Here is a 144179-nt window from a genome sequence, read left to right as displayed (position 1 = left end):
TCTACTTGCCCCCAGTATTTGTCAGTGGGCTGCGGGTTATGAGGAAATTTAATTTCATCTGCATTTCTTTCACCTTTGTTCTCTACATCAATAACAGCTGCCCTGATGAGACCTCCAGCTGGTCCAGACCAGTTCAAGCTCAACCCCCAACTCACCTGTGCAGATGGACCATGGAGTAACCCATGAAGTGATGACAGTTTCCTTTATCTCATTTTCATGTCAAAATCTCTGCTCATGGAGGAGCATAAGCCTCATCAACATAACATACAATGTAAGTATAAGCCTGTTTCCTTAAGGCACATGTTCAACCTTATGCCCACGTCTACATGCAAGGATCCCTGTGATCTGCTTATTTGTTGCAAATCAAGTTTACTATATGAGACAACTCCACCTGGTATAGTTTCTATCTGTGATTCACCAAAGGAGCGAATTCATGTTTGTTCAGTTATAAGATGTCTTATTTTGCTTGGAAAAAATGAGAGACACAATTAGACTTTTTCCTAGCCTGGAAGAAAAGAGGTAACCACCTCTCCCCTTAGCAGTGACCTGGGAGATACAGCTGAGGGTGCCATCCTTTTGGGCCAGTGCCAGAAAAGGACAGGAGAAGGAGAAAGGGTTTTCCGCTTAAACTGTGATCTCTTGATCCTGTGTCTTAGATGCAAGCAGTCTATACCTTGTTGTCAGCTACTTGTCTTCCTGGTCAATTTGATTTAGAGATCTCTAGCATCTCTTCATTTTGTAGCAGCAGGAGAGGTCAGGAGCACTTGGTAAAGTCCTTTTGATGGCATGAGGGCTATTTTCCTCTGATGATGTTTTAGAACACCAAACTATGAAGTTCTAGACTGTGATAGACAGGTTTCTTTGAATTAGGATCCAGGAAGCCTTCTTAACCTGTTGATGACACTCTTGAGCATAAAAACATTAGAGACTTATACTAGCTGGTCATACTAGCATAAAACAACAGTGATCAGTAGAAGGTTGTATACTGATAGAATTTCTAGAATTTTGTAAAGTTTTGTTAAGGCTTCTATGATTTGTTCAGTAAAGTGGGTGTCTTGATTCCTGGAGATAGTGGAAAGTACACCTCAAGTGGGAAAGATTTTTCTTTAACAATATCATTTTGTTTTGTTTTGTTTTGTTTTGTTTTGTTTTGTTGCATTGCTATGAGAGCATCAGCCTTGTAGCAAGGAAAGGCTTTAACCCATCCAGGAAACACATATATCACAACAAGTACATATTGATAATTCTTACCAAGTGGCAGCTTAATAAAATCCAGTTGCTAGCATTAAAGTTTTGTTTTTGCTTTTTAAAATTTTTATTTATTTTTGAGAGAGAGACAGAGACAGAGCAGGGGAGGGGCAGAAAGAGACAGAGACACAGAATCCGAAGGGGGCTCCAGACTCTGAGTTGTCAGCACAGAGCCTGACGCAGGGCTCAGACTCACAAACCATGAGATCATGACCTGAGCCAAAGTAGAACGCTTAACCAACTGAGCCACCCAGGTGCCCTAACAGATGTTAAAGTTTTATAGAAGTCTCTATACTAATGTCTATTTATAATCTGAATCATCTTAAATATATTATGGTGGGTGAACAAATGCAAAAACCAAAACATGAGGTTTGTCAAGGAGCTAGGAAGAAGCAGTCAGCTGTTTTGGGCTTCTGATAGTCTTGTTTGTTGAATTTATAACATTATGTGTCTACATTAATAGTAATTTTTTTCAGACACAGACTGCTGCCTTGTCACAAGGACATTAAGATGGCAAAAGTGTGGCATTGACGGGCCATTCTTGCAGCAGCATGGACTTTATCTACATGTGCCACAATCTTACAAATATAATTTAAAAACATTTTTTAGTGATTATTTATTTTTGAAAGAGAGAGAGTAAACAGGGGAAAGGCAGAAAGAGAGGGAGACACAGAATCCAAAGCAGGCTCCAGGCTCTGAGCTGTCAGCACAGAGCCCAGCCTGGGGCTCGAACCCAGAAACTGCAAGATCATGACCTGAGCCCCAGTGGGACGCTCAACCAACTGAGCCACCCTGGTGTCCCCCTTACAAATATAATTCAAAGAAGGCTTAGGATTATTTATCTGACAATACTTTCTATGTCATTACAGAGTAAATAAGCCTAATTAGTTTTACAACTCTTGGAATAATTCAGGTCAAAAAGACTTTTTTAAAGAATTTGGTTTTGGGAAGTTTGTCAAACATTTTTTTAAAAAAGAGTTTTAAAGCACTTATCTAAATAAGATCACAGATCATTATGAAACTTGATAATTAAAAAGTAAGGAAACTTATACAACCTTATCAAAAGCAGACTAAAAGTTCAAGAAAACTTTGTTCTTTTAGCAGAGAGAAGACCAAATTTTAACTTTGCATCAGCTTAATTTTGATATTAAAACTTATTATTTTTAATAAATTTATTTTAATCATAGCTAGGTTGACCACACATTAAAATTTATTGAAGACTTTTTTTTATAAACCTCTAATTTTTTCCTATATTCTAATTTTGTCCTATTGTTACCCAAACCCAAGTTCAGCTGCTTAAAGCTCAAAAGCCAATACCTGAGAGACAACTGTTCGTTGGAAATGAAAAGTTTGCTTTATTCAGGAGGCTAGAAACATAGGAAGATGGGAGACTAAGGTCCAAAGACAATCTCCAAAGTCCTGGACCAAGTGGGTTTTAAAAAATTATTTATGTACTTATTTAAAAATTTTTAAATGTTTAATATTTATTTTTGAGAGACACAGTGCATGAGTAGGGGAGGGTCAGAGAGAGAGGGAGACAGAATGGAAGCAGGCTCTAGGCTCCAGGCTCCAGGCTCTGAGCTGTCACCACACAGCCTGATGTGGAGCTCAAAGCCATGAACTGTGAGCATGACCTGAGATGGAGTCACAATGGACTGAGCCACCCAGGTGCCCCAAAGCAAGGGTTCTATATAAAGGGAAGGTATGGGAAGTGGTGAGGGTTGACATGTAGGGGAATCATTCTCAATATGATGTCAAGCAGACTTGCTGGCATTACATTATGTTTGCATTTTAAACCAATCTCATTTTAGGATAAAATAGCAATAATTATTATTTTAATTAATAATTAACAATTACTAAAATTGTTATTATTACTGAATACATATCTCATTTTCCTGGGATAGGGAAATGTTTCTCTTGTTATTAGTAGCAGTTTTAATTACATATTAGAATTTTTAGCCCTTGGAAACTTGGTTTCTAGTTGTGGGGCCAAGGGCAGGTTGCCTTTACATGGGCCACTTGGGCATGAACATTATTTTGAGTTAAAAGCAATTAAAATGCAAAAGATTCAGGAAGAGCTATTTATATCCCCCTCAACTGCCTGCATGTACTACAAAGAGAGCTATTAACAGATTCTTCTTTAACTGATCAGCTCTAACTGATTCCTCTAACTGATCTTCATAATAGGGCAACCATTGTTTCCCAAACATCTCTTCTCACCTTCTCCCTAAAGGTCTTTCTCCCTTCATATCCTCAGATTCCTATTCTTCCCCTTAGCTCATATAAGCAGCATGTTGCCTCACTATCTTTGGAATTTCCCTGTCTGTGTAAATTCCCTGTACATACACTATTAAATTTTATTTTCTCCTATTTATCTGTCACATGTCAATATGATTCTTTTTATTTTTTTAATGTTTATTTTTGAGAGAGAGAGAAAGAGAGAGTGTGTGGACACGAGAAACAGCAGAGGGCCAGAAAGAGGGAGACACAGAATCTGAAGCAGGCTCCAAGCTCTGAGCTGTCAGCACAGAGCTCAATGTGGGGCTTGAACTCACAAACCGTGAGATCATGACCTGAGCCAAAGTCAGATGCTTAAGTGACTGAGCCACCCAGGCACCACCCCCACACCATGTCAATTTGATTCTAAGTCCAGCTAGAAGGACCTTGAAGGTTAAAGGAAATTCTTCCTCCATGACATAGTGAAAACTAAGTCAGCATTTGTAATCTGTCATGTCATTTTTTACATTTGCAAATTATGAATATCTTAAATTTTTAGAAGTAAATGTCTTTTAAATTTATTAATTTATTTAATGTAACATTAACATATCCAAATAATTTTAGTTTCTCTTTAATAAGAAGCCAAAAGAAGATAAACCTATGTTTAGTAATTAGTGTCTAGTATTTTGTCTTACTTGGAAATAATCTAGATGTTTCACAAATTTAACTTAAATCATTATTTAACTTAATCAAAACTTTTAAGATTTTAACTTACAAAAAAAAATGGGGGAAACGATTGTTGGAGAGGGCTCTTGGCTCCTTACCTAAAACATTTTTAACTACTTGTTTTTAACAATTATATTTAGATTACTTACTTACAAAACCTTTTTGAAACATCAGTCAGTCATTATTTTAAGCCATTACTTTTTTGTTGATAGATCTTATAAGAGATAACAAAATTACTTGGCTAGTAAACTCTTAAAAAAAAGTTTTATATTGGGGGCGCCTGGGTGGCTTAGTCGGTTAAGCGTCCAACTTTCGCTTAGGTCATGATCTCGCAGTTCGTGGGTTCGAGCCCCACGTCGGGCTCTGTGCTGACTGCCAGCTCAGAGCCTGGAGCCTGTTTCAGTCTGTGACTCCCTCTCTCTCTGACCCTCCCCTGCTCACGCTGTCTCTCTCTCTCTCCTAGAAATAAATAAAAACATTAAAAAATAAGTTTTATATTTAATCTTGATAACTCTAAGGACATGCTTATTTTAATTAAACCAATGTTTATATCAAAAAAAATTTTAGATCACAGACCTGAAAAGTATTTAGGTTAGTTTTTATCTTTTCTAATTTTAATTTTTGAATGCCCTATCCTTATAAGCATGTGTCTTTAAACCAACTAAATATAGCCCATTTATAAATTAATTTTAGCAATACCATCTGGAGGTAGAAACTCAGTTATAATGCATACATGGAGACGTGTGAACATATAATATAGACATAGACTTTGACCTTACATCTTCTGTTTGAAAATTCTGTCATGAGATAGGTACAAAATTTACTAGTGATAACAGTTGGATCTGAATTTTTTTTTTTTTTTTGGTTTTGTTTATTTGGTTTGTTGGTGGATGAAATAAGTTAAGGTTATTGGTCTGGATGGCTAAAGCTTTTTAAAAGTTTATTTATGGCCTTTTGTGGGTGGTGACAAGAGTGGAGAGTGTGCCATGAAGGCCTCAGGCATACTGTGAGGGTTCAAGGTGGTGGTGGGGCACTGCCTGCCCACCCCCAGAGCAGCACTCCATACCCTCTATCACATGCAAATCTTTGCACCTAATCATGTTGTCACCAAGCTGGTGGTTACATGCTTAGTGCTCAAGGGAGAGGGGACATGCAAGAAGTATTAGATCATCGATGTCTTCGAATTTCTGCTTGTAAAATGACTTTTATATGAATTCTCTGGTGCTTATCATTCAGTTTGATATTAACTATTGACGAGATATATAGACAGTCATGAGACCCTTAACAATGTAGCAACCAGGGGTACCTGGGTGGCTCAGTCAGTTAAGCATCCGACTTTGGCTCCCGTCATGATCTCCTGTTCATGGGTTTGAGCCCCACATCAGGCTTCGTGCTGACGACTCAGAGCCTGCTTCAGATTTTGTGTCTCCCTCACTCTGCCCTTCCCCTACTCATACTCTGTCTCTTTCGTCTCTTTCTGTCTCTCAAAAATAAATAAACATTTAAAAAAAAAAAGAAAAAACAAGAAGAATGTAGCAATAAGCACTTATTTTATCCTTGTCAAAACTATGCATGCTGTAGGTCAGCCTTCTGGGCTGATTTTTCTGCTTTTATCCATCATCACTTTGTATCTTAGCTGAAGATGAACAAGCCTCAGGGTGTTTGAGAAACCTCCCTTGCAGGTAAAGAACTTTGGCATCTGGCTGCACTATGACTCCTACAGTGGCACCCACAACATGTACTGGAAGTAGCGGGATCTGACCCCTGTCAGCACTATCACCCAGTGCTACCAAGACATAGGTGCCTGGCACCGCTCCTGGGCCCACTGATCCAGATCATAAAGATAGAAGAGATTGCTGCCTTCATGTGCTGCTGACTGGCAGTCAAGCAGTTTCATGACTCTAAGATCAAATTCCTGCTACCCCACCAGGTCCTACATTGTCAGCACAAGTCACCCTTCATCACCAAGAGACCCAACACCTTCTTTTAGATGCAGAGCCTCCCTGTCCCTGGGTCTGCCCAAATAAACTCTTTGGATGGGGCACCTGGATGGCTCAGTCAGTTAAGCATCCAACTTTGGCTCAGATCATGATCTCACTGTTTGTGGGTCCAGCCTCAAATTGGGCTCTATGCTGACAACTCAGAGCCTGGAATCTGCTTCCAATTCTGTGTGTGTCTCTCTCTCTGCCTCTCCCCCACTCACACTCTATCTCTCTGTCTCTCAAAAATGAGTAAATTTTAAAAAATTAAAACAAACAAGTAAACTTGGAAAATTTGCATTTTAAGCAATGGGGTAGAGTATGAATTCCTAGAAAGATTAGGCAGAACACTGTGTTTATAGTGTGAAGGCACAGGGGAAAATGCAAGCACTTTCTAGAAGGACTTTCCTTCCCTTAAGGCCAGAATTTTTACAATACTTTATAAGCCTTTTGGGATAAATAAGGGAAGTTTGGGGATTGGTAGAAAGGATTGCTTTTGAATAGTTTTTGGAACCACACTTCTGGTCCTGTAAAGACTAGATGTGCAAACCACAGTCAGCCATTTTTAGTTTCTCAAAGAACTGGATTATTGCCTAAATAATATCAAAGGATTGATACATTCATCTACCTATGAGAAAGCCTTCTTTTCCTCTGGGCACATTTAGCTTAGGGGAGAAGGCCTTATAATTTTTTTTATCAAGCTCTGCATATCAGCTTTTAAGTTGGCCAAATTTCTGATTAATGAATCTTTTAAACTATCTTGTTAGGTTTTAGCTGGGACAAACAATAAAGATTTCTGGCAGTATTAAACAACCTCATGAACCCAAGAGGAGTCCTCAAAGAGAGGATAAAAGATATTATTTTTACAGGATTTAGAGCCACTCCCAAAGTTAGCCAAAGAAAGAACTGACAACCTGTAGGTCCCAGAGAGGCAGCAAGTCAAACCACATTCTTAAGATGCAAAATGAGATGAGCAAGGACACAGTTATTCCCAAAAGAAAAATGATTACCAGCCAATGGCATCTGGATTTGGAAAGAAAGGGATAATTTGAATTTTTATTACCTTCTCTCAATTGGGCTCAGGAAGTAAAGTATTAAAAAAAAAAAAACTTTTGAGGATTCTCTCTACCTTTGTTTCTTGTTTTTTGTTGTTTTTGGTTTTTTTACCATGACCCTTAGTCTTTGACTAAGGATGGACTGAAGGATATCTGAGGAGGACCACCTGTAACCTCAGGCAATTTTATTTGAAAAGGTAACTGTCCCTTCATAATGAAAAGGTAGCTCAGACAGAAAATTTGTAGAGTGAGTACTCAGGTAAAGAAAAATAGACGGGAGCAGTAGAAGTTACATTTGCCTTATGGTCTTTTTGTCATAGGTACCTCTTATGTTTTTAATATTTTTATTAGCCTTTTGTAACAAATCTTTCTTTTTTACTTAATCATTTTTTAAATATTTTAATGTTTATTTATTTTTGAGAGAGACAGACAGACAAAAACAGTGCTAGCAAGGGAAGTTCAGAGAGAGAGAGAGACACAGAATCTGAAGTAGGCTCCAGGCTCTGAGCTTTCAGCACAGAGCCCAACACAGGGCTCAAACCCATGAACCATGAGATCATGACCTGAGCTGAAGTCAGACGCTCAACTGACTGAGCCACTCAGGTACCCCTGTAACAAATCTTTCAAGGAGATTGTTTTGGAATCTTGAAGGCTTTTGAAAGCTTCTACATACCAATTAAAATGGGCATCCCATTCTGTTTAATTTGGGAACCCTTGCTTTCAAATGTACTTCTTTATAAATTTTTATAAATTTTTTGTTTAAATGTTTGTTTTTTTTTTTAAATTTTTGAGAGAGAGAGAGAGAGACAGAGCCTAAGCAGGAGAGGAGCAGAGAGAGAGGGACACACAGAATCTGAAGCAGGCTCCAGGTCAGCACAGGGCTGGAACTCAGGAACCTCGAGATCATGACCTGAGCTGAAGTCAGACACTTAACCAACTGAGCCATCCAGGCGCCCTCAAATGCACTTCTTAAATGAACAAGCTTGTCTAACAACATTCCCCATAGTGGCCACTATAATTCTAGGTTATTTTTAATAATGTTTTCTCATCTTCCTAGATATCTGCAACTTCTAAGACTAGAGTTCTTAGACATAAAATAAGCAGGTGTGTTCAAAGGTAGTACTCTTGACTCTTTAAAGTTTAAAGATTTTGTTAAGGTAAACCTTTGGGTTTCTCGGAGCTACACTAATACCTAAAAGGGATATGCCACAGGGTTGTGGACTGTACAGTTTTACAGCGCACTTCATTGTACGGAAGTTTTCTTGAGATCAGTGGGTGACCTATTATCACTCTGACCCGTTCTGTGACAACTTACCCTATCACAGGAGTCTACTTCAGGTGGCAAGTTCTCTAACAGCTTTAAATGCTCAACACATGGCCACCAATTTTTGCAGCATTTTGGCCTCCGAGATCCTGCTAGCAATAGCCTTTATTTGCACAAAAACAGACAAACATTCACCTTAATATGTTAGTAGAACAGTATCCTGGCCATAAGATGGTCCTCAGCACACCACCACCAATTTTCATGGAATCTTGCTGAGGTTTGGGTATTATGCTCTGGTTTGGGAACTCTAAGTGACACCATTTGGGGCATGCAATTTTCTTTTTCTTTCTTCTTTTCTTTTCTTTTCTTTTCTTTCTTTTCTTTTCTTCCTTTTCTTTTCTCCCTCCCTCCCTCCCTCCCTCCCTCCCTCCTTTCTTTCTTTCTTTTCTTTTCTTTTCTTTTCTTTTCTTTTCTTTTCTTTTCTTTTCTTTTCTTTCACAGACCCATTCCTCACCTTTCCCTTCTCTGCTTTGTCTCATAGTGGTCTGTGTTCCTTGATCCCTGTGTATGTCATGTGGCTTCCAGCTGGGTTTGGCCAGTGTGAAGCACTGGTAGGGACTAGAGGCTGGGAGATTGGAAGGGGAGAATAAAAGAGAAATTAGGGTCTTTGTCCCTCCTTCCTCTCTGCCTCAGGAAGCAACTTGAATAGAGACTGGCTCCCTTAGCTGGCCCTAGCTTCCCACTGGAGAGTCCTACCATGATTTCAGCTTTATCAGGTAATGTCAGTAGGGTCCAGTCACAGGAGAGAGAACATACAGAGTAATGTGAATGGGGGAAGTTTAGTGTGAAGAATTATTCACTACAGCAGACATTGGCATAATACAGGATTGGCCAGTAAGAAATAAAGGGAAGTCTAAAGAATTTAAAAATAGCAGAGATAAGGAACAGTCACAAACTTGGGGCTGAGACAGAGAATCCAAGGACAATCCTTCCCAACCTCACAAAAACAAAGATCTAGATCTTACTGAAGACAGAATCATCATGGCTCAATGGATCATGAAGTTTGCTAAGGCGCCATGGCAACAGAACTTACCAAGGTCCCGAGGGAAGCCAGCTATAGGCAGATGCCTCACCTTGTAACTCACTACAAAGCCACTCTAGAGAATGCTGGAAGAAACTGCCTGCAGGAGAGGTCGGGGTGCCATGTGCTACTGACTGGTGGGGGGGGGGGGGTTGATACTGCAGAAGCTGGGCACTGCAGGTACCATGCATGTTGCAGAAGGCACTGCAGAGGCAAAACGTGGGAGCACTGGTAAGAGAAGCACCTGGGAATCAGGAAAAGGGAGGGGGGAACCCAAAACTCCTCCTGAAATGTCTCTCCAGTGCCTCCTACTGATAAAGCTTAATATTATGCCAACTGACAAAGGAGAAATACTTAGATGGAGTAACAGTTATACTGCTGCATAATGTATTACCACAAAGTCAGTAACGTACACAATACGAATTTATCATCTCACTCCTTCTGTGAATTAGGAGTCTGCCACATTTTGTCTGGGTCCTCTGCTTAGGATCTCACAAGCTGAATCAAGGTTTCAGCTGCTGCTGCTTCTTTTGGAGGTTCAGTGAAGGAATGGTCCACTTCCAAGTTCATTGATGTTTCTAGAAGAATCCAGTTCCTAGCAGATGTAGGACCCAAGTCTCTGTTTTCTTGTTGGCTGTTGACTGGGTACCACTCTCAACAACTAGAGGCCACTGTTGCCAAGTGGCTCCCTTCATAGGTCTTCTTAAACTTTGAATCTCTTGTTTTAGAAAGAGTCCCTTTTTAGGAATCACCTTGGTGTCATGCCCACCCAGGAAAATCACCCTTTGATTAACTCAGTCACCTGATTTGAGACATAACCACAATTCGCAAAAGTAGTTTACCTTTGTTGCCTGGTGTAATCCAGTCTTGAGTGTGAAATCCATCACAATCACAGTCCTACCAACACTTAAGAGGAAAGGATTATACGGTATTTATACCAGCGAGGTAGAGATCTTGGGTGCCATCTTAGAAAAATAGGCAATGAAGGGTAGATCTAGAGTGGAATAACCCTAACTCCTGGGTTCCAGAAACATCACCTCCTCTCCAGCCAAGAAGAAAGCAACTGTCAGCCATTGCTAATCTCTGGGTTGTCCTACAGCCTCCTGTTGATTTTTTGTTTGCTTCCTCATCCATATGTTATGACTCCCTGTACTAAATTCTTTGTTTCAAATACTCAGAATAGGGTTTTTGTATTTTTTTTCTCTAGTTAGACTTTTATTAAGACAAGGTTTTTCTGGTGTCTTTTCATTCAGGCAACTTTGGGTAAAACCATAAAAGTAGCAAAGTTTATAAATGGAACTGGGGTCTGGATTAACTGCTTATGCAGTTAATTTGTGCCTTCTAACCCCTCTTATACCCAGTTCAGATATACGACTCCCAAATTACAATAGCTGGTTATTAGTTTCATTTGGCTTTATGACTTGGTGGGTCTTACAGAACCCAGCTCGTAGGAGTTCTGGCCACATTGATACATGATGTTGCATAAGCAGATACTTCATTTCTATCAAGGCTCAGTAGCATAATGGGAGCCAGTTTTCAAAACTGTTTTAGGTTTTGTGCAGATTGTGGGCCTTGTTCCAGACCCTAGTGTCTACACGGTGATATTTCTATTGAGATTTGCCATAAACTGCACAAGGCAGCCTTTCCCACCATCAATACCTCCAACACTGGGATGCCTGGATGGTTCAGTCAGTTGAGAGTCTGACTCTTTGTTTCAGCTCAGGTCATGATCTCACTGTTTCATGAGTTCAAGCCCCACATCAGGCTCTGCACCAGCAGTGTGGAGCCGGCTTGAGATTCTCTCTCTCTCTCTCTCTCTCTCTCTCTCTCTCTCTCTGCATCTCCCTTGCTCACACACTCTCTCAAAATAAATAAATGAACTTTAAAAAAAAATTAGTGTGCCTGGGTGGCTCAGTCGGTTAAACATCTGACTTTGGCTCAGGTGATGATCTCACAGTTCTAGGGTTCAAACCCCACATCAAGTGAGTTTGAGTCCCACATCAGGTGAGCTTGTACCCTGCTTCGGATGAACACAAGCCCTGCTTCTGGTGAGGCCTGTTTCTCTCTCTCCCTCTCTGTCTCTCTTTCTCTCTCTCTCTGACCTTGCTCACTTGTGCCCCACTCTCAATATAAATACATACCTATATATACACATACACACATACATACATACATACATACCTCCAACATCATAAGGTCCTCTAGAATTTAAGTTCCAGACAACAATGCTGCTTATTCCATCAGCTCCAGGAAGCCTTCCAATGTTACTCAGTAAGTGGGGTGGAATGTGGAATATGCTGTCTCCAGAACCCAAGGAAATCTATGAGGTGATGTGCTTCCTTTTTAGCAGCGGGAGATACAATTGTCAGGGGTGAGAGTGTGTCTGCATTGTGCAAGCGGAGGTCTCAGTCCCCATGAGAAATCTTCCCCAAGAGAAGATTCCCCATGAGAAATCTTCCCCATGAGATTTTCATGGGGATCCATGCTCAGAATAAAGATAGTCAGAAGGAAAGTAGCAAGCAGATGCAGTTTATTAAAGTGAAAGTACACTCTCAAGGTGGGAGAGTAGACAGACCCTAGGTTGCTTTGGAATTGGATACTATTGGGTGTCTCTGGGCTGGGAGGAGCTGTGAGGTACAGTGGCATGGTCTCTAAAGGAGTCTGCTTCCAATCATTTGAGACACTCCTCTCACAGGTTGGGAGGGAGAGTTTTTGACCCTATAAGGTTTGTACCAGAACTATAATGGCAGTCTAAAAGGGTGGGGCTCAATGAGGTGGGGAGCCTGTGCCCACAATGCAAATGCATTATATTGAACGTAAGAGTTACCCTAGGGCAAAGGTGGAAGAGAAGAGAGCATGTTCTGCACCTGTGCCTCTTTATCTGTGAGGACCAATGTCTTGGAAGCCACAAGGTCAGGATGTTGACAAGGTCCCAGGCTTATAATGTGTAATTTCTTTTTAATCACCTTCCTCGCCTCCAGCTCGTGTCTCTATCATTCCCCTTCATTGCTCTAGTCTAACTTCTACCTAATACAATTACAGTAAGTTGACCTTTACTTTAGAGGAGAATGTCCTGACCTACCCAGACCACTGGATCTCTAAAACCTTCACTGATGTTTTAAACGGCCACCATTAAATCTTCATAGGGCTTATCTCCCACCGACTGGAACACCGGTGTCTAGCCAACATCTAACTCATCTAGTCCAATGAAATCATCCATAAATATAATAGACCAATGTGATATTCTGCATTTCCAGGTGGTCCATTTTGTACTATATTATGTCTGAGGATGAAAAGTTGGCATGGCCCTAGGACGACAACATAAATGTGTAGTGCTATGTTGATCCCACAGGAACACAAACTGCCTCTTATTTTTTTTTCTTACCAGGATGGCAAAGAATACATTTATCACATCAGAAGTCTGTATCTGAGACCATATTAATCTCCTCTGGCAAGGAGTTTAGCAGACTTGACCCACTCAGCTCTGGATCTGAAAGCTGACTCTAACTTGGAAACTGGGCAAGGAATCATGACTGTTTTGGGGGTGGCTTCTCTCAGCCTCCTGATCATCCATTCTTGATTTCTTATTTTACAGATTGAGCAATACTCAAAACTCCTATTGGTTGTCCATTCATCCTAATCCTAGATACACATCTCTTTCGGGGGAAAGGTTTGTTTGTTTGTTTGTTTGTTTGTTTGTTTGTTTGTTTGTTTTTAATTACTTCAGTATTCTCTCCACCCATTGTGGGGCTCAAACTCATGACCCCAAAATCAAGAGTCACATACTCTTCTGACTCAGCCAGCCTGTCACCCCTAGACACACATCTCCTAACCATCTTCATACCTGCATGCTTTTTTCTTATGGTAATTGTCCCCACTTTGCTCCTGATGGTTTTAGTCCTAACACTCAGCCTCTGTTACTTTAGGATCCTATCATCCCCATGGCGCTCATGTAGCTTAGTCTTATAAAGACAGAGCTTACTGCTGAAGCCCTGGCCTGCAGAAGGTAGTCACCATGGAGTTTCTCAATGATTCTGGTGCCCATTTACCAGCACATTTCTTATCACTTTAGTAAATGGGATATCATCTGGAGTCTTCTGCAGAACATAGTCAGCAAGTGGGTTTTTCAGATTTATATAATATATCCACTTTGGAATACACATTTTTCTGAGGCTTTTAATCCTCCGCTGTCTTCCAAAGCAGTCTGAATTTTTTATTTCACTTTTTTTAATGATTTTTATTTATTTCTAGAGAGAGAGAGACAGCATGAGCAGGGGAGGGTCAGAGAGAGAGGGAGACACAGACTGAAACAGGCTCCAGGCTCTGAGCTGGCAGTCAGCACAGAGCCCAACGCGGGGCTCGAACCCATGAACCGCGAGATAATGACCTAAGCGAAAGTCGGACGCTTAACCAACTAAGCCACCCAGGTGCCCCTATTTCACTTTTTTCAACACTTCCTCAAAATCCATTCCTGCAGCAAATTAACACTATTCCCCAAAGTGTTAAATCCTGCTATAGAGAATGCTCTCGTAACCATAAATTCTTCTTTATCCAATATTATACCTTACCTCCATTAACCTAACATCCTTAGGATCCAGTCCTACCAGCTTACACTCTCCCAGCTCCTGCCAATATATGTTGGCTAGACCCTGCAGCTCCTTTAGCTATAGTCCATTTCCTCCCTGAGCAGCTATGGAATGTGCTAGGTTATATTGTTACTTGACCCTAGTCATTAGTCTGTTGGCCAGGAGGTGAGATGGTGGTTGATGATGAAGAGCAAGTACATGCTGTCTAACAAGCTGAAGGCCTCTACCTCCTCTTCAAGTAAAGGAGGGTAAGTGGCTTTTAACTAGAAGGAATGGGTTACTTCTTCAGGCCCAGAGGGGCCAGGGGAATCCAAGGATTCTAGATATTCAAGTTCATCAACCCAAGTAACATATCCCCATTTCAAATTTCAGGGTCCCACTCCTTCCCATTCAAGACCCTAACCTTAATGTAACAGACTTGGCATGGCTGAGAATTCACTCTTCTATGGAGTTGTGCTACTATTTATAATGTCTTGAACCCAGTCTTCAACTTTTGCTTCCATCTGGCTGCAGGATTTGAGAGTCTGCTTCTATGTTGCCAAGAAGGTCCTCTGGCTTTCATACTTCATCTTGAATTGGAAGTTAATTGCCCTCAATATTTTGTTTTATTTTCTCCAATGCTTTAGTTGCAAACAGCAAGAGCCATTAAATTCCATAGTCCTTATATTTACCACTTCTCCCAAATATCTCAAAGAACTGAGTTATTATACCTTGTACCCCTTCTCCTAGAGCCCTGTCCCAGGTCGCCACCAGTGAAAGTTTTAAGTAATTTTTAAAAATTTTTATTTATTATTTTTGAGAGACAGAGAGAGAGCACAAGTGGGGAAGGGCAGAGAAAGAGGGAGACACAAAATCTGAAGCAGGTTGCAGGCTCCAGGCTCCGAGCTGTCAGCACAGAGCTCGAGGCAGGGCTCGAACCCAGAAACCATGAGATGATGACACTTAATTGACAGGGCCACCCGGGCACCCCTACCACCAGTGAAAGTTTTAGTAACTACACAGCTGCAGCATGCCAGGCACTATTAGAACTTCACCTACTGCCAATGATGGATTCTCATTGCTGAAGTGGGCTTCATTGCTAGGGCAGCTTGGCCACCAACTTTCCTACATGAGACTGCCTAGGAAATAGATTCTGATTAAAGATCTGTATACAGGAGGCTTATTGTAGGGTACTTTCAGGAACAATACCTGTCAGGAAGTGAGGGAAGAGGGATTGGCTAGAAAGAGATGAGTTGAACTGCCTTAAGAGTTGCATCAGAGGCTTCTATTGATCTTGTGAGTTGTCTCAAGTAGAGGCATGGGCTGGACCTTTTACATCTGTGTCAGTTAATCATTCCCCTGGGAAGAAGTATATAACTGGGCAAGTCAGTGCCCTTCAGCAAGGACCTCAGCTGTGTGTACCACCAGCAGTTAACATACCCAGCAGGTGGGAAAATTAACACCTCTGTCCTGAAGGAGGGATGGAGAAACACACCACAACATCTACTATAGTTAGTTTCTGCTCACAAGATTCACAAGCTAAGTGAAAGAAGAGATGTATTGAAGTAGTCTAAAAGAGATTCGACAACTATTGTATTCTTAAAAGGATTTGCTTCTGAGATAGGAATGCTAGGGAATGCATTAATGACGAAAGAGTAATTTTGACATTCCAAGGAAGTAAACTGAGGTCATTTATGAATTCCTTGACATTTCTGATGACAACCTTCCCTGAGTTTCTATCTGAGCACTCCCCAGTTGCCTTCATGAACTCCTTTTCTAACATCTCCCCCACTCCTCTAAAGATGTGGCCTATGTGTCTTCCTTAGCCCTTTGCTTTGCACTTCCTTCCTTGGCCATTTCACTTGTTAGCCTTGGTGCAAAGGACACCCAGATCTACGTCTCCAGCTCTCACCTCACTTCTGAGCTCCAGACTTTGTATTTCTGCTACCTGCTGGCCATCCCTTCTATCTTACCTTAAATCCAACACATTGAAAACAAAATTCCTTTTTTTTTTTAAATTTTTTTTAATGTTTTATTTATTTTTAGGAGAGAGAGAGAGACAGCATGAGCAGGGGAGGGTCAGAGAGAGAGGGGTCACAGGCTGAAACAGGCTCCAGGCTCCGAGCTGGCAGTCAGCACAGAGCCCGACGCGGGGCTCAAACCCACGAACTGCAAGATCATGACCTAAGCAAAAGTCGGACGCTCAACCGACTAAGCCACCCAGGCACCCCAAAAATTCCTTTTTTTTTAAAGGTTTTTATTTATTCATTTATTTAAGTGATCTCTACACCTAAAATGGGGCTCAAACTCACAACCCTGAGATCAAGAGTCACATACTCTTCTGACTGACCCAGCCAGGCACCCCAAAACAAAATTCTTTAATAGAACATTCCAGGGCCATCACAATCTGGTCCTTATCTAATTGGGCTATCGCCCCTCTACATTCACTGACATTCTGCCTTTCCTGCTGGTTAGTTTTTGGATATACATACAGTTCGTTCTGACTGGATACTCTGCTTAGCCTTCTCCATTAATCAGAATTCAGTTTACTGTCCAAATCCCAAACTGCACATCACTTGGTTTACAAAATCTTTCCTAACACTACCGTCAGAATTATTCTCTTCCATGAAGTTTCACTTATACCTCCAATAAAAGGGCTTCTGTGTGCCTCAGCCGGTTGAGCACTCAACTCTTGATTTCGGCTCAGGTCATGATCCTGGGGTCATGGGATCGAGCCTCACATTGGGCTCTTCACTGAGCATGGAGCCTGCTCAAGATGCTCTCTCTTTCCAAAAAGAAAAAACAAAAGATTCTATCCCTCCTTCTACCCCTCCCCCACTTGCGCGCGCGCGCGCGCGCGCGCACACACACACACACACACTCTCTCTCTCTCTCTCTCTCCCCCCACCTTTAAAGTAAAAAAAAAAAAATTAATGGGGCACCTGGGTGGCTTAGTCGGTTAAGCATCCGACTTTTGCTTGGGTCCTGATCTCGCGGTTGGTGGGTTCGAGCCCCGCGTCAGGCCCTGTGCTGACTGCCAGCTCAGAGCCTGGAGCCTGTTTCAGAGTCTGTGACTCCCTCTCTCTCTGACCCTCCCCTGCTCATGCTGTCTCTCTCTCTCCTAGAAATAAATAAAACATTTAAAAAAATTTTTTTTAAAAATAAAGGAAAAAGAAATTAAAAATATATATACCTTCAATAAAGTAGTTACCATTGTCTACCTTATATTAATTGAATTTGTATCTTTCTTTCTCCATAAATTGTGAACTCTCTTCAGGACTTGCACTGTCAAGTAGTTTCACTCATCATTAGACATTTATTGCCTAGCTCAGTCTTTTGCCTATTGTAGGGTTTATAATGGCTAGGGTACACATTCAGTTGCTGTAACAAAGACCAAGGTAATAGTGGCTCAAGCAAGATAGAAAAAAGTATCTCTATCTCTCTCACACAGGGACATATGTTCCTTGTAGCTTGTAGCTCTGGCACCCCTTGAGTGTTGGCCTCATCTGTATGTCTAAGAAAGCCCCACCATATCCACACGTCAGGTAATAGGATGGAGAAGGAGGGCTGGAGAGAAAGGACACACCTCCCATGGCCTGACCTGGAATTGTGCATACACTTTCATTCAAATCCCATTGGACAGAGCTCAGCCACACTTAGCTATGGAAGAGGTTGGGAGATGTAGTCTTTTACAGAACAGTCATGTACTCAGGTAGAACATTGGGAGGAAGGAGAGAATGGATGTTGGAAAGAAACTAGCAGTCTTGCCACAGAATCAATGGATGCTTACTTTAAAAATAACATTAAAATACATTCAGTTCACTCACAGAAGTGGGCTAGCAGACTGGGAAAGAGGAAAGGTAAACAAGAAAAAAAAATAGGTGCGACTGCTGATTGGGAAAGAGAAGAAAGAGAATGAGAGAGGAGGTAGAGAATCAGAGACTCCTCAGCTGACATTATCACTAGATGCCCCCAGCTGACTGAGTCCAATTCTCTCTCAAAAAGATGGCCTTTCCTCCCTCAGCAAAGACTTTATCAAAGCCACTTTGGCCGTACAGTGGATTCACATGTCTGATTTGTGTCAGAAATAAACAACTCAGGACTGTCATAGCCAATAATAATTCTAAATAACTAGATACTTCATTTATTAAGAGTTTTCTCTCTTTCTGGGGCGCCTGGGTGGCTCAGCCGGTTAAGCGTCCAACTTCAGCTCAGGTCATGATCTCACAGTGTGTGGGTTTGAGCCCCGCGTCGGGCTCTGTGCTGACTGCCAGCTCAGAGCCTGGAGCCTGTTTCAGATTCTGTGTTTCCCTCTCTCTCTGACCCTCCCCTGCTCATGCTGTCTCTCTCTCAGAAATAAATAAAAAACATTTAAAAAAGAAAAAGTTTTCTCTCTTTCAAATTATTATTTGCCTAAAACCTTCTAGAGTAGCTGTGTTTCCCCCTCTATTTAAGGGAAAAAGAGGACAAAGACTAGGAAGATGGACTCACAGCAAAGACTTTTCGGAAAAACTATTGTCCTTGCAGTTTATACTATATTCTCTGTATTAACCAAATTTAAAGCCTAGATTTATTAGTGGGACTAGAGGATGTCCAATGTCCCTCCATAATACATTCATTTCTCCTTCCTTATTTCTCTTCCACCATCCCCCTCTCCTGTGCTATTAATTAAAAATCAGGTGCCCACTTGTGGAGATGAGCACTGGGTGTTATATGTGAACCAACTTGACAATAAACTATTTAAAAAAACTAGGTGCCCTAATTGTTATAAAAGTTATACATATTTCTTAAAATCAGGCATACCCCAAAACTGGAAACAACGCAAATATCCAGCAGAAAAAAAGCAAATAAACAAACCAGAATGTATTCACACAGTGGAATCCTAGGCAACAGCAAAAGGGTCAAGTCATTGGTACACACAACATGGAAAAATCTCAGAATCATTGTGCCGAACAAAAGCAGACAGACACAGAAGAGTAAGTACATTTTGTATGATCCTGTTTGCAATATGCTATAGAACTGGCAAGACTAATCCATAGTTGTAGAAAGCAGAAAAGTGGTCATATGGGCCTGAGGGGAAGGGGGTTCACTAATCAGAGGCACAAAGAAACTTTTTGACTTTTATTTTTTTTATTGTGGTTAAATGCATATAACATAAAATTTACCATTTAAACCAGTTTTAAGTGTAGAGTTCTGTGGCTTAAGTACATCCACATTGTTGTGCAGCCTTCACTACCTTCATCTTCCCCAGCTGAAACTCCATACCCGTTAAATACTGTCTCCCCATTCACCTCCCAGTCCCTGAAAACGACTATTCTGTTTTTTAAATATATTTTTCAATATTTATTTTTGAGAGACAGAGAAAGAGAGATGGGGAGACTGCCGGGAGCCGCACTGGCCTCTCTGGATGGCAGTCACAGCAAGGAAATGGCAATGTTTGCACAGCTTCTGCCATGAGAAATGAAGACTAGTATCTCCTTCTGCTACTACTGGCTCATGCTGGAAATGAGCCTGCTGGTATTGACCAGGCCTCACAATATTCCATATCAGACCCATATTCTGAATACAGATACCTCATAAGGAAAAGCATATTCCTGCCTTTACAAAAGAGACTTTAGATGAAAGCTCTATGGGCGATTGTCAAAAGGCTCTTCCTATGGGCCTTGCAGATCCAAGACTTAAGGGGTTAAGAACACAAGAGTTACAATTGAGCCTGGCCCTGAGACAAAGAGCCTATTTCAGGGCAGAACATAAGTTACTACATATATCTTTGCTAATTGGTAAGCATAGCAGTCCCTTCCTCAAGGCCTACATTCCACAAACACCCTCCCTTACACTGGCAACTGGGATGAGGATAGATAAGAGTAGCTAAAACATAAACCCAGGTGCAAAGACTGACAATTTAGGGCCCCCCATGTTAGTTTCCACAAATAAACCAATCCAGAAACATTTATCTTCTTGAGGGCCAGACAGAATAACTCTTAGCTTATCTATATACAATTTAACTTGTATGTTATGCTGTTTTTCACTATGAACATTCTGTTAATTGATATCACAAAAGGCCTCCCATTGTAAGAAATTCCTTTCTATGACTTCATCTTGTTGCTGAACCTTAAAATAAAGATACCAAAACTGACAGGACAGAGATGCCTGCCTGGTGATCAGAAAGAATCTTGGGGCTCTCTCACTCTCTTTCGCCGACACCGCCCATCCTTCAGGGACTCCTGGACCTGTCGGAGCCGGCACGGCCTCCGGCAGGAGACAGTGAGAGCTGGGGAGGGACAGAGAGGGAGACACAGAATCTAAAGCAGGCTACAGGCTCTGACCTGTCAGCACAGAGTCTGATGCAGGGCTGGAACTCAGGAATTGCGAGATGACCTAAGCTGAAGTCAAACACTTAACTGGCTGAGCCACTCAGGCGCCCTGCTACTTTTTGTCTCTATGAATTTGACTATTCCAGGTACCCCATACAAGTAGAATCATATGATATTCATCTATTTGTGATTAGCTAATTTCACTTAGCAAATGTTTTTAAAGTCCATCTGTGATGTAACATGTGTCAGAATTTCCTTCACTTTTTAAAAAATTTAAAAAAATTTTTTAATGTTTATTTTTGAGAGAGAGGAGAGAGAGAGAGAGAGTGTGTGTGTGTATGAGAGAGAGAGAGAGAGAGAGAGAGAGCAGAGAAGGGATGGAGAGAGAGAAGTAGACACAGAATCAGAAGCAGGCTCCAGGCTCTAAGCTAGCTGTCAGCACAGAGCCTGATGTGGGGCTTGAATTCACGAGCCATGAGATCATGATCTGAGCCGAAGTTGCTTAACTGACTGAGCCACCCAGGTGCCCTACAATTTCCTTTAATTTTTAAGGCTAAATAATATTCCATAGCATGTATATTTCACATTTTGTTTATCCACTCATCTGTCAATGGGCACTTAGCTTGCTTCCACCCAGGTGGAATTATTTCAGCTACTTGAATAATGCTACTATGAACATAGGTGTACAAATATCTGTTGAAGTCCCTGCTTTCACTTCTTTGGGTGCATGCTCAGAAGTGGAATAGCTGGATCATGTGATAATTTTAATTTTTTGAGGAAGTGCACAAGGGTTCCAATTTCTCCACATCCTCACCAACACTTGTTTTGTGTTTTTTAATAATAGCCATCTTAATGGATGTGAAGTGGTATTTTATTGTGTTTTTTATTTGATTTTCCATAATGATCAATGATGTTGAGTTTCTTGTTATTTGCTTACTAGTTATTTATAGGTCTTATTCAGAGAAATGTTTATTCAAGTCCTTCATCCAATTTTTAATCAGTTTTTTGGTTTTTGTTGTTGTTCTTGGATTGCTAGAGTTCTTTATATATTCTGGATACCAACCTCTTATCAGATGTAATTTGTAAATATTTTCTCCCATTCCATGTGTTGCATTTTCATTGTTGCTAGTGTGCTTTAATCCACAAAAGTTTTAAATTTGGAGGAAGTAGAACTTACCTATTTTTTCTTTAGTGTCATATCCAAGGAATCATTGCCAAATCCAGTATCATGAAGTTTTTCCCCTATGTTTTTATCTATGAGTTTTATAGTTTCATCTCTTATATTTAGGTCTTTGAACCATATCGACTTGATTTCTGTATATGATGTAAAATAAAGGTCCAATTTTATTTTATTTTTCATTTGGATATCCAGTTTTCCCAATACCACTTGTTAAAAGGACTGAACTTTCCCCACTGAATGATCTTGATGCCCTTGAAAATCATTTGACCATTTATGTGAGGGCTCATTTAAGGGCTCTCTATTTTAATCCATTAATTCATATGTCTGTGTTTATGCAGAATCATAATTTAGATTACGTGCCTTTGTAGAAATTTTGCAACTGGGACCTCCAACTTTGCTCTTCTTTTTCAAGACTGTTTTAGCCTAACCAGTGTCTTTGAGGTTCCATATACATTTTAGGATGGATTTTTCTGTATCTGCAAAAAAATGTTGAAATTTTGATAGCGATCTCATTGAATCTGTGCATTACTTTGGGTTGTACTAACATACGAAACAAGGAAAATTTTGATGATAAAAAAGTTCTATATCTTGGTTGTGATGATACATGAGTGTATCATTTTTGAAAATTCACTGAACTGGGCACCTGGGTGGATCAGTCAGTTGAGGGTCTGACTTTGGCTCAGATCGTGATCTCATGGTTCATGAGTCCAAGCTTCACACTGGGCTTCCTGCTGTCAGTGCAGAGCCCACTTCAGAAACTCTGTTCCTCTCTCTCTGCCCCTCCCCTGCTTGCGCTCCCTCTCAATAACAAACATTGAAAAGAAATTCACAGAACTGTATGCTTAAAATGAGTATACCACATTGCATGTCAATTATACCTGAATAAATTGATTAAAATTTTTTATTTTTTAAAATTTAAAAAAATTTTTATTTATTTTAAATCTTTATTAATTTTGAGAGAGAGAGTGAGCAAGGGAGGGGCAGAGAGAGAGGGAGAATCCCAAGCAGGTTCTTCCCTGTCAGCACAGAACTGGACGGGGGGCTCCATCCCAGGAACCACGAGATCATGACCTGACCTGGACACAAGATGCCTAACGAACTGAGCCACCCCGGTGCCCCTTGATTAAAAACTTTTCAAAGGTACTATAGACTAGGTGCTGGAGAAATCTGTGCCCATGGACACAGAAAAGAAAAGAAAAAAAAAAAAAAGGCCTATTCTCTCTCTAGCCAAAGGATCTGGAAAGGAGTGGTCCAAACATAGAAAGCTGAATTAGAAATGGTTGAATTGAGAGGACTGAAGGGCAGATGTAGGACAATGAGAAGCAGTGACCGTACCTGTGGGCAATCTTGGCCTTTTGAATAGGCAGTGGCTTTCATTCCATCCCTGCCCAACCTCACATCACACACACTTAGCTATTTTTATTTTATTATTGTTTTATTTCTTTGGTTCTTGAACATTTCTTCATAACATGAAAATAGCCCTGGGAAGCATCCAGTTTCCATCAGTTAACATTTTAGTTACCAATTAAACCAGTGAGTAAAAGCAATGGGGTGTGGTGGTTAGATTTATATGTCAATTTGAATAGACTGTAGTTCCCCAGTTACTCAATCAAACACTGATTTAGGTGTTACAGTGAAAGTATTTCGTAAATATGAATTAAACTCATAATCGGAAGATTTTATAAAATATTTTGTTTATTAAAAAATTTTTTTTACATTTATTTATTTTTGACAGAGACAGAGCACAAATGGGGGAGAGGCAGAGAGAGAAGGAGACACGGAATCCGACGCAGGCCCCAGGGTCTGAGCAAGCCGTCAGCATAGAGCCTGATGCGGGGCTCGAACCCATGAACCACCGTGAGATCATGACCTGAGCCCAAGTCGGATGCTCAACCAACTGAGCCACCCAGGCACCCCTCATTTATTTATTTTGAGAGAGAGAGAGAGAATGCGAGAGGGCGCATGCACAAGCAGGGGAGGGGCAAATAGAAGGAGAAGCAGAATCCCAAGCAGGCTCCACCTCATCAGCTCAGGACCCAGTGTGGGACTTGAACTCATGACCTGAGCCAAGATCATGGCCTTAGCCAAGATGCAGAGTTGGATGTTTACCTGACTGCACCACCCAGGTGCCCCTATAATTAGTAGATGTTAAATAATAGAGATGATCGTAGATAATCTAGGTGAGACTTACTCAGTTAAAGGGTTTTAAGAGAAAAACAGGCTCCTTTAAAGAACAAGAAATTCCTCTGTGCATAACAGCTTCAGCTGCTGCCCAGGCATCTCAGTGTGCCCTTCTTGATGGCGTACCCTACCAGTGCACTTGCCAGCCACCACAGTCCTGTAAGCTAATTCTGTGCATTAATGTCTTAGTATATATCAACTATTAGTTCTTTCTCTGGTTGAACCCTGACTGGGGGTAGGGGGATAGGCAGGGAGAGCCTTGCAGAAGGAATAAAGGTAGACGAGCAGCAAAAGGAGTGCTGACAGGGTAGATGATTTGACAATTCTACCCAAGCCAGGGTGTATTCAGGGAAGATAAAAGGCCAAAAAAGACAGGAACTGAGAGTTCAAAGTAAAGGAAGTAAGAAAGGTGGGGACACTGCATTAAAAACTCACTCTTCTTCAGCAGCTTTAATTATTGGCAGCAGTGGAGGTGGAGAGGGAGTATTGACTTTCTGACGGAACCTAGAATCTGCAGATTGTACGAAAGTCATTCCTTGGAACAGCACAAACTCATCTTGTGCATTTCTATTCTTTTGTGTAACCAGAGAGGTAAATGTATACCTTTGCAACTAATGCTTCCAAATCATCTGCAAAGTCAAAGGCATCTGAGAAAATAAAAAAGAAAGAAAAGAAAAAAGATCAGAGGGGATGGAGTTTCTTTTATATCTAGAGCGTTTCCCCAAATACCATGAGTAATTCTGGCAAAATTTCAGAAACTAGTAGGTATTCTAAACCAAGTGCATATTTGAATAACTCATTACCAAGAATATAATATCAGATAGGATATTTGGATAAATACATAAATAAGCAGGTTAGTAAAAAGATGGCAATGTATATGAACTTTGAAATAAAGAAGAAAATAGCCGTTGACTATAGCACAGTTTGTGGGGGACTTTAGCAAGGCAACTACATGCGAATGACAAAAATTAGGAATAAGAGAAAAGTCAGAGATCCAAAACTGGACAGACTTAAAATTGTACCAAATATTAAAGAAATTAGAAATTGGATGAGAATTATAAAAAAATCACCTGTAGGCTAGAATTTTTCACATAAAAATTACATGAAAAAGAAGTAAAAGAAATTAGAAAATCTTTGCAGCAAAAAATGTTTTCTAAAAGGAACAAACTATGTAATTTTTTTACAAATAGTTTATTGTCAACGTTAGTTTCCATATAACACCCAGTGCTCATCCCCACAAGTGCCCTCCTCCATGCCCATCACTCTCCCCCTCCCCCCCACTCCTCAGTTTGTTCTCAGCATTCAAGAGTCTCTCATGGTTTGCCTCTCTCCCTCTCCCCCACTATTTCCCCCTTTCTTCTCCCCCATGATCCTCTGTTAAGTTCCTCCTAATCCTCCTATACGTGCAAACATATGGTATTTGTCCTTCTCTGCTTGACTTATTTTGCTCAGCATAACACCCTCAAGGTCCATCCATGTTGCTACACAGATTTCATTCTTTCTCATTGCCATGTAGTAGTCCATCATATAGATAAACCACATCTTCTTGATCCATATGTCCGTTGATGGACACTTAGGCGCTTTCCATATTTTGGCTATTGTTGAGAGTGCTGCTATGAACATTCAGGTACATGTGCTCCTATGCATCAGCACTCCTGTATCCCTTGGGTAAATTCCTAGCAGTGCTATTCCTGGGTCATAGGGAGTTCTATTGTTAATTTTTTGAGGAACCTCCACACTGTTTTCCAGATTGGCTGCTCCAGTTTGCATTCCCACCAACAGTGTAGGAGGGTGCCCATTTCTCCACAATCTCGCCAGCATCTAGAGTCCTCCAATTTTCTCATTTTAGCCACACTGACTGGCTTGAGGTGGTATCTCAGTGTGGTTTTGATTTGTATTTCCCTGATGAGGAGGGATGCTGAGCATCATTTCATGTGTCTGTTGGCCATCTGGATGTCCTCTTTGGAGAAGTGTCTGTTCATATCTTCTGCCCATTTCTTCACTGGGTTGTTTGTTTTTCGGGGTGTGGAGTTTGGTGAATTCCTTACAGATTTTGGATATTAACCCTTTATCTGTTATTTGCAACTATCTTTTCCCATTAAAAGGAACAAACTATTGATACAAACGATAGCATGGATGAATTTAAAAACATTTTGTTTAATGAAAGATGCCTATACTAATGTATACTGTGTTTACATAAAGTTCTAGAACAGGAAAGACTGATTTATGATATAAACTAATCAAAACAATGGCTAATTATGGGGGATAAGGTAAGGGATCTACTGGAATGAACAAGAAGAAACTTTTCAAGGCAATTATTAGTCATCAGGAAAATATATGAAGTGCAAATTAGAACTACAATGAATTACTCCAATGAAAACTAAGCAAAAGGAGAGACATATAAATCAATGGAATAGAACTGAGAATCCAGAAATAAGCCCACTACATTCGTGGTCAATATTTTTTCCACAAAATGGCCAAGACAATTCAATGAACAGAATAGCCTTTCAACAAATGATGCTAGGACATCTGGATATCCACATGCAATAGATGGAATTTGGACTCTTCCTTCACACCATCCACAAAAATTAACTCAAAGTGGATTATATTTTTTAAATGCTTATTTATTTATTTTGAGAGAGGGATGGGGAAAACATGAGTGGGGGAAGGGCAGAGAGAGAGAGAGAGAGAGAGAGAATTAGCACAGAGCCCCAATTCAGGGCTTGAACCCACAACTGTGAGATCATGACCAGAGGTGAAATCAAAAGTTGGATGCTTAACCAACTGAGCCACCCAGGCACCTTAGATTATAGATTTATATGTAAAAGATAAAGCTATAAAACTCCTAAGAGGAAAAATAGATGTAAATATTTGTGACTTCTAACTAGACAATGATTTCTTAGCTCTGACACCAAAAACACAAGCAAAACAAGAAAAATAGGTAAATCAGAATTCACCAAAATTAAATGAAAAAAAAAAAAACCTGATAATACCCCATGTTGGTGAGGATCAGCAGTAACCTCTCATACTTTCCTAATGGAGGTGTAAAATGGTATAAGCTCTTTGGAAAGCTGGTGGTTTCTTATCAAGTTATACATGTAGCTATCCCATAACCCAGAAATTCTACTGTTAGGCATTTACCTAAAAGAAATTATGGATATCTATGAATACTATAAAATTCTTTTTGTGGAGAATATTGTTGACTCAGTAGCCCCAAATTTAAGGAAAGCCCTCAAGAAGATGACAGCAAGAGATGTGCTGGTGCTGCTTATTTGGGGGCAGTATTAAAGCTAAGTGTCCCTCTGGGAATCTTTGTCTTTAACTACTCAGCTATCAAGATTGGTTAGTAAGCTTTTTAAAAAAAATGGTATTTATTGAGCACTTAGTAGATGACAGGCACTGTGTTATGTGGTTAATCTCATGTGGGTGCTGCCAGAATCCTAGAAGTGAATATAACAGTAATATTGCCTTCATTTTACAAACAGAATATATGAAGAGAGTTTGCCCCAGGTCACCCAGGTAAATTCATGATTATACAGATCATGGCTAAAAGAAATCAGTCTGTCTCTTTCCTCTTTGGGTCACCAATGTCTAGCACAAGCTGATTATATAAATGAATAAATGAATGAATGAATGAATGAACTAATGAATGGTAGAAGCACTTGAGTATGTGACTTCAGAGAATACAGACTAGTATCTCTATTCTATAGTAACTTGAACAGCCCTATTTTTAAGACACAATTTTTAATTTAAGGCTTTTTGTTTGTTTTGCATATAGATACCATAGAGCTATAGTTTTGACAAGCCAAGGAAATTCTCCTTTCAAAATTCTAAATGCTAGCAGGACCCCTGAAATTAACTTACTGAAAATAAAACAAACAAAATGTAGTAATTACTTGAAAGAGTCAGTAGTAATTACTGTCATACTCTATCAGTGGGTTAATGCACATGATGATAGCAGAAGCTTTTAAAATACCCATATTAGTTAAGGTAAATAATGCCAGCTGCTGTAACAGACGCACCCTAGAATCTCCAAGTATTAACCAAATGAAAGTCTATTTCTCTTTCACCATACATCCTTTGGAGGTCAGCAGGCTGTGGGCGCTCTGCTCCTTCCACTGAATGGCCATGCCTTCCTCTATCATTTGAACCTTTTATGAGGCAGGCTGGAAGGACACATATCCCTTTGTTTACATTTTACTGGCCAAATTCAGGGAAAGACCTCACCTAAGTGCAAGCTGTATGCCCCAGCCAAGAAAAGAGGACAAAAATAATGACACGGATACTAACAAGAAATGAGCAATCTGTGTGAAAATACCCCAACCCCAGCGGTAGGGACCTCTCAAAACCCAAGAAAAAAGGGATGTTAAGCCTACTATGACATCTGGAATATGCTATAGCTATTTAAAACAGACCAGTAACTATTGTTAATGAAAATATCAGGCAAAAGTATAAAGGAGAAGAAAATAATAAGCATAAAGATATCACAGCTAGGTAAAAATATATGTATGTTTACAGTTAATCAAAAGGATCAGAATGTTTTTATGTGTAAAGTTCTGTCCAAAGGAAAAAAGAGAAGTAAAGGAACATAAATTACTCCATAATGGGGCTTAATTTGCCCAAAAGCTGAGCTAAAATGGGGACAACAGGGGTCAGTTGTTCCTGTTCTGGCTAACAAATGCTGTGTAACAAACTACTGCAAAACAAATTTATGGGTCGTGGGACGCCTGGGTGGCTCAGTCAGTTAAGTGTCTGACTTCGGCTCAGGTCATGGTCTCATGGTTCTTGGGTTTGAGCCCCGCATTGGATTCTGTGCTGGCAGCTCAGAGCCTGGAGCCTGTTTCAGATTCTGTGTCTCCCTCTCTCTCTGCCCCTCCCTCGCTCATGCTCTGTCTCTCTCTGTCTCAAAAATAAATAAAAACTATTAAAAAATTTAAGAAAAAAAACAAATTTATGGGTCATGAATTTAAGCATGACTCAGCTGGAGAAATTTGTTCCATGAAGCATCGTGGAGGACAAGTTGGCATTCATCTGGCAGATGGAGTGGTCTGGGGCATCCAATATGGCTTCATACACATGTCTAGTATTTTGGCTAGAAAACCAGGCAAAGTGGGAACCGTTAACTAGAGCATTTACACTTGGCTTCTCTAACATAGTGGTCCCAGGGTAATTGGATTTCTTACCCAACAGCAGGATTCCTGGGGAATGAGAGTGGCTATACTTACATCAGACAAAATAGAATTTAAATTAAAAATTGTCATATTAGACAACAGAGGGCATTATACAGTGAGGAAAGGGTCAATATACCAGGAAGATAAAACAATTTTAAATACATATGCACTCAACATCAAGGCACCCAAATATATCAAGCAAACTGACAAAACTGAAGGGAGAAATAGACAGGAATACAATCAAAGTAGAAGGCTTTAATGCCCCATTTTCAATAATGAACAGAACATCCAGATAGAAGATCACTGTAAGTGAATAACACTATAGACCAAACGGACCTAACAGATACCTACAGAACATTCCACCCAACGACAGAAAAAAAGCAGTCTCTTAAGGGCATGTGGGTCTCTCTCCAGCTGGATCAGATGTCAGGTCACAAAACAAGTCTTAACAAATTAAGAAGACTGAAATCATACCAAGTATCTTTTCTAATCACAAGAGAATAAAACTGGAAATCATCAGCAAAATTGGAAAATTAACAAATATGTGGAAGTTAAACACACTCTTGAACAACCACTGTTTCAAAGAATAAGTCAAAAAGGATATTAGAAATTACCTTAAGACAAACAAAAATAAAAACCCAACCTATCAAAACTTAAGGGATGCAGCAAAAGGAGGACTGAGAGGGAAGATGATGGCAATAAATGCCTATATTAAAAAAAAGAAGAAAGATCTCAAATAAATAACCTAATTCATACCTCAAAGAGCAGGGAAAAGAAAAAAACAAACTAAGCCCAAATTTAGCAAAAGTCTGGAAACAGCAAAAATTAAAGCAGAAATAAACACAAAAAATAGGAATGGAAAAAAAATCAACAAAGTCAAGAGTAGCTATTTTGAAAAGATAAACAAAATTTACAAACCCTTCAACTAAGGAAGGTAAAAAAGAGAAGATTTAGAAATAAAATCAGAAATAAGAGAAGAAGTAACAATGAAATAGAAGAGATTATGAGACTATTATGAAAAAATATATGCAAAAAAATTGGACAACTTAGGTATAATGAATAAATTATTTGATCAAACATTTAAAGAAGAGTTAATACCTATTCTTCTCAAACTATTCCAAAAAACAGAAGACAAAGAAAAGCTTCTAAATTCATTCTATGTGAGCAGCATTACCCTGATACCAAAAGACATTACAAAAAGAAAACTACAGGCCAATATCTCTCATGAACATAGATGCAAAAATCCTCAAAAAAAAATATTAGCAAACTGAATCCAACAGTACTTCTTTGGAAGTGCGGAATACCGCACTTCTTTCTTTAAGTTTATTAATTTAGAGGGAGAGAGAGGAGTATGTGTACACAGCGGGTGAAGAGATGTCAGGAGGGGGTCGGGACAGAAAGAGAGGGAGGCTCTGTGCTGTGAGTGCAGAGTCCTACGAAATCAAGAGTCGGATGCTCAACCAACTGAGCCCCCCAGGCGCCCCTGAATCCAACAGGACTTAAAAAAAATCATTCACCACCATCAAATGGGATTCGTTCCAGGGATGTAAGGGTGGTTCAATACTTGCAAATCAATCAATGTGACAAATCACATTAACAAGAGAAAGGATAAAAACCATATGATTACGTCAGTAGACACAGGAAAAGCATTTGTTTAAAAAAGCAAAGTACAACATCCACTCATGATAAAAACTCTTGACAAAGTAGGGCTAGAGGGAGCATACATCAACATAATAAAGACCATAGGTGAAAAACTCACAGCTAACATCATACTCAATGGTGGAAAACTGAGAGCTTTTCCTCCAAGATAAGGATATCCACTCTCACCACTTTGATTCAACCTAGTACTGGAAGTTCTAGGCACAGCAATCAGCTGTAACTAAGCCGGGCATTCCTCGTCATGCTGCTCACTCTCACCCAGGACAGTATGTGAATGTCACAATAAAAATTATTGGTGAAGGCTTCAAGGTGCCATGAAAAGGTGGGGATTTGAAGGCCAGTCTGCTACTTATCATTAAATGAAAATCCACAGGAGACTTGGAGCTTTCAAACAGGAATGCTGCCATTCTGGTCTGGAACTAAAATAAATGGCCTAGAGCAAAGGGAAACATAGATGGACAGCATATGGACCCTAAGTGTGGACACAAGGCGCAATATAATCTATGTAAATGACTCTGTCCCAGGACATAAAAAACAGCTCAGTAATGATCAGAGATTCTAGACTCTCTTCATCTAAGTATTTCTGTAAAAATCTACCATTCCATATGCATTTTTGTGTTGGAGATAAAGAAGACCAACCAGAAGATTTGTATGATGAAAGCATGCATCGACTCACATTTCTCCTTTCATAGCCACAATACCACACTTGCTATTTCTATCAAAAGCATAGATATATCAGCAGTCCTCCAACTGAGTTTCGTTAGAAATATTACCACTCAAATTAGTTAAATACATTGGATATGCCAAAATTTACAGTTTGCTGGCAGTTTGCATTTTTAGCAAAACCTCTGTAATTCATGGGATTCATTATTTTTTACTACACATTTCCAAGTTACCTTGGAGTGTTTATAAATTTAACTTCTTTTATTAAAAAGAAAGATGATGAAGCACCTGGGTGGCTCAGTCAGTTGAACATGTGACTCTTCTGATTTTGGCTTGAGTCATGATCCCAGGGTTGAGAGATCAAGCCCCATGTCATGCTTTGTGCTAACAGGGAGCCTGCTTGGCATTGTCTGTCTCCTTCTCTTTCTGCCCCTCCTCTGCTCACACTCTTTTTCTCTCTCTAAGTAAATAAATAAATGAACATTTAAAAATGAGTAATTTCTAGAGAATACTGTACAACACTGTACCTATAGTCAACAATAGTATATCAACACTTAAAAATTCGTTAGGCAGGTAGGGGCGCCTGGGTGGCTCAGTTGGTTAAGTGCTGACTTTGGCTCAGGCCATGATCTCACCATTTGGGAGTTCAAGCCTCGTGTTAGGGTCTGTGCTGACAGCTCAGAGCCTGGAGCCTGCTTCAGATTCTGTGTCTCCCTCTCTCTCTGCCCCTCCCCTGCTCATGCTCTCTGTGTGTATGTGTGTGTCTCTCTCTCAAAAATAAACATTAAAAAATTGCAAAAAAAAGTTTGTTAGGAGGATAAATCTTACGTTAACTGTTCTTTCCACAATAAAATGAAATACAAAAAAATTGAATCATCAAAAGGATTCTTTGTGTGTGTCCAAAACTATTGTATTTACAAAAATTACAGACAAGTGAATCCAACAGTAGATGCACATGCGTATTTTATTCATCTCTTCAACAAAAGATATTCTAACACTATAGAACGGAATAAGAACAGCAGCTGTTAAGCACTAGAGTCATATAAGTTACACCAGAAGAGGCAAATATTGCCCAAGTAAAATTCTATTGTTAGAGCTGAAACAGGTTTAAGGCCAGTCAAGTTCAAGCACAGAGATACAAATCTTTCAGAGCCTCATCTATTTTTGTTTGTAGATGTGACCTTTCTTCCAACTTGTGGCCTTAAACTTGTTTTACAAAATCCAAAAGGAAAATGCAAAAGAAATTAATACAATAGAGGTTATTTTATTTTTTTAATGTTTATATTTTGAGAGAGAGAGAGAGAATGAGTGGGGGAAGGGCAGAGAGAGAGAGAGAGACACAGAATCTGAAGCAGGCTCCAGGCTCTGAGCTATCGGCACAGAGCCTGACATGGGGCACCAACTCAGGAGCTGTGAGTTCATAAACTTGAGCTGAAGTCAGAGGCTTAACCTGCTGAGCCAGACAGGTGCCCTTGTGGTTATTTTAAATAAGAATAACATACAAAGCTAAATTAAGATGAGTTAAAGACAGCCAAAACATTACAATTATAAAACTTGCTTGTTACTTACTGAACCAGTTCAACACTAGGAGTTAGGTAATATACACAATTATTTTCAAGCAGATTACTTTATGTTGCTCAAACATGTTCTCTTTATCAGTGCACTGTTAAACTAATCAAAACTCTACACATGTATATTCCCTTACAATAGCAGCACAGACTACCGCTACCTGCAAAGCTGTCATTCTCAAATGACTTAGTGAATGAAAAGATATAAAAAGCGGGGACGTAACAAGGAGAAATAATGAGAATTAGAAGATTCATGCAGCTCAGCTCTTTTAATCAGCCAGCCAGCTTGCTGGCAACAAGGGATGGTTTCCGTTGAGGAAGGTTCTGTGGAGTGGGAATGTGGTCACCGCTGACTTGTCTCAGGCAGAGCTGCAGTAGGAAGCTGCTTGCTCTTCAGTTTTGCTTCCGCCAGGTTGTAATCCCTGGCCATCAGAATATTTTTGCCAGTTCTGCAATCGTTTCCTTGAGAAATCAGAACCTCCAGGCTTTTGTCCCAGATGAGGATACTTTGTTTTTAATTTTGCTTCCTCAGCTTTCTCTGGACTAGTCACTTTATCTTCCATTGCCTTCTACTCCTCCGTGGAGGCTGTACGGGGACCTTGACAGACATACTGCTTCTCTTTACACCGCTTCTCCTCACCAGAAGGATTCTATCAAGTATCAGGGTTACAGGCTCCAAATCCAGGACTCCAAAGTGTAGGATGGATACCTTGTTACAGTCATGAGATACTGGATTTGGGGATTTAAATCCCCCCCCCCGCACCCCCCTGCCCCTGGTGAAAAACAAGCAAGCAAGGAAATCTAACAATACAAAAAGAAACATGAATCAGACTTGGTCAGCTCTGTGGTGGTATTAAGGCATGAGAGTGGAACAGTGTAATTCACAAACTTCCCTTTTCTAACAACATTAAGGAACAATATTAAGGAATAGTGAATTTCTTCACTACAAGTCAAGTGTTAAGATCCTGACACTTACACGTAACATAGTGCAATCGCATTTGGCTGTTCTGTGGCAAAAGGAAAAGAGGGAATACTCAGAATCGCAGTAGCTTTGAACCTGCAAAACATTCCACATATGTTCATATCCCTCGAAAAAAAAATGCCCCTAGAAAAAAATCAAGCCGTATATAGAAGTGAATGAAGTTAATCATCAAAATCTTTCTCTCCTCTTCACTCCTCATCCCTACAGTTTGGTATCACTTTGATATATATCCTTCCTGTCTGTATCCACATACACCTACATGCAATTAAGTATACATTGTTAGGTATTATTCTAACCACATCATTCTTGATTTGCCTTCCCTACCTAAAATGTGTACAGATGTACTTCATTTTTTCTATTGTCTATGTAGCATTACACATGATAATTTCAGCAATTGCTCCTTGAGAGGATACTTTTCATTGTATTTCACTTCTTTTTTCTATTTTTAAACTATTATTTTTTTATTTATAGAAGTAAAACTTGCCCATCTTTTTAAAAATTCACTGTATAGATGTGTGTAAAATGAGAACCGAAAACATCTCCTACCTCCCATCCCCACCCAGCCACATCACTGCCACACCCATTACTCAGAGGTTTTATCAATAGTTTCTGGTTTTGTTTTTAATTTTTTTAATGTTTATTTATTTTTGAGAGAAAGAGACACAGAATCTGAAGGAGGCTCCAGAATCTGAGTTGTCGCACAGAGCCCTAGGCAGGGCTCGAATCCACGAACTGTGAGATTATGACCTGAGCTAAGTCAGATGCTTAACCGACTGAGCCACCCAGGTGCCCCAGTAGTTTCTGTTTTAAGTTCTACTGCTGATGACCACTGAAACTATATGTAATATATCTACACCCTTTTTCTCAATTTATTAACTCTAGACATTAGTTACTGACTCCTCATAATGAAAAATTAGGACTGTTTTAAATTAGTAAATTCAGGGGCACCTAGGTGGCTCAGTCGGTTAAGCATCTGACTCTTGATTTCAGCTCAGGCCATGATCTCACAATTGGTCCTGGGATCAAACCGCAAGTCGGGCTCTCTGCTGAGCGTGGAGCCTGCTTGGGATTCTCCCTCTCCTTCTCTCTCTGCTCCTCCTCTGCTCACTCTCTCTCTCTCTCTCTCTCAAAATAAATAAACAAACCTTTTAAAAAATTAGTAAATTCAACCCATGGATGAAAATGAAATATGGCATTTGGCTATGGAACAATTCCAGCCTGCTGTTAATAATGAGTCATCTTTTGTGGTAATACAACCTGGTTGCTACAAATACTAGTTTAATTAGAGAAAAATAGTAGTTTAGTAATAACTTGGATTGAGATACTGATAAACTCTATCAGGGGACAGGTATACCTCAGTTCACATCCTGGTCCTGCCATGGATTGACTTTGTGCCTGTAAACACATTGCTTAACCTCACAATGCCCTAGTTTCTTATCTCTTCAAGGAGGAATGATAGCTATATCTCACAGATCTGAATAAGCGTCGAATGAAATAAATCGTGCCTTTAAAAATGATTTATTTGTAAACCACAGAGCTCAGTGTCTTTCCCCTCAGCCATCCGTGTCATTCCCGGAGCTGGTGCCTGACAAACGAGGCAGAGCCCAGGCAGGTAGATCAGGCTGCACGGACAGGAATCCTACCTGCACGCCATGCCTTGCTGCTTCTCAGGTTTCAAGCCCCTAAGATATAGGATGGAATGGGGGTGCCAGCAGGAGCGGAAACTGAACCTGCGTTTGAGTTATCAGTGTCTCTCACATACCCCAAGAATGCAAAGTCCTAACTCAAAACTAGAAGCTGGAAGCAAGAGAGATAGACGCCTGTTGCCAGCGGTGGCAGCAAGAGGAACCAACCCCCTCGGCCTGGAGCAGGATTTAAGTACCTGACAGGGGACAGGGAGCATGATGGGAGCAGCCCGTGGGTGCAGGAATCAGGTTTCTAAGTCTCTGAGAGAGTCTCAGGAATTAGGTCCTAGGACATTAGAGCAGAAGAGGAGAGAGGAGCACCCGGTTGCAGACAGGAATATGTCAATGTCCTCGGCGACCCAACAGTCTTACATCGAATTAGCTTTCCACGTTGTATTCCTGATCAACACAACTTGCACAACAAGTAACTTGACTATTTTTTATTTTTTTCTGTAAATTATTGTCATTTCTTTTATATTTAAAATTTTTATGTTAAGAAAAATTTCAAACACACAGAAGTAGGGAAATAATATGAGTATATAACATATAAAATGCACAAAGAGTATAAAATACCCATTAACCAGATTCAATCATCAAGATTTTCCCATACCTGCTTCACTTTCCTGCACTTAAAAAATTTGTTTTCAATGTTTATTTATTTATTTTTTTAATATTTTTATTTATTTCTAGGACAGAGAGAGACAGCATGAACAGGGGAGGGTCAGAGAGAGAGGGAGATACAGACTCTGAAACAGGCTCCAGGCTCTGAGCTGGCAGTCAGCACAGAGCCCGACGCGGGGCTCGAACCCAGGAACCGCGAGATCATGACCTAAGCGAAAGTCGGATGCTTAACCGACTAAGCCACCCAGGCGCCCCTCAATGTTTACTTTTGAGAGAGAGAGAGAGAGAGAAAGAATGGGAATCTTAAGCAGGGTCTACACTCAGCAGAGCCCGACACAGAGCTTGATCCTACAACCCTGGGATCATGACCTGCGCTGAAATCAAAAGCTGGATGCTCAACTGATTGAGCCACCCAGGTGCCCCAAAATTAATATAGTTTACTTTATTAAAATTTTTTAATGTTTATTTATTTTTGAGAGAGAGAGACAGAGATAGAGAGAGAGTGGGGGAGGGGCAGAGAGAGAGGGAGTCACAGAATCCAAAGCAGGCTCCAGGCTCTGAGCTGTCAGCACAGAACCTGATGTGCAGCTGGGACCCATGAACCCTGAGATCATGACCTCAGACACTTAACTGACTGAGTCACCCAGGTGCCCCAAAACTAAAATATTTTAAAGTAAATGACAGATCCAACTCACTTCATCTCTATTCATTTCAGTATGGGTCTCTAATTCATACGTATACTTTCCTACATACCCTCAATATTCTGCTTTGTATTTATTAGTTTCTGTGAGCCAAGTTAATGAGAGATGAATATATTCTCAGGGTACCAACAAAATCACGTTTCTGACTCTGATTCTCAGTGAATGCACTGAGATGGGTGTGCCTGTGAGCACTCTTCCAGTTACAAGGATCCCTCTGTGTGACCATGACTCTGTGGACTGAATCACAACAATCCAGGCGCTCTCACTTCTTATGTGTGTACACACGCACATACTGTGCAAACACAAACACACACACATGAAACTAAAGGGGAAATGAAGTAAGCCCCTTCTACACAGCAAAACAGGCCATCACTGCGGCAATTCTGGTAGGCTGTCAAGATAAACAGGGATGCTACCTCTACAGAGAACACCAGTGCAAAGGGATCATTCTCTGCTGGCTTGGGAAAGAGAAAACAATGTCAGAGAGCTAGGAAAGTACTGGCTGTTGGAGAGGGAACTGAAAACCATAGGCACACCAGCAGAGGCAGTATGTCATCCCAGAGCACAGTTCTGCTGGTTCCACCTTGTCACTTCTATCTTGGTGTGTAAGAATCTCATTAATCTTCCCTTGCCTTCCTCACCATACCCAATGGCCTCTTCCTGACCCATGGGCCCCCAAGGCAGTGATTTCATAGGAAATTCTTCTCTTCCCCATCCTTTCTCTCCATCTTCCCTACCTCCACGCCCTCCTCTCCAAATGCCTCTTCTATTAACTACTCAATGTCTTAATTTCATTTATTTATTTATTACTTATTTATTTGAGAGAGAGAGAGTATGTGTGCATGTGCAAGCAAGTGGGAGAGGGGCAGAGAGAGGAAAAGAGAATCCCAAGCAGGCACATTGTCAGCGCAGAGCCCGACACAGGGCTCAACTTTACAAACTGTGAGATCATGACTTGAGCCAAAATCAAGAGTCAGATGCTTAAACAACTGAGCCACCCAGGTGCACCCCACCACCCCCAATGTCTTAATTTTAAACTAATTTTAAACACTAGTGACCCATTTCTTTGGCCTAAGACACATTAGTGCAGTGTCTGGTATACAACCTCTGCTATGATCTGAATATTTGCGTACCCCCAGAGTCACCAGTTGGAATCCTAATGCTAATGGGATGGTGTTAGAAGGTGGAGACTTTGGGAGGTGATTAGGTCATGAGGGTGGAGCCCTCATGAATGGGATTCATGCTCTTACAAAGGAGGTCCCACAGAGTCATATAAGATTGGAATGTTTTGTGAGGCCATAAGGAACTGGCTGACTCAGAAGCAAATACGATGGGTGGAGCCTGTTGACTACAGCCAGGGGAGGGACCCAGAGGGCTCAAGTAAGAGGTCCTGGAAAGGCAGCAGATGTATGAAGGGTACAGTCATCATATTTCTAATTCTGGTTTTCTCAGAGGAAACAGTGCAGTTCTCATCAGGAAGGTAGAGTCCTGTGCACTTGCGATATCTGAGCAAGGGGTAGTTAGATGTCAGACAACCATGGAGTTGACAGCAATGAGAGGAAGTGGGGAAGGGGTCTGACGTATATCTAACAGTGACTGGAACAAGCCTTGTGCGGTCACATTATCTCATTTAAGTCCACAACTCACTGATCGTAACTATTCTCTCCTTTTGATAGAGAAGGAAACTGAAGCTCAAAGAGATCTTGAATTGAAGTTCTTTCTGCTAGTAAGGGGAGGAGGCTATTATAGACAAAGCCCAGCCAATAAGCTGAGGTCTGCTGTGGATCTGGTTCCTCTGTTCAACAAATGCTTGTTGAGCACCTACTATGTGCTAGGCAAGGGTCAGGAGCAGGAGATATGAGCAAAGATCGACAGCCCCCAGTCTCATGGAGCATAAAGCCTAACAAGGGAGTGAGAAGCAGCCACAAGTCAAATAATGCCACTAATGAAGATACAATTACAAAGTGAAGCATGAGCACATGTAATAAATGGACTTGTTTACACTTGGGGTGGGATGGGTGCCATGGGGGAGAGTGGCTCTAGACTTTATTTAGAATTGACTACGTAAAGGAGTGGTGAAAAAAACATGCCATATAAGGCAACTGCAATTACAATGGCTGTGACCAGAGCCCCCCCAAAAATTCAAATTCAGTGTGGCTACAGTTCAGACTGGCTGCACTGATGGTATAGGGAAGAGTGGACACACAATCAGATTTCCATTCTGAAAAGTCCAAGGTGCTTACACAAGTCACTGGTGGGCGTGGGCAGCCATAAGCAGAGCAGTCTAGTGGCTTCTGGGACCCCAGCTACATCCCACCTGTGTGAGGATGCCTAAACGTGGCTCCCTGGCAAGTAGAGCTTGATGGACCCAAGTAAAGAGCCTGAATCCTCAAGCATCTTTGCATGGAAGGAGCTCCCTAAGATACATATAAGTGATCAGGAGGAGGGAGTGAGCAGTGAAATCTCTAACAACACTTCTAACTAAGTGATGAGTCTAGATCACGGTCAGCAAACTACAGCCCACAAACCTAATTCAGCCCACGCCAACTTTTGTGCAGCCCTTGAGCTAAGAATGGTTTCTCCGTTTTTAAATGGTTGAAAAAAATCAAAAGAAGACTAATATTTTGTGACAGGTGAAAAGTATATGAAATTCACGTCTCAGTTTCCATAAATAAAGTTTTATGGGAACATAGCCATACTCGTTTGCTTATTATCATCTATGGCTGCTTTCATAAGAGCAGAAATGAGCAAATGCAACCAGCACCAAGGTGTTGCTGCAAAACTGAAATTATTTATTATCTGGCCCTTTATGGAAAAAGTTTGCCAATCCTCGGGCTAGTCAGAAGAGCCTATAAATCTGACCATGTGGTCAGACAACTGACAAATGAGCTTTAGTGGGAACAAGTGCAAAGTATGCACTTTGGGACAAAAATATCCCGACTATTTATAAAATGAAGACAGGGCTCTGAGCTGTGAGGTCACAACTCAAAACTAAGCACAACTGGGAGAACTAAAGGGAGCAACAGTAATAATAAGTGATAAAAATCCACACGTCGTGGGTGGAGGTGGTTATCTGAAGACTTCACCAGATGGGGGCCTAGGGAATGATTTCAGAGAGACTAAACTAAAATTGAACCGAGAAGAAAGGCTATATTATTTTCACTTTCACTTGAAAGTTATATAGAGATATTAACAGTCTGCATGGAATCTGGGGTGAAAATTAGTAATAAAGAATTGGAATTTAGGCTGTGTATACAGGACTAATCAGGGATGGTTATCATCTAGACTTTGTCTTATCCAATTCTATAGCTCCAGTGCCTACTTTAGTGACTGGCATATGATAAACACTCAAATAACATTTGTGGAAGGAAGAGAGGAGGAAAGAAAGAAGAAAAGAAGAAAGGGAGGGAAGGGGCACGTGGGTAGCTCAGCTGGTTGAGTGTCCAACTTTGGCTCAGGTCATGATCTCGCCATTTGCCAGTTCGAACCCCACATCTGGCTCTCTGCTGTCAGTGAAGCCTGCTTTGGGTCCTCTCTGCACCCCCCTCTCTCTGCCCCTCCCCCACTCGTGCACACGTGTGTGTGCTCTCGCTCTCTCTCAAAAATAAACATTTTTTTAAAGTTTAAAAAAAGGGGAGGGAAGAAAGAGGGGAAGGAGAGGAGGAAAGAGGGAAAGTAGGAGAGAAATTGGGCAGAATCTACTGGGTTTGAAAGATGAATGGCAGCAGCCAGACACTGAGAATGAGGAAGAACACGCCGGCAGGGAAAAAGGAACACAAGAGGCCAGGAGAGGCCATGAGGCGTGTAAATGATGTCATTGAAAACCCCCAGCCACCTTTGTTCTAGCTGTAAGGGAAGTTGGTGTCTCATATTCACTGGTCCTGCGAAGAGGGCATCTAGAGCAATAAGAGAACTGCACCCCAGGATAAATAAGTAGTCAAGTACTTTACTTTATTCAGTCTCTTGGGGTGGCCTGGCATACACTGATTTCCCCAGCCTCATCCCCAGGCATAGTTTCCACACCTGCAAACTTATAGAACTGACTTGGGGCCTCGGTGGCTCTAACAGGGTCATTGTGCCTTGGGGGTCCTATCTGAGTGGGGCTGGCCTCCCTCTTGGACACCTTTGACCTCTTCCATTTCACTGTAACAGGAGTCACGTCCTGAGAATTCCCGGTGAACACCCAGCCCAGTGTGCTGCAGGGCCCAACGGGAACAAGGTGCCTTTCCCAGCTAAGATACTCTCCCTGCCCGGCAATATCACGGCTACAGAATCTATTCTTGCTACAAGGTAAACTCACCCAGTAAACTGAAGGGCTCAGATCTTGGAAATACCCTCCATCCCAAGTAAATCAGGACAGTTGTCAGCCAGATGGGTTCCTCATGGACAATGGGCTTCTTACCCTACTGTTCCCCAGACTCCACCTGGGCCTGCTCCAGAGTTTCTGCTTCCTCAAGTCCACGGCAGAGGCTGCCTTTAGGCAACGTGCTTGAGCAATGGAAACCTGAGTAAAGTAAAAGGGCCCACAGTGACCACCAGGCTGAATGCAAACAGGCCCATTAGGTGACCAGCCTCAAGAGTCTTAAGCCTAAGTTGACCAGTGAGCTATTTACAATGGACCACAGGTACCAAAAAAGGAAAATTCCACACATTCTCATACCTCCCCACCTTCCCCCCCTTAACTACAGCCCCCCACCACAGCCCCCTATTGGACAGTTTATCCTTTGCTGTCCTGCCCACAGATCTCTTGCAGTGTATTTAATAAACTTCTATCTCCTTTGTTCTGCCAAGGATGAATTCTGTCACCGCCCACATCTCAGGCTTCCACCCACCTGGGTTGCCCCACACCCTTCAATCAGAATATTCAGAGTAGCTCCTTCTGGGTGGGGGGTGCTTACGGTGTGGGCTGGGTGGGGGGTGCTTATGGCATGGGCTGGGTGGGTCACTGGGAAAGGATGAACATCAGAGACTAGGAAACTGAGAGGGGGTTCCCAAGGAACTTAAGGTGCTGGAGAGCGGGTTGTTGACATACCTGTCTTTCATCTGAGTCTATGTGTTTCTGCGTGTACAACAAGGACTAGACGGTACCTAGTATCAGGAAAAACTCTCATTGTTTCTAGTATTTGGAGGCGAGGAAGGCCTACTATGGGAAGGCAGCCGTAAAGCCTATTTGTAAGTGACCAGAATGTCAGTTAGTAAAGTATAAATAACAAAGAGGAGAGTAAAACTTGATCAGTACAAAATAGCTATAATAATACAGTAATTTATACTTAATTACCATATGGCATAGTGATTATGAGGCATTACTGTGTCATGTAAACCATACACCAAGATCTTTGTGATTAGTGTACTAAATTCTGCTCATTCAAGTGTGCTCCTACAGTCATTTTAAAACCATTAGAGGTCATTTAGGTCAGCTTAGTCTTGGGTTTTCTGCTTCAGGGAATACAGCTAGTTAAATAGCAGGTGAATTTGTTACATTTGATTCTAGGAGGACCCATATAAGGATACTTCTTTAAAAAAAATAATTAACGCCATCTTTATTTATAAAGGAATTCTGGGAAAAACTCAAAGCACTTTGCAGATTTTAATCTAATTAATCCTCACAATAACCCTAGGAGGGAGTTCTTATACAATGGCCTTCATTGTTTAAAGCCACCAGTTGTAAGAGGCCACAAAAGAGTCACTTTGTCCAGAGTTGCTTCTCTTAGTTTAATTCATAAACGTTATAATGTTCTTTGAAATAAGTCTAGTATAAGTATAAACTGAGTATTAGTGTCTTAATCATCTCTAATCAGTATGAGACGGATTAATCTCACCACTAAAAATTTCTTAGAAATTAAACCCCAGCTTCAAGAAATAAAAATGTTTGTTAGAGGGGAATTTAAAGTTATGAACTATGATTAAAATATTTTCTTTTTCCTTTCTTCTTTTTTCAATGTTTATTTATTTTTGAGAGAGAGCACAAGCTAGGGAGAGAATCCCAAGGGAGAAAGAGAATTCCCAAGCAGGTTGGATGCTGTGAGCATCGAGCCCAGTGGAGGGCTCCATCCCATGAACTGCGAGATCATGACCTGAGCCAAAATCCAGAGCAGATGCTTAACCGACTGAGCCACCCTGGTGCCCCAGATGGCATGGTTTTTAATAGCTCTCTCTAGTAAAGTAGGTAAGGGAATGTTTTCTCATGCAAAATCTCATTGGATTCTTACAGTGTTCCTGTGAAAGAGGTAGGACAAATACTATTTTCCACTTTTACAGCCAAGAAAATGAGTTCACCAACAGTATGATGTTGGGCATCACAATGAAAGGATGGCACAATTAGAAGCTGAAACAGCTTCTCTAGTCTGTGATGGAGGATCCCGAAAGCACGTCCAAAATCAGCCTTCTACCCTCACCTTCAAGTTCTCTCACCCCAGCTGTTACCTCTAGACTCCTGGGCTAGTGTGCTTATGTCTTAAACTCATCCCAGCTCCTATTCCCTCTAATTTTAGCCAGACATGGTTAAAGAAATTCATAGGTACATTTACTTTAAAAAGTAAGGGAAGACAAAAACAAAGGTATGAAAACAACGAACTTGACTGAGTGTTGGTTTTGGCTCACAGGTTGGTTTTCCTGACAGATACATGGGCATGGCTCAGAGATCCTCTCCTTTTCCTCCTCACTGTCCAAGAAGGCAACTTGCCTGTCCTTGGGCATTCTCTTACCTACTTCACATCCTTCTCCCCTGGAGGAGGGGTTAAACTGACTCTCCAGGCACTCTGTTAGCAGAGCACTCCATAAAAAGAAGAAATTATTATACCACCCATAGTTGTGTATCACATCACTAGCCCTTGTCCATATGTATCTGACAGCTTTCAACTCCTCCTGAAAAAGATAAGTGGTCACATTCCAGACTCATCCTTCGGGAATCACCTAATAATCACCTATTCCAGTGGAGAAAGGAATTCTCAGGTTGGGAATATGCAACATGGGAGCCTGTCAATTAAGTGGCACCTTTTCCCATATCTCAATTTTTAAAAACTTTTCCACTTTTTTCCCTTCCTTTCCAAGAAGGATTTCACAGGGTGATGTTGAAGTCTCAAGCTGCTGGCAAATCTTTGACATATGGAACAGGGATTTCTCCTAACACACCTAAAGGAGCCTAGGTGCTTTTCTGCACATCATTCCAGTTGTGGGTGGAAACTGAGAGGACAGTGCAGGCTACTGGTTGAAAGCTGGAGCTCTGAAACCAAAGCAATTTGGAACTGAATTCCTGCTCTGTTTGCTAGCTGCACAACTCCACTCAGGTTACTTCACTTCCCTGAGACTCCATGCCTTCATCTCTTTAAAAAATACGAATAGCTGTCATTGATGGAGCACTTAGCAAGCACTATACATATGCTACATGTTACATGTGTCTCTCATTGAATCTGTACCACAGCCCTGTGAAGCGGGTCCTTTTATCGTCCCCATTTTATTTTTATTTATTTAAAAAAATTTTTAATGCTTTTTTTTTTTTTTGAGAGAGACAGAGACAGAGCTTGAGTGGAGGAGGGAACAGAGAGAGAGGGAGACATAGAATCCTAAGCAGGCTGCAGGCTCTGAGCTGTCAGCACAGAGCCCGACGCGGAGCTCGAACCCATTAACCATTGAGATCATGACCTGAGCCGATGTCAGACACCCAGCTGACTGGGCCACCCAAGCGCCCCTTATCATCCCCATTTTATATGTAAGAAATGGAAGCACAGATTGGTTAAATAGTTTTCCAGAGATGATAGGACTAAATGGTGAAGCCAGGATACAAATACAGTCGGACTTTAAGACCCATGCTTTGAATCCTTAACTTCCTCATAGTGATGCTATAAGGATTAAACGAACTGATGGAAATCAGGTCCCCTGCAGAGGTGCGTGGTGCATAAACAAGTCTCAGGTAAATGTTAGCTGTGGTATTATTTTCAGCATTGTCATTTGTTCTGAGAGATATCTGGGCCGGAAAACAGGTTTTGACATAGGACATTTGAAGGCTATTCTTTTTGACTGCTGGAGGTGTGCATCCTGCAAATGTCAGACTTCTGCTATTACCTAAACAATTTGTGTATTAGGAGTTACCTAGGTAAGAGGTAGGACAAATGGTTGGCAACTTTTTCTATTTGCCCATGCAAAAGAGTTCTTCAACTGGAAAGAAGTATGAAGTCTCTTATCAAAGAATGGCATGGTGAGCAATAGCTAGCTGAATTGCAGGCAGTACCCAGATTATAAATGGATTATGTTTCAAAAGTTCATTTGTCTATTGTTATAAATTCTGAATACACAGAAATAAGGTCGCAAATCCCAAGACTATTCACAGAAGTCTATTTATCTAGCCATTTTAAAGTTCAACGATAGAAATCATGCCACTAGCCGAAGGACAGGCCTAGGAACAAGGGCTCATGTGATAAAAGAAAAAGAAAAGTGTCCTTCGTGGCACAGAGGGAAGTTGAGATTGAGTGTACTCATTGTCTATTGCTGTGTAACAAATTATCCCCAAACTTACCCTACTAAAACAGTGAACATTATTATCTCAGTCTCTGTGGGTCATCTGGGAGTGGCTCAGATGGCAGGTGCTGCTCAGGCTCTCTCATGGGGTTTCAGGGAACATCTCCCAGGCTACAAACATCTGAAAGTTTAACTGGGGCTGGAGGATCTACTTCCAATAGGCCTCATTCACATGGCTGCTGGCAGGCTGTCTCCGTTCTCATCACATGGGCCTTTCCTTGCGGCTGCTTGAGTTCCTCGTGACATGGCAACTCTGGCTTCTCCCAGCGCAAGACATCCAAGAAAGAACAAGCGGGCAGCTTCAGTGCCTTTTATGATGTAGTCTTTTAAGGCATATACTGTCACTTATGTCATATCCTATGCATTGTAGGCCTTATGCTATTCAATAAGAGCAGCTCACATTCGCTGGGAGGGAGATTCAGCTCTATCTCTGGATAGAACAAGTGTCACAATTTGTAAACACACATTAAAATCACTCTGTTGTTTTTGTTACCCACCCGTCACTCTGTGCAGACACCCCGTGACACCAAATAGTAAAAATAAATGAAGATGCAGAACTGCAGCCCTTCCCAACAAAGCTTACTGTAAGTACCCCATGTTCTTGCCTCAATTTTCTTTGAAAACATCTATCCCCTTTCCTTGCATGGAATCGTATTTGAAGAATTTATACTAAGGAGAACACTCCTGACATAGTTGCTTTATTCATTTGTCTTTCTCATTAGTAGAATTTCAGGCAGTATAACAAACAAATGAAAAACAACAACTAACCTACTCCCAAATTGGGTGGATATTTGGGGCTGGAAAGCACCGTTCAGTAAGCACTCTCCCTTCAGCTGATAATGACCTAAGGCCCCTGATTTCTGAATGTCTTGGGAGCCATGGGATCTGTGATGCGGTTTCCTCACCTGACTCCCATGGCTGCAGCTGTGTAGGGATACGGCGGGCATTCGAAAGTGAAAGGATTGCTGGGGAGTTGAAAAGCAGTTGGTGCTCTTGCACTTGAGGCATGGAAGATTAGAAAGTGCCATGTGAATCTTCAGAGGAAAATGATGTTCCATGTGACTTTTTACTACAGATTTTGTAATTTGAAATTGGGCAATCCACGTAGACTACTATCAAAATACAACGTCCATTAACACAGGATAAATAGAGGAGTTTGCGCTACAAGTCAACTCCAAGTAGAAGCTAGGGGGTTGATCTATGAGTTCCCCTGACAGTGTTGCTGTTTTAAATCTTACTTGAGTCTTAAACCCATTTGAGAACATGATGAAAGCTAGCAGACTTAACTCAAGAAAACACATATAAGCCACAATGTTTTGCACATGAATTTAAGGCCTCCAGAAGACCCTAAAACACATCCAAGCCCTCTGGATTAAGAATCTCTTAGACTTTCAAGGGAGAAAGGGAATGAGGACGCTTATTGCCATTCCATTCTACTATTATTTTTTAATGTTTATTTATTTGAGAGAGAGAGAGAGAGTGAGCGTGAGAGAGCAAGCAGGAGAGGGGCAGAAACACAGAATCTGAAGCAGCTCCAGTCTCAGCTGTCAGCACAGAGCCCAACATGGTCTGAAATTCACAAATTTCAAGATCATGATCTGAGCTGAAGCCAGGCTTAACCCACCGGGCCACTCAGGCACCCTTCCATTTTACTATTAAAACTTAAATATTTTTTAAGGTTTTTTTTTAATGTTTTATTTACTTTTGAGAGAGAGAGAGAGAGAAGGCATGAGCAGAGGAGGAACAGAGAGAGAGGGAGACACAGAATCCGAAGACAGACTCCTGGCTCTGAGCTAGTATCAGCAGAGTCCGACGCGGCGCTCGAACCCACAAACTGCAATATCATGACCTGAGCTGAAGTCGGACGCTTAACCGACTGAGCCACCCAGGTGCCCCGAAGTATTTTTTAAGTTTTTAAAAATATTTACTTATTTTTGAGAGAGAGACAAAGTGTGAGCGAGAGAGGGAGAGAGTGAGAGAGAGGGGGAGAGAGAAAGAGAGAGAGAGAGAGAGAGAGAGAGAGAGAATCTGAAGCAGGCTCCAGGCTCAGCAGTCAGCACACAGCCCTATGCAAGGCTGGAACCCACGAACCCACGAGATCATGCGCAGCATTGACCCGAGCTAAAAATCAGACGCTTCACTCACTGAGCCACTCCGGCGCCCCGAAACTTAAGTCTAAATCAGAAACTGCTTCTCAGAACTTCTTTTAAATTTGTGGTTGTTAACAGAACCAAAGGCCAAAACGGACACCGTTTACTAGATTTTCTGCTTGGGTTTAGTCTATGTTGTAAATGGAAGCAAAAGGAACACTCACCGAACACACAGGGTAACACATACTTGCTGAAAAGCAATAGTGAATACAAAGCGGGACATAGAGCTGCGGACCACCAGAAGCCTTGCTTGCCCTCTCAAGGTTGACCCGACCGTGCAGCAAATTTTGTCAACTTGGGAGAGAAGCAGCAACTCGAGGAAAGAAAGCTGTTTAGTTTCTCACTTAGCAAGAAAGCACTAATTTGGTGTTCTGCCCTGGACCCGCGGCCGAGATCCTGGCCCGAGACTCCTGAGGCCTTCCTAGGGTGGAGCGACCTCCCGCGGCAACGCCCAGGCCTGGCGGGCGGGACCATTCGAATCTACCCACTTGGACCACAGGCCGCGGCTCCATCCGCTAGCGCCTCTTCGCCTGGGGAGGCGACAGTGCGGCACCGGAGGCTGGGGCTTCCCTGTGAGTGCCCTCTAGTAGAGCGGGGGGCGCGGGGCTCCCCACGCGGGACTGGGGCGAGGGGAGGTGCGGGGGGGGATGCGGCGCGCGCCCCTGCCCCGCCCCTTTGCGGGCGCCGCAGCCCTGCGCGGCGGGCCTGCGTGGGCTCGTGCGGACCCCTCCTTCGCGCTCCTTGCCTGCGGCCGCTCCGGCGCACGCGCGCGGCCTCGCGCAGGGCGGGGAGAGGCGGCGGCCCCCGGCGGCCAGCCCTGAACCTGTCAGACCCGGGAAGCCGGCCTGGAGCTGCGGGCGCGGCAGGCGCCGGGACGGCCCCGCTCCCCGCCCGGCGCCGGGTCTTGCTGCGCGAGTCAGCCCCGCCGAGCCGGCCGGCCGGGAGCGGGGAGATGAGCGGCGGCGCCGCGGCAGCGCCCCAGGTAGATGCGCCGCCCCCTCGCGGAGCCCCGGAGCCTCCGGGCCGGCCTGCGACCCCCTCCGCCCCGGGCTTCGGAACTTGTGGGCAGTATGGGGACACCTTTAATTTATAGCGTGTTTCGTTTTCCACAGGATGGGGAGGGACGCGCGGCAGTGCCCCCGGGAACTGGCGCTCCGGTGAAGTAGGAGCCGCCGGCCGGCCGCCCGCACCGAGCCGTTCCGCGCCGCGGCCGCTCAGCCTCTGCCATGGCCGGATCCGGCGCGTGGAAGCGCCTCAAATCTCTGCTACGGAAAGATGACGCGCCGCTGTTTTTAAATGACACCAGCGCCTTTGACTTCTCGGAGGAGGCGGAGGACGAGGGGCTCTCTCGGTTTAACAAACTTCGCGTTGTGGTGGCCGATGATGGTTCTGAAATCCCAGAAAGGCCTGTTAACGGGGCGCACCCGGCCCTCCAGGCCGACGACGATTCCTTACTGGACCAGGACTTGCCTTTGACCAACAGTCAGCTGAGTCTGAAGGTGGACCCCTGTGACAACTGCAGCAGACAGCGAGAGTTACTGAAGCAGAGAAAGGTGAAAACCAGATTGACCATTGCGGCCGTTCTTTACTTGCTTTTCATGATTGGAGAACTTGTAGGTGAGTTGTGTGGCCAACTCACTTTCCATTTACCTTGTCCGGAGGGTTGTTGTCAGGCTTTAGATACACATAATTTGAGGTTTACACTTTCTTTTCAGGAAGTTTGTTATCTGTCCATATGCTGACCTGGTGATAGGAAAAGGCCACACGGTTCCAAAGTGCAGATGAGCCTAAGTACAACATAAACTTTCAGCGATAACTGACTTTGTCTTCTAGTTCTCCAAACACCGTGACATCCCACTGTAAAGCTAAGGACATTAGCTTCATCGTATACCATTTAACTTCCTCTTTAAAAACAATTCTGATAAACATCAGGTTAATTTTTGCAACCTTTAAAAATAGTAAATGACCTAGAATAACTTAGAATCATAAAATTTTACAGTATGAAGTGACCTTACTGAACACCTGCTTTACTTTCCTTTTCACACTTAAGGAATCTGAGGGCCCAAAAGAGGTTAAGTAAGTTGTGAGGACACTTAGCTGGTTAGTGGAAGAACCACATCTACAGTCCCGATCTCTTTTTTTTTTTTCTCTGCATTTGACTTAAGTGGTCTCTTCATACTATTTCCTTTTGTATTTGTAGCCAAGAGATTTGCAGAATTAAATACTACTAACCTTTAAAGTTTCTCATTATAGTGAGGATCTGAAACGAAACAGATGGCTCCCTCAGGGTTTATGAACTTGGTTTTTTCACTTTGTAACTACTCAAATAATACATTCTCACTGTAAAATACAGCTTAGAGAGTACTTTTGCAGTCACATTAGTGTAATTTGCTAACTTCTCTTAGTGACAGTTTACAAAGTGACATAAAAGCAAGGATGTTATTAGGCCATGTTTCTTAACGAGGAACCATGATGAGAATAGAGGTGGCAGTCCAGATTAAGATGCTGGTTAGAAGTTATATGTAGGAAAATTATATACATTTCCTACCTCATTTTATACCTCCTCCCCAGTCCTCACTTCAGTCATGCTGGCTTTTTTGCCCCTATGACTCACAAAGCTCTTAACTGTCCCCAAGGCCTTCAGACTAGCTGGTCCCTCTACCTCAGTGGCTCTCAAACTTTTTTGATCTCAGTATAGTAAGAAATACACTTAGGGGCGCCTGGGTGGCTTAGTCGGTTAAGCGTCCGACTTTCGCTTAGGTCATGATCTTGCGGTTCGTGGGTTCGAGCCCCGCGTCGGGCTCTGTGCTGACTGCCAGCTTGGAGCCTGGAGCCTGTTTCGGATTCTGTGTCTCCCTCTCTTTCTGACCCTCCCCTGCTCACGCTGTCTCTCTCTCTCTCTCCTAGAAACAAATAAAAAACGTTTAAAAAAAAAAAAAGAAAAAAGAAATACACTTAACACTGTGCCTGGGTAGGCATGTATGCATACATATGTATGTATGTACAAACACACACACACACACGTATAATATATATATTTCAATGATATATATATATATTCATTATTCAATATGTATTATGTGTACATCATTGAAACAAAACGTTATTTCTTATTATGCATTCTAATTTTTTTTCAATTATGCCCCTGGCCCACTTAATTGATTTCATGTTCCACAAAATAGATCAGGGCCCACAGTTTGAAAAGCACTGCTTAACCTGGAGTTGCTTTTCCCAAATCTTCTCTTGACTGGTTTCTTGACATTCATATCTTTTCCCAGAAGATACCTCTGAGAGACCTTTTCTGACTAAAGTAAATATCTCTTCTCTCCTGTCCCCAACTTTAAAAGCCCAAATCATGAGATTATCTTGTTTGTATGCTCACTTGTTTAATATCTGTCTTCTGCTGAAATATAAGCAGCATTCCCAGCACCTAAGGCAATGACTGGCACAGAGTTGACAATAAATTTTTGTTTAATTAATTTTTATTGTGTTAGAGAATTATAAATCCTTCAGCTGTAAGGAAATTTAAAGGAGTGAAGCTGTAGCCAGATAAGGTATGGCCTCAGCAGACTAAGATTCAGTGACTTGCCCAAATTCACACAGCTAGAAAACTGAGTCAGTCTGACTTTGTGATTCTTGAAGTTAATATTTAATATTTGAAGTTAAAATCCTATTAATCACAATTTCCCCCTTAATATTAATTTAGTTTATTTTACGTAAGTAAAAATTAAGATAAAATTGTCCTGACATACGATTTTGAAACCTCTTATTTGGTAAATGTGGTTTTGTAAAAGCCAGAGTAAGTATTTTCTTTCACATATTTATTTTCAAATATAAAAAACTTTTGTTAATACAGAAATGCCAGTACTTAGGACAAGCATTAACAGATATTCAGAATATTACATAGAATTAAGTTATAGATAGTAGAGCATTTATTAAAGTGTCTCAAAAGCACTTAGAAATAAAACATCTTCGGGGCACCTGGGTAGCTCAGTTGGTTAAGCATCCGACTTTGGCCCACATCATGATCTCGCAATCTGGTAAGTTCAAGCCCTGCATCGGGCTCTGCTGACAGCTCGGAACCTGGAGCCTGCTTCAGATTCTGTGGTTCTCTCTTTCTCTGCCCCTCTCCCTCTTGCTCTCTGTCTTTCTCTCTCAAAAATAAACATTATTTTAAAAAAGCACCTTATATAGGAAGTATGGAATAATTTAAAAAATGAGGTAATTTAAAGATCTGAAAGGGAAGACTTGGTTTTGAATCTTGGTGTTGCCACTAACTTGCTCTGAGACTTTAGACAGGTCTATTCTTCTTTCATTCAGCAACTATTTTTTGAGTACTTACTCTATGTCAGGCACTGTATTGTTTTCTAGATATACAGTTCAGACAAAACTATCATAAGCCCTACTATCTGAAGGACTTAGTCTAATGGAAGGCACAGATGTTAAACAACACACAAACACATTTAAAATTCATACGGACTTAAGTGTTATGAAGAAAAAGAATAAGGCAGTATAAGACATAGTAACCAGTGGAACATAGTTTACGTATGAGCCAGGTATAGTTAAACCAAAAAAAAAAAAAGGTAGGAGTTATCCAAGCAAAGGGAGTAGAGGAGGAGTTTTCCAAGTGAAGAGATCAGCATGTACAGAAACCTTCAATTCTTTAAAAGGACCAAAAAAGAAGGCAAATTTGGCTCAAATATAGTAAGCAAGAAGGAAAAGAGACAGGAAGACCAGATCAGGCTGGTTCTGATAGACCATATTGTAAGCGTAGTTTTTAATTCTAAGTACAATGAAAAGCCAGGGAAGGCTTTTTAAGGGAGAATGGCGTGATGGGATTTACCTTTTTAAAAGATTATTGTGGCTCTTACTTGGAGATGGATTGGAGGGTGCAAGGATGGAAGCAAGGAAACTATTGCAGGGGTCCAGGCAAGAGATGGTTATGGCTTGGACTAGTGTCCTGCTTCATTTATGAAGCAGGGAGAAAATACAGAGCAGGATTACAGGCATGGGCTCAAGGATTGTCTTAGACATGCTAGTTATTGGATTTATGTAAAAAAGTCAAGTAAAGATGCCAAGTGAGCTGTTACATATGAGTCAGTAGTCCAGAAGAGAGATGAAGTTAGGAGATACAGTGTGTAATGCCATCAGAATGGAAAAAACACCTAGAGAACCCAAGTTTTGAGGAACTACAACTTTGGGACTCAGGCAGAAGACAAACAGATATTCCAGAGTCTCAGAAAATAGAATATTTCCAAGTGGAAATAAGTAAGTTGAAGCTGCTGAAACGTCTAATAATATGAGAACTAAAACATCCTTTCGATTTAGTAACAGTTATTTTTACTGGGAGTGAAAAAGCTTGAAGAATGAGTGAATGCAAACAGACTTCCAGGTAAAGATAGCAAATGAACTCATGTATCTAAATGTACTTTCTCCTGAAGCCTCTCTTAAACTACAATAAAGGGAATTATATATATATATATATATAATATTAATATATAATATATTAATACAGCCAAAATTAGCAACCTAATTCATCAGAAACACCTAGAGAATTTATTTGTAAGTTTATTTCCTTATGTATTTAGAGGGAGAGAGAGCATGAGCGGGGGAGAGGCAAAGAGAGAAGGAGAAAGAGAATCCCAAACAGGTTCTGTGCTGACAGTGTGGAACCTGACACAGAGCCCATAAGATCATGACATGAGCTGAAATCAAGAGTTGGATGCTTACCCAACTGAGCCACCTAGGTGCCCCATACCTAGAGAATTTATTAAATAAAACACAAATTGCTGGGGGAGAGTTTCTAATTATGTAGGTCTTGGATAGGGACTGAGAATTTGCTTTTCTAACAAGTTCCCAGGAGATGCTGATATTGCTGATCTAGGGATCATACTGAGAAGTACTACACTTCAGAATCCTCAGTAGGCCCAGAAGTGGGTGAACCAGGTTGTTCCCCCTAGAAGTGTGGATAAAGAGGAAGACTAAGGAAGCTAGTTAAAACCTGTCTAAGAGACAGATATAATAGTATAATTCATATCCACAGAAATAGGAGATTATGTATCAACAAGAGTAGGCTGGGGTGCCTGAGTGGCTCTGTCAGTTGAGCATCTGACTTCTGCTCAGGTCATGATCTCACGACTCATGGGTTCAAGCCCCACATTGGGCTGTCTGCTGTCAGCACAGAGCCCACTTGGGAGCCTCTGTTCCCCTTGCTCTCGGCCCCTCCCCCACTTGCACTTTAAAAAAAAATCAGTTTGGGGCGCCTGGGTGGCTTAGTCGGTTAAGCGACCGACTTTCGCTTAGGTCATGATCTCGCAGTTCGTGGGTTCGAGCCCCGCATCGGGCTCTGTGCTGACTGCCAGCTCAGAGCCTGGAGCCTGTTTCATTCTGTGATTCCCTCTCTGACCCTCCCCTGCTCATGCTGTCTGTCTCTCTCTCTCTCCTAAAAATAAATAAAACATTTAAAAAAAAATCAATTTAAAAAAAGAATAGGCTGTTGTAAAAAAGAAAATCAAGGTAAAGAGCTTTTCAACAATAAAAACAAAAAAATTTTTAACTTCATAAAAGTTAGAAGATGAATTAAGGAAGGGGCACCTGGGTGGCTCAGTCGGTTAAGATGATGAATTAAGGTAATCTTATTATAGAGAAGAGCAAAAAGATATAAATAATAGGAGAAAAAAAAACCCAGAAGAAAATTTGTGTATCAATCCAAACTCCGGAGTTTGAGGAATAAAGAAAGCAGAGAAAAGAAATTATCAACAAAATAGTGTAAGAAATTTACCCAGAACTGAAGGGTGTACATTTCCAGATGAAAAAAGTCTACAGAAGCCCAGCAAATTGGGTGAAAATAAACCGACACGAAAGAATATCATTGTGAAATTTCAGAATACAGGGAACACTTTGTTATCTATTGCCTCAGGCAGCTGCAGTGTTAAACAATTCCCTCTGATTGTTTTTGACAAACATTCCTTAGGGTTTGCATAGGGCAGATCCCCAATTCCAGTCCAGTAAAAACAGCCATGCTAGTATGGCAAAATATCCCTTCCAGGGAACTATGGGACAGATCCAATAATGATAGTTCTTTGGGAACAGGGCTTTTAAGGAGCTCTAACCCCATTTTATCCCTTACAGTGGCTGCCAGATTGAAAATGTCACTGTGCTTATTGGTTTTCAAGGCTACCATAGAGCTAGAGAGGAGATGGGTCCATGGCGAATTAAAATGCCACAGAGCTCACTGTTCTTGTAAAGATTCAATTTCCTTGAATTACTATTTCCTATATCAGCTTTTGATTAATTTCCAGGGTTCTTGAAAAGCTGACTTGGACCATTTTTGCCCATATTCTCATTGCTTTTGTGTAGGAGATGATTTTCTGAGGTCCTTACTCTGCTAATGATTATTAACACATGGCTCTTTAAATTTAGGTTAAATAAAATTAAATAAAATAAATTCAGTTTCTCAGTTACACTAGCCATATTTCAGATGCTCAAAAGCTACATGTGACTAGTGTATACTCTACCAGACAGCATAGATGGAATATTTCCATCATCTCAGAAAGTTAATGGACAGTACAACTGTGAGGTATTATCTTTATAGATAATGAAACTGAGGCTCAAAAGTATTAAGTAACTGGCTAAGAGAGTTTAAGAGAGTCCAAAACCTCATGTTAATTAACTACTAAGTTGTATTTTCTCTTAGTGATTTTAGCTTTTTAATGTCAAGGGAATACGTAAAAATGGTATTTGTATACAGCACACTGGAGTAAATGGATGTGACTTCAAGATCGCCAGCTTGGTCTCCTGCTGCTCTTGGCTGTGCACACTTACCCCGGATAGTGAGGGGACAATGGCTTAGCACACTTATGTGTCATAATACCCTAACCATGAAGTTCACTGTAACAGTGATTCTCAAGACTAGAAGCATCAACATCACCTTGGGAGCATGTTAAAAATATAAATTCTCAGGTCTCATCCACATCTATTGAATTAGAAATTCTGGGAGTAGGGCAAGCAATCTGCAGCTTAACAAATCTTCCAGGTGATGCTGATACATATAAAAGTTTGAATGCTCTGCATTATAAAAAGCTTATTCAATGAATGGTGCTAGGAAAATTGGTTCACCATAATAGAACACACACACACATATATATGTATATATACATATATATACACAGAAACACACACACATACACATGTATGAAATGAATTTTACATGTTACACATACATATAATGCCTGGAAAATCAATGTCAAAAGTTGTACTCTAAATACCACCTTTAACCCCACTGAGACACTGCTATCTATAACCAAGGGAATCAGCTAAGGTACTAATTAGTTAATGTACTAACATATATTTAAAATTTTCTTCCATTTAATTTTGTGTTCATACCTTCACAACAAGTGAGTATCTACCTTTAGCTTTTTTGTAATATTTAGATATTGGAGTTATTTCAGTGTCTAATAGGATCAGTAGATTGAGTAAAAGTTGCAGTGCTAAAACAAAAATTTCTGTGTGTTAGCCTCCAATTTAATGGTACTTAATTTTTTAAGGTCATTCACTCCTCACAGAACCTGTTCATAGAAATGAATGTTTTCTTTTTTAAATTGTTTTTAGGGGCACCTGGGTGGCTCAGTCGGTTAAGCGTCTGACTTAGGCTCATGTCATGATCTCACGGTTCGTGGGTTCGAGCCCCACATCGGGCTCTGTGCTGACAGCCTGGAGCCTGTTTCAGATTCTGTGTCTCCCTCTCTCTCTGACCCTCCCCTGTTCATGCTGTCTCTCTCTCTCTCTTAGAAAAAAATAAAACACAAAAAATTTTTTTAAAAACTGTTTTTAATGTTTATTTATTTTTGAGAGAGACAGACAGCGCAAGCAGGAGACAGGCAGAAAAAGAAGGAGACACAATCCAAAGCAGGCTCCAGGCTCTGAGCTGTCAGCACATAGTCGGATGGGGGCTGGAACTCACAAACTGTGAAATCATGACTTGAGCTGAACTCAGACTTAACCAACTGAGCCAGCCAGGCACCCCATGAAACAGACATTTTCATCACAAAAATAAATACATATTTAATGTTTTACATAAAATTTCAGGTTACCTTGATTCAATTATGATGGGATAAGTATTTAGTTGAAAGTTGATGTTTTGTAGGATGTTACATATTTTTGGTTTGATTGCTTATGTTTATTATTTTAACTAATTTATTCCTTCTTTCTCACCCTTACTCCAAGGTGGATACATTGCAAATAGCCTAGCAATCATGACAGATGCACTTCATATGTTAACTGACCTAAGTGCTATCATACTGACCCTGCTTGCTTTGTGGCTGTCCTCAAAATCTCCAACCAAAAGATTCACCTTTGGATTTCATCGCTTAGGTAAGTAATTGGAGTTTAATTGAAATCTTTCTGATGATAACCTATTTAAACAAAGCAAATGACAATAGATGAGCAAGATATTCAGATACATTTTTCCCAGGGTACATTCAGCCTAGTCTGTTAAACAGCTTACACATATAAAATTATATGATAATCATTAATCTTTTAAGTGTTGTTCCCTATTTCCTGAAGATGTCATCAGAAAGAAGTTTACCTTCATTTCACTCAACCAGGCAAAACTACATGGGTTTAATTTATCAATGTGTATTAACTTTTCTTTCACTTCAGATGTTCCAACCAAAGCTACTGTAGCTCACATCTTAAGCAGTACTATCATATGTATAATGTATACTGTGTGGCTGACCTTCACTGCTGCCACTGTGTCAGTGTAATTATATAAATACTGACAAAGATTCTTTGCTTGATCAAAGTTTAGTCAGTCTCCTGAACCTTCTCCTAACCCCATCTGTGCACTTCCTTATAAAATCTTATTTTAGCAAAAACGCTTCTAAGCCAATTTAACAGAACCCCCACTCTTAATTAATATCTGATGGCTTATCCCCAAGGTGATGTCTCATTGCACTGGCTTGTCTCTAGTGAGAATTCTATTAGGTCAGTTTAGCCAGAATACCCTATATTCCTGATGTTTCCTGGTAGTAATTTTCCATCCTCTGACTCCCACTTTTGCTGGTTGGCTATAAATTCCCACTTGCTCATTCAGTATTCAGAAATGAGCCTAATCTCTCCCCCACTGCAGAGTTCTATTGCAGTGGTGCTGTAACCTATCTCAGTAGCTTCCTTCCCCTTAATAAAGTCGTCTTTACCATGTGCTGACAAGTGTCATTCAATTTTTTTTTTATTTAACAGTGTACGCATTTTTATTTTACTATTTTGAACAAATAAGAACTGAGACTTAAAATCATACATTGTTATCCATACAACTCTTTCTATGTTACTGTTTTTAGAGTTTTAAAAATATGTATAAAACAGTTGTTTGAGCTAATATGTGAAATGCCATATATCCAGATGTCATTTGCTTAGAACCCAAAAATTGACATTTAGGTAGCTTCGGCAAAACCTCTCTTAAAGAACCAGAATTAACAACTTGTTGTTTAATTTTGTAGAGATACTGACACTCTTGGGTAATATATCAATCGGTTCCTCCCCTTCTTGGTTACTTTTTAGGCTAATCTTAACTCACCGTCTAGGTCTTCTAAAATTTAGCCACTGGGCCTTCTATGTAAACTTGACAGTATGCCTTAAAGGCTATATATTTCAAGTAGCTGTCCAGATCATCAGATTGGGAAATTATTTGGTATCCCTACCCCTCAGCATCCTCAGCTGCTTGCTGTGTAAGAGAGCTAATGTCCTGAGTGAGGTGTTTGTTTTATTTGTCAAGCCACTGCATAGACTACATTGGGATATGTTCCTAAAGCACAGCCCACTGCTTACCAACATATTATACGATCATTTACCTGATTGCCTTGGGCCTTGTAAACAACTTCAAGATTATTTTCAAACTTTAATTTCTTGTGATTTAAATGCCTTCAATTTAAGACTGAACATTCAAACACAGCATCATGGAATGGGGGTTTTTACCTTCTACCACTATTTGAAAGAGTACATTTCACTTTGTCCTGCCGTTCGTAACCTTTTAGGTTATAGAGCACTTGGAATGCTAATGAAAATAGTGGAATTCTCCCCCAGAAGCATGCAATAACAAAACATAGAAAGACCTACATATAATAAGATCTCATAATCATGAGAATTCTGTTAGATATCAAAGAAGTACTTCGTGTTTATCTAGATAGTCACTTTGTTTCATCATAGATAACAAGCACTATGAAAACTTGAGAGAAAACAACTGATGTTCTATTTATCTCTGCAAGTTTCTATGGAAAGTCAAATCTTCCTTTTTCCTTAAAAGTATGAAGTTCACAATTGTGGCATAGATACCAGCATTTGACTCATGTCTCTCCTGAGAGTTCCTTGAAATAAAAACAACAAAGAGAAGCAAGTGATTGGGTCACCAATAAACAAGAAATTTATGGAAGCTGGAAGATAGCTGGGAGTGGTTTGGAGGAAGAAACAAGGAAGTACACTGAGCCAGGAGCTGGATCAGCCTAGCAGATCTCCAGAGAAGACTCAGGGACAGAGAGAAGTAGGAGGGAGAATCGGAGCTGAAAATAAGGACAAGTAATTGAATGCCTATTGATGGGAACTGCTCCCACTTGTCCACTATTATCCCTACCTTCCTTCCCACCACCACCTCCACTCAGGCAGCCTGCATTTTCCCCCATGCAGAACACCACATAGTTCTAGAAGGAAACTGAACAAAATGTCTGGGGACAGAAGGCTTCTAGTGTGGAAGCCAGTGCTCCAAAATAAGTCTTTTTGGTGCTAGAATTCAGGGTTCTGAATCCGTATTGTGTAGTTCCCTTCCTGATCACCCCAAAGTCATACATTCGTTCTAGTCTGCCCTGCCTTACACCCCTTATTAGTAACCATTTTAATTATTTTATGGTGAACCCTTCCAGCACTTCCTTTCTGTAAAAGGACTGTTTCCCTGTCCCGCCCTAAATGTGAGTGGACAACCAAAGACCTTTCAGCAAATGAGAAAAACAGAAAAATGAGTCCTATAGGAAAGAAAGGTGATGTAAGAAGAAGAAAATGTTTTAAATTATCTTATTAATATGCTCAGAATAATAAAACAGTAAACTATTTTTTTAAAAAAACATAAAAGAAAAAACTCTTTGAAATGTCACTGAAATTAAAACATTCAATACATGGACTAGAAAATATAACCAAAAAGCCTCAGGATATAGAACAAAAAGATACAAAGAGGAGGAAAAAGTTAAAAAACTTTAGGAGGCCTAAATTTGTACTAGTAAGAACCTCAGAAAAAAAATAGACATGGGGCTTCTTTTGGGAGTAATGAGCATGTTCTGGAATTAGAGAAGATTGTTGCACAACCTTGTGCCTATACTAAAAGCCACTGACTGGGCACGTTAAATTGCTGAAATGCTGAATTTTATGTTATGTGAATTTTATCTTGATTTTTTTAAAAGTCATCCCAAAAAGTGTTGTTAAAATCTAGGTAGATGAGTATTTCCCAAGGTACAGAGGGACTCAAACCTTCACTAGAGGGGCCTTTTGGGATCTTCACTTTCTTCTTTGATTCCAAAATTTTATGAGCAATGTTCATAGCAGCACTCTCAACAATAGCCAAAATATGGAAAGAACCTAAGTGTCCATCAACTGATGAATGGATCAAGAAGATGTAGTTTATTTATACAATGGAATACTACATGGCAATGAGAAAGAATGAAATCTGGCCATGTGTAGCAACATGGATGGAACTTAAGGGTGTTATGCTGAGCAAAATAAGTCCGGCAGAGAAGGACAGGTACCATATGTTTGCACGTATAGGAGGATTAGGAGGAACTTAACGGAGGATCGTGGGAGAGAAGAAGGGGGAAAAATAGTGGGGGAGAGGGATGGAGGCAAACCATGAGAGACTCTTGAATGCTGAGAACAAACTGAGGGCTGATGGGGGTGGTGGAGAGGGGAAGGGGAGTGATGGGCATGGAGGAGGGCACTTGTGGGGATGAGCACTGGGTGGTATATGGAAACCAATTTGACAATAAACTAAGAAAAAAAAAGAGGCTTTATCTAGATAATATACAACTTATCTTACTTATTCTGCTCTTTGGGGGAGGATTAAAAAGACTACAAGGATATGTAGAGTTGAATAAAGCAGTGGCTGTCCTGTGTTCCACAAATTATAACTGCTGGATGAGTAATCTCTTCACATTCTGTGGGAGAAGGTATGTTTATATTGGACACTTTTAAGTAGTGTGCCTCCTGTGTCTTGCGGATTCAGGTCCTAGAAAACACTGCAGAAGGAATCCCCTTCTGGTGTGTTAGTGTTGTTGAATTTTGTTTTCATGAAACGGAGAGGGAGGGGGTAGGACAGGAGTTGGTTGTTTTCTTTGTTGATCTTTTTTGTAAATATGTAAAGTTTATATGTTGCAAAAATCAAAAATTAATTTCTCAGAGAAAGGATTTCCTCAGAGAAGCCTTTTCATTCTGTCGCCTACATCCCTTCCTCTGATCCCACTCCTTATTCGTAATGATTTTAAATTCATTTCTGACTTATCCGTCCAGCATTCCCTTTTGAAAGTATAAGAGAATATATACATACACCTCACCACGTTACTTTATGTGTTTTTCATACATGTTCACATCCTGCTACCTGTCATCCTTTCTTATGCAAAAGGGAGCATACTGTGTACCCAGTTCTAGACCTAGAGGTGGGTGCCTGTGAATGATAGTCAGATATTAGTAGTGCCATTCCTTAAATTTATTTCCTTTCTATAACACTTTCTGCATGCCTAGTAGCATTTATCACATTTTCATAGCAATTTTTTTTAAGCCATGTCTTCTTCTAGACCATGAATGAGGTAGGAATGGAAACAGATAATATTAAACTCTGGAAGTGCAGTATAAGAGATTAATTGTTGTATATCCAGGCTGAGCAAATAAGGACATGAAAAGTGTGAAACAGATTATTAAATACAGCTCATGAACCTTAAATAATTTGTGTTTGGGGTACATTAAACCCGTTTCCAAACTAGGAATAGGGATATTTTTGAAATTTGGGGACTAATATATTTGGGACTTGAAAACATTTATCTGTAATTCTTGTGGTCATGTTCACAAAGTACACTAGAAAAATTTATATGATCCATAACATAACTGGGTGCGTTCCAGGTCCCTTTGAATTAGTCAAAGGAGTGTTTCTTCTTGATGTCCGTCAGGAGCAGCCCTATTTGTTTTTTACCACTTTTAGAGTTTTGTGAATAAATTGTCTTTGGTTCAGATCAGAGATCTGCAGTTTTACTAGCTAGTAAGACTTTTTGGAGAGTGATTTAATCTAAGTACAAATTTTTGTATTTTTTTCCCTGTAAAATAAGAATGATAATACTTCCATTGCAGGGGGAAATAGGGAGAGGGAGAGAGGCAAACCATGAAAGACTCTTGAATACTGAGAACAAACTGAGGACTGATGGGTGTGGGGAGGGAGGGGGGAGATGTGCATGGAGGAGGGCATTTGTTGGGATGAGCACTGGGTGTTATATGGAAACCAAGTTGACAATAAACTATTTGTAAAAAAATAAAAAATAAATACTTCCATTGCAGAATTGTAAAAAATATATAAGGTGGTAAGGTATAAGTACCTACCTAGCCCAGTACCTGGCACAGAGTAAATTCCCAATAAAAGTTAGTTCCAATCTTCTTTTCCTTCTCTCTTCTCCCTGCCTACACTTACCCACACTTTTCATATCTTTCAAAATGGTCCACGCCCCCAAATTGCCTGTCTTCCCTTCTTGCTAATTGAAATTCTTGTCTTTGTGTAACTGTCTCAGCTAGGTAGGAGAAAAGAAAGGTGATTCATCCTGATGATTAAGCAACAGTTTAAATTTTTTTAAATCTTTTATTTATTTTTGAGAGAGAGACAGTGCAAGAGGAGGAGGAATAGAGAGGGAGATACAGAATCTCAATCAGGCTCCAGGCTCTGAGCTGTCAGCACAGAGCCTGGCATGGGGCTCGAACCCACGAACCACAAGATCATGACCTGAGCCGAAGTCTGATGTTTAACCAACTGAGCCACTCAAGGACCCCTAAACAACAGTTTTTAAAGATACACTATTTAACTCAGGTCTTTCATTGCATTTTTGTCAATAAAATCTATTTTCGCAAAAATCATTTAGTGAAGGTGAGAGTGAAGGTAGTTTTAGATTTGAGGGAAAGAGCAAGTGGCTGTCCCAGGAGTCAGTTCCATTCTGGTGATACATTCCCTTACTTCTTGTGAATTCACAGATTGTGTAAAATCATTCAGGTTTTTCTTCTTTTCTTCTATTATATTACAGTGGCAGTTCTGTGGGAAAAGGGAGAGCTGGCTAGGAACCGTTATATGAGCTATTTTTAAGTGCTTAGACTTATTTGACTGTGGGTATATCCTCTTATTCTGTAAGTTAAAAACCTCAGAACTTAATGAAACATACTGTAGGAGAAATCCCACAAATCCTTAGGAGGAATAGCAAGCACTGTCTCCCAGACAAAGGACAAGGCCTGTTCTAAAGAAAACAAAGCTTTCTCCTTGCTTGCTTTCTACTTTTATCCTTCTCTGTGGATTATGAGCATAACTGACTCATGGCTTTTCTTTCACGTCTTGGGCTGAAAAAGCTGCATGGCTTAGATAAAGATAGAGATAATATGAAAGGACTATAGTAAGCAGAGTTGTCTGTATTTGAAATTTTTTTTAAAAAGCACGATTTACATTTTGGCAATGCGCATCTTCAGCCTAGGTTAATGGCAAAGTGACAGTGCAGGAGTCGTTTGTAGCAGTGTGTGGTTCCACTCAGCAAAGACCTTGGCAGACCTGGCTAGATGATAGTTGTCCTAAGGTAGGTATATAGTTAATTCTGTGTAGTTCTTTATTTTATTCCCTGATGCTAAAGGAGCAGAAAGTATTCAGCTAAAAAATCTCTTCCCCCATACATGCTGCAAAAACCATAATCTTTTCTCTCTGGTTAGTGATTCATTTTAACAGCTTCCTCCCACCCCTGACAAGAATAATGCCTGTTAATTAATCACATCTTAGAATTAATTCACATCACCTGAACATCTGGAAAAGACTAGGTATGTCCTAGAAATGGGAGTTTATACTAAGGCAGAAGGGTAGCCTTGAGCGAGGTGGTCAATGTTGGATACCCAAATATCAGTTTGAGAGTGCTGGGTCCCTTGGGTGTGGGGTAGAGGGTGCAGTGAGAAGGCAGCAAATAGAAGAGAACTGAGAACAGCAGCTGAAAAGATCCAAAGATGAACTTTGCAGTTTAGCTTGGTGTTCTGGTGGCAACAGTGGGCCACTGAAAAATGCCTTAGCCTGAATGCAGTAGGGCTGTCGGTGACTAAGTTGAAATTCAAATATGAGTTTGGAAATTCTAGCCAAATCCAGCACAGCCCACTGATTTTCCTTTTGTTTCCTTCCTATCTTTTATTGGAAGAAGGTAGAAAAGAGAAATAGCATAAAAGGAAATATAAGAGAGAATGGGTCTCCATTCTCTTTCCCTGTTCATTTTTATAGATCTCTGAAACCTGTCTTTAAATGTTTGCTCTAATTTTTTGAGGCAGTAGGAAGACAAACATTATATAATTTGGAGGAAATCTATTCATTGTTGGCATCATAGCATTACAAAATTTAGCAGTTAATGATAGGCCAGTACATCTGGCAGCACTCGTGGAAAGCAAAGTATGCTTGGGTTGAGTGTGGTTTACAAATTGAAGCAAATTGTTAATTATTCACTGAGTCAGTGCTCAATAGGTTGATTGAATGAACAGTAGTATAGGCTGGGGAGACCAGCAGTAAATATGTACACAGATACAACATAATTACAAATTGCATTAAATGCTATGAAGCAAAAGAATACGGTACTGTGATGGAGAATACCAGAGGACGGAGAAGGAAGGACTCAGTGGTGTTCATATGAACCTTGAAAACCTCTAGGTTTGGCAATTTATAGATGTTTAAAATATGCATTTTTCATATTTTATAGTACTATCAAAACTTGATAGTACTTGATAATCATCGCTGTTTTCTCCCATTTGATTTTTTTTTCTTACCATTAGCCATTCAAACCAAAATTGTTTATTCTCTGTATGTGAAATTCAGGGTATATTTTAAAAGACCTAAGTGATGTTATAATAACATATATTCATTCATCTTCCTCTTCCAGTGCTACATTTCAGTCTGATGGAGAGAGTTATTTGTGTGTAAAGTAGCAAAATATGTTAGAACTACTATAATAATAGATTTTCTAGAATTTCCATAAAAATCTTTCAAGAGTTTTCAATTTATGATACATTTCCATTTAGTCAGATTTACCTAAAGCTACTGTAGTAGTAACTTTCACAGAAATCTAGGGTTTCAATTGTGAAAGTCCCTGGGTCTCCTTTCAAAGATGAAGAATCCGTATGTTATGTACTCCTTTTTTGTTGAAAACCTTTATTGTATGTTATGTGACCGGAGACTAACCCAGAGCAATAATGAGAGGAGTGGAGCTAGTCATAATGTGGTTGTTGATGGAAAGCTTCCCTCTCTCTTAAATGTTGGGGGGCAAAAATCTTGCCTATGTTTATCTGCATTCCATCATGTTAAAAATATTATGAAAAGAATTTTAAACGCTAATTCCTCCCATTCATGATGTTTCACCAGAGTTTCATCTGTTCATAGTCAAAGAGCTTTTATCAAAAGAAATGATCATAGTACTACTATTAGGATTTTTAGCTATATACTATCATCTGTGCCTTATACTTCTCAGTTATAAATCTCAACCCTAAAAATCTATTTCAGGTTTTCTTTTTCCCTTTTTGCATTTATCGGTATCCTGTCTAGAAGACATTTTGACAGGTGATTAGATGAAAAATAACAGATGAATGTCTTTGCTTTTCATCAAGGGAACTAGACATGAGGCCATTCCTTACTGATTACTGGAAAAGAGATATTGATATTAGGATCCTAATATGTTATTTTGGAAAGTTCTAAGAAACAGCTGAATTCCATTACTCTTAACTGTGGGCAAATATTGGGATCCCTTTTATGCTACTCACATGGGTGAAAACTGGTGTGGAGAACTGTGTTCAGCGGCAGGAACCCTAGTGGGCCTTCTAAGTATGGGAGTCCTCCCTACCAAAATCTAGTCATGCTTTAGTTTGACTTTCACTTTTTTTTTTTAATGTTTACTTATTTTTGAGGGGGGGGGGGCAGAGAGAGAGAGACACACACACAGAATCCAAAGCAGCCTCCAGGCTCCGAGCTGTCAACCCAGACCCTGAAGCAGGGTTCAAACTCACAAACTGTGAGATCATGACCTGAGCCAAAGTGGATGCTTAACTGACTGAGCCACCCAGGTGCCCCTCACTTTATTTTTTTTAAGTTTATTTATTTATTTTGAGAGAGAAAGAGTGCAAGTGTGAGCAGGGGAGGGGCAAGGAGGAGGGAGAGAGAACCCCAAGCAGGCTCCATGCTATCAGTGCAGAGCCGGACATGGGGCTCAATCTCACCAACTGTGAGATCATGACCTGAGCCGAAATCAAGAGTTGGATGCTCAGCTGACTGAGCCACTCTGGTGCCTTCATTTTACTTTATTTTGAATGTTTTTGCCTTATCTGAAAGTTCACAGTAAGGTAATTTTAAGTGTTTAGGAAAATTATCACTGGGAGGCAGAGTTGCCAGATTTAGCATGTGTTGTTTACGTACATACATTCTTGCAGACACTCAGTATGTCTGAAATATTGCATGGGACATACGTATACTAAAAAATTATTTGTTGTTTTTCTGAAATGCAAATTTAACTAGACATCCAGTATTTTTCATCTGGCATACCTACTACTGTAACTGTATCATTTATCATCCAAACCAGGACACTTTTAAGAGTAAAGTGGAGGACTTTTAATAATTTTGCCAAGACAACAGACATATTGGGACTATCCCAAGAAAAGTAAAGAATTGTCAACCTAATTATAGGAGGTTCTGAAAGGAGTTTTAATTACTGGTTTTAGATTTTTGTAAGCAGTCACAGCTTTATGTCATTAACTTGTATTGCTATGAATCTATATAAGTATAAAGTATTGCTTTATAATCTTATATTAAAAAATTTGATTAAGGCATCCTGACACATGATTGAAGTTCTATTTTTGGGGAAGATGTGGGGGAGGGGGGAGAGTTTGAGAAGAATTGGTTTTATTTTATTGAGTGAGCAAGTGAATGACTGAGTAGGATCAGGAAGGAGAGAATCACAAGCAGGCTCAGAGCTGTCAGTGTAGAGCGGGATGTGGGGCTCAGATTCACAAAACTGTGAGACCATGACCTGAGCCAAAATCAAGAATTGGATGCTTAACCGACTGAGTCACCCAGGTGCCCTGGTATTATTTTTTTAAGTAAACTCTAAACCTAACATGGGGCTTGAACTCACAACCCCAAGATCAAGAGTTGGCATGCTCCACTGTCTGAGCCAGCCAGGAACACCAGAATTGGTATTAAATATGAATTTTATAGAGAAAATTCTCTTACTCTGTGAGTTACATGAAATTACGGTTTAAGGATGTTTTAATTATTTCTTTTTATTATATATATGTGTACTTTACCATTAGCAGTTACAACTTAAATTCTGTATGTTTTCTGTCTTGTATTTGACTTAATTCTTGTTTTAGGGGATATAGTAAATAACCTATTACTCCAATTTAGCTCACCCATCTTCATTTTATAGCCTTTCACCATTTCCCCTTGCTCATAAGGGGAACTTGTGAGCTCAGCCTAACTAACTTCATTCTGCAGATCCACCCATAGATACTTGCTATGCAACGACCACTCTGTTGAGTACTACAGTAAATGTGACCAGGATGGACCTGGTCCTGTCCTCAAGCTGCTGAAAGTGTGCACTCGATATGCTAGTCGCTCCACAGCTTTGTGTATTTCACATTGTCTCTCTCTTCCTAACCCCCTGTTTCTTTTGAAGTGTGATGATTAGTATGTCAGAAGTAGGCGTAGCATGGTTTTGAATAGGAACTGTATGTTGTCTTATTCCAACATTTGTTCAGCTGATGCACAGGATTTTATTGGAGTTTTGGCTACATTAACAAGATGTGTTCAGGAAACAGCTTATAACTGCTAGATAATTTTTCTGTGCTGTAACTTATGCATCAGGATAAAAATGTATCAAAGTTCAGTATATTTGAACTGCCTGGAACCTTTGAGCAATTAGTTAACTCAGATAACAGTTTCACAGATTGTTTTATCTTTGACAAGATTAATGTCTGGTTTCTCTAAAGGAAAATTTTTCTTTACAATATTGTCTTGCTTTTATTGTTTTGATTGGAAAATTTTTCTTTACAATATTGTCTTTTATTGTTTTGATTGTCAACAGTTGTTTTATATTGTAATGTTGGTTAAATATTTAAAAATTTAAGTACTTCCCACTGCCCTATTTGTGTTATCTTGAAAAGATATAAAATTCTTTCTACTGTATACTCAATGGTAAAAGTTTATATGATACAAAAGCATATATAGTGCAGTCATCCCTGTCTCCCACCCACCCATTCTTTTCATAACCGTTTTTTTGTCAGTATTTTACATATCCATTAAGAGATTACATGTACAGATATTATTTATATATTATTTTTTCTTTTCACAAATAATGACATACCACACACACTCTTGTGTACTTTGTTTTTTTTATGTAACACTGTATCTTAGAGATTATTCCTTATCAGAACATAGAGCTAGAGTCCTTTTTTTAACAGCTGCATATTATTCCATGTTACAAGGCCCCTACTAATCACTTTTTTATTGTTTTCAGTTGCTTGCTCTTATATATACAGTGCCTGATGAACAGCTTCATAACAGCTCATTTTGCACATGTGCATCTCAGTTAGCATGAATGTGTATGTATATCATTGCAAGAAGAACTTCTGTGTCAAATTGTATTCATGAATACTTGAATGTCTTATAGTTTTCTTTTAGTTTAAAGGTAATATCTATCTGTGGTAAAATTTAAAACCTTACTGAAAAGAATAAATTGAAAAATAAGTTCCCCAAGCTTCTAGTCCCACTTCCTGGATATAACACTTTCTTGTCTTTCTTGTGGTTATCAACTTGCCTGATATTTATTTTTCTTTTTCCTTGTTTTTTAAAACATAACTGCTTTAGGATACTCCATTATATGGACATACCATACTTCATCCAGTAGGTTCCTCACTGGTGGACATTTAAGATGTCTCCAGATATTTTTTGATACTCCTGAGGTCACAGTGGAAAACCACGTAGATATATGTATGCAACATATCATGTGTTTGTTCTATTGAATAGATTCCTTGAATCAGGGAATACATGCATTTTAAATTTTGATTCGTTTTACTAACTGCTCTCCAAAAGATAATTCCACTTGATACTTCCACCAGTATATCCTTGCTAACTGGTTGTTATCAAAACTTTTTAATCTGTATCAGTTTAGTAAAAGACAAAAAGCAATCATATTCTTCTTTGAACTTCTTGTATTGTGATTGATAAATTGGTCAATTCTGTTAATTTTCTGTGTATTAGTATTTGTGTCCTTTACACATTTTTGGTTATGGGTTGCTCACTTTGTTACTGATTTGTAAGTGTGGTCTTCTGTTAGGAAGTAGTCTGTGGTCATGTATGTTACAAGTAATTTTTTTTCAGCTTTTCATTTTTTACCATGTGTGTGGTTTGTTAAATATACACAGTTTGACCCTAAAGAGATGAGGGAAAGGTGGAGAGTGCTGAGAATGAGTCATCAGAGGATCTAGAACAAACTACTAAACACATTTTAAATAAGGAAAATAACATGACAGAAATGATAGTGTTTTTGTCTCTCTAGAGGAAAGATATAAATAAAAGATTGCGAAGTGTTCAGTTTGTATGAAGTGTAATAACCATGCTACAGATATATTTATTTTTTTATATTTTTCCCTCCAGAGGTTTTATCAGCTATGATCAGTGTGCTGTTGGTATATATACTTATGGGATTCCTCCTATATGAAGCTGTCCAAAGAACCATCCATATGAAATATGAAATAAATGGGGATATAATGCTCATCACTGCAGCTGTTGGAGTTGCTGTCAATGTAATGTAAGCTCTACTTTTTTAATGTAATGGCATTATTTTTAGACTAGTTTTAAGTGCACAACAAAAGTTGAGCAGAAGGCACAGAGATTTCCCACATATCCCCTGCCTTCACACATGCATAGCTTCCCCATTATCAGCATCCCTTCGCAGAGTGATGAACCGACGTGAACACACCACCACACAGTGTCCCCAGTTTACATTTGGGTTCATTCACTCTTGGTGTTGTATATATATTCTGTGGGTTTGGACACTGTGGTGTCATATACTCTATTGTTTTCACATCAGTATTTTTAAGTACTGTGAACTTAGAGACTTTTATATATGCATTCAGTAATGGGCAGTGGTATTTTTATGTATTTTAGAATTATATATTTTAAATATGTAATTTTTCTTATATTAATAAAACGCTTGGAATTATAAATTCCTCATTAGTTTGCTCTGTTATGCTTAAGTTTGACTAACCATGAGGAATTTAAGTGGGACAAAGGGTTTTTTAAAAATTTTATTTTATAATACTTTATATTAATAAGATATTTTTAAACTACAAACTTTTTTCCCTGAAAACTATGAAATTTTTAGGTTATATACTTAATCATTTGGACCAGCAGTCAGCATACTTTCTTGTAAAGGGCCAGATAGTAAATATTTTGGGCTTTGAGAGCCATGCAGTCTCTTTTGCCGCTACTCTGCTGTTACAGAACAAAAGCAGCCACATTTAACATGTAAACACATGAGCACGGCTGTGTTCCAGTAAAACTTTGTTTACAAAACCAGGTAGCGGGCCACATATGGTTTAGAGACCATGGTTTGCCAATCCCTGGCTTCCATTCCTACCTAAAATAAAATCAAAGGCCTTACCATTGCCTTTTTAATAAGATCCTGTGTACCTCTCAAACTCATACCCTAGCCTTCTTGCTCACTTCAGCCTAGCCACAATGGCTGTCTTGCTTTTTTGAAACACATAGAGCACATTTTCATCTAAAGGCTTTTGCCCTGGTATTCCTTCTGCCTAGAACACCCTTTCACCACCACATGCTTCCTGACTTGATTAGAGTCTCTGCTGAGATTGGAATCTCAGAGAAGCCCTGTGTGACTGACCACCACCACCACCCCCTCGGCACTCCCCGTCCCTCACAGTGCTTTACTTTTCTTCAAAATAGTTGCATTGCCTGGCAGTTATTTTATGTATTGATTTGTTGACTTCTATGCCTTCTCTACTACAACAGAAACTAGTAGAGTTATTATAGTGTTGTTATTATACCTGCTACACAGCAGGTGCTCAGATACATATTAATGAATGAGGTCCGTGTTGTCTCATTATTGTCTGATTAGTAATATGTATTTTTTATCAATACTACTAGGAAGAATAATGATGTTTTCTTTTATTTTTGACAGAATGGGGTTTCTGTTGAACCAGTCTGGTCACCACGCCCATTCCCACTCTCTGCCCTCAAATTCTCCTGCCGTAGGTTCTGGGTGCAGACACAACCATGGGCAGGATAGCCTGGCGGTGAGAGCCGCGTTTGTACATGCCTTGGGGGATTTGGTACAGAGTGTTGGTGTGCTAATAGCTGCATACATCATAAGATTCAAGGTAATAAATTGCTAGAGTTTCTGTTTTCAAATATCTTTAATTTCAATATTAAAACTAAAGGTAATTGTCTTTTATCAGTACATTGGACACCAAAGCCAGTCTTACTCTTTTTGCATTTAGTTAGGTAGGCTTAATTGAGCCATCAGTATAGCTCTTTCGCTAGCACTAAACGCAGTAGTATCATTTTACAGAGTAACTTACCTATAGCTGGCTTCAGTACCACCTTCACTCAATTTTAAGCCTTGTCCCTGAACTGCTATATACTGGAATGTGTGCTGGACTAGAAATCTGGAGATTTGGGTTCTAGCTGTGGCTCTGCCATTTAATACTTTGACATTGAGCAAGTCCCTCAACTCTAAAATCTTATTTATTAGGTTTAATTATTTTGGGAGTGCACACAGGCACGCACAAGTAGGGGAGGGGCAATGAGAGAGAGAGAGAGAGAGAGAGAGAGCACGTGCGAACAGCATCTCAGGCTCCACGCTCAGTGCAGAGCCTGACGCAGGGCTCGGTCCCATGACCATGAGATCATGACCTGAGCTAAGGCCAAGAGTCAGACACTTAACCAATTGAGCCACCCAGGAGCCCCTCTAGATCAGATAAGTGGCTGCTAAAACTCATTCCAGCTCTGATATCCTCTGGTTCTGAGTGGAAGATTTAGGGAAGGCACAGAGGAAAGCAGTAGAATAAATGATTAAACCTCTGGAAATAGGTCTTACAAGGAAAGGCATTTAAACAATCTAGGAAAGAGTCTTGGTATCTAAATTGTAAAGGTATTCTTCAGTCCTGGCGAAGGCAACTAAAGAATGGGGGACAGTATGGCTGGCTTTGCTTTACAGTCTGTTATGTCAGTCCATACTTAATCATACGATTTTGCTCTGTCACCTTTCAGCCAGAATACAAGATTGCTGATCCCATCTGTACATATGTATTTTCATTACTTGTGGCTTTTACAACATTTCGCATCATATGGGACACAATAGTTATAATACTAGAAGGTAAGATCTCACTAATATCCCCCATTGTGGGTTTATTATTTCCCTAAATCGGATTGGAGGTAGGGGGGCCACTCTAGGGTACATAGGAGTCATGTCTTTTTACAGATGCTTACTATAGGCTATAGTAACACCACTTTATGTGTATATAAAATATAAGAATTGATGTGCTCTCCCATCTGTTACCTATTTGATCCTTATATAGCTAAGGTAGGTAAGGTAGACATTATTATCCCTATTTACCAATAAGGAAATTGAGGTTCAGAGGGGCAGTTAAGGTAATGCTGCTAATAAACTGTGGAGCTAGGACAAAAATATAACTCTTTTGACCCTTAATACAATTATGTCTACTTGTCTGTTATTCCTTGATTCCCATTTACCTTGCTACTTTGTTATATGTCCAACATCCCTACTTACTGATATTATGTATATGCATGCAAGTTTTCAACAGTACTTCCATTATCATTGAATGTTCTTTTTCATTGCTTTTTATGTTGATCCCAGCTTTTTTTTTAATGCTTATATTTGAAAGAGAGAGAAAGAGTGAGAGTGCAAGCTGGGGAGGGGCAGAGAGAGAGGGAGACACAGAATCCCAAGCAAGCTCCGTGCTGTCAGCAGGGCTCGAACCCATGAACCATGAGACCTGACCCAAAATCAAGAGTCAGACACTTAACTGACTAAACCACCCAGGTGCCACTATCCTAGCTTATTTGTTAAATGAAGTATTCAAGTTTGATTTTTTTTTTAAGTTTATTTATTTTGAGAGAGTGTGCATGCACACGTGTGCCAAGCACAGGTGGGGAAGGGGCAGAGAGAGCTAGAGAGCAAGAGCGCGAGAGCACCCAGCCCATGCCGGGGCTCTGTCCTGCATGGGGTCATAAGCTGAGCCAAAAGCCACGAGTTGGCTGCTTAGCCAGCTGAGCCGCCCAGGTACCCCTTATCTTAAAGTATTAGTATATTTTAAAGTATTCATTTAAACTGAATTTGGTAAAGCCATTTGATTTCTTTGGAGAAAAAAAATTCTATCAGTTATGTATAACTTTTTCCCCAAAATAAACTTTACTTATGATATATTCTAAACTAATAGGTGTACCAAGCCATTTGAATGTAGACTATATCAAAGAAGCCTTGCTGAAAATAGACGATGTATACTCAGTGGAAGACTTAAACATCTGGTCTCTCACTTCGGGAAAGCCTACTGCTATAGTACACATCCAGCTAAGTATGTTGCTGACAGTAAATCCTGGGGTTGGTGGACTTTACCTTTGGAATTGAATTAAACATTTGTGCTTTTAAGTAAATATGAAAATGTTTCTGCTGGAAAGATTTGCTTTAAGGGAGGGTTCACACTTTTCAAAAGGTGAGTTGCAGATCAGTAATGACAGCAGAGCAGTAATTTTCAGTCTCTTTAAGATGAGACATTACAAATTGATCTTTGCCTTCAGATTAAAGCATGAAGTGTATTTACTATGCTTTATTTCTACATAAGAAAAACTGGATCTGTTTCTGTATCTTTAGGTCATTTCATAGATTGATGCTTTTTATTTATCAAAATAATACATGTATATGGCTTGTTGTTTTTTTTTTAAGTAGAAAAGACTTGTAATTGACATCTAGTATTCTTTCCCTACCTGATAGTGGACTAGGGAGATTGGAATAATAAGCCACCTTGGCTTTCGAAGCTGGTGTGCTTCTCTGAGAGAGTAGCTTCAAGAGGAGAGAAAATCTAATAAAAATAGGTTCACTGTATATTAAGTATATTATTTCTCGGTGTCATTGGAACTGTTTACAATGAATACTAACGATATTTTCTTGACATTGCAGTTCCTGGAAGTTCATCTAAATGGGAGGAAGTGCAGGCCAAAGCAAAGCACGTATTATTGAACACATTTGGCATGTATAAATGTGCTGTTCAGCTTCAAAGTTACAGGCAAGAAGTGGACAGAACTTGTGCACATTGCCAGAGTTCCAGTTCCTGATTTCCTAAGGGACCACTGCCTTATTTATCCTGCAGTCACAGACCTGAGAGCAATAAATGTGCACACCTGCAAGAGAAAATGGAGTCCTGACAGCTGTGTCAGTATCAAGAATCCATCTTTCAAAACAATCGCTCCAGCCTGACAGTGCTAGTTTCTGTCTAAAGGTAAAATGAGACTTCACCATGATTTTCAGATGAAGATGTTTCCAAAACACTATTTATAGAATGAGACGTGATTCTACAGATACCTCAGAGAAGACAATCCAAGACCACACTTCGTTAATTATGACTGAGTACGTGTCTTGAAGGAAGCATCAAGAATTCAGTATTTGCATTTAAAAATCCTTTCTAAAGACCATTTTTTATCAAGCTAGTGCTGGAAAACTGAATTTTTTTATTATGTAATCTTGACAACCAGCTTCTGGAATTCGACACCCAGCTATGTTTTTACAGAAATTATTTCTCAACAGATTTCAGAGAATATTAGAAATTATCAAGATAGTGGAATAAGCATGTATTCCTAAGTGTTTCAGAAATGTTTTATTTCACAATGTTATTGTTATAGTTATACTTTATAAACAGCTTTTTCCAGATGTTACAGGGTTTTGAAGCTCTGAGTTATCATTTTGGTTATCTGTAATCTTAATCAGAACCAAATCTTTACATGTTGTGGTTGTCACTGTCATTAGGAATATTTAGGAAATATTTTCAATACTATTCTAAATGGCAGAAGTTAATCTTAAATTACTCTCTGGTAATTTAAAATATAGGAGTGAGGATAGAGTGTGGGATGTCAGATTTAAGTCTTCCTGCAGTCACTTTTATTATTCATGGAATTATCTTAAGAATAGCAGGAGACTTGCAAAATATAATCAGTGATCCTCTGTCCTTGTCAGAACGGAAAGTGTGCTTGGTACCTAGCTTCCGCCTCCGTACCAGTTAGTGTGTGCCCTTTCAGGGTAAAACCCTGGAGGGTAGGGTTCAGTTTGTAATGCCTCTCTCTCAGATGTAGATTAACCACATTCCTCCAGAGAGAATTTGTTTGATGATATCAGGGATTCTCCATGGACTCCAGAAACCCTAAGATAGAATTTTGAGGTTTTCCAATAATACTATAGCAGAGATGCCCAAAGAGATAGAGAGAAGACATTAAAAAAGAAAGAAAACGTCAAGGGTTTTTGACCTTGTGTTTGTGTTTTTTGAAACACAGGAATAGGGATGGACATTCAATCTGTTTCGTAAGGAGGCTAAACCTGAAACTTTCCAGATGGAATGCAACCTAATTGGTACCAGTTGTGTTAAAGAGGTAGCTGTGAAAAATCAGGTTTCATTTTGCAGCTGTTGGTTTTGAGATTATCTTTATGCACTTTAGAAGTCCATTTTCACAGGGACAGTTTCTTAACCAAGAATGGATATGGTTCTTGAGGTCCTCAGAGAATTAGAGTACAATTACTAGACAAGATGTGAATTAGAAGCCTAGATAAACATGCAGATGATTTATAATATCAAAGAAGGAGAGGAAACAGATTTCATCTTTCTACCAAGTACCTCACTGTAAGTAAACCTAAGATAAAACCTGAAGTTACCTAAAAGATTATTAAGAGTTGATGGTATCCCCCAAAAAAGGATTGATGAGGGTTAATGGTATCTAGCAAAACCCAGTTTATTGAATTGAAAATTAACTTTCTTGTTGTGAATCCATTTAAAATAATGATTTGGATTTTTCAAAAATGTGAGTAGTGCATACGCTGTTTAAGTGAAAATTCTCTAAAATATGGAAAGCAAATAAGAATAAATAACCATTTCAGTGGACATCTGGGCACTTACGGACTTTGGGTACCTAGCAAGAGAAAAGAACATGCATCGTATGCTAATGGCTTTCCCCATATTTGCAAGTGTTTCCCATGAGCTTGTTTCCTGCAAATTTTCCCTTATCTTAAATAGGTGGATCTTACTTTTCCTATCAACCTGTTCCTTGAAAAAGTTATTTGATAAAACAGTCTGAAATTCATTTGAGGATTGAAAAGGATCTTTTGTAAAATGCAGAAACATTGAAAACTTTTGTAAATTTTAATGAGTGTGCTTTGTTTAAGTGAGGTGCACATGAAGTTCTCTGTGCTTTGTCTTTTGTAGCGAGGACTACAGATTTTGTACTTGTGCTTTCCCCGGGGCTGAGATTGAAAGCTGATAGATTTCACTTTTTGTAACTTGACAAAACCCACAGAGGACAATGTGAATTTAGCAGATGTGACCAGGGACTGCACGGCAGAAGCCAAGAGCCTTGGGTCTGTCCCTGCCCTGCTGAGCTGCAGCCCTGCGTCACACCCTCAGGCAGCCCTCACAGGAAGAGTTCTCCACCGTCCTGTCACAGGCGCTGAGTAATTTTGGATAAATACCTTGCATTGTTAATTTTGCACTGAGAAAACAGATCACATGTAAAAACTGGGCAGTTTTTCGGTGTGATGTATTTTTTTAAGTAGGCTCCATACAGTGTGGAGCCCAGTGCAGGGCTTGAACTCCCAACCCTGCAATCAAGACCTAAGCTGAAATCAAGAGTTGGACAGTTAATCAACTGATGCACCCAGGTGCCCCCAGTTAGATGTATTTTAATTAACATTTGCAAATAATCAGAGTTACTTGTGTATATAAACCTGGCTGTCACAACTCTGGCCAGAGGCAGCATTTTGATTTATTTTAGGAAAAGACCTCTTTCATTAACGACCATGCTGCCTTACAAATCTAATGTTAGGAATATAGTTGCATAAGGCATCTATCGGAGGGCTTTGAAATATAGAACCAGAAGCAAATAGAATTCCCATATGCACTTCCCGTAAGCTGTGCCTTGTGTAATGTGAGCCCAGAGTTTTGCAGCTTGCAGCTCCGTCAGTATTGTTCACCAAATCACAGGATCTCTTATTTTACTTTCATTTCAAATTTGGGTACTTTTTTCCCATTTTCTAAAACTAAGTTTCCTGCTCTTAAAAGTCTCAGTGTTCTGGGTCTGTGTCTTGAACCCAGTTGTCCTCACTGAGAGTGTTTGTTTTTAGTAGAATTTTCCCAGAATAGACACGGGCAGGATCAGATACATGAGCTTCCCTTTCGTTTTAATGTGAGGAAGACCATCTTTCTGAAACAAAGCTCCACTTATAAAGTGTTTCTAGGTGAGGAAGAGCCCTTTTTTTTTTTTTGAAACAGCTGATTGTTCCTGATCCAGATTTCTCTTGCACACTGAACTTTACAGAATAAGTATGATAGAAAGAGACTACACTATACAACCATAAGTGAAGAGTCTAATGAGACTGAGTTGTGTCTTAAACAACTGCTCTCATCACTTTAGAAGAGATAGTCATTCACTACTGAAACAAGCACAATTAGGTAAATTTATTTTCTCTTTATGAATCTATGTGAATTGGTTCACCATAATGAATAAGGTGTGTTCTTACAGAATTTGAGCCCCTTAAGGTTTTAGGCAATTTTGCTGTTGACTCTGCCTTACGTATAGTAAATTTAAAGTTACAGAATGTGTTAATAGATGTAAGATTAGTTCATTTGGCTCGGTTTCTTTTTAAACCAAGCTTAGCTCATGAGCCAGGAGGGTATTGGTCACAAATGAAGAGTGACGCCTTGCTATATGCTGTGTTGAGGGGAGGCGAGTCTGATTTCCGATTTAAGTTTTATGTCTCTAACCAAAACATGATTTGCAGACTCTTGACTACAGATCTGTCACGAGAATCTTGCTGGAGAGGGTGTCAGATTTGTCTTATAGCTCACCAATCAGGGATATTTTTTGTGATGTTTGTCAGAGCCCGCAAATTAGGAGGAATTGTCATGGGGGTTCCTCCTTGAGTCGCGTGTGTGCGTTCAGGCCATCTGATCCTTGAATTCTTGCTTACAGAGGGTTTACGCTGTGATCTTACTCTTCTGATCATATTGTAAGGACCAACAAACATTTTCTGGTTTTTGGTAAGACTGGAAAACATTGACGGAGACTTTCCAAATTACATCTATGATGGCGTCAGTTTAGATATTGCAGTTAAGTATATTCTGAAAAATCGAAATGGCCGGTATGTCACCTTTGCACCTGGAAGATTCTGTATATTTGGAAAGCTTATGCTTCTCTAAAACTATGTGTTATTAAGCCATATCACAGTTTAAGAAATTGTATATACTTTTCCATTTGCCCTTTCAGAAACCAGGTATTTTGCATACGATTGATTTTAGGAAGATTTTGAAGCTGGTGTTTGTCCATATAAGATCAAGGTATAGTATATGTATATGTACTGTATTTGCAATTTTCAAATTGTAATTTCCTATACATTTATTAAATAAAGTATTGTTTTGCCGTGTGGTTTATTAAAAAATGAAAATATATAATCCTGAAATTCCTGGGCTGCTTTATTGAGCAATAGTAGTAGACCTTAAAACATAGTAATAATCTTAAAAAACATTGGAAAATAGATTATAACCTAGTTTTATAAACTCAGACTGTAATGCCCTCTTTAAGGTGTTTAAGAAATAAACCTGGGGCGGGGCGCCTGGGTGGGTCAGTCGGTTAAGCAGCAGACTTCAGCTCAAGTCATGATCCCAGGGTTCGAGAGTTTGAGCCCCGTGTAGGGCTCTGTGCTGACAGCTCAGAGCCTGGAGCCTGCTTCACATTCTGTGTCTCCCTCTCTCTACCCCTCCCCTGCTCATGCTGTGTATCTTTCAAAAATAAATGTTTAAAAAAAATGCTTAAAAAAAGAAACCTGGGAAAAAGCTTCTGGATAAAGAAAAAAGATATTTTAAAAATCTGTAACTTTTTCTAAGAGTCACTTTTAATATCCCTGCAGCCCCCACAACAATGGCAGGAAGGAAAGAGACACTCCTGCGAAAGGAAGATTGGTGAGGGCCTTCGTAAAGGCTGAGAGGAATGACCTGGGGGCCCGCCCACAGTACAGACGGGGTCAGCACACTGTGCCTCATGGGCCAAGTCTGGCCTGCAGCCCATTTTGCATGGCCCATGGAGCCGAAACTGGTTTTCGTATTTTTTAATGGTTAAAAAAATAATCAGAAGACTAACACGTGAAAATTATGTTGAACTTTAAACTTCAGTGTAATGTATTCCTCGAACACAGCCACACTCATGTGATCGCGTATGGTTACCTGTGGCTGCTTTCGTGCTGCGGTGGCAGGGCTGAGTAGTTGGGACAAAATATTTACTGTCTGACCATTTATAGGCAAAGCTTGCCCGCCCTTGGTGTTCACTGTTGTATCGTGTCAAGGCCCTAAGAGCATAGATGGGTGCGGCAAGCTCTTCTGGAGCCTGCTTGGAAGTTTCTGACTGGCCGGTCTGAAGGCCACCTGAGCCACCAAAGCTGCTCGCCTCCCCTTCCCAGTCTCGTCTGTCTTCCTTGGAGTTTGAGGCAGAGAGAGAGGAAAAGAGGAGCAATATTTCAAACACCATCTATGTGCCATACTCTCTAATGTTTCCTAGCAAAGCAGTTTTCTGCCCCCAAACACCAGGATCATTTCCAAAGACTTTTCAATATGCAGATTTTTTAATTTTCACTTGAGTTGTGACAAAAAATAAAGAAAACGTATGTATGTTGAGTACCTTACCCAGTTTGTGCCAACTGGGAGCTCACAAATGAAAAACACCATTTTATTTGCTAGGATGAAACCTGGTTACTGGGCTTTAAAAATAATATGTTCCTTCAAGTTTTCCAGTCACCTAGAGAAAAACTCATCTATTTTTGAAAATAGTAATAAAATAGAGTTTTAGGTAAGTTATACTAGTGAGATGTTAACATAATTACTTAATTACTTACCTAGCTATGTATCTATTTTGATGTGTCATTTTTTTCCGTCCTTGTCAGATGCTAAAATATATTTGAATTTATTTTACAATAAATTATAAATTAGCCTTACAAACTCATTCATGCCAAACTTTCAATTTTATTTAATATATTCGTTGGATAATATTTTTGGTTATAATCCAATTCCAACTATGATATATTTTCTTTAAGCTATCATTCAGCCTAAGCATAAATAGAAGTATATTTATGACTAAATATCATCTTTACATAAATCATATGTATAAGATTAGGAGGTTTAAATATCTAGACTCAGTGAAATATCACCAAAGATCTCATCATTTTCAAGCAGCATTCTGGTTTAAGGCTCTCATGTGACTTTTACAGAACATGAACTATCAAGTTTGGCCTCTGGGTATTACCCAATAAACATGAAGATGATACTTTGTAAATTACCAGATTCCTTCTGTGAACTTTTCAAAAATTTGTTCTGGTTTGACTTTTCAAATTCCTATTGTCTATTTTACTTGCCAGCTTCGACATACTGGTTTGTGGGGTTTTGGTGTGTTTGGTTTTTTTTTTGTTTGTTTGTTTTTTTAAACACTTGTTTGCTTTAACAAAATGCTGGCACCATGGGAAAAATGTGTGTTGGTTTTTCTACCAAATACAAAGAGCTATTTCTTGGGAAGAAAGTAGGATTTTTTAATGGAAATTTTCAGAGACCCCATGAATATAAAGCCAACCCTAAAATAAGACAGACCACCTCTGTTTCCCTGACTTCCCTAGGATTTCCATTCTTCTCCTTCCTCCCCAGGGGAGTCCTGCTAACAACATAAGTGGTTGCAGGGATACTTGCCTCAGGACAGTGACTAGTGGATATCTGGCCTAGTCAAGGAATGAAGAAGATGGAGTGAAGATGGGAGTTTCCTGGACTTCCATTCATTAAATCATAGTGCCCTGTGAAGGCTACTGGCAAATGCTAGTTCCAAAAGGCTCCTAATCACTTTACGGTTTGAATGGAGTTTCAGCATTATCCGAACACAAGCCTATTCCATCCTCTCTTTGCTTTTTTGTGTAAGGATATTTTCCTAAGTCCAGCATATTTGTTAAAGTTCCAAGACAAAGTATTAAATAATTCACAGTGTTTTAGCCATTGAGATATACATACTTGGTTTGAGAAGTGTCCTCATCTTTAAGATACCATAATACTGGAATTGGGACATCTCAAAGAATTGGTTGGGATTTTTTATAATAAGGCATATTGAAACTACTTCCAGATGTCAATTCATTTTACAGTCATTCAACTAAGAATTGATGTTTGAAGACCATCTCCCTCCCACTGAACATGTCATGGACTAGAACAAAAAATTCCTGTTTAAAATTTTTAAATTTAAATTTTTTAAAAATTTAAATTTTTAAAATTCCTGTTTTAATTTTTAAATATTAAGCAGGAAATGAAACAATTTTGTTTTTGGAGAGCACCTTGGGTCATACCCTCAACCCCTATGGACAGAAGATCACACTCCCATTATGGATGGTTTGAGAAACTGGCCTGTAGGATAAAATCCATCCTCTTGGTAATGACATATAAAATCCTTCTGGTTTGGTGACTGCTCACTTCTCTACCCACAGTTCCTTTCCACAACTACTATCCTATCTCCCATGCTTCAGCCATACCAAACCACAGTCCAATTTTGGTTAACGGGGGAAATCATTGCTAACATTTATTGAACCTTTACTGCATTTCAGACACTGGTATGTACTTTATTGTGTAATTCTCATGATGGTATTTTGGTGAATATTATAATCTTCACTTTACAAATGAAGAAACTGAGACCAGGAGAAGTTAAGTCCTTGCTGAAAGTCACGTAGGTAGTCTTGTCTACAGCAAGAGAAGGTCACAGACATCTCTTAAATATAGTTATAACTAGTAAACAATACAAAAGGGATCCAGTATAGACTAATGTAGTCCAAATCACAACCATGTTTTAGATAATAGATGTGTACAGGTAAAGGAAGTATAATCATTTAGAACACACAACTTTCTATAATTTATTACATGCTTGGCCAAAAAGTAGCCAAAAGTTTACTCCATTTCTTAATTGAGTTCTTGTTTTTTGAGGCACTAGAACAGTGCTAAATCAGGTCTTAGCATGTTGTTCTCACTAGCCTTTCCTCTCTTCATTCCTCAGTCCTCACAGCCATGACTGGGAAGGGTTTGGACCTAAGCCATGGGCCAGGCTCCTTCTGGCATTCCTGCTATAGCCAGCCACTGCTCTGTTCTTGGGACAATGCACTTCCATGTCCACAACTGGTCTTGTTCGTGAAGGGGAGGGGCTCTTCCATTGTTACAGTCAATATACCAGGGGACCCACTAGGCACAGCAATCCTCCAAATCTTAAGTCAATGCTTACATCACTTTCGGGGGAGGGAAATGTAGCTAAATCAAGCAGAAAGGGTTGTGCCTACCACTGAGCCATCACCAAGGCAGGATCAAGACAAAGAAACAGCTCAGAAACATTACATAGAGACTGTGAATCCATGGGAAACAACAAAAACACAAGCCTCCAGTAATTCGTAGATATTTCCAGGAAGTCAATGAACTTCCCACAAGCCATGGAATTATGGGTTAAAGCTGATGTCATCTTGGTTGGGAGGGGGTAAGATGTAGTAGATATCTGGTTAGTTACTAGGTAGCTCCAAACCAAATAGATGCTTTCACTGTGAGCTCACACAGAGGTATGGATTCAGAGCGGGCTGCCTAGGTTTCCATCCTGGCCCTCCTCCTCTCTTCCTAACACTGAGATTCTGGGAAACCTTTTCAACTTCTCTGTACCTCAGTTTCCTTGTCCACAAAATAAAAATATTAACTGTCCCTACCTCGTGACTTTTATGAGGATTAAATGAGCTACATAAAGAATGCTAAGAACACATCATTATTACAAGCTAGTTTCTTCACAAAGACACTGCCTATTATTTTTGTACTTGACTAACTGAGCAGTGCCAGTCTTACAGCTACCAGAACAAGGCAAAGTTTCTTATCCTCTGCTCCTTTGCCCCCTTCTTTATCTGGAAAATCATTTCCCCAGCTTCTTTACCTCACAAAAGACAACTCGTCCTTAAAGACTCTTCCTCAGGCATCATCTCATCTAAAAAGCCTTCCTCTGCCTCCCTATGTGAATTAGGAGCCCTTCCTCTGTGCCTCCCTCCCTCCTTCATTTGGTCACCGTGGGAGCCACCAGCGTCTGATTACCCACAAGCCCTTGGGGGAGGGACCTAGGTGTTTTCTTTGAATTTCCAGTGTTGGAGACACAAAAGGGTTACGTGAATATTCCCACAGTTGGAAACTATACATACACTAAATATCTTTTTTTAATGTTTTTTTATTTTTGAGAGAGAGAGACAGAGTATGAGCAGGGGAGGGAAAGAGAGGAGACACAGAATGTGAAGCAGGCTCCAGGCTCTGAGCTGTCAGCACAGAGCCCAGTGTGGGACTCAAACTCACAAACGCTGAGATCATGACCTGAGCCAAAGTCAGCTGCTTACCTGACTGGGCCACCCAGGTGCCCCACTAAGTATCTATTTTTGCATGGAAATTTTTTAAGGAGCTCTCAGAATCCCCACTGTCAATGCTATAATCTCTTTTCCATAATGTAACTGAAACCCTATCATAAAACTGCTTCTCTGAAAAAATGTTCCAGATTGGCTATCTCCCAATAACAAAGAATTGTGGTTTTTTGGGGTACGTATAATTACAGTTATACAGAATACAGCTATTCAAGAATTTCTGGTTATTTTCTGTATCTCTTTAAAAAGATTACAACAGAAATTAGACCCATTTCTGAAACACCCCAGACAAGTACACAATTAATTGCAACTAAATTAGTGTTAACGGCCAGCAGCTATTATCATTTACAGAACCTGATAATCTCTCCTGGAGCCCGGGTGGTAGCACCAAGCTAGGTCCTGTCAATCCCAGTCTTGATGACAGCTTGTTTGTTTTACAAAAGACACTTTATTTTTAGATGATGAACATTTAGAAGATGAACTATTTTCAGCTTGAAACTGGGGGACAGCTCACACTACTTTAAAAGTACTGATGGAGTTTAAATCACTCATTTTTAAAAATTAATTTTTTAATTCACATCCAAGTGAGTTAGCAGAAGTGGATTCCAGGGATTCATCCCCTACATATTCATCCCCCTGCTCTTCCCACCCTGTGTCTTCCTTAATGTCCCTTGCCCATTAGGCCCTCCCCCCCAGCCACAACCCCTTCAGAAACCTAATCACTCTAGTCTCACGGCTAAAACATAATACCAAATATACAGAAGTACACTGGAGTAAGAGGCAGAAGAACTGATTCTGGTCTCAGCTTTGCTATGTGTGTCTCGTGACTGGACAAGTTACTCTGTTTTGCTGGCATCAGTCTGGCTGTCAGCATAGTTAATAAAACACTGATTGAATGCTTAGCACTGTACATGCCGGGCACTCTTCTAAAAGCTTTGGGGGTGGGGGGGCACCTGGGTGGCTCAGTGGGTTAAGCATCTGACTCTTGATCTCAGCTCAGGTTATGATCTCATAGTTTGTGAGATCAAGCCCCATGTTGGGTTCTACAATGACAGTGTGGAGCCTGCTTGGGATTCTCTCTCTCTGCCCATACCCAACTTGTGTGCAAGCATGCACATTCTCTCTCCCCCCCACCCCCCATCTCATTCTCTCTGAAAATAAATAAACATTAAAACAAAATAAGTGCCCAACTAGATGGACAGGTTACGTTAACTCTGACTTTATCTCTCCTAGAATTGCCTGAGGCTTACTAACATTTTTTCGTCAATAAAGACCCTGAGGGGCTATGCTCTTAGAGCCTCTTCTCCTATGTCCTTTGTTGTTGAGACGAAAGGAGAGGCAGCATGGTGTGATAAGAAAGTTCACATCGAGCCTGTGAGGGCTCAAATTCAGCTCTATGAACTTAATAGCTGGGTGATCATAGCCAGCACCTAGACCTCTCAGCTGTACAAGATAACACCCTGGATGTCACAGGTTTGCTTTAGGGGTAAACTACCATGATGTCCATAAACTGTCTAGCGTGGTGTTTGCTGTTCAACACATTATCATTTCCTCCCGCTCTCCACTCTGTGACTGAGAAATCGCCAAGTGTCCCCACTGGACACATGTACTTAGTATAATTCAGGAAGACTCTCACACCAGGGATTGATCGAAGGATGGAAAGAAACTAACATCTGAGATTTTATCTCAGGTCATTTCAGACCTATCCGTTTCCTCTCACCGGGGCAGAAGTGACCCCTGAGTGTACGTTCAGGTTCTGTCAGTATGAACTTAGGTAAATTACGTGACCTCTTTGGGATCAGTCCTTTCACTGGTAAAATGGGGGTCAGGACTGTTGGGAGGATTCCGTGAGGTGATGCCTGCCAAGTGCCCGGCACATGCCAGGCGCTGCTGAACGTTGGCTGCAGCTGCCGTTATTCCCATTTCAGTTTCCTGAGCTTCCCTGGACTCACTAGACACTTTCCTGACACCCTGCAAAAAACGTCAAAGTCATACCTTAACTACACAGTTGAGGTGCAGGACCCGCTCCCCAGGTGACTCACTCGTAACCACCCCAGCACAGGTCATGCCATCAGTTCAACGCTGACATCTTACTGTGCTTGCACGTCCTTGCACCAATGTCCTGGGCTTGGGGCTGCTTCTGGCAAAGTGTCCACAGGCAGAATCTATATGAGTCATGAGCAGAAGGACCTACAAATTCTTAGGAAGATTCTTGATTCAATACACCCACAGCCACTGACTCAGGGCCTAAATTAGTTTTTCTCCCGAGGGAAACATGAGTAGAGATTTGTCTATACCATGTCACAGTGATGGAGTGAGGGCTTACAGTATGGGGAGTACCGATGAGCACGGTGACCCCACCATGTCCCTGGGACAGGCACAACTAGTCTTAACACAGCATGTGTCTCCCTCTCCCTCCCCTTCACAGCAAGTGTCCCCTGCTACCCGAAACACCAAATTCACCAGCTGTACCTCTATTCTCTAAACACCACCATCTCTGTACCTGGTTGTTATTTCCACAGGTTATATCGGTAGGAGAGGGAGAGGTTTCATTCCCCACCCCAACCCCACACCCCTCCTGGGGCCATCCCAGCATCTACACAGGCTTGAACTACTCTACTTTATAATCACACTGGATCCTTCCTCTCATTCCCCCAGTGGACTTAATACACCCATAACCCAACCAAACTAAGCCCACTACAGTGTAAGCACCTTAAGGGCGGAGTCCATATCCCTTTTGCCCCATCCCATCCTTAGTGTCTAGCAAAATGAGCAGCACAAAGTGAGTCTCATTAGATCTTCACTGAATGAATGAGGAATGAATGTCTTCTGATATTAGAGCAGGAGTGAAGGTCTCTCCCTGGTACAAAATCACTGGAGTAATAAATACATTCTAGAAGTGTGCTGCCCAATATAGTAGACACTATGTACATTCGGCCATATAAATTTTAATTATTTTTTAATGTTTATTTTGTGAGAGAGAGAGAGCACACCATGTGTACAACCGTGAGTGGGGGAGGGACAGAGAGAGAGGGAGAGACAGAATCCCAAGCAGGCTCCACACTGTCAGCTCAGAGTCCGATGCAAGGCTCCATCTCACAACCCTAGGATCATAACCTGAGCCAAAATCAAGAGTCAGACACTTAACCAACTGAGCCATCCGGGTGCCCCTAAATTTTAATTAATGTTAATTAAAATTAAATAACACTCACAAAAATAAACTGAAAATGGATGAAAGACCTAAATGTGAGATAGGAAGCCATCAAAACCCTAGAGGAGAAAGCAGGCAACAACCTCTTTGACCTCAGCTACAGCAATTTCTTGCTCAACATATCTCCCAAAGCAAGGGAATTAAAAGCAAAAATGAACTATTGGGATCTCATCAGGATAAAAAGCTTCTACACTGCAAAGGAAACAATCAACAAAACTAAAAGGCAACTGACAGAATGGGAAGAGATATTTGCCAATGACATATCAGATAAAGGGTTAGTATCCAAAATCTATAAAGAACTTACCAAACTCAACACCCAAAAAAACAAATAATCCAGTGAAGAAATGGGCAGAAGACATGAATGGACACTTTTCCAAAGAGGACATCCAGATGGCTAACAGACACATGAAAAGATGCTCAATGTCACTCATCATCAGAGAAATACAAATAAAGCCACACTGAGATACTACCTCACACGGGTCAGAGTGGCTAAAATGAACAACTCAGGCAACAACAGATGCTGGCGACGATGTGGATAAACACGCACCCTCCTACGCTGTTGGTGGGAATGCAAACTGGTGCAGCCCCTCTGGAAAACAGTGTGGAGGTTCCTCAAAAGATTAAAGATAGAACTACCCTACGACCCAGCAATATAGCACTACTAGGAATTTATCCAAGGGATACAGGGGCGCTGATGCACAGGGGCGCATGTACCCCAAAGGTTATAACAACACTCCAACAATAGTCAAATTATGGAAAGAGCCTCAATGTCCATCAATGGATCAAGAAGATGTGGTTTGTATATACAATGGAATACTACTTGGCAATGAGAAAGAATGAAATCATGCCATTTGCAACAACGGGGATGGCACTGGAGGGTATTAGGCTGAGTGAAATAAGTCAGTCAGAGAAAGACAGATGCCATATGTTTTTACTCATATGTGGATCTTGAGAAACTTAACAGAAGACCATGGGGGAAGGGAAGGGGGAAATAGTTACAAACAGAGAGGGGAGGGAGACAAACCATAAGAGACTTTAGGGGCGTCTGGGTGGCTCAGTCGGTTGAGCGTCCCACTTCGGCTCAGGTCACGATCTCATGGTTTGTGGGTTTGAGCCCCGCATCGGGCTCTGTGCTGACAGCTCAGAGCCTGGAGCATGCTTCAGATTCTGTGTCTCCCTCCCTCTCTGACCCTCCCCTGCTCACGCTCTCTCTCTCTCTCTCTCTCTCGTTCTCTCTCTCATAAATAAATAAAACATCAAAAAAATTTAAATACAAATTATTTAAAAAAGAGAGAGACTTTTAAATACAAAGAACAAACAGGGGGAAATGGTTGATGAGCACTGTGGAGGGCACTTGTTGGGATGAGCCCTGGGTGTTGTATATAAGCCAATTTGACAATAAATTACATTTAAAAAATTAAATAACACTGTAATGCCTACCATATGCTACAGCCATTGCATTCCTAGATATATACCTAAGAAAAATGAAAGCATATATCCACATAGAGACTTGTATAATGATCTTCACAGCAACTTTATGTGTATTGGCTAAAAACTGGAGAAAAGAAGCAAATGTTTGTCCGCAGATGAAGGGATAAAAACAAATGTGGTATATCCATACAACGGAATACTACTGAGTGATGAAAAGGAATGAACTATTGAGACACACATGGAGGAATCTCGAAATAAGTATGCTGAGCAAATAACGTAGACAAAATAAATATTGTATAATTCTACTTACATAAAATCCAAACTAATCTATACTGACTGAAAGTAGGTCAGTGGTTTCCTGGGGATGGATGGGAAGAGGGAAGAGTGAGAGGGAAGGATTACAAAGGCACATGAGGAAACCCTGGGCTGGGAGGGAGGCCCTGTCTCAGCTGTGGTGACTGTATACACACACCAAATATTATTAAGTTGTACTTTTTAAATATGTGCAGAAGGCATGGTTTGTCAATTATATCTCAGTTAAAATCGAGCATTAAAAAACTTCAATAAAACTAAAATTCAGTTCCTAAGTCCCTTTGGCCACATTTCAAGCACTCAGTAGCTCTCTGTGGCTTACGGCTACCTCACCGGACAGCGAAGATACAGGACATTTCCATCACCGCAGGAAGTCTGTTGCACAGCTGCTCTGGAGTAAGAAAATCGGATTCGCGAGGGCCTCAGAAGCCATCTGCACAACTGCCACCAGTGCATAAAGTTGCTGCAAAATTCTTGGACCGCTCCTGTGGCCTCACGTACACAAGGCTCTCCCTGCAACACGCTTGGCCCCAGGGCGGGGCTCACCAAGCTCTTCATTCCACCTGCTGTGCTCCACCAGCCTCCTGGCCTTCAGCTTCCCTCCCCTGGGATGCCTTCTCTTTCACCCCTTGGCTCTCAGTGAGAACTTCAAATCTCTCCCCTGCTAAACAGCAAAGTAACCCTCCTTTGACCCTGGCCCCCCCCAGCTGCTGCCCTCCTTCCTTCCCTCTCTCCCTCCCTCCATCCATCCCTCTTCCCTCCCTCATAAACAAAATCAGGCAAGTGTGGGGAGCCTGTCTCTGCGTCTTCTCCCCAGTTTCACCCAAACTTATTAGATTTTGGATTTTACTGCATCCTCTTGACCAAATTTCTGCCCCAAGGTCACCTGTGCTCTTCCAAGTGACATCGCCACTGGACATATTTCAGCCTTTTAAGTTACTAGGTTTCAAGCTTTCGCTTTATTTTCAATACACGAACCATCATATGGGTCAAACATTAAAGCCAGATAGAAAGACACACAGCAAACATCTCACTGTCTTTCCCCCTATCAGTAACCACCTGTATTAGCATCTCGGGTGTCTTCTTCCAGAACTTACCCAACCCCAACCCCCATTTGCCTCCCCAACCTGAGGGGCACACACATTGCTCTCTGTTCACTGATTCTCCAGGCCGGCCAGCTGAGCACTCCCTCAGGCTTTTGTTTAGCTGACTTCTTACGGAATCAGTGAGGGGTTTTCATAAGGCTTTATTTTTTTCTAGAGCAGTTTTAGGTTCACAGCAAAATGGAGCAGAAAATACATATTTTCCATCTTCCCCAGTGCAAATTAAACTGAGGTGAAGTGTTTTCTTCCTTGTCAGTAAAATCTGAAGGACTTGGGAGGTTTTATGTTTTGTTTTGTATTCAGGCTTCCACTATACCTTGGCCTTTCTCTACCTCTCTTCCTCCTCCAAGACTCTAAAAAAGAAGTTGACCATTTTTCATAAATTCACTGTTCATTGGATATCCTTTTTTACTAAGTGCCCCTTTAAAATACTCTTGCTCCTTTTCTATTGCATTCTTTTTTTTTCTTGAGAGAGAGCACGCACATGCTAGCAGGGTAGAGGGGCAGAGGAAGACAGAGTCCCAAGCAGGCTCCACGCTCAGCATGGAACCCAACACAGGGCCCAATCCAACAACCTTGGAGTAGAAATCAAGTCTGAAGCTCAACTCACTGAGCCACTCAGGAGTCCCTCTATTTATTGCATTCTTTATATTATCTTTTAAGAGTTCTTTATGGATTCTGACATAAACGCTTTGTTGGTTACACGTGTTGTTGCACACACCTTTTCCATCTTTAATCTTCAAATCGACTCATTTTTACCCGTACACGCAGGAGGCTCGAGGCAAATTCAATTTTGTCATAATCAGAAATGACCAGTAGATGGCGCCCTGGTCTCTCATCTGAGCCTTCCGCCTGAATTTCAGCTAGCTCAATCTCGCTAGATTGCATTTTACAAGTAAGCAATATTAAAGAGACAGAAATCAAAATTTAAACCATTATCAGCTACACAGAATACAGATAGAACTGAGTTTCTTGGAGGGAACAACACACTAATCTTTTTTTGCTCAGAATAAAGGAATAGGAAATGTCTTTACCACAAGGCAGAAGAGCAGGGGTGGGGCTGTCCTCAAGCAGGCAGGCACCAAGCAGAATCCACGGAAACACCCTCTCAGAGTAACCTGCAGGCAGATAAAAAAAGAGAGTAAGTACAACGCATGGCATTTGGACACTGTGTCACTCTTTACAGAAGGCAGGTACCCACCAGCGCAGGGGCTGAGATGATAGCAGAATACGGTTTTGTCAGGGGGTTACAAGTGTTTTTCCTCTTCCTTATTCCTTTTTGTTTTTGTTTTTAGTTACAGTTTATGATTGCTTAAAACTGACTTGGTGGGTCTCAGAAACCTAGAGGGAAACCAGCCCACCCTCTGTGATGGAAACGGTGTTTACAGAGTGAACATGTTTGAACTCTGAAGCTTCGTGGGTGATGAGCAGCCTGCGGGCTCTGCCTCTCTTTCTCCCTCCATTCAGACTGGATGCTCCCCTCCAGCCGGACCCTCCCTCAGTCTCGGAGAGAGCTTCATCCTCCTTCTCCTCCCAGCACCGAGTAAGTGAATGAATGAAGAATGAATGAATGAACGAATGAATAGCAAGGTCCCAGCCTTCCCGAGCTTAGATATCACAGCACATAAACCCCACACTCAAAGGAAGACCCAAGGGAGAATGCAGAAGCCCTACAAGGAAGGGCAGCTCATCTGAGAGGGAGCTAGGAGGAAGCCTCGTAGGGTAGGTGGCCTTGTGATGGGCTATGGTTATAGACAAGGGGAAGGCACCTTTAGTCAAGGGACAGACATGAACCAGGGCCTGAGGCATATTTGGGATGTGGTGGGAAGGTGACCTCTTTCCTCCTGCCTTGGCAATGGTCATTGACAGGAACGCAGGAGCATCAGACCCGAGATTCAACTCATTTCCTGGGGTAGCCAAGACAAAGTTTTCACTGCTGTGCGTCGCCACCTCTGACATGGCCAAGATCTAGCGCAAAGACTGGCACATTCAGAATGTGTCAAATGGACCCATCGGTGCTTTTCTTTCTCACTTAATGAGCCGGGCTTGAGTTGCTGCCCTGAAGCTCTCTTCTGTCCCATATCCATTCACACCCAGCACTACCCGCCTTGTATTGCAGCCCAGGGTAAAGAAATAGAGAGAGGCTCTGTTCTCTTTTGTTTTTGTCATTGCTCAGAAAGCAGGCTTGCCCAACCATCCCCAGCCCTCAAAAGATGACACATCTTCAGAGACGAAGGGCAATGCACCGCTTAAATTTCCTGGCTCCAGGCTGCCGAGGAGGTGTCCAGAGGCTGGGACCTGGGCAAACACAGGACCCAGGGATCCAGGCCAGGAAAGCACATGTCTGCAGGCGGGAGGGGCGCCCAGGGCCAGGTCTTACTCTTCCTGCCCTTCCTGGGTCTTACTGTAAACAGGGAGGCTGAGGCTCGCTGCCCACCTCCTGCCATCCAGACTGACACTGCCCACAGCCTGGACAGGGAGAAGATGCCAGAGGAGAGCAACATCCATGGAAATGTCATCCCCTAGAATTCCGGGTTTGGAGTCTTCGCCTTTTCTCATGGCCCGGGTGGCACTTAGTGATTTACTGGAGTCAATCTGCACTGCTTGCAAAGCTTATTGTTAAATTCACAGGAATTTGGCAAAGTAGTTGTTAAACAGACATTTTTTATTATTTCATTTTTTTATTTATTTTGAAAGAGAGGGGGGAGAGAGAGAGAGAGAGAGAGAGAATGAGCAGTGGATGGACAAAGAAAGGGGGACAAGGGATCCCAAGTGGGCTCTGTGCTGACAGCAGAGAGCCCGACGCAGGGCTCGAACTCACAAACCCTGAGATCAAGGCCTGAGCTGAAGTCGGATGCTTAACCAACGGAGCCACCCAGACACCCCTAAACAGCCATTATTTTAAAAGTTACATCATAAATACTTAAAAGAGTAAGTTGTACTTTCAAAAAACAATAAATACTCAAACTTAATTAATTTGCTACCCTTTGTTAACTATAGGCTCTCGAAGCTTCGCCTACTGTGTCTGTCTGGAGGGAATGTTACATGAGAATGTGCTACTTACACATCTCGTCCCAGGTCTGCATTCAGCAACGTCAAGTTGACAGCTTGAAGTTGGCCACAGCAGGAATATTGACACCACAGGAGTCAATAAATTCTACCAAGCAGGGCTTTTTGCCCCAAGCGCCTGCTACACATTTGCCGGAGCACCACTGCGCTTGGCCTCCAGCCTGCGGAAGCTGGGTATGCAGTGGCAGGGCAGGCGGCCTGCCCTGGGGTTTCCCTCGCTGCTGCCAGCTCGGAATCTTCCCCTCGGCCAGACCAGAGGGAGGAGAGGGAAGGGGAGGAAGGAGAACAGCCAGGACGCAGCAGGGAAGGGCCTGGCTTCTTCGTGGATGAGCAAGACTAACTCACTCAGTAACTCAGCAGCATGAGGGCGGGGAGGAGGGGAAGGAGAGGAGCAGGCAGGAGCGAAACATGTGACTGAGTGGAAGCCAAATAGCCTCACCTGAAGGAGCTGAGCCCCCTGGAGCTGGGTTTCGGGAAGGCTCGCCAGGCGCCTCTCCCAGCTGTAGGCTGTAATGATGGGGTAATAATCACGAGGAGGGCGGTGGGGACATGAGGAAGTCACAGGACGCCCAGCGCTGGCCTTTCTCCATCCCTAACTCACACCTCTGCCCCCTCCTGAAAAGTCCCTTCCTCTGGGGCATCCCAGGCCCCCTCTCCACACCCTGCCACCCCCTCAGCCACCATCCTCCCCCTCACATCGAAGGTTTCCAGAACTTGCCATAGCTGGAGACACCCAACTTCTACCTTGAAGCAGAGGTCCCACAGGCACTCAAACTCATCACCGAGTGAGTCCTCCAAACCTGCCGCTCCCCACAAGCCCCATCTCAGGGAGAGGCACGTTGGGTGCCAGCTGCCAAAACAAGTCTTCACGGCCCGGAGGGGGGGGCTCCCCCTGAATCTCCCCCGCCGCATCCCTCTTTCTTCCCCATCCCACCTCCCAGGCCTCTGACCACTGGTCCCCAAACTTCTAGGACTTCTTCATGTGCCCCACATTTTAAAAGATGCCAGGACATTGCATTTATTAAATAGGAGTATCACCCACCCTTAAAGTTGTGCATATAATTTCCAATCAGAGTTCATCCATTAAACACCTGCTGAGCAGTTACTGCGTGCTGGGCACTGTGCCAGGCATGAGGGATGCCACAGTGAATAGGGCCGGGCCCTGGCCCTCCGGGGTTCATGGCCAACTGAGGGGAGACTCACAGAAAGAGATCATAAATTGTAATGATGCCTCGAGATAAGGCCAGCGATGGGGTGCGCACATAGTGCTACAGGACCCTGCTGGCCATCCCACCACACCTAAACGCCTGGGCACCCTCCTAGCCACCTCAGTCTTCCTCTCTCCTCACGTGCACGTCCCCTTAAGCTCTCAGATCTGTGCCGTCCCCTCACCGACACAGCCATGCCTGGAGATTAAGTCACCAGACTCCGCCACTTGGACTGTCTCCAGCCATTCTCCAGACCAAGACCAAAAAGGGCACAAAGTACAAAGCTGACTAATTCCCCTATTTAAAACCTTCAGTGGCTCCCTTGTGCCACTAAGAGAACATCCAAACTCATGAGCACAGCTCCACAGCCCTCTCTGACTGAACTTACGTTAACATGCGAATCATTTCCCTTTGACTTGTTCACTTAATACCAGTTTAACTGAACACCTGCTATGTGCTGGGCATCCTGCTGTGCACAGAATCCTGCAGAGAATGCCAAGCACACCATTCCCTCTCCCAGAGCTTGTGGCCTAGCAGGGGAGACAGATATTAAACAGAGACTCATACAGGTGACTGAATACAATTGTTACATTTCCCTGTCAATGGTCTGCCTCCACCGCAGTCAGCGTCTCTGGTGCCTGCCTTCTGGCCCTGCCTAGGCTGTTCCCCCTCCTGAAATGCCTCTCTCCTTCAGCTGGCCAAATCTCTCCAGCGGTCCAGGTCTCGGTTCAGGGTCTTCACCTCATGGAAGTCTTCCCTGAACCTCCCTAAGCCCTCCACGAGACCTGCCCTCACCCCTGCAAGAATGCAGCCTGCATGGGACTCGGCACTGTAAACTCTAAGGAAATGCTTGCTGCGTGAATGACTGCCGGGTCTTCTTTAATCTGCTCACTTAAAAACGGGGTGTGTGTGTGTGTGTGTGTGTGTGTGTGTGTGTTTAAAAAAATTAATTATAAGATTTACTTCGATATCTACCATACATTCAGAAAATGCCCTGGAGGCCCAGCCTGTGCGGTGTGGCGGCTGAGGGAGGCGGCCGCTGCCAGGCCCCACGCTGTCCGTGCAGGGCTTCATCCTTCCGCAGGCTCCCGGCCTGGGCCCCGTGCTGACTTTCCACTATCACCCAACACCCCTGCCCCTGGAGGCGGTCTCTGCCCCTGGGCTTACCTCCTGTGGGCTACACTTCGCTGAGGGACAAAGGGGCAGCTGGGAAAGCAGGGGGCCTCCAGGGGGCCTGGAGCAGCCGGACCCCAGCTGCCTTCTAGCACTTTACCCGCAGCAGCCTTACCGAGGCCTCCGGACTCTGTCCTGGGCCCTGCAGGGAGCTCCAATCCAGGCCTAGGGACTGAGGCCAGGTCTCCCGGGTGCCCCCCAGCCACTGAGAAAAGCCACCCGGCCTCTCTGCAGGAGGCCTTGCTCTGTCTGAAAGTCCCCACCTGCCGCAGCTCACCCTCCAGATCCCCAGCTGCTCCCCTGAGCTTCCTCTTTCCCTGGAATCAGAGCTGGAAGACCACCTGGCCCACCCCCTACCTTCTACAGCTGATGAAACTGGAGGGAGTTAAGTGTCCCAGATACCGGAGCCGGTAAGGGCAGAGTCGTGCTTTTAAACAAACAGAAAGGGCAGCGCCCTGACTCCCAGGCAGCGCGAGGCCCCTTCCGGGACACCCCGCTGCTGACCTGGTTCCGATAGGCCGCCCCAGCTTTGCCAGCCGGTCGGAACCCGAAAGTTAAGGCTGCACCAAATGACACTGGAAGGAATCACGGCCACCCCCAGCCCACGCCCTCTTCCACACCCACTCTCCTTCATCTGACCTTCTGAGCCACAAGTGGGGACAGAGCCGGACCCAACCTGGCTGGCCTTTCCCAGGCAGGGACCCAGAGGAGGGCTGGCACAGTCACTAAGCCTCGGGACCCACCTGCATAAGGAGTGGCTGCACAGGTGCGCTCTGTTTACCTTCCTCGCTCACAAACACGACCCGGGCTCTCCCTGCCTGACTGGATAGGCCCTGTCCTTTAGCCCAGCCCTCAAGCCTCTGCCATTCCGGCCACAACCTGCCCATCCAGCCTCATCTCCCACTGCTCCCGACCCCAAGCTCTTTCCTGTCACATCAAACCATCCTCAGACTGCACCACACCCTCCAGGCCACTCCGGCTTTGTCGGTGCCGTTCCCTCTACCTTTAACGCCGTTCCTTGCTTCCCCATAGAGCAAGCTCCTTCCCATGAGACCCAGCTCCAAGGTCATCTCTCACCCTCTGTGCAGAGGCCTCCCTCCCCCCACCCAGTGTGTCTGCAGTGCTGACTTTGTAGCACAATAAAGAAAACACAAGGCCATGAACCTGTGTCCCCACTGGACCCTCAACTCCTCAGTGACAGCAATGTGTCTTTGTCTTCAAATTCTTGGAACGTGGCACAGACACTCAAAAAATAAGGAATAAATGGCTGAACAAAATCAGTATGTGGACCCTGGATTTATTCCAGAGCTGAATTAGGAAGCAAGTCTCAATGTCACACGAGGATCCTTTTCCAATTCGTTTATGGGGGGCCGTTACGTGCAAAGCACTGTACAGAGTACTAGAAACTCAGAAGCTGGAGGAGACACAGGCATGCCCAGTTTGGGGGTACAGACGGGTAGAGAAGACTGGCTGTCGGGAAATGTCTGGACTGACAGATCAGTGCGGGTGTGAGCAGGTCATTGCATGTAATCCCACGTCAGCCCTATGACATAGGCACTTCTATTATTAGTCTCACTTCACAGATGAGGAGACTGAGGCTCTCATGAGTGGAGAGGCTTGCTAGTGATTCATGGGGGCAGGATTTGAACTCAGGCTGCCCCCAGACACCACATGCTCAAACAGAAAGGTCTGTTACTGATGGTGTTGGGAGAACTGGACAGCAACATGCAGAAGAATGAAACTAGATCATTTTCTCACACCATGCACAAAAATCAACTCAAAATGGATAAAGGACCTGAATGTGAGACAGAAAACTATCAACACCCTAGAGGAGAAAGCAGGAAACAACCTCCTTGACCTCCACCGCAGCAACTTCTTACTTGATGCATCCCCAAAAGCAAGGGAATCAAGAGCAAAAATAAATGATTGGGACCTCATCAAGATTAAAAGCTTCTGCACAGCAAAGGAAACAACCCACAAAACTAATAGGCAATCGACGGAATGGGAAAAGATAGTTGCAAATGACATATGAGATAAAGGGTTAATATCCAGAATCTATAAGGAACTCATCAAACTTCACACCCAAGAAACAAACAACCCAGTGAAGAAATGGGCAGAAGATATGAACAGACACCTCTCCAAAGAGGACATCCAGATGGCCAACAGACACATGAAACGATGCTCAGCATCCCTCCTCATCAGGGAAATACAAATCAAAACCACACCGAGATACCACCTCATGCCAGTCAGAGTGGCTAAAATGAGCAAATCAGAGAACTCTAGATGCTGGCAAGGATGTGGAGAAACGGGCACCCTCCTACACTGTTGGTGGGAATGTAAACTGGTACAGCCCCTCTGGAAAACAGTGTGGAGGTTCCTCAGGAAACTAACAATAGAACTCCCCTAGGACCCAGCAATAGCACTGCTAGGAATTTACCCAAGGGATACAGAAATGCTGAGGCATAGGAGCCCATGTACCCCAATGTTCATAGCAGCACTCTCCACAATAGCTAAACCATGGAAAGAGCCTACGTGTCCATCAACAGAAGAATGGATCAAGAAGATGTGGTTTATCTATACCATGGAATACTACATGGCAATGAGAAAGAATGAAATCTGGCCATGTGTAGCAACATGGATGGACCTTGAGGGTGTTCTGAGCGAAATAAGTCAGGCAGAGAAGGCAAACAAATATCATATGTTTGCACGTATAGGAGGATTAGGAGGAACTTAATGGAGGAACAAGGGGGAGAAGAAGGGGGGAAATGGTGGGGGAAAGAGAGAGAGGCAAACCATGAGAGACTCTTGAATGCTGACAAAAACTGAGGACTGATGGATGTGGGGGGGAGGGGGGGATGGGCATGGAGGAGGACACTTGTGGGGATGAGCACTGAGTGTTATGTGGAAACTAATTTGACAGTAAACTATTAGAAAAAAAAGAAAGAAAGGTCTGTTACAAGGGTTTTATTTTCTTAGTAGCGGCCCTCAGCATCGTCTGCATTCTGCAAACACCTGGGGGAGAGGGAGCTTTAAAAAGTTCTGGTGCCCACCCTGGTCCCGCCCAGAGATGCTGCTGTAATTGAGGTGGGTGCAGCCTGGGGATGGGGAGTTCTAATGCGCAGTCAGGGCTGAGCCCCCCCCCCCACTAAAATGAGGGAGACCAGTGTGTAAGGGGAGACCCACCTGCCGCCAGACGCTCCGGGCTGTGTCAGGGTCCCATTTGTGGAGACACGGGCTGTCCTGTCCTCCTGGGAGGGGCCCCCGACAGTGTAGGCAGGGCTGAAACTTCCTCCCTTGCATTCCCTCCATGTCTCACCAGTCCTGACCTTCCTGTGGTATTGGAGTTGCCAAAGATAACGTACTGGGGAAATTCCATGGTTTCCATGCAAGGGGGGAAGGGGGTGTGGGCTCTCCTGGGCGCCACCCAGCCTTCGGTATGAAGGAGCCAAGATCTGTCTGTCACAGTGAAGATAGCTGATGTGAGGAGCCTGGGTGGGTGGCTTGTGGGCCACAGGGAAAACGCCACCCACCACCACACACAGTGGGCGGGCTCTGCAGAAGCAGAGTGGGCGCACCATCTGCCTTCTGTGCTCAGCAGCCACTGGGCCCCCTGCTCTCACAGGCTCTGAGGGGTGGTGAGGCTCCCCAGAGCTAGCGGAGCCAGGCTGTGTGACTACAGATGGCAAGGCTGGGTTTCCCCTTCTCAGGCCCAGGTGGTGACTCAGGGCACATGTATCCAAAGCTGGCGGTGACCTCGGCATGCTTGCCCAGTGGGGAGCATGATCTTGCCCCAGAACACTCTGAGGAGCAGTGAGCCCAGGGCCCAGCAGGATGGAGATTGGCAGCATGGTGCACGTGTCTGGAGTACCCCAGGCATCGCTCGCTGGTGAGGACCCTTGAGACCCTGTTCTTCACAGAGGTGCTGTGAGCAGTTTCCTTGGCTCCTCACCACAGAGCCTGAGGTGCAGTGGGCGTGGGGCTTCCTGGGTCACACAGGCCCATGGCTGGGCTCCTTCCTGGGGGCCCAGGGTGAATGGACTTAGGCCATCTCTGAGATCTCTCCCGATGTTAAACTTCCTGTCTCTCTAGTTCTAAGTCATGGGTCACGACTACCTGACCATGAAAATCCATCACTTAGGGTGGCCGTGTCTGTTCTTCAAATCTTGAGGGCTAGGGTGTGCCTCATGCTGCTCCCCACCGTGGCCATACGGGAAGTGGCTTTCTTTGCATGAGAACAATGGAGTGAGGCCCCAGAGCAGCCACGGTAGGAGGTGGGTCTCACCCCCAGACCATACTCATTAAGGGTAGAGGTCCCGTTTTACATTTACCTAAGCCCCCTCCTCCGCATATTTCCTGGCACGGTACCTGGCACGTGGAAGGTGCTCCTTAAATATTTTCTGAATGGTGAAGCCCAGTGATGAATCCTTTTGCAAAGACCCATGCCATGATCGACCCCTGGCATACTGAATCTTCGGCATTTGAAGTATGCATTTATTCAGCACGTATGTGAGTGCCTTCTGTGCACCAGGCACATGCCAGTGGCTAGTAATCCAATGGCAACCAAAAAAAAAAAAAAAAAAAAAATAGCTCCTCATGGAATTTCACTTTTGTGGGGGAGGAAATGAATTAATTTCCCAAAGGTACATCAAACGACATGATGATAAGGTTTCTGAGGCAAGGGCCACAGGACTACAGGCCAGGGGGGAGGGTCTGTGTGGGGGTCAGAGAAGGCTTCTTTGAGGCAGGGGTCCACACATCAACCCACCAAACCACCATTATGGACCATGCTCCAGAGTTTGCTCAGCAAGATGCGAGGCACACACTGGCTGCTTCAGTGGATTCCCACCCCTCCCAGGGCTCCGAAGGACAAGAGGAAAACCCGAGGCTTCTGACTACCCCATCCTTACCCAAGGCCACCTCGAGCTTCTAGGTGTTAAGTTTTCCAGTCAAGAGGGAAGAGGACTTTTGTTTTTTTATGCAAAGCAGATTAAACTGAAACTGACCTCCCCATGGGCCTCTGAGGTTGTTTTCGGTCAGCAAAGAAGGAAGTGAGCCAACTTTCCAGGAACCTTGGGGACACACCCAGATTTCCCAACAGCGCAGGGCAGACGCCTCCCGGCCTGTCGCCCAGCCTCAGGACCGTGAGCGGATGCCCTCCTCAGCACCAGCTCCACTAGAGCCAGAGGCCCCCAGGGGATGACCCCAGGCGGAACCTTCCCATAGGGTGAGGTCAAGGGCAGGCCTGGAGGAGTGACCCCCGGGCCAGCCAGAGGAGGCTCAGAAATCAAATTGTCTGTCAACAGCCAGGAGACAGATGAGGACTTTGTTCCCCTGATGCTCGTCCCTGAGCTGCCTTCATGCCTTTTCAGGGCTCGTAGCTCATGCTAACCTACTGGGCCTGGACAGGTGCTCTGTCCACCTGGCTTCTGTCTTTCTGCTCGGCTCTCTCTCTCTCTTCTGACTGGCTTGCCTCCATCTCTACTCCCTCAGTAACCTGGAGTGCAAGTGACCCAAACTCATCTCCTCAGGTTGTGTGCCTCTACCTGTAACTCCTGTCTCTTCCTTTCAGTTCCAGAGAGGGTCTGAGCGGCCTAATAAGCCTTTGCAAGCCAGGCCTCCTGGGGCCTTCGAGAAGGGGACTGAAAATACGGCAGGCCCCCTAAGATCCGATCTCACCCCCTCTCATGCTCTCCCCTTCCTGCTCATCAAACTGATTTTCCCTTTGGATGTACAGATGGCCACTACATCCTCACAAATTCCTCCTGACTCCATGGCTTAGAACACAAGCCCTGTGCTGCTTCCTGAGCTTTGTCCCTCCAAAGAGACACCCTTTCTCTCCTAGCTTATGCTGCATACATATGCGCCCTGGCTGTCACGCTACGGTCTCAGCTGTGGATTTTGAAGCTTCTGTGTTGAAACTTCCTTGTTCTAGACCAGAGTGACTCAAACTTCAGCCACGTAAAATAACCTGAAGGGGTTATGTGTTAAAATATGGAATCTTGAGATTCAGGGTCAGTAGGCCTGGGGCGCTGTCCCAGGTGATGCCGATGCTGTCGGTCTAACCCGATGACCACTAGGAGTGGGAGGGACTCACATCTGAGGCAACGGATGCCCCTGGCTTAAAAGCGAAGGGAAGAAGAGCAGTGAGGAAGTGACGCAAGAATGTAATCTCTCAGTGAAAACATTTCTGAGTATTAGCCCACCCCACAGGCCTGCCCCTGAGATGAACCCCCCTGTGCAAAGCAAGGTTCTGAGGAGTTAGGAAACCTGCCCAGGGTACCCAACTCCTCACCGACAGAGCGTGGAGTCAGGTGCTGGCCTGTCTGCTTGCTCCTGGCCCGCTGTGTCAGCCGTGAGGCTGAATTCATGTACGATTTGATTGTCACAATGGCAGGACCACTGTCATCTGTCCTGATAGGGGTGGTCAGTAGTGTCATCTCTGCAGAGAAATGATGTTCACAAATGTACATGCATTTACCGACACACCTGATAAATCCAATGCCTCTCAGGGTAAGTCACCAGACCAGTGTGACTGAGCAAGCAGTCAGGGCAGCCTGCCTGGAAGACATTCCCACCCTTGAATCTTCCATGCCTGGCCGGACCCTGCTCTTCTCAGAGCAAGAGTTCAGCTAGGGGCTCACAACGGGACTAAGATGTTACTGAGTGGGCGGAATTCCCCACTCCTTGCCATATGTTGCAAGGGGCAAAGAGCTTCAGCACCGGCACTCAATGTCATCCCCCAACCAGGAGCATCAGCCTCGCCTGGGAACTTGTTAGAACCCCAAATCCTCGGCTCCCACCCCAGACACACCAAAGCAGAAACTTGGGGTTTGGGCACATTTTAATGTGCCTTCCGGAAGATTCTGAGGCCCAGCTGAAGTCTGAGGGTCGCCGTTCTACTGACAGAATTAGATTGCTAGCAGAGGGCTCCGTGCCATCTGGGCAAGCGCTGACGTACCCCAGTGGCACAGGAGTTGGTGAAGCATAGGCCAGTCCAGCTGTAAAGTCAACTATAACTTCTCCTGCTTCACTTGGTTACGGCCTCGCCCTGGAGAGGATTTACTGCCGGGATAGCCTTGTTGCTATGGTGATGCTTGGACTCTGCCTGGGCCCTTCCTCTGCAGGTGGTAATATCTGTGTCACTGAGACACAGGTAAACCCAGGCTCCAGACTCTGTCCCCAGGTCTCTCCACAGCACAGCCCAGGGAAGCCTATTTGTTGTCGCCGCAGGGACAGACTGAACTAGAAGTCCTGCTGCAAGTGATCTTACCAGTGTGTTTCTTACAATCTTCAGCAATGTCCAATTTCCTGTTTTCAGAAAAAAACCAAATCAAACGTAATATATAAGCTAGAGGATTACTTCCTATGGAGGGAAAAAATTATGCCAGCCTCTCTTATTTCTTAAGGTAAAAAAGCAAGTGGGGCGCCTGGGTGGCTTAGTTGGTTAAGCGTCTGACTTTCGCTTAGGTCATGATCTCACGGTTCGTGGGTTTGAGCCCCGCGTCGGGCTCTGTGCTGACTGCCAGCCTGGAGCCTGTTTCAGAGTCTGTGACTCCCTCTCTCTCTGCCCCTCCCCTGCTCACGCTGTCTCTCTCTCTCTCTCCAAAAAAAAAAAAAAAAAAAAAAAAAAAAGCAAGTAAGTGTAGAGCAGACTTTTTTTTTTAACCGAGGGGGGCAATAATTCACATTCCATAAAATTCACCCTTTTTAAGTGTATAGTTTAGTGGTTTTTAATTTAAAAAGTGTAACAGGAGAACTTTCTGGGGTGATAGAAATGCTCAATAGCTTGTTTTGCACAATGCCTTCATTGGTGCATATAATTATCAAAACTCTTCTAGGGGCGCCTGGGTGGCTCAGTTGGCTAAGTGTCCTACTTCAGCTCATGGCATGATCTCACGGCTCATGAGTTCAAGCCCCGCATTGGGTTCTGTGCCGACAGCTCAGAGCCTGGAGCCTGCTTCTGATTCTGTGTCTCCTTCTCTCTCTGCCTGTTCTCTGCTGGAGCTCTGTCTCTCTGTCTCTCTCTCAAATACAAATAAACATTAAAAAAACCAAACTCTTCTAACTGAACCATTAAGACCTATTCATTTTGTTATATCTAAACTATATCTCAATTTAAAAAATAATTTTAAAAGTAAATGGCGCCCCTTCAAAAAAATCTGAAACACTTAAAATCTGAGAAATGTTCAGTGGTTGACTTAAAGAACTTGTCTCCAAATAACAAGCAAACAACAGGTCACGTTTGTCTTGTGGTACAAATACATTTCTCATTTATGTTGATAAGGAAGAGTCAGATAAGCAAAAGCATTAGAAAATAAGTCAGGCTAACTTGCCTGAGGCAATATATCCATAACAAACACCAAGGAATAGTATCAACTTCATGATTACACACAACTAGGTAAAGGAAAAATCACATCCATTACTTGTGGTAAATACAAAGAAAGTGGAGTTTAATTTTTCAAACAGTATGCCCACTCTACAAACAAGTAGTATTTCATTACGTATGTTATAAGTCATACCAGGTGAATGAGAAAGTTGGTTTTAGCATGTCTGCAAGAGTTGTAAAATTTGGGGTTTTCCTTAATTTCATTCAAATTTTCATTTTAAAGCTAAGTAACATGCACACAGGCAAACAATGGAGTAAAACACCACTAAAACCAAAACAAAAGCTTTAGTTTCTAGAGAAAAATTACATAATTGCCTGAGGCAACTTTCTAAGCATGGGGAAAAGAGGTTATAAGGACCAGTGACCAGAAAACTAATTTGATTTCTTTTTTTTAAATGTTTATTCTTTTTTTAAAAAACTTTGTTTAATGTTTATTCTTGAGAGAGAGAGAGAGACAGAGCATGAGCAGGGGAGGGGCAGAGAGAGAGAGGGAGACAGAATCTGAAGCAAGCTCCAGGCTCTGAGCTGTCAGCATAGAGTCCAATGCAGGGCTCGAACTCTCAAGCCATGACCTGAGCTGAAGTTAGACGCTTAACTGACTGAGCCACCCAGGCAACACCCCCACCCCTGGTTTTTAAAAAATTTCTGTAGCTATCTTAAGTACATACACTCAACTTCACCTGCCTTCCTTATTCAAACCACATACATCACTTTTGAATGTGAGAATATATGTAATGTACTCCTGTGAATATAGTGATTACTAAAATACAGACATCTGTCTCTAAGGAGACATATATGTATATATGTATGTATGTATACATATATATTTTAATATTAGAGAGAAAGAGAACATGAGCAGGGGAGAAGGGCAGCAGGAGAAGGAGAGAGAGAATCTTACACAGCCTTCATGCTGTCAGCATGGAGCTTGACCTCACCACCCTGGGATCATAACCTGAGCTGAAATCAAGAGTCAGATGTTCGACCAACTGAGCTACCCAGGTGCCCCAGGATATATTGTTATGTGTGTATACAAATATATATGTGTACACATATATATTTGTTACTATGTGTCTTCTGGATGTGAGGCATCTATGTGGGCATATGTGTAGGGGTTCTTATCTCTAGCCAGGTATCTGTGCAGGTGAGAGCAAGGTGAAATGTATTTATCTATGGGTGTGTTTGTGCTCTCACAGAGGTTTATAATCGGGGCGTTGTGCACCCAGAGTGGACCAGTTACTACAGGTAGGTATGTGTGAATTTCAAACAGGCAATGTTTCCAGTCACAGAAGAATATACTTTTAAATTACATTAATACCCTTCTACTTTACAAAGTTGTTTGTTTGTTTGTTTGTTTGTTTGTTTGTTTGTTTTAAGAAAGGAACACTCTTTGAACAACTACTCCTGTACAGGCGAAACACCATGTTCGGTATTTTATTGTCTCACCTGATTTTCACAACTAACCTAAGCAGGTACAAATTAACCCAGTTTTATAGATGAGGAATCGGAGGCTTGCAACGCCGGTGGTAAGTGGCAGAGCAATCTGATTTCAGAGCCGGTAATTTCACTCTCTGCCAGAAAGCCTCAACTGAAATGTGAGACGTCTTCTGCATGGGGGGGAAGTGTGATGAATGAGTATTCAGTTAGACCTCACGCCAGTTTTTAGTGATATGGAGTGTGATTTTAATGTTTTTATTCAGAAAGCTTACTTCGTATCTATTTTTTTATGTAAGGGAAAATTATAGATGTTTGTTTAAGGCTCAAGGACATAAAGTTGAATGGACTCTGGTTTAATTGCTGGAAAATCTGACAGGGAAGGGTGCCCCTCCCTCTCCGGGCTCCTGGACGCATCTCCCGGTCCTCCTTTCCTAGCCATGCCTCTCGGTCCCCATCAGGGACCAGACCCTCCTCCTCTACCCATGCCCTTTATGATAACACTCCTCTCTGTTCTGTCTACGCTTCGATTTGATGCCCTCTGCCCTCTGTAGGCACGCCCCTGGTCTTCCCGCCCCCCTGAACTGCCTCTGGCTCACACCCCTTGAAGTTCTCCAGAAATAATCTACCTAGATAGCTCACTGGGCTTTCAAACGCAACAGTTCCAAAGTCTAATTCATTATCTACCTTTCCTTTGACTATTCCATATTGTTTCCCTTCTGTATTCTCTATCTTGGCACCACCACCCGCCCACTTACTCAGGTGAGAAACTGGGGAGCCATTTTGGACATCCTCCATCTACATTCAATAAGCCCTGAGGTCTTCTCCTCAGTAACTCTCAAACACACCTTCCCTTTTTCTATTCCTTCTGCCATTGCCTTAACGAAGGCCATGACTATGGCCCTCACGACCTGCACCCTGGACCGTCGGCAGCAGCTGGTCTCTGGCCTCCAACCACAAAGTCCTTTCCAGCATGTATGCCCTACTTCTACCTGCTGTAGCCAACACCCCACTAAGTAAAGTGTATCCTCTCTTTCCACAACTTCCAACCCTTATCTGGTTCCTTTGTGCCTGCAGGGTAATCGCATAAAAGGCCCTACATGTTCTCTCTATCCCACCTTACACTCCAATATTAAATTCCATGTATTAAACGACTTCAAGTTTCCAAAAGATATGCTATTCTAGCCCTCTGTGCCTTGGTAAACACGCCTCTCTGCTTCAGTTGAACCGCTGACTTCCAATGATTGGTTTTTCAAGAAACCAGGCTGATCAGTCTTTAAAATTTTTTTTTTTTAAATGTTTTATTTATTTCTAGGAGAGAGAAAGATAGATAGCATGAACAGGGGAGGGTCAGAGAGAGAGGGAGACACAGACTCTGAAACAGGCTCCAGGCTCTGAGCTGGCAGTCAGCACAGAGCCCGACGCGGGGCTCGAACCCACGATCCGTGAGATCATGACCTAAGCGAAAGTCGGACGCTTAACCGACTAAGCCACCCAGGTGCCCCGAGGCTGATCAGTCTTTCAGGGATCCACGTTTTTTGGGAAGCTTTCTTCTGGTCCTGTGCTCATTTCTATCCTTGTTTTGTGGTCACTGTAACTGTATTGCTTTGATTTGCTCATAGGTGTGTGCCTTTTCTATGCCAGATTCTTGAGGCCAGCACAATGCCTCACATAGTGAATGCTCAATCATTGTGCAATTTCTTAAATATCTAAATTACATGAAAATATTATTATACCCCAAATTTTGAAAATTCAAAGTCCACATCCAAGAGAATCTTATCCAGATCAAACTCTGTAGAGATAGCAGGTCTACAATGCTCCTTTGGAGTCATTTTTATGACCACATATTTGTCAAGTACTCAGTACAAACAGCCTAACAATCAAATACGACAAGCGAATCTTGAATTGGCTTCTGGGCATAAAAATACAGCTATAAAGGACATTACAATTAGAGAAAATGGAAATGGATTGTATGTTAGGTGATACTATTGAATTAATGAGAATCTTCTTAGGAATGATCATGCTATTATAGTTAGCTAGAATGTGCTTTCCCTTAGGTATAAAAACCTTTATGAGGTCTGTACTCATTTTCAAAGAGTTCACTTTATTTATTTATTTATTTATTTATTCATTCATTCATTCACTTATATATTTAAATTTCTATTTATTTTGAGAGAGAGAACACAGCAGGGGAGGGACAGAGAGAGAGGGAGGGAGAGAAGAGAGAGAATCCCAAGCAGGCCCCACACTGTCCCGACGTGGAGCTCAATCTCATGAACCGTGAGATCATGACCTGAGCCAAAATCAAGAGTCGGACACTTAACTGACTGAACCACCCAGGCACTCCTTCAAAGAGTTCATTTTTATTTTTATTTTTTTTAAATATTTTTTATTTATTTCTAGGAGAGAGAGAGAGAGACAGCGTGAGCAGGGGAGGGTCAGAGAGAGAGGGGGAGTCACAGACTGAAACAGGCTCCAGGCTCCGAGCTGGCAGTCAGCACAGAGCCCGACGCGGGGCTCGAACCCAGGAACCGCGAGATCATGACCCAAGCGAAAGTCGGACGCTTAACCGACTACGCCACCCAGGCGCCCCTAAAGAGTTCATTTTTAAAAAAGCACATTAATATACAGAGAGATACAGCAAATGTGGCAAAATGTTTGATAAAAAGTGTGAGTATTCCTTTTACTGATTTTCCATCTTTTCCCCATATTTGAAAAATTTCAAAACAAAACATTTGGGGCAAATGTTAAGAACACAATCAAAAATAAAATCCATTAAGTCTTGAAATCTAAGTATCAGTATTGCTCCTGGGGTTTCTCCCTCCCAAACCCGCTGCCTGGCACCTTCCATTGTCATGTTCAGCACTTAAAGCCACTGCATGTCAATCAGGTTTGTATTTTACAGGTGAAAGGTTATCCCTCACAAAATACTCTGCGGTTTGTTCTTCAGTTTGCCAACCTTCACAGCGTTGTTCACTTTTATTTGCCTAAAGGGTACCATATTGCACTTTAAAAAGTTAAGCAAATAAAATTGTGCTTCCTAACTGGTACACGTAATATCTTGAGATAAACCACTGGAGATTTTCATGTGGGAAAACAAGGTGATAAGGAATCACAAAGGTTGGCGGAAGTAGTCTTGCTTCAATCCTTTCAGAATCGCCAAGTCTCTAGCAAGAGCTAGTTATGTTTTATTGCCAGGAAGGTGATAGGGATTTAGACCTTCTCTTAAATTTCTATTATATTCAGATGGTAACTAAAAAAATTTGTTTTTAATTTTTTTTAGAGAGCGAGAGAGCTATGAACAATGAAGACGGGCAGAGGGAGAGAGGATCTCAAACCCAGTCTATGTTCAGTGTGGAGCTCAACACAGGGCTCAATCCCATGAACATAGGATCATGACCTAAGTTGAAATCAAGAGTTGGAAGATCAGCCAACCAAGCCACCCAGGTGCTCCTCAGATGAAGCTTTTTTTATTAAAAAAAAATTTAACTTTTATTTATTTTTGAGAGACAGAGGGAGACAGAGCAGGGGAGGGGCAGAGAGAAAGGCAGATACAGAATCCGAAGACAGGCTCCAGGCTCTGAGCTAGCTGTCAGCACAGAGCCTGACGCGGGGCTCGAACCCACAAACTGTGAGATCATGACCTGAGCCAAAGTCAGACGCTTAACAGACTGAGCCACCCAGGTGCCCCTGGTTCCATTATTTTTAAGTTTATTTATTTTGAGAGAGAGGGAGAATGAGCGGGCAAGAGGCAGAGCAAGAATGCCAAGCAAGCTGCATGCTATCAGTGCAGAGCCCAACATGGGGCTTGAACTCAGGACCTGTGAAACCGAGACTGAGACACTTAACCAACTGAGCCACCCAGGCTCCCCATACCTGGTCCTATTTTTATTTTATTTTTTTTTATTTCTGAGAAAGAGACAGTGTGAGAGAGAGAGTTGGAGACCCAGAATCCAAAGCAGGCTCCAGCACAGAGCCCAACGCGGGGCTCGAAACCACGAACTGTGAGATCATGACCTGAGCCAAAATCAGATGCTTAACCAACTGAGCTACCCAGGCGCCCCTACCTGGTCTTATTTTTAAGAACAGTCAATGGGGAGTCCAGGAGCCTGTGGGTTTGGTTGCACCTTCAGTCTCCAAGTCACCACTGGCCAGAGTCAAGAGTAGCCCTGGACTCCATTGGGCAAAGCTCTCCGTTCTCGCCTCCCCAGCCCTCACGGGAGAACCACTGTTAGCCTTGGCACCTGCAAGGCCAGTTTCGCCGTGCCCCACCTTCCTACTCACCCCTGTATCCCAGCACTTCCTTCCAAGCCTAATTGTCAGGCAAGACTCATCCCCCATATCTTCTTCATTTTCCTCATTGTGCTTACTATCTTTTATTCATCTCCTTCCAAAATTTGGTTTTATTCACTGCTTTATCTCACCTACACAAGAACAGGGCATAGCTAACAGCAGGCACTCAATACATTTCTGGTGAGTGAATAAACTTGGAAAAAAAGTTTACACACAAATTTGTATTGTATGTTATTTTAAAAATGAAGCTCCATGATTCAAAGTATGTTTTTCTTCCATAAAAAGACTTTCTCCTCTATTTAAATATGTCTCTTTGAGAAATATTGCACAAATAGTATTTTATTATAGACAATCTAGTTTACAAATCTTTATACACTTTAGGAAAACATTCAGGCATCATAAACATAAAAATGTCAATATGCAACATTAAATTTACATCCAGAAAATAAACACAAACTTATTTTTGAACCACGTGGTTATTGCCGCGCTACCTTTATAATTCCTATCCAGAGTCCAAAAATGTAGTCAAGCCCTAAAAATGTAGCAGAAGCATTTCCGCACACTGGTATCCATAATCTAGTCTGTGCAGAAATGTTTCCACTAGATTCATAGAGTACTCTTTGGAAGAAAGAAGCAAGAGCTGGTCATTTGGTGGCCCTTCGGACCTTCTGCAACTCTTCAATGGGCTTCCATTGTTGGTTGATTGTTATAAGCTTGAAAAAAAAAAGGAAAATACGAATGTTTTTCAGGATCTATCCTTCATCTTCATGTCCCTTTTTGGGGTTTGTCCCCGCCCCCTTTTGCAAAGAGCATCACCATAATATTTGTAGTCAAAGAACCATTTCTTCCCATCTCTAACAATATGCACAAAACAGTAACATGAGCTCTAAAAAGCCTTTGGGTTCCTGAGTGTTAAAGAATCAGCAAGAAAGGTCACATAAATTTGTTCACATAACAGCCTCTAGATTTCTAACCTTCCCGTGGCTTTATGTGAACTGTAAGTTTAAAAAGTGTGCCTGCTCCCAGGGAGTGGGTGTATAATGCTCTAGCATAGGGCTTGTCACATAATAGGCTCTTAACCAAACTTCCTCACTGTAATTACTCAACAAAGGTATAAATGATCTAAGTTATGCAATAAAAGAGATAGAGCTGTGAACAGTCCTTGACTTCCCAGAAACACAAATTCAGAGATTCTCATTTATCCTCACACGTTTTCTATTATCCTAGGACATAGGAGACTTAGGTAGGGTTTTCTTGTTGTTTTGAAATTTGTTTGGAGGGCGCCTGGGTGGCTCAGTTGGCTGAGCGACGGACTTCGGCTCAGGTCACGATCTCACGGTTTGTGAGTTGGAGCCCTGCATCAGGGGCTCTCTGCTGTCAGTGCGGAAGCCTGCTTCGGATCCTCTGTCCCCCTTTCTCTCTGCCCTTCCCCCTCTCTCAAAAATAAATAAACATTAACAATTTTTAAAAATTTTAATCCAGTAAACATATTATATTAGTTTCATTTGTACAATGTAGTGATTCATCATTTCTGTACATTACTCAGTGCTCATCATGATAAGTGTACTCATAAGCCCCTTCACGTTCTTCACCCATCCCCCCACCCACTACCGCCTGGTAACCATCAGTTTGTTCTCTATATTTAAGAATCTGTTTCTTGGTTTCTCTTTCTCTTTTTTCCTTTGCTCATTTGTTTCTTAATTCCATGCATTAATGAAATCATATGGTACTTATCTTTCTCTGACTTATTTTGCTTACAGATGCAGGTAAGTTTAAAGATTCTAATGTCCTTCACTGCTATTTGAAAGTTGCTAACAAGAAAAAAAAAAAAAAGCTTTGCGGAGAAGTGTTGATTCCCATACACTCAATGGTTCTTACTTCCTAAATATCTGAAATAAGTCTTTGCTATAGTCTTAAAAGAATGAGTGGCTATTAGGTGATTTTGCTTAAAGAGAATGCCACTCCTGTTATTTATCACAATAGACCTTGTACTAGCTTTAGATAAACAATGGTTACAATGAGATAATATATGACAATAATGATGAAAGTTAATATTTGAGTAGGTACTATGGGCCAGGCACTATGCTAAAGGCCTTTATGTATTTTACATTCTTTAATCTTCTTAACTCTGAGGTGGAGCCCTATTATTGAGCCCATTTTAGAGATTCTGAGAGCCTCAGAAAGGCCAGGTTGTCCAAAATCACCTGTGAATAATGCAGCAAGGATTTGAACTAGATCTCCGGAATTCCGTAGCTCTCCCTTTACCACTACACTAAAAGGCACTCTGAAAGTGAAAAGTATTTTTAAAGTGTATGTATGTATGTATGTATGTATTTTGAAAGGGGGGGGGAGAGAAGAAAGAGAGGGAGAGAATGAGTGGGGGAGGGGCAGAGAGAGAGAATCCAAAGCAGGCTCCACTCTGCCAGCACAGAGCCCAATGAGGGGCTTGAGCTCACCAACCATGAGATCATGACCTGAGCCAAAATCAAGAGTCAGCTGCTTAACCTACTGAACCACCCAGGTGCCCCAAAAGGGAAAGGTATTAAGTCCATTTTGCCCACAAGGGTGCTACAGCTTGGGCTAAATGTAAATCACGTTTTAATTTAGCAATACCTTTCCAGGTACACTAGGATCCACAGTTTCCCAAGGTTCTGGATTTCTTTTCCGATCAATGCTAAAAAATAAATGAAAGCTGATTAAACATCGAAGTAAGTGAATTTAAACCAACTCCAACAGTGGGTCTATAAGCATGCTGGGACATCAGGGGACCGACACAGCCTGATAAACAGGCATCCATCTGTTAGTGCACTGAAATTGATGGAAGGTTACTTAATGGAATTTCCGATCCTTAATGTTTGAGGATTGTTCTATTAATATCATAATTTAAGGATCTTCTGATATCACGCTGCTTTCTAGTCCCAACTCCAAGTTCACAATTTGACATTCTCATCTGTGGGGTAAAACTAGGAAACTGACCATGCATTTCATATGTGGAAGGTCAACCTAGCACTGCTAAAAACGTTTGTATAAATGACGCCTACTTACATCACATCAGTTTTTTGAAGGGAATATACTGCAAAAGCCGAAGCTCCACCCGCTGCTGTGGCCATGAAGAACACCAAAGGAATAAGCTGACAGAGAACAGGTTGAGGGTGAATATTCCCATGTTTCAAGGTGAAACATGCGACATACAACAGAATAACTATATAACATCTTATACTTTCCACAAAATCTGCACCATCTTTTCATCTTTAAAAATTCACATCTTAAGTCAAGAATTTCAATTGCTTTAAAAACTTACTTCCTTTTTTTTCATCAGGAGTTGGAAAAAGTTCATGATGACTTCAGTGTAGAATGCCAAATCTAGAATTAAAAAAAAAAAATCCAAGATATTGATTAAAACTTCGGCCGCTAAGGACCCAGCCTGGTGAGCGCCAACCGGCCAACGTACTCCCCAAGGCAGCCTCAGGCAGCTCACCTGGGAGGCGGGGCGGAGCGGCGCGCGGACGAAGCAAACGCGCAGAACCCAACTGGTCCTCGCTTCCGCACTTTATATACGGACTTCAAACGATGGGCCGGGCCAGGGCACTCTGGTCACGCGGTTCTGGCGGGGCGAGGGCGGGGGTGGTAGGCGTGCGGAGCCGGACTCGCTTTCCCCGCCCGGCTCCCGGCACCTGGCTTTCGGGCGCCCCCTGCAGGACAGCCTGCCAGAGGACACGACGCAGCCGAACGCGGGACCTGGCGCCCCCTGCCGCCTGGCGCGGTCCTTAATTGTGGCCCTGAGGGCTGAGGCTCGGCGGTTATGTTCCAGGTTGCTGCCAGCTGGGCCCAGCGCCTCCAAGAGAGCGGCAGCGAGAGCAAGCAGAGCTCTGATGGCCAAGGTCTGGGTGAAAACCAAGCCTCCTAAAAGGGGGTCCGGAAAAGGAGCCGCAGAGCTGGGGTCTAGAGGGATGGGGGGGGAGGTGCGGGGGGGAGGCAGCTCCCAGGAGCAGGCAGGTAAATTAAAATCCATCCAATTACATTAAAAGCTCTAAAATGAGATGTGTCTCCACATACAGAGATAATTATAATTAAATGTAAAATTCACTTCAGAACTCCCATGGTGTCTTGATTTGTTCCCTAAAAATTTTTAACTTCCATACCCCCGCCCCCATTTTTTTTTAATGGAAAAATTCAGGAGGTGAGGGAGAAGATACAGAAAGAATCAGTTTTGGAAAGGTTTCCACCTCAGAAGTCGTTGGCTTCATCTGGAGGTCTCCTTTTAACTAGTTGTCTCACCTTGCACATAGCATGCAGGTGGCTGCAAAAGCACGGAAATAATGCTAACAATTGCGTTAAAGCAGGTCCATGTACTGAACTCTGTGCCAGAATTGTTTGGGCATTTTTTGCAAGGTGAGTATGTCATATAGAGGTTCAGAGATGCTCAAGTCACACAGACAGTAAGTGGCAGAGATGTAATCAGAACCCATGCTTGTCTGGCACCCAACACCTCTGTTCTTTCTGCGCAGAGCTCTTAGCTACTGCACTTAAGCCAAGAACACAAGCTCAGTTATTTAAAAACAACTATTTTAAAATTGTTCGAAATTCATGTTCTCTGCAAATTAGCAGACCCAGATCTGTTTCAACCCCATTTTAGTTCAAGGCGTGGGCTTTGCAGTGAAATGGCCCTGAATTCAGAGCCCACTCCTTCTACACTTTATTAGCTGAAGGATTTCGAGGAATCGAAACTTAACCTTTATGAGTCTCAGTTTATATATCTGTAAAAATGGGGACAAACCTAGCGGGGAGTTGGAAAAATTATTAGAATGTATGTAAAGCACATGGCATTCTGCCTTGCTTGTAATAGGCATTCAATAAATAGTAATTACTATTTGCAAAGGTTTGTTTTCTTTTATATAAGACAGAGCATAAATGTAGCATCAACCCACTTATTCTAATAAGGATTCTTACTATGTAACCCCAGAGCTGTAACTGGAGACATTTTCTGGTTGGTTAGATTCACTAATCAATATATCAAAGAAAACTCAACATTAATTCTCTGTGGTTTGTACTGAATAGAATCAAAGGAGCCTTTTAATGATTCTGGGGATGTCTAAAACTCCTTTTGTCAGAAGTTTCTTTAAAAAGCCTCATTTTTTAGCAAAATGCTTCCAGAAAAGAAGGGAGGCAAAAGGAAGGGAGAGAGAAGGGGAAGGAGGAAGAAAGCAGAAGAAAGAAATTTTACAAGAATGTACGATGGCCCCCAAATTAAAATTACACTGTGTAGCATTTGCCAACTGATGACTTTAAACTGCTTTGCCAATGTCACTTCTTTTCAAAATGCAGTTCTGTTTTGTAGCAGTCTAGGCATTAACCTGGGGACAGGGGCACAGTGAATTTAAAAGATGAATAGGATATGAGTCCCTTACTTTAAGGTTCTTACAATTTAGTGCCTGTAAAGAACTCCAGGCATGATGTGGCACCAGAGACAGGTGAATAATTCCACTAAGGGGGTCTGAGAAAACTTACTAAAGATGAAGATATTTATTTGGTATCAGTTAAGGAAACCAGATATAGACTAGATATGAGAGAATATTAAAGTGTTGTTTATTTGTTAGGGGTGATAATGACATTATGTTTATGTAACCCCCCTTTTTTAGAGATTATATATGAAGGGAGAGATATAATGGCTGAGATTTACTTTACTTATTTATTTTTTCAATGTTTATTTATTTTTGAGAAAACACAAGCGGGGGAGGGGCAGAGACAGGTGGGGGTGGAGGGGAACAGAGGATCCAGATTGGGCCTGCTCTGACAGCAGAAAGCCCAATGTGGGGCTTGAACTCATGAACTCTTGAACCCAAGATCATGACCTGGGCCGAAGTCTGATGCTCAAGAGACTGAGCCACTTAGGCACACTGCTTCATTTGTTGTTGTTGTTGTTTTAAACAGAAGTATTTTAAAGTAAATCTCAGTTAGGGCTCCTGGGTGGCTCAGTCCGTTGAGCATCCAACTCTTGTTTTCAGCTCAGGAGATGATCTCCCGGTTTGTGGGTTTGAGCCCCACATCAGGCTGACAACATGGAGCCTGCTTGGAATTCTCTCTCTCCCTCTCTCTCTGCCCCTCCCCCACTTGCTCTCTGTCTCAAAAATGAATAAACATTTAAAAAAACACAAATGATCAAAGTTAGTACAATATTAATGATTAGTGTAGGTGGTAAGTATATGGGAGTTTGTTAAACTATTCTACATTTGAAAATGTTCAAAATACAATGCTTTAACAATCACAAATTGTATATATAGATATAATGTGCCCATATAACCTTTAAGATCTGCCTTGCAGCAATGAGATTTAGACCCAGACAGCCACACTTAATTCCTTTAAATTCATGCACAGGTTTACTGACCTTGTGGGAGCTGCAAGGTCAATATATAGTTTGTTTTTTCCCCAGGATTACTTGTAGGTACAGCTCTCACCCTTCAAACTCTGGCAGCTCCCAAAAAACCCCACTCAGGACACTCACCAGCATCATTGTCTGTATCTCTTCCATGCCTATAATACCTTTGGGAAGCCTCCCCACCCCACCCTCATTGCCAGGAACTTCTAGAACCTTCTCTAGCTGATGGCCTTTATAGGGGCATTGAAACATGGCTGCTTGGCCCCCACTCTGAGAAATTTCAACTTAGGGGTGCCTGGGTGGTTTAGTTGGTTGAGTGGCTGACTTCAGCTCAGGTCATGATCTCGTGCTTTGTGAGTTCGAGTCCTGTGTCAGGCTTTGTACTGACAGCTCAGAGCCTAGAACCTGCTTCAGATTCTGTGTCTCCCTCTCTCTCTGTCCCTCCCCTACTCATGCTCTGTCTTTTTGCCTCTCAAAAATAAATAAATGTTAAAAACATTTTTTAAAAAAAGAAATTTCAACTTAGATTTTAATCAGCCCACCTCAGTCTTCATAAGAAAAATATTCTTTAAAATATTCTTTATTTTTTGTTGACATTCTTTCTGCCCATTCTTCAGTGACTGCCTAGTTACCAGGCTTAGGAAAAACTGGATTTGCTAAATTTTGGAATGTCTGGAAGAACACTATATTAGTTATGGCTGTTAAATGTGGCTCAGAAAGGAGTTGAGCTCAGTGTATAGGAAAGCTGTTCATACTTCCCAGGTGCTTGGAAGCTGAAGTGTTTTCTCACTGATTAAGAACACAGCTTTTAGGGGCACCTGGGTGGCTCAGTCAGTTAAACGTCCAACTTCAGCTCATGTCATGATCTCACAGTTTGTGGGTTCGAGCCCTGCGTCGGGCTCTGTGCTGACAGCTCAGAGCCTGGAGCCTGCTTCAGATTCTGTGTCTCCCCCTCTCTCTCTGCCCCTCCCCTGCTCATGCTGTCTCTCTCTCTCTCAAAAATAAATAAAAGATTAAAAAAAAAATACAGCTTTTACAAGTTGCCCAGAGCCATCTTCAAATCACATTAATACTGATCCAAAGAAATCCTTAATCTGACTTCATTATTAATCAAGTTTTTCAATGAGAGGAGACACATGGTTTTTTGTTCTCAGGGGGCTTCCAAAGTTTTGCTGAGAAGTTACTATTACAATTTTTTTTATCACTTTTTAAAAATTATTTTTTAAATTTATATCCAGGTTAGTTAGCATATAGTTCAACAATGATTTCAGGAGTAGATTTCTTAATGCCCTTTACCCATTTAGCCCATCCTCCCCTCCCACAACCCCTCCAACAACCCTCTGTTTATTCTCCATATTTAACAGTCTCTTATGTTTTGTCCCCCTCCCTGTTTTTATATTATGTTTGCTTCCCTTCCCTTATGTTCATCTGCTTTGTATCTTAAAGTCCTCATATGAGTGAAGTTGTATGGTATTTGTCTTTCTCTAATTTCGCTTAGCATGATACCCTCTAGTTCCACCCATGTAGTTGCAAATGGCAAGATTTCATTCTTTTTGACTGCCGAGTGATACTCCAAGAGAAGTTACCATTACAATTTAAAAAGACATTTTCAAATCAAACCTCAGCCTCTAAGCAAAGTGCAGGTACTACATTTCCAGTCTGGACACTAGAAACTTTCTGTAGAGAAAACAAGGAGTCCACAGCTAGAGTCTGAGTTAAGGGCCAAGGTGTCTCAGGACCGGGATGGTGAAGCCTTAGTGGCTGCCTTATCCTATAAAATCAGTAACTGAGAGAACATGAATGAAAATTGTCAGAATTCTAACAAGGTTTCTGGGTGTTGACCCTATTATTCAAAAGGGGTCAGTTTGTTGGAATAATTTTAATTGAATTATATTTTATCCCTATAAATAACATGTCTTTTAATTATTCCCAAAAAATGAGATTTTGCTTAACCAACAAACCTGGTTTCGGGCAGAATTAGGAAACTTTCAGGGCACCTGGGTGGCTCAGTTGGTTGGGTATCTGACTTCAGCTCAGGTCATGAACTCATGGTTCGTGAGTTCAAGTTCCGCATCAGGCTCTGTGCTGATAGCTCTGAGCCTGCTTCAGATCCTGTCTCCTTCTCTTTCCTTTCTCTCAAAAATAAACATTAAAACAAAAAAACAATAACAAAAAAGAGGGACACTTGGGCGGCTCAGTCAGTTAAGCATCCTACTCTCAATTTTGGTTCAGGTCATGACCTCATCCTTGGGATTCTTTCTCTCCTTCTCTCTGCCCCTCCCCTGCTCATGCTCTCCTTCTCTCTCAAAATCAATAAACATTAAAAGAATTTTTAAGAACAACAGGAAACTTTCCAACAACTGTGTAATATTTATAACTCGTATATGTCACGCACTATGCTCTCATAGTACCCTACCCTTCGTTTGAAGCATGTCTTCATTGTTCTTAATTCACTGCATGATTTGCCTGAGGCCTGTCCTCACAGCTGGCCTATAGTGGAAGCTCCATCTCATCCATTTACACTCCACACCTAGTGTGGCACCTCCTCAGTGAAGAAAGTCACAGTAAGATGCTTACCAGACAGACATTGTTAGGTGAGAAAAACAAGTTCAGAGCTATACCATGCATTTTTGGTTGAAAAAAAAAAATCCATGCATGCTTAAGAGGCTAAAAAGTTAAATATCCAAGTATTTTCTTTATCTGTATTTTCTAACATTCCAATTACTTTTGTAGTAAAAGGAAATAAAAACAGACATATAATCTATCTCCTTAAAAATTGCTTAGAGTTGCAAAAGGAAAAATAACTATACTTAGAGAAATAGGACAGTACTGTGAACAAGGGGTCAAAATCAGTATCAGTATGTGTAGACTCACGTGCCTCCAGCTGTGATCTCTGAAAACACAGCACTTCCAGAGTGCCCCACTGGTGCTGCAGAGCCTGAATCTAGATGCACAATCAGGCTAACACAAATCAGAAGCCAGTCATTCTGCTAAGTAGTTGGTCTGTACTCTTTAATGTCAAGGTCAAGAAAGACTGAGAAACTGTTTCAAATCTAACGAGGTTAAAGATACATGACAACTAAATTTAATGTATGATCCTAGAATGAATTCTCTAACTGGAAAAACATTATTATAGGGACAATAGATGAAATTCATTAGATTACAATATTATATTCATGTTAAATTTCCTGAGCTTGATAAATGCACCATTTTTATATAGGAAAATAACCACATTTGGAAGAAATATCCACTGAAGGGGCGCCTGGCTGGCTCAGTTGGTGGAACATGCAAGTCTTGATCTCAAGGTTGTGAGTTCGAGCCCCATGTTGGGTGTAGAGATTATTTAAAAATAAAATCTTAAAAAATATACACTGAAGTATCAAAGAGTAAAGGGGAATAACACATAAAATCTATTCTTAAGTAGTTCTGAAAAATGCTGTTTATGTGTTATAAAAAAGGAGAAAGTAAATATGGCAAAATGTTAAAAATTGATGAATCTGGTTTAAGAGTACATAAGAGTTCTTGCAACTTTTCTGTAAGTATGAAATTATTTCAAAATACAGTTAAATAAAGCAATCAACCCAGGGTGGCTGGGTGGCTCAGTCAGTTAAGCATCTGACTCCTGATTTTGGCTTAGGTCATGATCTAAGTGTTTGTGAGTTTGAGCCCCAAGTTGGGCTCTGCACTGGCAGCACACAGCCTGCTTGGGATCCTGTCTCCTTTTCTCTCTACCCCTCCCCTGCTTGTTCACTCTCTCTCAAAAATAAATGAAACTTAAAAAACAAAAAAAAAACAACCAACCCCAAATAAGCAAAAGCAACTACCATCCCCACTACAAAAATCAACATATATATACTTTCTTCCCAAATTATGGCATTTTAATATACTCTTTAGAAATAAGATGAACTTTAGCTTATCAGGTGCTTATGCTTTTATTTACAGGAAATGATACACGCATACTCTAAAACTGCCAAGTTGCAAACCACAGGGCAAGTTCACAGTTCAATTAATCCTTGAACAGAGATGTAACGTAATTTTTAAGTATCCTCTAAGTTAGAAAATCCTTGTTTCTGAAATAAGTTTTCATATAAACTCAAGTCCTCGTGACTTAAGGATGGTTTTATAGTCTTAAGTGATTTCAGAAAGTGCTCTTGTTTCACTGTGGTTGCTTCTAGTCCATTTTCTTGCAGAGCCAGCAAGGCAGCCTATAAGGACAAACAGAAGGAAATAATTAATGTACTTTATTTTTTACAATTTATGGTAATACTTTAAAATCTGAGTGTAAAAACCTCAGTCCCACTTCTTAAAATTCTAATATTCATGACCAAATATTAAAAAGTTAAATAAGGAGTTTAAAAGTTGTCTCAATAGACCATCATTTCTTCTACATTAAACTCTAGCCTTAAATGGGGAAAAAGAAAATGTAAGTTGTAATAATAATATATACACTATGAGCCCATAAAAATATTTACAGATGAGAGACTATCTTCCTGACCTCAGAGTAGTTTTTTTTTTAAGTTGATTTATTTATTTTGAGAGAGAGAGAGTGTGTGCACACGAGTGGAGTAGGGGCAGAGACAGAAAGGGAGATGGAGAATCCCAAGCAAGCTTCACACTGTCAGTGCGGAGCTGATGCAGGGCTTGAATTCACGAACCACTAGATCATGACCTAAGCCAAAATCAAGAATTAGAGCTTAATGGACTGAGCCACCCAGCACCCCAGAGGAGGAGTTTTTAAATAGGATGCAGCACTGATCATAAAGGAAAAGATCAAATACAAACTCTATGATCTAGCAATTCCCTCTGTAACTATATATAGACATGTACAAGATTGTTCATAGTAGCATGATTTATAACAAAAAGTAGTAACCCAAATGTTCAAAAGAATGGATGAATAAACACAGTATATTCATAAACTAGATTATAAAGTGATGGAAATGCACAAACTACTGCTATACACAAAGTCACAGATGAATTTCACAAACATGATCTCTAGTTAAAGAAGGAAACAGCAAAGTATAAGTATGGTCCTATTTTTATAACGTTCAAAAGTAGGCAAACTAATTTCCAGTGCTGAAAGTCAGGAGAGTGGTTCCCTTTTGGGGCAGAGATTGGGAAAGCCCAAGCGAAGCTTCTGGAGTATGGATAATGTTCTCTTACTTGGTAGTTACAAAAGTGTATTCATTTTATGTTAATAAAGTGAACTATATCCTTATGGTCTGTGCATTTTTCTGAATAGTACATTTAATAAAAGGTTATGGAAAAGGAAACACCTACAATGGCTTTTTTTGCTCTCAATATAAAGTCTAAATCCTGTTAAGTGGCTTACAAGGACCTGTGTGATCTGGCCATTCTCCATCTCCTCAATAAAGGCATGTTCTCTCTTACTCCAGTCGTCCATGTATTTTCTCCCCTCCCTTAGCCTGGTCAATATTCTCACCATCCCTCAAATCTCACTTTACACACGCCGTCTCTCAGAAAGCCTTCTTTGATGCCCCCAAGTCTGGTTCGGTCCCACAACACCCTACACTTCCTGATTCACCATATATTTTCAGTTGCCAATTGAGTACGACAATTTGCCTCTCTGCAACCCATCATGAACCTGTAAGCTCTGGAAGGGAAAGGAAACGGCCACATCTGTTTCACCTTCCACAGTGACCACCACATAGTAGTCTTTCAGTAAATGCTACCAAGTGAATGAAGATCTGAATAAATGAAGAAACGTTCTCAACCATATGTTCCTTCACTAGTTAACTTACTTCTTTGCAAAGGTTTCCAAGATCAGCACCAGAGAAAAAAGAGGTTTCCGCTGCTAAGTTTTCTAAGGAAACATCAGGCCCCATTGGCATGTTTTTTGTATGGACTTTCAAAATAGAAAGCCTGCCCTGGAACAAAATTAAAAGTAAGGTTTATAATCTTATAACATTCATGTGTGACACAAAGCTATATTAAAGTATTTCAAGCAAGTGTTTCCTGTCATATGACAGAGAAAGTGTGTATATATTTTAATAATAAAACAGTAAGAAAGAATCACTTCTGAAGAGGTATGAAAGAATAATTCATCAATGGCTCATATGACAATGGTAGAAATAATGACATGATAAATTTTTAATACTTTTATAATAATTTTTAAAATAGCTAACTATAAATGTATTTCTTTAAGAGACATGATGAATTCCCTCTTTTGGGTACAAATAGTGTTATCAGACATGGATTAAGAAGCAAACACATGACTTATCCAGACATAGTATAAAAATAAATAGACATTTAAATACTTATTTATTTACTTATTTTTAAGAAGGGAGGAAAAAATTCATTCTTTCTCATTAATCTCTCCCTACCAGTGGCTGTGGATGTTAAGGGCAAAAGATTTACTGATTCTTTGACTATGGATACATTGTGTAATCTCTCTAATGTCAGATTTTCCCACTGTATAATAAGGATATGGACACAAATATTCTCCAAAGCACTTTAAACACTTTAGATTCCTCCATTCTAGTTGTAAAATAATGTTGAGTAGACTTAATAAGCTCGATATTTTGAGTCTGATATTTCAATAATGAAATAAGGAAACTACTTTTTTTTTTTTTTTTTTAATTTATTTCTAGGAGAGAGAGAGAGAGAGACAGCGTGAGCAGGGGAGGGTCAGAGAGAGAGGGAGTCACAGACTGAAACAGGCATAAGGAAACTACTTTTAACTTTTAGGCTTATGTTTCTCTGAAAATATGCTCAGAGTATCCAGCAAAAGCAGATCAAAATTACGACTTTATGAAGGGCCACCAGGCAAGGAAGAATGCAGAACCCAGTGTAAGACACACACCAGATACATATATATCCAGTTTGGGATTCTTCTGCCAGGGTCCTTACAGCTCCAACATTGATGTATTAAGAATCCTAACACAGAGTAAAACATACAATGATTACCTTTTCATCTGGAGGTGGAATATAAATAATCTTATCTAATCTTCCAGGTCGTAATAAGGCATCATCTAATACATCAGGTCTATTTGTTGCAGCAACAATCATGACATTTCTATTAAAAATTTCTTGCAACTCTAACTGAGGGAAAATATACAACACAAAAGTAATGTCAATAAGTTGTTAATTATTACATTTTTAAGAAATTATAGATAAGAAGGGTCCATTTACTTTTAAATAAGCATAACCTTTTCTTGGGACTCGAACACTTATAGCCCCTTCTTTTTTTTTTTTTTTTTTAATGTTTTATTTATTTCTAGGAGAGAGAGAGAGAGACAGCGTGAGCAGGGGAGGGTCAGAGAGAGAGGGAGTCACAGACTGAAACAGGCTCCAGGCTCTGAGCTGGCAGTCAGCACAGAGCCCAACGCGGGGCTCGAACCCACGAACCGCGAGATCATGACATGAGCGAAAGTCAGACGCTTAACCGACTAAGCCACCCAGGTGCCCCACTTATAGCCCCTTCTTGATATCAAGGTATGCTAATACAAATTATTAACCAAAGAACTACTTTCTGTGTGTGGTGAAGGGACTGGCCCATCCTGGGAGACATCTCTCTATGTGAGAACCAATGGAAAGCCTACACCACAGCAGAGAACACCTACTAAACGTACTTGAGCCCCAATGAATGATTAGTGGATGACTTGAAAAGACAAAGCATATGACTAACAGGTGGAGTTGTATGGCTATGAAACACCCTGGCTCTCATGTCCTAGAAGATGGAGATGTACTTTACTTTTTATTTACTTTTCTTTCCAGAGGCAGAACTATGACAACATAAGCTGCAGATGTATAAATCCTAGATGAAGATAAGAAATATCAAAAAGCAGTCAGGCCTTTGCAGTAAGGGCAAGGCCTTACACAGGCTAAGCACTCAAGATTGCTTGTTGAGAGTTCAAAAAATCCAGGACCTGATGGCTTCAAAGGTGAATTCTACCAAACATTTAAAGAAGAGTTAATACCTATTCTTCTCAAACTACTCCATAAAATAGAAGAAGCAGGAAAACTTCCACATTCTCTGAGGCCAGCATTACCCTGATACCAAAACCAGATAAAGATACCACAATAAAAGAGAACTAAAGGCCACTATCTCTGATGTACATAAATGCAAAAATCCTCAACAAAATATTAGCAAACCGAATACAACAATACATTAAAAAAAATCATTCACCATGATCAAGTGGGATTTATTCCTGGATGTACAGGTGGTTCAATATTCTCAGGTCAATCAATGTGATACATCAATAAGAGAAAGGACAAGAACCATATGATCCTTTCAATAGATGCACAAAAAGTATCTGACAAAGTACAACCTCCATTCATGATAAAAACCCTCAACAAAGTAGGTTTAGAGGGAACATACCCCAACATAATAAAGTCAATATATGAAAAACCCACAGCTAACATCATGCTCAGTGATAAAAAAAAAACTCAGAGCTTTCCCCTAAGGTCTTAAGGAACAAGACAGAGATGTCCGCTCTCAACTACTTTTAGTCAACACTGGACTAGAAGCCCTAACCACAGCAGTCAGACAACAAAAAGAAACAAAGGCATCCAAAAAGGAAAGGAGAAGTAAAACTTTTCAGTATTTGCAGATGACATGATACTACATTAAGAAAATCCAAGAAACTCCACCAAAAGACCACTAGAACTGATAAATGAATGCAGTAGGGTTGCAGGGTACTCAATGTACAGAAATCCATTGCATTTCTATACACTAATGAGACAGCAGAAAGAGAAATTTAAAAAACAATCCCATTTACAACTGCATCAAAAATAATAAAATACCAAGGAATTAAACTTAATGAAGGAGGTGAAAGCCCTGTGTACTCTGAAAATTATAAATTGATGAAAGAAATTGAAGAATGGAAAGACATCCCATGCTCACGGATTGGAAGAACAAACATTGTTAAAATATCTAAACTACCCAAAGCATCTACAGATTTAATGCAATCTCTATCAAAATACCAATAGCATTTTTTATAGAACTAGAACAAGCAACCAAAAGACCCCAAAGTACACTTGAAAAAGAAAAGCAAAGAGGGAAGCATCACAATCCCAGATTTCAAGTTATACTACAAAGTTGTAGTAATTAAAACAGTATGGTACTAGTGGTACTGGCACAAAAATAGACACATAGATCAATAAAACAGAATAGAAAGCCCAGAAACAGATTCACAATTATATGGTCAATTAATCTTCAACAATGGAGGCAAGAATATGCAATGGGAAAAAGACAGTCTCTTTAACAAATGGTGTGGGGAAAACTGGAGAGCTACATGCAAAAAAATGAAACTGGACCACTTTCTTACATCATACAGGAAAAAAAAAAAACCCTCAAAATGGATTAAGGACCTAAATGTGAGACCTGAAACCATAAAAATCCTTAAAGAGAGCATAGGTAATAATTTCTTGACATCTGTCGTAACCACATTTTTCTTGTCTCCTGAGGCAAGGGAAACAAGAGCTTTGAGAGACAAAGTACAAGTACGGAAGAGGTAGAGAGAGAGAAAAGACACAGAATCTGAAGCAGGTTCTAGGCTCTGAGCTGTCAGCACAGAGCCAGACATAGGGCTGGAACCTACGAACCAGGAGATCATGACCTGAGCCAAAATCGGACCCTTAACTGAATGAGCCACCCAGGAGGCCCTACTGTAGCATTATTTACAATAGTCAAATTACAGAAGCAGCCCAAGTATCCAGCAGTAGATGAATGGATAAAGAAGTGGTGTATATATATATATATATATATATATATATATACACACACACACACACACACACACACAATGAAATATTATTCAGCCATAAAGAATGAAGTCTTGCCATTTGCAACAACATGACTGACTCTAGAGAGTATAATGCTAAGTGAAATAAACCAGAGAAAGTAAATACTACATGATCTCACTCATAGGTAGAATTTAAGAAACAAAACAAATGGACACAGAAAAATAAAGGAGAGAAACAAACCAAAACAGACTCTTAACTACAGAGAACAGAGGGGAGGGAAGAAGATGGCGGGGGGGGGGATAGGTGATGGGGATTAAAGAGTAATCATGATGAACACTGAGTAATATATAGAATTGTTGAGTCACCATATTGTATACCTGAAACTAATACAACACTATATGTTAACTACACTGGAATTACAAATTTTTTTCTTTTAAATTGAACTGAATAATCAGAGTATTTCACCATTAATGTGATCTCTCAACGTAGCAAATTCCCTATATCTGCAAAATTTTAGCAGAGGTGAGTGAACACCTGTCAGATGCTATAGAAGGAATTCCTGCGTTATGAGAAAATGTGATTAGAAAACCTCATGGGTCCCTTCAAATTCTAGTGTCACATGTTTCTCAGAAGCTGTTAAGACTCTCCTTTCACGGAATGATTTTTCAACTGGGAAACAAGTAAACACAAGGAAAGAATAAAAGAAAACTGATCTGCTGGGTCACTTAAGGATATCAAACTCTATCTAGGAAGAGGCTCAGAAAGAGAAGGGACTTCTGAAGGTCAGTTTAATTTCATTATAACCAGGGAAACCCATTCCTCAAGAAAATCGGAAGTTTTGAATTACGAAGACCATTGGTAATAACAATGTTTTGTTTCATATAAAAACTTTTAGAAAGGGATGAACACTGGTTCTTCAAGATATAAAAATGAGAATAAACTTCCTTTTCTATTAGCAATATGTTATGTTGTATTTCTAAATCTTAGGAAAAATAAAATTCACATTCATATATATTTAATACAACTTATTATAAAATTTATCTCATCTTTTCTAGCCAAATCACAATTTTTAGCAGCTCTGTAAACATACAGTCAAACTGAAATTATATAATTCCTTCTAGGAGATGAATCCAGCATAGGGAAAGTTAGTGTATATGCACTATATTTAATGTTGGCCTGGGTTTTGGTATACTCTGGCTAATAAATACCTCTTCGTTTTTTCTCAGCTCCTTGTATTTACCCTGTTGATCTGATTTACTTCCTCTTCTCTCTGTAGTCTTCAGTCCTACACCATCTAATTCATTCAGGAGAACAGAAAGAACACGCTCTTGAACATTACATTCTGTTTTACTGATGGATCGAGAGCCCAAGATTGAATCAATTTCATCCAAAAACACAATTGCTGGAGTATTTGCTCTTGCTTGTTGAAATACCTTTTGTTGGGAAAATAAAATTATTGAAAAGCTATATATTATTCACTATTCAAGTCAATATATGCTTTATGCATTACTACTTATAATTTTTTTTAATGTTTTATTTATTTCTGAGAGAGACAGCGTGAGCAGGGGAGGGTCAGAGAGAGAGGGAGACATAGAATCTGAAGCAGCCTCCAGGCTCTGAGCTAGCTGTCAGCACAGATGCGGGGCTCGAACTCACAAACCGTGAGATCATGACCTGAGCCGAAGTCAGACGCTTAACAGACTGAGCCACCCAGGCTCCCCCATAATTTTTAAAATGTAAAAAGAAGAGAAAAATGCTACATGTCTAAGAATTGGGGAATGAATAAACAGAACAAGAAACAATGTAGTATTAGGTACAGGTTCAAAATTGTATTTACAAAACATCCAATACTGTGGAGTTTTAAAAATGATGATTTAAAAAATCACGATAAAGATATAATCTGCCCTCATGGAGGAAGGCACTTGTTGGGATGAGCACTGGGTGTTGTTGGAAACCAACTTGACAATAAACTATTTATAAAAAAAAAAAAAAAAGATATAATCTGCCCTCTATTTTAAAAGGAAAGCAAAAAAAATAAAGGAAATTCACCAAAACATTAATAGTAGAGAGATTATGAAGGAATTTCTTACCTAATACTTTCCTATATTTCCTAAATTTTCTATAAACAAAGACACATAACTATCTATTTGAAAAAAAGGCCAGTAATATTTTTAATAACTAAGGTTTATCCTTAAGGCATGCCATGAAAATCCAAAAGGACACTTAACCATACAGGGGAAAAGAAAAAAACCAACCTGAGACAAGACTTTTTCTGAATCTCCGACAAAAGGAGAAAAGAGATCAGCTCCGCTCACTGAAACAAAAGAGCAATGACAGCTTGTGACCAGGGCCCTCACCAGGGTGGTTTTAGCACATCCCGGGGGACCATACAGGAGAACTCCCTTTGGCTGTGTCAGGCCCATCCTGACAAATTCCCGAGGGAATTTTAGAGGCCACTCGATGCTCTGTAAGTACACAAAAAGAGACAATTGTATTAGTATAATGATAAAACATCATATGATTCAGTGAATTCAACTATTCACTCAACAATGCTCAGGTACCTGGTTATGACCTGGAAATGCAGTCCACTCTCCCTACAGCAACCTGTGATCTTATAAAACCTAAGTCAGGTCACATCATTTCCTGCTTCATATTCTTCAATGACTTCCCATCAGAATTAGAATAAAAGCCAAATCCAAACTCCTTCCTACCACTGATTACAAGGCCTTGCAATGTAGCCCGTTTTCCAAACACCCCAGTCTGTTCCCATCTCAGGGTCTTTATTTGCTATTCTCTCTGCCTGAACCCTCTTTCAAGATCTGTGTGGCTATCCCTCATCATTCAGTCTCAGCTCAAATGTCATTTCCTTGCAGAGGTCTTCCCTAACTACTTCATTTAAAGCAGACCCCACCCCCATCCCTGCCCGCCAATCTATGCTACCACCCATCTTTTACTTTGGGAGCACTTACTCATTCACTATCTGAAATTATTATTTTCCCATGTCGGGTTTGTCATTCTGCTCCTGCTAGAACGTAAATCAAGTTCCCCTCTTAAATTCCCATACCTAGAATGACACCTTCACAAAGTAAGCATTCTACAATTGTTAACTAAACAGTAAACAAGTCCCCATTACCTCTGAGGCAGGTGGTTTTATTATCATCATACTTTTATAGATGCAGAAGCTCAGGCCTACAAAACTGAAGTAACTTACTCAGGTCTTATGTCCAGTGAAGCAGCAGAATTAAGGCTGCCCCCAGGCAGGGTAAATCAAGAAGGGCAAACTCAACTACTGATGTATTGCCTTTCTATAAAAAAGGGTAAGATCCCTGTAGCAAGGGAACTCAGATCTTACTTGAGACAAGCTTCTAAACTAACAATGAGGCCAGAAAAGGGCATTCCACAGGGAAGGAATAATACACACAGAGACGCTCGAAACTCTTATTCATCCCAACAGTAAGTAGCAACAGAAAGGAGAATAGGGGAAGCAAGGAGTCATGGAATTAAAGTGGAAGGAAGAGTCAGGTTGTGCTAAGCTTTGAAAGTTTTAGTCAACACTGAGGAAGCAGTATGGAGAATGGACTGGAAAGAAATAAGCAGAGGCAGGGCAACCAGTTAGAAGTCTCTTGCAATGATTCTGACTTCAAAAATAGTAAGGCTGGATGTGTCACAGGCAGTGGAAGGGACGGATTTGAAACAAAATATAACTCTTTTTTATGCAGGGACTATGTTCTAAATCCAGAGGGGAAGTTACGTGCATGTATGGCACGACCCCTGCATTTAGAAGACAGGTTTCTAACTTAGGAGATGGGTTACTGGCTGTATTCATAGAAATAGGGAATCCAGATGTGGAGGTTGGGTTGGTTATCTGAGCTTTGGATGTCCTGAGTTTGAGTTTCCTGGAAGTTACCTGGTAGGCAGGCAGCTAAGTAGTTCTGATGATCAAAAGAACTATCTGTGTTGGGGTGCCTGGGTGGCTTAGTAGGTTAAGCGTCCGACTTTCTCTTTGGTCATGATCTCTCGGTTCGTGGGTTCGAGCCCCACGTCGGGCTCTGTGCTGACTGCCAGCTCAGAGCCTGGAGCCTATTTCAGAGTCTGTGTCTCCCTCTCTCTCTGACCTTCCCCTGCTCACACTCTCGCTCTCGCTCTCTCTCTCTCTCTCCTAGAAATAAATAAAAAATATATATATAAAAAAAAGAACTATCTGTGTTGGATATAAAGATTTTTGAGTTAACAGTTTTCAGGGGACAGCTAAAGCCCTGGATATTGAGATCATGGATTCACAGAATGCAAAGAGGACTCCTAGGAGCAGTAACATTTACAGCAACATTAAGGAATGAAGTGTTCAGAAAGGCAAGAAAGCTTAATATCTCAAAGCTACAGAAATAGTGTTCGCAACAGGATGTGTGGCTAATCTCTCCCACGCTTTGTGAGATTAAATGAGACAACGCATGTAAAAAATTAGGGAATGTTATAAGTGCCCTGATCCATGGACACAAGGATTCTAGGGTTCACTGTAGATATAGCTTCTAGTTACGATGAATAAATTACAGCAATACTTATACATCAGTCTTTTGTATGTGGGGTTAGAGGAACCTAGATCCTTATTATGGCAGGATCACCTGAAGGTAAATGAATGAAATTAATTTCTGCAACTGCAATGACGGTGACAGGCTCTGGAGACTTGTGTTCCTCAGCATCCACTGTGAGAACCGTAGCCACCCAGGCCATACTGTATATTATAGTGTTGTGCTTTTACCAGTCCCAGGCAAACTCGGTCCTGCAAACTAAAAATCTGTACTTGTACCACCCACAAACTAAGAACCATTTTTACATTTTTAAATGCTTGAAAAGAAAATCAAGAGTATTTTGCGACATGTGAAAATTATATGATTTCTGTGACCATAAATTAAAGTTCCATCAGAACGCAAGTAGTGATTATGGATTGTCTCTGGCTGCTTTTGTGCCATGAGTATAGAGTTGAGTGGTTGCAATAAAGACTGTATGGCCCACAAAACCTAAAGTATTACTCTCTGGCCCTCTATAGAAAACGTTTGCTAACCCCATTCTAGCTTATAAAGTCTTTAAAGCAAACAACAAACCAGAAGAGTGAGGTAGGAAAATAGCTTCTGATGCCTACAGAAGCCCAGTTAAACAAGGACAGAGACGTAACCCTTGGATTCAGATGTTAGGATGGCATTACCGAAGGCAGCAAGATAGTTTCAGCAAGTGCGGTTTGTCTTCAAACTTCAGCAAGTGTGGTGTTACACTTAAACTCTACTATTCTACTAGCAAACTCTCTATATCACCTGTTTTAACTTCAGTTTAGCATCTTCGAGGCCACCGATCTGCTCCCAGCCAACAGGCTTGATGTCCGTCAGTCCAATGACACTTCGAAACGATGAGGGTTGAATCTTTTTAAAAGCTTCAAGGAAGTCTGCTTCATCAATAGTTGGGTTGTCCTGGTTCTGAAGAAATATGCCCCCAAAAGCAAAATCAGACCAAAAATTATGGGGGCCTTTTTGTAGTATAGGAGCACAATTACTTCTTTTGTTTGTTTTCTTTTGAATTTATAAATCTATTTTATTATCATTATAAAAAATCTTACACACACAATACAAAAAACGAAATGTCTCCCCCAGCTCTCCCCACTATCATCTCTAGAGGAAGCCAACCACTTCCTGTGTATACCACTAGTATGTTTTATGACAGTAAGGACATGTACATCCTTTCAAACAGGTATACAAATGGGATCCTACTGTACAAATTAACCTGCGCTTTTGTGCACTTCTGTTAGAAATTTTTTTCTATCAATTAATATAGTTCAACCTCACTCTTCCTGACAGCTGCAAAAGACATTGTTGTATGAGTATACCATAATTTAACTGCATCTTTCTGTTGAACATTAGGTTGTTTCCAGTCTTTTGTTATTAAAAACAAAGCTACAGCTGACAGTGCTTGTGCACATGTTCAAGTATTTTACGTAATTTCCTCAAAGTAGAATTACTGAGCTTAAGAGTATGCACATTTATGATAATACATTTTGACGGTATTAGCACACTGCCCTCAGAGCTGCACCAATAATATAAAGCTGTTCTTCCCGTATCTCTCCAGCACTGTAGATTACCAAACTTGTAAATTTCTGCCACTGTGACAGAGGAAATCGTAACCACTACTGTGTTGATTACATTTCTTCCATCAAGAGTGAGGTAGAGGGAATGATGGAATTAAAAAATCATCTATTTTGTAATCATTTATAAAGGCTGTTTGTAAAGGCTGTTTGGGGCAAGCGTCATCATCCATGGATATAAAACAAGGGGAGGAAAGGATGACAAGCAGCATGATCTCAAAAGGTCTCTTCACAGATTTATTAGTTACAAAGGGAAAAACAGCAGCTATACAGTGGAGAAACTGGACAAAACCTGGAATGGCTAATCACATCAATCACCGATGAGGGACATCACCAACGAGGGGCTGGCAGACATCTTGTGCCTTCACCTGTGATACCCTAAGGACACATTTATGGAGTATTCCAAATGGGCATGCATAACCTGAACCTGACTATGAAGAAATATTAGATGAACCCTAATTGAGAAACATTTTATAAAATCACTGACCTAAAAAGTCAATGTAAAAATGTCTCATTTAAAAAAGCTAAGGGAGTATTGGAGATTAGGAAATAATTAATGGGATATGATATATGCAACCCATTCTCAATTGATCCAGAAAAAAAGGTAGTATGTATATACATATACATTTACAGACAGAAAAGGAGAGAATGATAAAGCTAATTTGGCAAAATGTTAAAAATTGGTGAATTTGGATGGAGGGTTTAGCAGGAGTTCTCTATTCTGCAACTTTCCCTAAAGTTTTTAATTATTTCAAAACAAAAAGTTAAAAAAATAACTTAAAAGACACTAATTTTTAAAGAAAGTAAAGTTGAGGATTTTTCATGTTTATTGGCTGCTTTTAATCCTCTTACTGTCTCCTACCTGTTCATATTTTATGAACAGGTAGAGAGCTATTCTGAACAACGTTCCTAAAACTTAGAATCTCTGGGGTGAGATTTCATGCAATTTTTACTTTCTTTATAATATTTTTATTTTGTTTAATTTCTCATAAAGAAAGCTATTAAATAATTCTTTTAATATTTTTTCCCTAATTGGCTACGAGTATTAGATATTGGGTACCTGAATACTAAATAATTTTTTTAATGTTTATTTATTTATTTATTTTTACAGTTTTATTTATTTCTGAGAAAGAGAGAGACAGCGTGAGCAGGGGAGGGTCAGAGAGAGAGGGAGACACAGAATCTGAAGCAGGCTCCAGGCTCTGAGCTAGCTGTCAGCACAGAGCCCGACACGGGGCTCAAACCCACAAACCATGAGATCATGACCTGAGCCGAAGTCGGACACTTGAACGACTGAGCCACCCAGGCGCCCCTAATGTTTATTTATTTTTGAGAGAGAGAAAGACACACAGAGCGCAAGCAGGGGAGGGGCAGAGAGGGAGACACAGAATCTGAAACAGACTCCAGCCTCTGAGCTGTCAAAGCCCAATGCAGGGCTCAAACCCACAAACAGTGAGATCATGACCTGAGCCACCCAGGCCCCCCTAATTAATTTTTAAGTAACACCAATAAAACTATTTATATGTAAATTATTTCACTTGATTTTAATAACCCTTTCAGGCAGATAAAATTCTTTCCTCTGTGTATGCATGTATAAACTCTACTTCAAACCCTGTAATAGGACGACTTCACAAAAAGCTGAACAAACTTCAATGCATCCTTTGTCTGCCCTGATATAGATGGAGGCAGCAGGAGCCCCTCAGCTGCCTGAGGGGTAAAGAAGAAAAAGGTGAAGCCAGTACCTTCCCAGATGCCTCTGTCCCTTCTTCTTTTTTGCCTTTTTTCCTTCCACTTCCCCTGGCTATGAACTCAGCCATCACCTGTGGTAGCTATGCCTGGGCAGGCCCCTCCTGAAGTAGCAGCTGGCTGGACCACCTAAGCCAGGGTGTTTAAGGTCAAACCTGGAACTTCAAAGCAGAGGGAAGCCTAAATGAAAATCTCCCTTCCCAAACCCTGGTGCTCACATCCTCCCTTCAAAAGGCATATATTCTCACACCTTTATGCATGAGAAGTATCATTAAGTCTTTAAACAATTTGAGTTCTAAACCCAGAAGAAGAGAACTTAAAAGTTCACATAACTCCTTCCTACCTTCAGTGTACATGTAAACATAAATGGAAATGAGGAAGGATGTAAATTATACAGGTAAAAAGGTTTTTAAAACTTTGGAGGATAAATCATCCTTTTATAATTTAAACAAACTCAAAATTGGTTTTTAAAAAGTATAAGATCAAAGGACAATGTTAATGTTATAATAGTTACAACAGAGATTGAAAACTTTGTCCTAGAATCCTCAGGGTGCTGAAATTAATTTTTTTCTGAAGTGGTTTAGGGATTTAGGATTACTTATTACATACAAAGTGAAGAGATTTTCCAATCCATAGTGTTGAAAACTATTATATTTAAAGCTAACACCCTAAATATTTTTAAGAAAGGTAGTCATGAATTAAAGATTTTAATGTCAAAGACAAATTTAAAGAAAAAGTCCAGGTGCCCCATCTTCTCCTGGGTTAGAGAAGCTTATTTTCCTTACAAAATATGTATTAATAACGAAAAAATAGATGGAATGGGAACACAGTATTTCTGTGATCCTCCTGCCAAAAATGCAAAAACTGAATCCAATCATGAGGAAACATCAGTGAAACCTAAACTAAGGAATATTCTACAGAATAAATGACCTGTAGTCTTAAAAAGTTAGCCATAGAAGACTAAAAATGGTTCTAGATTAAAGAATATTAAGCAATCAGGATAATTAAATGCAATGTGTAATCTTTGGATTACTATTTTCTTTTTAAATTTCTGCTAAAAGGAAATTAATGGGATTGAATAAAATTTGGAGAAGCTCTACAGAGATTACATAAAAGTATCATGTCAGTGTTAATTTCTTCATCTTGATAATTCTACTGTGGTTCAAGTCTTTGTTTTTAGAAAATATATACTTAAGATTTTACAGTTAAGAGACCTCATGGCTTCAGTACATTCTCAAATGTTTCACACACACACTACTAGATTTGTCTATACCTATATCTATATCTATACGAAGAGACATAGCTATATGCGCATACATACAAAAACACAGAAGAGAGAAGGATAAAGCAAAACTGGATAATGCTACATTTGGAGAATCTGGGTAAAGCATATACAGAAATTCTTTGTACTATTTTTGCAATTTCTCTCTATGTCTGAAATTACTTCGAAATAAACAAAACAAAACTGAAAAAGAAATACGTTTGATTCTTCTAGGGCCACGTTATCATTTCCCTAGCTGCTCTGGGCTTTTGCGCTAGGGAGTTACTTTGGGAATAAGGGAAAATGTCCTGGTAGACCTGGAAGAGTCAGCCCTCTATCCCCACCTTTAGTCTTATGCTATTCCCATGGAGCTGAGATGTAAAAAAACAAATGTAAGAAATCACCGTGGAAGGTATCAAAAGTTCCAAGACAATGTACTTACCACTTGTTTAATCACAAATTAATTTGCTGTATGAATGAAAAGATCAACATATATGGTCATAAATCAGTACTTCCTACCTTCTTACTATGAAGTAGAGCGTGCAGGGCAGCCTCCCTACCAAGTGCAGTCAGGTCCGCACCAACATAACCGACTGTCATTTCCGCAAGGAGGCTCAAATCGACTTGACTGGAGATGGGCATCTTTGAGGTAATCACCCGGAGTATCGCCTTTCTTTGTTTAAGTGTGGGAGTCCCAATGACAACCTATATGCAAAGCAAAAAAAAAAGAAAAATTAAAGCTTACACAGCTTAAAATATTATATAATATGTATATCCTCTCAAATGTGTATATTTAGCAAATTTGGAACTAGAACTATGTACTCTTAAGTATGCCATAGACTCTGAATATATTAAAATCCTGATTTTCCAGAGGAGTAACACTGGATAGATAGCTACACAATGAAAATTACATACAGATCTCTCTTAAGATGGGGTTACATCCCAATAAATGTATCCAAATTGGAATTAAAGTGGATAATGTATTTAATATACGTAATCTACTGAACATCACAGCTTTGCATAGACTACTTAAATATGCTCACAGCACTTATTAGCCTGTGGTTTGGCAAAATCATCTGGCACTAACCCTATTTTATAATAAAGTTTTGAGTATCTCATACAATTTACTGGATACTGTACTGAAAGTGAAAAACAGAATGTTTGGCTGAGTATAAAATGGTTGTCAACGTGTCCACTCTTTACCCTCATGGTCTCGTGGCTGCCCAGCATCACAAGCAAGCACCTTACTGCATAGTGCTAGCCTGGCAAAAGATCAAAATTCAAAATACATTTCCTAATGAATGAGAATGGTGAACGGTGGCATTCATACCCCCATAAAATCAGAGGCCCTCTCTCTGTATGTCATTTAACATTTTGTTGTTTTTTAGAACCTACCAAGTTCTACCAGCCAGGGATGCAACAGTAAACCAGATAGTCTAGGTCCCTGCCCTTATGGATTTTACTCAGGAAACAAGTACTAGATGATGCAAAGAAAAGAAAGAAATGTGCTCAAATTCTGCACAGATTAAGCTATAAGTGTGTGACTACCATCGGTCCCTTTAGAGTCCTAACACAAAGTTCAAATACTTTCAAAATTATTAAATTAGCCACTATTCAAACTATTTAATCAGGAATCAATCCGGGCCTAAAGTTTATAAAATAGTTCGGCTTTTGAGTGCTCAATCTTTCTGGCAACTCAGGGAGCAATTGTGGGCAATTTCTCATTTGTGGGTCAGGATGCTGGCATCCTGACAAGGAATGAATAAATCCAGAAAAATTAATGCCTGCTTTGATTTAGTTCTTCCCCGCCTTCTCCCTTTTTATTTCAACACAGTTATGTGTTGAGGTTATCCTAACTTCAATTCTCATTCCAAATCCGTAAGAGTTGAATACACTCACTTATAGCTGACCTAGTTCCCTAAAAAACTAACATTACTGACGGTACTCCTTTTCAGGACTTGCACAACAAACATATCCCTAAAGGCCACCTTGCTTCACAGAACAATTTGACTGGGGGAAAAACAGGCCCTGGCTCACAGATCGCACAAGGGCAGAGATACATGATCTCTGCACTACAAAGAGCCCCCACTCCAGCCTCACCAACTGCCAAACCTAAGTGGCGACAGCCTCGGGGCAGCCATTCAAGGCCAGAGGAGGCCGAGGTTCCAGGAACAGACGTCTGACTGGCCCGTCTTATTTACCTCTCGGTCAAATCTCCCCGGTCTGCGCAGCGCTGGGTCTAGAGCATCCGGCCGGTTGGTGGATGCCACAACCACCACCTCGCGGTCCCCACCGATGCCGTCTAGCAGCGTCAACACCTGGGCCACCACGCGGCTCTCGGGGGCTCGGTGTGGGCCGCCCCGCCGGGGACACAGGGCGTCCACCTCGTCCAGGAAGAGGAGAGTGGGTCTGCGGCTGGCCAGCTCCCGCGCGCGCTGGAAGACCTGCCTCACGTTCTCCTCGGTCTCCCCGGGCCGGGCGCCCTGCAGCGCGGGGGCGCTCACCGCCAGCAGCTCCGCGCCCGCTTCCCGGACCACGGCCCGCACTAGCTGAGTCTTGCCCACTCCAGGGGGACCCGCAAGGAGCACCCCTCGGGGCACCGCCAGCCCCAGGGCTGCCAAGGTGCGGGGGTAGCGGAGCGGCAGGAGGAGAAGCTCCCGCAGCGAGTCGGCCGCCTCCGAAAGGCCCCCCAAGGGCACCTCGGGCCGCGGCTCCGCTTCCGACGGAGGCACCGCGCTGAGACCGATGCGGGTGCGAGGTGTGACTACCCCGGCGGGATCCGGGCTGGGCGCCCCGCTGACGATGTGCAGCGCGGCCACGGGGCCGGGGGCGCCCGGAGGTGCGGTCACCACGTGGCCTCGGGAGACAGGTCGGTTCCTGAGAAGCTCCTGCACCGCCTCCAGCACCGCGGCTGCATTCGAGGCACAGGGCGCGCCCGCCCCCTCCCGCAACACCGGCCACACGGTGAGGTGCCGCAGCGACGGGCAGGACACCAGGCGGAGGCTGCTTAAGCGGAGATTCCCCCGGAACCCCGAAGCCCCCACGGCTGCCCCGGGGCTCGCGCACTGCGGATCCAGTTGCACAAAGCCGTCTGCTCCGTCCCGCCGCAGCCAGGCGGTGCAGAGGCAGGAGCCGCCATCAGGCAGAGAGATCCTCACCGCCGAGCCCAAGTGCGCGCCCAAGGAGCGGAGGGCGGCCGGGCCCAGGCGACAGCGCTGAGTGCCCCTGTCCTTGGCGTCTAAGGGTAGCACCTTTAAGAACGGATCTTCGGGAAAGGGACCTGAGTCCGGAGCCATTGCACACAGAGAAACTCAAACCGAGGAAAGGCGGATAGGAATTCCACCCGGCCTGGGAAAGCAGGAACACCCCACTCCTCCGCCGGAAGCAGGTGACGCGCATGCGTCAGGGATGGCCCAGTTTCTAGTCCCTGGGAGGAGGCTGAAAGGGCCAATCGGAACTTAGATGGTGCCCTTGCTGTTGGTGTTGTGGTGGCGGATTTGACAAAATCCGGTGGCCCATTGCAGGGCTTTATGGAAAAGGCCTTAGTTACGAGTATCTGGGAGGGCACGTAAGCTAGCTTCAGTGGGTCGTTAAGTATATACATTGGTGGTTTAAAAAGTCACCCGCATAGCATACTCTCCCCGGCTCTCAGAGTCAAGCATCACCACCTGAACTTTTGGACTATCAGCTTACAGATTGTGTGAAAAAACCTCAAATGTCCTAGTGGGCACAATATTTTGGAGTGCTCTGGTGCTAATATCTAAGACGACTTGGAGTAGCTGAGAAAGATAGCCTTGGCACTTCCGATGAATGTGGATTCTAACATGTTCTGAAGGTCCAGGCATGCCCCTCCTACAGAAAAGCCCCAGCATTGCAATGAGAAGCACAGGGTAGCATTTTAAATCCCCCGGAGAGAGAAAGAAGGAAAACCAGGCAATCTGACCTGTGGCACACCAATACATTGTTCAGATTCCATACTCCTGTAGGGAGCAAGGGCAAGCCGTCCAAACTGTACCCCAGTGGCATATTGACTATTTTGAATTGAAGCTACTTGGGGCAAGGACACTCAGGGTCTCCTCTGTACCCCTGAAAGCAGGAAATAAACCTGCCATGTGAAAGGTAGCCCTCTCTGTACTAAGTAAACAGACATCCTTATAACATGAGATAGGAACTTAAAAACTGAGAAAGCTGTAGAAATAAACCGTGTTGCTTTTTTACTACTCTACTACCTCAGCCCAAAGTCCACTTAGAATTCATTACTAATTAAAGCTCCCAGGGCACCTGGGTGGCTTAGGCAGTTAAGCATCAGACTCTTGATTTTGGCTCAAGGTATGATCTCACAGTTTGTCAGTTCAAGCCCGGCATCGGGCTCCATGCTGACTGCACGGTGCCTGCTTGGGATTCCCTTTCTCCCTCTCTCTCTGTCCCGTCTCTGGGACAAAATAAATTTTAAAAATTAAAAATAAAAATGTTTTAAAAAGCTCCCAAGCATTTTTTTAATCCTGTCAATTCCTCACAAATTTATTATCTCTTTGTCTAAGAAGTGTAAAAACTGCCTGCCTTGGTCATTTCTTTATGTCTCAATTTCATTATTGGACCTCTGCACACATAACAATAAAACTTTGTGTTTTTTTCCCCCTTTGTAATCGGTCTTGTGTAAACTGAATTCTTAGTCTAGCTGGAAGACCTTGAAGGGGAGAGAGAGAATTTCCTTCCCTACACTACTCTGAATGTTTTTTGACAACAATTTAATTATAACCTCCTCCGTTCGTGTGTTTATTGTCTACTCCATGCATAGGATTATTAAGGCCTGTATTAGAGACGATGGTGGTCTACATTATTAAGACTACTTCCTGCTCTTCTCTTCCCACCTTTCTTCTCCCTTCCCCATATGGGATTACTCTTTTCTTTTTTAACTTAAAAAGTTTTTAGAATTTATTTTAATTCCAATATATTTAACATACAGTGTTATATTCATTTCAGATACACAATATAGTAATTCAACAATCCTATATATTACTCAGTGCTTATCAAGATAAATGTAGTCTTAATCTCCTTCACCTATTTTACCCATCCCCTCACCCATCTCCCCCTGGTAACCATCTGTTTGTTCTCTATAGTTAAAAGTTTGTTTTGGGGGGTTGTCTTTTTTGCCCTTTGTTCATTTGTTTCTTAAATTCCACATATGATTATATGTCTTTCTCTGACTTATTTTGCTTAGCATTAGAGTCTCTAGCTCCATCCATCCATCCTGCAGATGGCAAGATTTCATTCTTTTTATGGCTGAATAATATTCCATTGTACATATATACCACATCTTCTTTATTCATTCATGTATCAGTGGACAGTCGGGCTGCTTCCATAATTTAGCTATTGTAAGTAAGGCTGCAGTATACATAGAGGGTACACATATCCTTTCGAATTAGTGTTTTCATATTCTTTTGGTAAATACCCAGTAGTGTCATTACTGAATCAGAGGGTAGTTGTATTTTTAATTTTTTGAGGCAACTCCATACTGTCTTCTACAGTGGCCGCACCAGTTTCACTACCACCAACAGTGCATGATGGTTCCTTTTTCTCCACATCTTCACCAACATTTGTTGTTTCTTGTGGTTTTTTAAAAACATTTTAAAATATTTATTTGTTTTTGAGAGAGAAACAGAGTGTGACCAGGGGAGGGGCAGAGAGAGAGAGAGAGAGAGAGAGAGAGAATCTGAAACAGACTCCAGACTGTCAGCACAGAGCTCCATGCAGGGCTCGAACTCACTAACCATGAGATCATGACCTGAGCCGAAGTTAGACACTTAGCTGATTGAGCCACCCAGGCACCCCTCTTGTGTTTTTTATTTTAGCCATCTGACAAGTGTGAGATGATATCTCATTGTGGTTTTGATTTGCATTTCCCTGATGATAAGTGATGTTGAGGATTTTTTCATGTGTCTGTTGGTCATCTATAGGTCTTCTTTGGTGATATGTCTGTTCATGTCTTTTGCCCATTTTTAATTGGATTACTTAGTTATTTAATTATATAAATTCTTTATATGTTTTGGATACTAACTCTTTATTGGATATTTCATTTGCAGATGCCTTTTCCCATTCAGTAGAGAGTTGCCTTTTAGTTTTGTTGATTGTTTCCTTTGCTGTGCAGAAGCTTTTTATTTTTATTTTTATTTTTTTGTAAATTTTATTTTTGTAATTTTTTGTAATTTTATTTTATTTTTATTTTGATGTAATCCCAATAGTTTACTTTTTCCTGTTTCCCTTGCCTTAGAGACATATCTAGAAAGGTGTTGTTATGGCAGATGTTAGAGAAATTACTGCCTGTACTCTCTTTAAGGATTTTTATGATTTCAGGTCTCATATTTAGGTCCTTAATCCATTTAGAGTTTATTTTTGTGTATGGTGTAAGAAAGTGGTCCAGTTTCATTCTTTTAAACAGCTGTCCAGTTTTCCCCACACCATTTGTTGAAGAGACTATCTTTTTCCCATGGCATATTATTGCCTCTTTGTCAAAGATTAATCAACCATATAACTGTGAATTCGTTTCTGGGTTTTCTATTCTGTTTTACTGATCTATGTGTCCGCTTTTGTGCTAGTACCATATTGTTTTGATTACTACAGCTTTGTAATATAACTTGAAATCTGGATTTGTAATACCTCCAGGCTTGTTTTTCTTTGGCTTTGGCTATTCAGGTCTTTTGTGGTTCCATACAAATTTTAGGATTGTTCTAGTTCTGTGAAAACAATGCTGTTGGTATTTTGATAGGGACTGCATTAAATGTGTAGATTGCTTTGGGTAGTATGGACATTAACAATATTTGTTGTAGAGGATTATTCTTCTGTATCAGCTAGAATATATTTCCTATCCTTTTAAAGTCTGCTCAGCAAAAAGAGCACCAGGTCTTTCAAAGTCAAGAAAATATGCCTTGTTTTTATCTTACTCACATCTCTCTACCTCTATTTTTCCCACTTCACCGCACCCCAAATTTATGTGATTACAAAATTGAGATTGCAGACAGAGTGGGTAGGTCACTAGGGGCTGGTGGGTTTCTTTCTGCTTATGCAAATAATCTATTGTGGACTTTCTAGCAATGTCTTCTCAATAGAAAGTACTGTGAGATCTGGGATATTAAGACCAATGCCAGTTCCCCTTATTCTACTCAAATCTCAGGGCAGACATTATAACTGACTTCGAGATTCCACATTCACATATTTGGTTTCCTGCTGTATGTTTCCAGCCCCGGTGCTGGAACAACTTACAAGGAATCAGGAAATAGCATTCCAAGGGGACGTTCTGAACTGGATAAGTCACCCACTACAGACCACTTTCTTCTCTGTCTTAATCTTATTGCCTTCTGTTCTCTTTGGAGAACAAAGACTCCAAACTCAGACTTTTCTAGAAAAGTTTTGTATTTTCTTTTTTTTTTCTTATTAATACAGTATTTGTCTTCCCTCTTTCAAACTCTGAGCTAACCACTTTCCCCAGGCTGCCTGGGGAGGTATAGGGCAGATGAGATACAGGAGAAAGATCTATGGGAGGTGGAGACGGCTCCTCCACATGGAGAAGAGGATGAGAAAGGCCACCCTCAGACAAAAGAGCCCCATGGCCTCCAAGAGGGCAAAGCCCAGAATGGTGTAGGAGAAGAGCTGCTGCTTGAGAGAGGGGCTCCTGGCATAACCAATGATGAGGCTCCCAAACACAGTCCCAATTCCAGCCCCAGAGCTAGCCACCCCCATCTGTGGCAGCCCCAGCCCCAATGAACTTGGCTGCTTGTCGATGTCCCTCGAAGCAGCGCTGGTTTGGAAACTGTGGCTAGGAGTAAATGAGGTCAGGGAATGTGGGGCTGCCCAGCTGCTGAGGCTCTCATCTGTCAGCATCTCTGGTGGTTTTAGTGCCACTGCAGACAGCGATCGGCTCAACAGCTAGGAGATGCTCCTGACCAAGAAGGGGGTGGAGACAAACTTTGCACACGTGTACATTTTCAGGGGATGAGGAGCTGTGACAGGAGAGCTGCTCCGAGTGCAGAGAAGACATAGACTGTATTTTTTGAAATAAAAAGCCAATACTTTTACTGACTCCTGAAGGTGTGAATAAAGTGCCCATCAAGTTATTCTGTCACAATGCCTAGACCTCATAGATGTTCTTTATTCTGGTCCAAGAAGCTTTAAGGATAAAAAAAAAAAAAAAGAAAAGGAGGGGTGGAGAAGACTTAATGAGAAAATGATAACTGTCTTCAATATGTGAAGGGCTGTCATATAAAAGAGTTGGTTGACAATGCTTAATGTCCACATATATCCTATCAATGATAAATGAAAAGTCTTTTAATAATAAATGACATAGTTTTCTCCTATGTCATTTCTCCTAGAATAGTGGAAAACTATTCTAATAGTAGTCATGTAGTCCTTTTGCTTTTTCTTTTCTTATTTGTTTTTAACATGACCCTGAATTTAGTGATTGTACGAACTGAAGAGTACCAATTAAAGCACCAAAAGGTTGAACCACTAGAGGGAGTCCAAAACCAAATTAGCACAAAGGCTACAGGATTGCGGATATTGAGGAATTCTCATCTGTGACTATTAATTAGATTTCCCAACATTCACACCCATGTGCATGAAAAGGTCTGTTGTCTATACATTTACTTATTTTCACATAATTTCTACATGCCTCAGACCCTATAGAACTCACTTTCCAAGTTATAATTTAACTGTATTGAATATCAAAATGACACTCTCCCCAATCCAAATTTATTGATGGATCAAAATCTAAACAAAACAGGGGCACCTGGGTGGCCCAGTCGATTGGGCATCTGACTTCGGCTCAGGTCATGATCTCACAGTTCATGGGTTCGAGCCCCGTGTCAGGCTCTGTGCTGACAACTAGCTCAGAGCCTGGAGCCTGTTTCGGATTCTGTGTCTCTCTCTCTGACCCTCCCCTGCTCATGCTGTCTCTCTCTCTCTCTCTGTCTCTCTCTCTCAGAAAACAAAAACAAAAAAAACCAAAATCCAAACAAAATGAATTTATCTTGTGATAGCCTAGAAATAATTCTAACTCTGGGTTGTTTCAAATAGCTTTGCTAAACAAAATCTTTTGTGAGATTTCCCTGCAGAGAGGCATTTAACAAATAGTTTCTCTTCATTTTAGTTGCTACATTCAAGGTTACAATCTGTTTAATATTAAATTAACTATAAACATTCTTCATTAGCAATAAGTCTAAAATTCAAAAGAAGTAGTTGGAACCTGTTCATTATTTATTTATTTATTTTTATTTTTAATGTTTATTTATTTTTGACAGAGAGAGACAGACAGAACATGAGCAGGGGAGTAGGCAGAGAAGGAGACAGAGAATCTGAAGCGGGCTCCAGGCTCTGAACTTTCAACGCAGAGCCAGACATGGGGGCTCAAACTCACTAACTGTGAAATCATGACATGAGCCAAAGTCGGACACCTAACTGACTGAGCCACCCAGGGCCCCAGAACCTGTTTAGTTTTTTAGAATAATGACTGTACATTATTTGTGTGCCTTCAGCATCAATAATATTACATATTAAATAATATATTTCAGGATGTGAAACATACCATAGTTGTAAAAAATTTAAAGAAAATGGTTGTTAGTCATATGCTAATCTTTCTTATGCTTCCATTTTCATATTATGAACATGTTACATTCAACTCTAATATGCTTGAGCAGTAGTAATGGTTATGAGTTGTAATAGCTAAATATAGAGAATCACTTAGCCACCCTTGAAAAGGCATGATTTGCAAAAGCTCTCATCTCAACATGTTCATGTAGGTACATCAAATGACTTATTTCCAC

The 144179-nt window shown here is 41.4% G+C and overlaps 3 protein-coding genes, 1 long non-coding RNA gene and 2 pseudogenes across 8 annotated transcripts; 1 reads left to right on the top strand and 5 right to left on the bottom strand.

The window, feature by feature from the left end:
* Window positions 1-24107: 24107 nt before the first annotated feature.
* LOC120243831 lies at window positions 24108-45857 on the bottom strand. Its single transcript, XR_005531401.1, has 3 exons — window positions 45373-45857; window positions 41161-41364; window positions 24108-24457 (listed from the first exon to the last, which is right to left on the bottom strand). It is a non-coding gene; the product is annotated as an uncharacterized LOC120243831 (long non-coding RNA).
* LOC120243830 lies at window positions 33135-33565 on the bottom strand (annotated as a pseudogene).
* A 2170-nt stretch (window positions 45858-48027) lies between the features above and the next one.
* SLC30A4 (solute carrier family 30 member 4) lies at window positions 48028-76710 on the top strand. Of its 2 annotated transcripts, none has more exons than XM_039250071.1 (8): window positions 48028-48096; window positions 48637-49141; window positions 56750-56896; window positions 69456-69609; window positions 71002-71200; window positions 72093-72198; window positions 73283-73417; window positions 74020-76710. In XM_039250071.1, exons 2-8 carry the CDS (start codon window positions 48751-48753, stop codon window positions 74172-74174), a joined length of 1287 nt encoding a protein of 428 aa, XP_039106002.1. In that variant the 5' UTR covers window positions 48028-48096; window positions 48637-48750; the 3' UTR covers window positions 74175-76710. The 2 variants fall into 2 exon arrangements, with proteins under 2 accessions (XP_039106002.1, XP_039106001.1); XM_039250070.1 differs by lacking the exon at window positions 48028-48096 and adding an exon at window positions 48365-48506.
* A 32757-nt stretch (window positions 76711-109467) lies between these two features.
* CUNH15orf48 (chromosome unknown C15orf48 homolog) lies at window positions 109468-112720 on the bottom strand. Its single transcript, XM_039250048.1, has 5 exons — window positions 112628-112720; window positions 112451-112512; window positions 112195-112280; window positions 111763-111823; window positions 109468-109862 (listed from the first exon to the last, which is right to left on the bottom strand). Exons 2-5 carry the CDS (start codon window positions 112484-112486, stop codon window positions 109794-109796), a joined length of 252 nt encoding a protein of 83 aa, XP_039105979.1. The 5' UTR covers window positions 112487-112512; window positions 112628-112720; the 3' UTR covers window positions 109468-109793.
* A 6721-nt stretch (window positions 112721-119441) lies between these two features.
* On the bottom strand, window positions 119442-137722 carry SPATA5L1 (spermatogenesis associated 5 like 1). 4 transcript variants are annotated; one of them, XM_039250040.1, is made up of 8 exons: window positions 136566-137722; window positions 134884-135069; window positions 130537-130695; window positions 127486-127695; window positions 126439-126663; window positions 122450-122584; window positions 121285-121410; window positions 119442-119730 (listed from the first exon to the last, which is right to left on the bottom strand). In XM_039250040.1, the coding sequence occupies exons 1-8, from the start codon at window positions 137658-137660 to the stop codon at window positions 119563-119565; spliced, it is 2304 nt and encodes a 767-aa protein (XP_039105971.1). In that variant the 5' UTR covers window positions 137661-137722; the 3' UTR covers window positions 119442-119562. The 4 variants fall into 4 exon arrangements, with proteins under 4 accessions (XP_039105971.1, XP_039105972.1, XP_039105973.1 ...); XM_039250041.1 differs by having other exon boundaries at window positions 122450-122580; window positions 126471-126663; XM_039250042.1 differs by lacking the exons at window positions 126439-126663; window positions 127486-127695.
* A 4172-nt stretch (window positions 137723-141894) lies between these two features.
* Window positions 141895-142396, bottom strand: LOC120243810 (annotated as a pseudogene).
* Window positions 142397-144179: the final 1783 nt, after the last annotated feature.

This window comes from Hyaena hyaena, unplaced genomic scaffold (genome assembly GCF_003009895.1).
Source record: "Hyaena hyaena isolate Hyena2069 unplaced genomic scaffold, ASM300989v1 scaffold_361, whole genome shotgun sequence".
Classification (NCBI taxonomy): Eukaryota; Metazoa; Chordata; class Mammalia; order Carnivora; family Hyaenidae; genus Hyaena; species Hyaena hyaena.
The sequence above is the reverse complement of the archived record's forward strand: the minus strand, read 5'-3'. Positions and strand labels throughout refer to the sequence as shown.

Bases quoted from the DNA above. Each gene is read 5' to 3' on its own strand.
- SLC30A4 (XM_039250071.1), top strand. From the start codon at position 48,751: ATGGCCGGATCCGGCGCGTGGAAGCGCCTCAAATCTCTGCTACGGAAA. The intron at 71,201-72,092 runs GTAATAAATTGC...GTCACCTTTCAG, and splicing joins CATACATCATAAGATTCAAG to CCAGAATACAAGATTGCTGA. The intron at 72,199-73,282 runs GTAAGATCTCAC...CTAAACTAATAG, and splicing joins AATAGTTATAATACTAGAAG to GTGTACCAAGCCATTTGAAT.
- CUNH15orf48 (XM_039250048.1), bottom strand. From the start codon at position 112,486: ATGAACTTTTTCCAACTCCTGATGAAAAAAAAGGAA. The intron at 112,281-112,450 runs GTAAGTTTTTAA...GTTCTCTGTCAG, and splicing joins TCCTGATGAAAAAAAAGGAA to CTTATTCCTTTGGTGTTCTT. The intron at 111,824-112,194 runs GTAAGTAGGCGT...TTTATTTTTTAG, and splicing joins CTTCAAAAAACTGATGTGAT to CATTGATCGGAAAAGAAATC.
- SPATA5L1 (XM_039250040.1), bottom strand. From the start codon at position 137,660: ATGGCTCCGGACTCAGGTCCCTTTCCCGAAGATCCGTTCTTAAAGGTG. The intron at 126,664-127,485 runs GTTGGTTTTTTT...TCCCAACAAAAG, and splicing joins CAGAAAAAGTCTTGTCTCAG to GTATTTCAACAAGCAAGAGC. The intron at 122,585-126,438 runs GTATTTATTAGC...ATTTTCCCTCAG, and splicing joins AGCTGAGAAAAAACGAAGAG to TTAGAGTTGCAAGAAATTTT.